We start from the raw sequence: 144,179 nt of genomic DNA, 5'->3' as shown, positions 1-144,179 counted from the left end.
AAAAAGTTGAATGTTTTGTGGAAAATTTGTTTCTAAAAGTTATTTCGAAAAAATCAAAAATTACAGTATCATGAAAGAATATTAAAAACAATTTTTTTTAATATTTTTATTTAATCTTCAGTGCAACTTATTAATTCTCGTAAAATCAACCTTTTCATCCTTAATTTATTTGGCTTTAATTTATAATGTATATAGTGTATTAATTTTATCATGTAGTACATCATGTTTATCATCATCAGAACTTAAAACAACTTTATTGCATTCAACAGTATACAATTATCATTTAAATGATCCAAAAGAATTAATTTTTCCATATTGTTTTACTTTGTTTGCTAAACACTTTTTATAATCAACAAAACGAATTTCATTTTTCACAAAAGATTTCTTAACTCCTTTAGATTCTTTCCTCTTAGTTATGATTACTTTATAAGCATACATTTTCGATCATAATCTGATGTTTTCTGATATGATATTTACACAATTTTTAATATTTTTTCTTTCCTACAACTTTCTTATTTACTTGCAGAATTTCATAAATACTATCTTTTGGATAATCAGGTGTATCAAAGTAATCAATGATTTATCTTTATAGATGTCTTTATTTCATATATCATAAATTAAAGCATTAGTATCCATATAACATAAATCAATATTTTCACAATATTTCCTCTTCTTAACAGTATAGTGAAAATCGAATGTTATTGTTTTCGAAATTTGTAGAATACTCATTTCAATATAAATTGCTTTATTAAACAGTATTGCAATTTTTTCATATGAACTGCAACTAGATTCTCGGAAAACACAGTAGTATGGTTCATAATTTGGTTTTGGAATATAATCACATGTTTCGTTGGATCTGTTGTCCTTTTAATATTTAGACTATGTCTAATATTTTCCATTGTTTTTCTAAATGCTGAATTCTTCAGTAACCTGTAGAAATCTTTTTCAAATTCATTTGTTGTAGTTTTTCTCATTTCTGTATGAAAATCAATGTATGTCATCAACAAATCTGATCTTTCAAATGAAAAAATCTTATGAACTTTTTAAATTTTACTCCAAGATTTGAACATTAAGATTTCTGTAATGTAAGACATATTTCTCTTTATTATTAACACTGTTAATAATTTATTTCTTTATTCAGTGCTAGTGGCAAATCTTTTCGCAAGTCACATAATTTCCTTGGATATTCTCAATCGACTTATAAAATATAACCATATTTATAATCATCTGATATTTTAAGTTTTTTTTTCAGCATTAAAATATTTTGGTTCTAGCAGACTACAATCTTTAAAAGTTTAAATTTCGACCAACCATATGAATTATTGACATATAAATATACAACATAAGTTGATTGTTTTGATGGCATAAAATTTCGACCAACCATATGAATTATTGACATATAAATATACAATATAACTTGATTGTTTTGATGGCATAAAATTTTTCATATATTTATTATTTGAATTAGCAAACTTTTAATACTTTGATAAATGCCACCTCAAATTCTTTTCCAAGAAATTAAACAATATCATAATCATCTAATAAATTTAATTCATCTCTTGTCAAGCGCTCATTTGTTTCAATTTTGAAAGACATATATTTTTGCTTAGTATTTGGAATAGCATAAATATTTTTAGTGGCTATCGCTAATACTTTGAACGCAAATGAATCGGATAATTTGTTAAATTATATAACTATAAAATTAAATTAATTTAGAATTTTGGTAGTGCAGATTACAATTGTCACATGCACCTTGTCGATATTTTCCTGTTCCCATTCTTTCTCCGTATGTGAATTCTTCTGCAGAGATGAAACAAGTTTCTGAATTTATAAAATTTATTTTATGTTTATTTGTCACTATCATTGCAGTATTTTGCCCATATATTTTAGCTATTTCTTTAGATTCTTCTTCTAACATTTCTATGAAATTTTTTGGTTTATTGTTACCAGTATGCATAACAGTTATTATCATCATAATTAGAATATTTAACATAATAACTGAATGAAAAAGGTAAATGTTTTTCGTATTTATTAATATAATATTTTTCAGGATTTGGTTGACAAGTGTTAATATCTTTGAATCACATTCAGAATCTGTATAAATTACAAAAGGTAACCTTAATGAGTGATTATATTATTGAAATTCTATTTTTAGGCCTGTTACATGCACATCTGTTTTTACTTTTTTGTGTCCTTGTAATTCATGAATGTCTAATTTATCTTGTAAATAAAAATATCTTAAACATCGATCACAAAGATAAATTTGATGACCAATTTTAATTGCTTATGAACTAATGAAACGATATACAGTTTTCCCAACAATGAGCTACTTTCATCTCGGATTAAAATACAATTTACATTTTTCTTGCTTTATTTTGTATTTGTTACAAAATATATACAATAATTTTTTCTTTTTTGCTTTTATATACATAAACATTAATTGAAATATTTGAGTTCCTTTTAAATTTTGTGGTATCTGTTAAGTGAAATGGAAAATTAATTTTCTCATTTTCACGGATTTCATCAAATTCTAATCCAAATTTTTATATTTAATAACTCTTTTTGCATCATATCTGCTGAATACAGTAAAAAGTTTTGATTTTTACATTAATTACAGCTTCTTATCCTTAATTATTTTTCTTAAAGCAATATCAGAAGAACCAAAATTTAAACTGCGGTTATTAACACTTAATTCTAAGCCCTCTGCGTTACATAAAGTCTACCAGATATTATCCAGTACAGTTAATAATTTATTTCTTGACTTTTGGTAATAGAAACTGAGAATTTGGCTTTTTCAGTATGGGCAAATGAGGTTTCGTTAATGGATACTGCTCAGTTATAATCTTTGCTTATAACCTGGTATTTCTAATCGAATTGCTCTTTTCACCAGAATAGATATAAATACACTACTTACTGATTGCATGAAACATTTGTGATGTGACAAAAGTCATGGGACAGTGATACTGAGTTGTGCAGATGGTGGTAATATCACATACACATGGTATAATGGGCGGTGCAGTCACGGAGCTGTCATTTGTACTCAGGTGATTCAAGTGAAATAGTTTCTGACATGATTATAGCCACATGAGTGGAATTAAAATACTTTGACAGCGGATTGGTATTTAGAGCTACACGCATGGACAAACACATTTGAGAAACAGTTAGGGAATTCAATATTCCGAGATCCACAGTGTTCAAGAGTGCGCTGTGAATATAAAATTTCAGGCAGTAACTCACCACGAACAACATTGCGGCGGACGTTCTACACTTGAAGACCGATGGCAGTGGTGTTTGCTCGAAATAACAGCAGAAATCAATGTGGAATGTGTGACGAATGTGCCCACTAGGACAGTGAGGCGATATTTTGTGTTGATGAGCTTTTTCAGGAGCCACCTGCAGCGCCTCTCCTGGCCTAGTCTGACCATATCAGTTGGATGATAGATGAGTGGAAAACTGTGGCCTGGTCAGATGAGGCAAGCTTGCAATTGGTAAGACCTGACTACAGGGTTCGAGTGTCAGTCATAGCCGATGAGCCACGGACCCAAGTTGTAAACAGGACACTTTGAAAGCTGGTAACTGTGTTTACATGGAATGGATTGGGCCTTCTGGTCCAACTGAACCGACCACTGACTGAAAATGGCTATGTTCGACTGGTTGGAGACATTTACAGCCGTTAATGGACTTCTTGTTCCCAAATAACGATGGAAATCTTATGGGTAAGAATGCACCATTTCGAGGGGCCACATCTGTTAGTGAGTGGTTTGAAAACCATTCTGGACAGTTCGAGCGGACGATTTGGCCGCCCAGATCGCCGGATCTGAATCCCATCGAAAATTTGTGGGACACAATGGAGAGATTAGTTCGTGCACAAAAACCTGCTCCAGCGAAACTATCACAATTATTGACGGTTATAGAGGCAGTATGGCTCAATATTTCTACAGGGCGCTTCCAACGACTTGTTGAGTCTATGCCACGTCGAGGTGCTGCACTATGCCAAGGAAAATGAGGTCCGACATCATATTAGTAGGTTATCCATGATGCCTGTCATATCAGTGTAACTTAACATTTACTATAAGAATGTGGAACTTCAAACAGGCAACAAAACACTTATTAATTACAGAGACGTAATTATTATGTGCATCTGTTTCGTTTAGTACAAAGATTTTTCACATATCTACAGCAAATTTAATTTATTTTGATACAGTTGGTAATTAAATGAAAAATCAGTTATTTTTATCGAAAATATTATGACATGAAATTTGTTGTCAGCTTTTCCTTTCCCACACTGTGAAAATATTTGAATGTGTACCTGTCAAACACTTGTAGGTTTTTGAATGGATGTGGCATGATAAATTAAGGTTTTGCTTTGCGCCAGCTGACAGAGGATTAGCGTGAGAAAAGTGGGTCACTACACCCTGAGTTTTGGTCCTTCAGAAGAAATTTCGAGTACCACATAACATTATTCTGTGTACTCTTTGCAATCACCAAGTTCCAGAAACATACAAAGCTGGGTAAAAGTGTTGTAGAACAAGACCAGCGGTTGCGTGCGACGCTTTGTAGGATTGACTGACAACTTACCTAGTCACATGGCGTTCTGCAAGGCTCAGCTCTGTCTCCGCTACTCTTTGTAGCGTAACATGCGACCTACAGAAGTGTACGCCGTGCACAATGCTGTATGCTGATGATTTGGTGGCTGGTGGTGGATACCAGGAAGGATATTGAAACTCAAGTCCAAACGTGGTTTAATATTCTGCCAATATTTGGTCTGTTAAACATCCACAAGAAATGATTCTATCTGAAGGAACTATACAAATTAATGGAGCTCCTCTCTCCAAAGTGACTACATTTCGATACTTAGGTTTCAACTACAGGGTGACAGCTATGTGGATAAGGGTATCAAGCCACATTCTAAGCGACCTGGATGTGATTCTGAAACGTCACTGGTATTCTTATTGAGAAGACGCCTGTCCACCTAAAATCAAAGATATATAACAGAATGGTGAGACCAGTTACATTGTATAGTACTGAGTATTGACTCATACCTATCAAGTGCTTAGCACTCACTACATGTCATGGAAATGCAGCTAATGAGAAGATCTTTAAGCATTTCGCTGCTCGTTTATGTCAACAATAAAACGCTTCAGTAACTAACTGGAATGATTCCAATCAATAACAGGATGCAAGAATGGACACTTTGTTGTCGTGGCCATGTCATATGGGTACTGCCCAATCGAGTCAACAGTTCAGCCTATCGTCTCATTGTCAGCTAGAGTCAGCATGGAAGAACTAAATAGTGCTGGCTGGACACAGTAAAAACTGGTTAAGCAAGAAGCCTAAATCATTTGGAAGCATTGGATTGTTATCCAGAAAACGTACTCTCTTCGAAAGAGATAGCGCTAGGAAGAAGAAAAACTGCTATCCAACATTTCCATTTGATAATAAATGAATTGAGGCAAATGGAAAAATTACAAACTACAATAATCGAACCAGTGAGCCCATGACTAGGAAGCTGTAACATTAGACAGTCATCTACTGGCGCTACTGTTACAGTGTTTCGAAACTTATCATACTTACAAGAGCTCTGAAATCTTCCAATTTTCGTTTTTTTTTTGTCTTTACGTTCTTCTGGGCTGAAGCCCCATACATGTCTTTTAAGGAGATTATATGTCTAGCAAGCCAATATGCTGAGATTCAAAGACTTTCCATTATGATGTTTTTTTCTGGAGATATAAGCTAAGTTCGGCTCCATGGCCATTATCCAGCTAAGTGCAAAGATACGGAGTTGTTATCACATATATCTGTGTTTATTTGTAATTAATAACGATTTTGTCTATATCTATCTTGGTACTTAATTCTGTAACACATATTTAACACTGCCACTGTCTGATACCTCCTACTACTGCGTATCGTTAGTGTAGTGTAGACGGAATTATACATATGTAATTTCTTAGTAGGGGAATTTGTTGCTGAGCAATGTTTGCTAAGGCGTACTTAATATTTTCCTAAGTTTTACAGCTTCCGTTGACATCTAAGTCAACGATATTATATAGTTACCTAATGGATTTATTAATCTACTGTGTTGTATGTAGTAGTGAAATCTTCGCTATTGTTTGCCAGTGTTGTCTTTGCCTGCAAATTTGTATCAGTTATTGTATTCTATAATTTCAATACAGTTGGCAATATAATTTCTATTCTTTAAGTCGAGTTATTCGCTAAGAATTTTGTCTGTATAAATGCGCGTACATACCTAGATTTCGAATTGATGTGTGCTCTAAATGCTTTTCTTTGTTTCATTCTGGAAGCTGATCGCTTTATCTTTTCTCGTTCCATTCTGAACTTCATTCTGGAATGAAAATTCTGCACATAACATCAAAGGGCCCAATAATGAACTTTTTGGAAGGAAAAGGAATCTACATAAATGTACAGAAATATCCACATGAAAATCTTAACAAACAAAAAGACTTCAAACACAAAAATTTATTGACGATTTTATTGAAATTGAAGATAAAACAGATAAAATAAATTTGTAGACAAAGACAATACCATCGAACATTTGCAAATAGTTTACTACTATCACACACAACACCACAGATCAGTAAGCCAATTACATAACTATATGCACTGACAACTGCATACACTTGCAGATAACTTGGTAATGGACATGGAGCCTAAATAAGTATATAGCACCAAAAAATATCATAATGAAAAGTCTTTGAACACAGCAGCGTTTTGGCTTACTAGACATATAGATTTCCCTGCTTTTTTCTTTTCTTTTTAAATTTCATTTTACTCCTTTAGGGAACTTAGGTCCAGACACTGGTTTTAATAATGGTTTCACAGAATACTTGCGTAACGCCAGCTGCGTTCTGAATGGACGCTCTGCTACGTCGTACGGAGTAGCTGCAGCGGCCCGCTGGTCCGATACGTCTGCGGCTGCGGAAATTCGCCGCTAAATAGCCGCCTTGGCCACAGCGGTACGGAATTCGCTCGGCGGCAACCGCAGTGCTGTGGGCCACGAGAACAGTTCACACGGGCGATGCGGCGTGTGTGCGAAGAGGAGGCGAGCCGAAAAGAGACAGTCACTGCTGGGAGCGGAGCGGGGTGACCAACTAACAGACAACAGGCAGCGACGTGTTCTCTTTTACGCGTATTTGTATGCCTGACTACAAACTACCCTCCGCAGTGTGTCCTCTAGATAAGAGAAAACCAATGCAGGGACAATAACAATGGAGCTAGAGAGGAAATTATACATAAGGATCGATAGATACAGGTATACAAACAAGAAACATACAGCATGGCATGAGATCTATTATTATTATTTTGATTTACTTTGTATGGTTCCGACTCGAGGTTCCTTACAGTCAACTACTTATATTTTGTATTACTAGCAGAACGTAGAAACAATGGGGCAAAACATTCGTAATAAAGGCAATAAAATCCCCACATTAGGACAAGATACAAATGGGTGAACATCCTAAGGAAATAAAAAGGACGCACCAGAGGGTCTCCAGACACTCTTCGTCGTGGAATCTCATTGACTGGAATAGAATTGTGTTCAGTGATAACTCCCGCTTCGATTTGAGCCCTGATAACTGGCGAAGACGTTTCTGGATGCTGCCCGGACAACGGTGGGATAGCAACCCAACTGTCGCCCGCCGTACGGCGTGACAACAAGGAGTAATGATGTGGGGTTCATGATACGCCCGCTAAACCCGAAGTATTGTAGTTTATTGTAACTTAATAACACATTCAAACCAAAACGACACATTGCCGAACCTTTACAACTAGGAGTTTCAAAATGCAATTCTTTCACGGATGAAGGCCTCCAAACAAGTAATCTTAAAAATCAGCAAGTTAATTTTCAAGTGACTGAAGACACGCGGTTAAAACTGCAAATAAAATATTTAAAATATATGTGTATATGTCACATCTGGGCTGAAAGCTTCAAGGCAAAAGTGGGTAGAAAAACATATACAAGGTGCAATGCAAACGGCTGAAGGCCACAAATTTCAAAATTTTAAAATATATTACCATAATATTTTAAGCCAAAAGGCCGCAATGATTTCTCTTAAGGGGAAATTTTGAGAATAAGGCTTTAAGCGGCTGAATACTCACAGTTGATTTTCTGAAAATTCAAAATACCTTAAACCTCTAAGTTTTAAGTGGCTGACAGTGCACTAAATAAAAAGATAGCCCAACAACAGTAACTTCCAGCAAAATATCCACTTGTCAGGATTCAAAGTTACTTATACTGGCTGAATGGCTTGATTTACATAAAACTCGAAAAATTTTTCTTTTTTTAGCATTAGCTATAACAGATTACCAACAGACCATTAAACACGCATGAAAAGAACAGTATAGACAACGGCACTCAGACACCTCCAGGGAGTGGTGAACCTGCCCTCGAAGCATTAACGTTCACTTAGGCGAGACAGGTGATGAGCCCAACTACACTTCATTCGTCGGTAGCCCAACCAGGAGACAGTCACCGACCGACCGACCAAACGATTTGCTAGCCACCAATTGGTACATGCAAACACAAAGGCCAAACTGTTACGGACGTGATTATCCGCAATGAAATATGTATTTAACTGTCAAAACTGCACACTGTGGGCCGAGTGGTTCTAGGCGCTACAGTCTGGAACCGCGCCACCGCTACGGTCGAAGGTTCGAATCCTGCCTCGGGCATGGGTGTGTGTGATGTCCTTAGGTTAGTTAGGTTTGAGTAATTCTAAGTTCTAGGGTACTGATGACCTCAGAGGTTAAGTCCCATAATGCTCAGAGCCATTTTTTACACACCGTGTTGGTCAGCGACAACAGGTGAGGAAAGGACACAGCCTGAAATTACATCAGTGGCCGGGCAGGTAACCAGAACACTAACGGCCACAAGGCAGAAAATTCCGGTGGTGCACTTGACTTGTAGTGAAAATATAGCTTATTCCACCGCACGGCGGCTCGATTTCACCACTACAAACACTCGGTGTTGCTCACAGGAAAAGCTCCCCAACAGCGAACTACCGAAACGAACGACACGACAGTACGGACGTGGCTTGGGTACTTAAGACGCCACTCAACTTAGGCGTCCTGGGTCGATGAGCCACGAAGCTCGTAGCGATCGGACAGCTCCACACAACCTCCGACACTGCGCAGGGACCGGCAGCGGACGCAGCCGACTACGCCGCAAGGAGTTATCCTCCCTGGTCCGCACCAACCGACCGATTGCCCTCAGAATGCCTACAACGTCTAAAATCGTCGTCAGTGGAAAAAAACGCCAGCTACACACGCAACCTGACAAACACATGCACGAAGACCACAACGATACCCAACAGTAACTAAGCACGCAAGAATCGGGAGTCGACACACACACACACACACACACACACACACACAAACACACACACACACAGCGGACTCATGAACGATCGGCGAGCCAAAACACGTCTGGTAGGAGACCGACCGACGTTCACCAAGACCGTGGGCCGGCTCAAGTGATGTGTGGCGGCAATGGTCGGGCGAACCATGTCGACGCAGACCTCACTGCTGCTCCAACTCGACTGCCCTAGTGCCGCATTGCAACTCCCCGACTAGCAGGTACGGACTGCGTTCCAGACGCGCTCCAACTGACTGGTATTCCGAACTCTCGACCCGATCCCCCTTACGACAGACAACGACCGGGAAGTAATAGCAGTCGAGCAAAGATACTACAAGAGGGGATATGTTGATACGCGCTGCTAGCGCCGGTCACGGTCAGGCAAAGCACCAACTCAGTGACAGTAGTAATTTAAATTAACGTAGTGATGTGGAAGTACGTTAAAAACAGGGTGTAAAATCCATGATGGCGGGAACATGAGCCACTCACGGCTCAGTTCCATTTTTTTACATAGCAGGAACCTTTTTGCGGTACCCTTAACGCACAGCGGAACGTCAACTATGTCTACTCTCCCTTTTGTTGCCCGGCTTCCTTCCCCGTCCTTCCCTAATCCGGTGTGACCGATGACCTCGCAGTTTGGTCTCTTCCCCCAAACAACCCCACCCAACCCAAAAAGAGAAAAAAAGTTATCTACAATGTACACCATTAACATTACGACATTACAATTAACAGTATTGAAAAACATTATTTACACTGGTATGTGACTGATAACATATATGAATATGTGAGAACAATGGTTGGCATGTTGCATGCCGGATTTTCACTCTCACTTAGGAATACGAATGCGGTAACAGTACCAGTTTGGGAGGTCTACGTTGGTGTTGCTCATACGTCCGTAGTTGAGTAGTAAGTGTGTTGCATGACAATAAAAGTTTGGCTTAAAAGATTTCAGTTATGAATTGTATCTCCCCTGGAAAAGTTTTTGTTTGTAAGCCACTCATTGTGAATTGTTGTTTCCTAACAAACAGTGGAGCATTTAATATGATCCGCAATGACTTATACTGAACAATCTGAGGTTTGTGGAGATGTGTAGATGCTGCATGTTCCCATATGGGACAGGCATACAACATGACTGCTAGTGTTACCGATTCATAAAGTGGGATACCGTTTTTGCTGTTTGGAAAAGACCTATTTATTGACGGATATAGGGAAGTTAATACACTGTGTTCTTTATTCGCAATGTCGTTTATAAGTTTCTCAAAGGTAAGACTTTTGTACACGTAAATTCTAAGGTATTTGGCGGAGTCTGTCGAAGGAATACCTTCATTGAATAATAGCAGTGGGGCACGTAAATCCAGCCTTCTTCTTGTGTAAAATGTAGCTTGACGCTTGCCCACATTTGTTTTGACCCGCCATACAGTGAACTGTTTATCAAACAGTAGGAGAGTGCCTGGGAATGTGTTGTCAGTGTAATATATCGCTGTATCACCAGTGAAGGAAGCCACATTGACCGGATCCAAATCTGATTCGTCAAATAAATATGTGCTAAACAGTGTTGGTGCCAAAAGGCAACCTTGTTGCACATCGGCGCTTATGAAGACATTATAAGCAGTATCACCAGTAAATATACAAAAATTTGCTCTTTATGATACGAACTGATTAATCTGACACCATACCATGGAGACTGTAATGGACTGTAATGCAGTGACCTCCTAGAGTAAACAATTATGCCATACTGCATCGAAGGCTTGAACAGTGTCTATGTATATAAGTGCAGTGGATTCAGAGTCATTATGGCACGACATCTGCTGTGAATTATTTCTTGATTTCACAAAGCGTGAAGCAGAGAGAAAAAAATCCATTGGTAAATTTTCTTTTTCCATCTTCACATTATAACAATTCCCTATGTCAAAAAATCTGTCGGATTGCAACAGAATTTGCGAGTTACTTTCCCCAAACGCATTACGCAGTTTTATTCAGAAATTCTTAAACAGTGGTACGTTCTGATAAACTCATATACTTCTTTTATTGTTAATATGTTACTTCTCGCTTCTGCCGACACAACATAGCAAAAAGACTAATGTAACTGCATTTATGATTGAAGCCAATACCGAGGTTTTTTTTTTAACATGCAAATAAGAAAAACGTAGATCAATTATTTAAGAAGATTCGCAATGACGTGATATCTGAAGAATTCCAAGAGTGATGGACCGATGGTTGGATATCGGTAAACAAGTCTAACGTGCTTGCTCATTGTTCGTAGAGTCCGCCCTCGATAGCTGAGTGGTCAACGCGACAAACTGTCAATCCAAAGGGCCCGGGTTCGATTCCCGGCTGGGTCGGAGATTTTCTCCTCTCAAGGACTGGGTGTTGTGTTGTCCTAATCATCATCATTTCATCCCCATCGACGCGCAAGTCGCCGAAGTGGCGTCAAATAGAAAAACTTCCACCAGGCAAACGGTCTACCCGACGGGAGGCCCTCGTCACACGACTTTTCATTGTTCGTATAAAGGTAATTAGTTGAACATCTTATTGTGAACATAGACAACAAATGGATTGAAGGACCGATCAAAATGAAACATCGGTGGCAGCAAGGGCTATATTTTCCTATAAGGTGTGGTAAATAATTGGCGAAAATGGTACTGATTGCTTTGAGTCAGATGAATTAAGCCATATGTTCTCCTTGGACAATAGCGTTATTGGAAATACCGATACATCACTAAAAAGAACATCAAACAAACCACATTCAGTAAGAATTGCTCTAACATGGATCTTTGGATAGTGCGAGAGAGTCAGCAGCAGGTTAGTTTGTTTTGCGTTGGAGACGATTTGTCGAAAATAACAATCAATATGGACCATTGAAATTACCAAAATGGTACTTGTAAAGGGAAGGAAGTGTATATGATAACTCATATTATGTCTGAAGCGCCAAAGAAACTACAATAGGCATGCGTACTCAAATACACGATATGTAAACAGGTAGGATACAGCGCTGTGGTCGACAACGCCTATATAAGACAACAAGTGTCTGGCGCAGTTATTAGATCGGTTACTGCTGCTACAATGGTATTTTTCCACGATTTAAGTGAGTCTGAAGGTTGTGTTATAGTCGCCGCACGAGCAATAGGACATAGGATCTCCGAGGTAGCGATGAACTGGAGGCTTTCCCACACGACCATTTCACGAGTGTATCGTGAATATCACGTATCCGAAAACATCAAATCTCCGACATCGCAAGATCCTGCAAGAACGGGACCAACGACGACTGAAGAGAATCGTTCAACATGGGAGAAGTGGAATCCTTCTGCAAACTGCAGCAAATTTCATTGCTGGACTATCAACAAGTGTTAGCGAGCGAACCACTCAACGAAACATAATCGATGTGGGGTTTCGGAGCCGAAGGCCCACTATAGTATCTTTGACGATTGCACGACACAAAGCCTTACACCTCCCCTTGCCCCGTAAACACCATCACTGTACTGTTGATGACTGGAAACATGTTGCTTGGTCGGATAAGTCTCATTTCGAATTGTATCGAGCTGATGGTCGTGTACGGGTATGGAAACGATCTCATGAATCGATGGACCCTGCATGTCAGCAGGGTTCTGTTCAAGCTGGTGGAGGCTCTGTAATGGTGTGGTGCGTTTGGAGTTGGGGTTGTATGGGACCCCTGATACGTGTAGATACGACCCTGACAGATGACACGGAAAAGCGTCCTGTCTGATCACCTGCATCGATCCATGTCCGTTGTGAATGGACTTGGGCAATTCCAGCAGGACAATGTGACACCACACACGTCAAGAATTCCTGCAGAATGACTACAGGAACTCTCTTCTGAATTTAAACACTTCCGCTGGCCATCAAACTCCCCAGACATGAACTTTATTGAGAATATCTGGGATGCCTTGCAACGTGCTGTTCAGAAGAGATCTCCACCCTCTCGTACTCTTACGGATTTATGGACAGCCCTGCATATTCATGGTGTCAGTTCCCTCCAGTACTACTTAAGATAGTATTCGAGTTCACGCTACGTAACGTTGCGGCACTTCTGCGTGCTCGGAGCGGCTTTACACGATATTAGACGGGTGTACCAGTTTCTTTTGCTTTTCAGTGTATAACATCTTACATTTTTCTGTCCTGCTACAGCACGTAAGCAGCCGGTTTTACAAAATAATTCGCCATTACATGTCTTTTACTTACTGCTGACGTAATTATTCTCCTTTCATCCAAGTTTCTGACAGATTTGGCCGTGCGGTTCTAGGGTCTACAGTATGGAGCCGAGCGACCGCTTCGGTCGCAGGTTCGAATCCTGCCTCAGGCATGGATGTGTGTCATGTCGTTCGGCTAGTTAGCTTTACTTAGTTCTAAGTTCTGATGACCTCAGAAGTTAAGTCGCATAATGCTCAGAGCCATTTGAACCATTTTTGTGACATATTCATATCCTTTCGCGGTAACTGTGTCTTCAATTTTGCGACTATTTCTCGCACATACATAATTATGCATAACACAACATGCTTTACTTGTATTAAGAGCGAAATTCAGTTTCACTTCATTCATCAGGGGACGCAAACCACTTGTTCGACAATATTCCAAAGAAATGCACAATATGTTTAGGGGTTCGTAACAAATGGTAGTTGAAAATTCTCTTCTGATGAAACAGCGCTTTATTTCCAAGTCGTCGTCGTACATGTTCTGTGAGCCCAAATGCTTCATAACCTACAAACAATTGTGGCATAGTTATCTCACTGGAATTTGGTAAGCCAGAGCAGTCAGTTCTTTTAGGTGTTTCCACAATGCCGATTTTTTAAAAACAATTATGTTGTCAGGAACTTTTCAAACGAGATAAGGTCAACAAGAACGAAAGTGCAGGGAGTGCCAGGAGAAATCGTCAGTATTCAGGATTATGACCGGAATGGTGATCTGAAGCAAAACTCTACATATGGACAGATAACCTACTCCAAATGGTTTTAGAGACAGAACACAATGCCCATTCCTTTTTGGGCTAGTGGCGGGCAAGTATGTATCTTACCACCCAACCTCTTTGAAGGTTTATTGTAGCTCAACCCATCTTCTAGGTTTCAACCTGCTCGGGATATCTTTCTGATTTAGAAATAGGTGGAACCCTGTGGGACTCCCACCGTGATTTCTCCCTTGTCACTAAAATTTTCTACCTTTTCAACAGTTTTTGAATTATTCAGGACAACTTTTTGCTTTGTATTTTTTAAGTGTGATTCAAACCATTTGTGTGTAATATCATTAGTTCCATAATTAATCACGTGTATTAAATGTGTTCTTTCTGCAAACCATTAGGAGTATGGCAAATGTCCATGTGAAGATTTATGCCTCAAATGAGCGTTGCTGTCATGCCCCTGAATACTGACCGTTCCTCCTGGAACATCCCGAATTATCTGAGCAAGCCACAGCTGGAAGAATAATGGAAAATAAGGCTTTCTTGTTGTATATCTGTCACCCACTAGTCTTTGGCTTGAGCAAGTGACTGTGTTCACTAATGATCGCCCCTAAGTAGTTTGGGACATTTGCACGGGTTTTGAATACATTTGCATTATTGTCACACTTCTCCTTTACCATGCAGGCAGTTCCAAATTTCTCGGTATGTCATTTCCTGTCGACTTGCCAATCCTGTATGTATAGTGCAGCTTAAGCAAGTAACAACGAGTAGCCAAATAATTAAAACCAAATAAATAAACCTACGAAGCTTAATTCAGTATTTGGTCATTATTTAACGATCTTACGAATTTGAAATTTAAAAGTTCCTGGCAGATTAAAACTGTGTATCAGAACGAGACTTGAACTCGGGACCTATGCCTTTCGTGGATAAGAGCACTACCAACAGAGCTACCCAAGCATGACACACGACTCCTTCTCACAGTTTCACTTGCGCCAGTATCTCGTCTCCTAACTTACCAATTTCACATACCTTCTCCTGCAAAACTTACTAGACTAGCACTCATGGAAGGAAGGATGTTGCGGAATCACGGTTTAGCCGCAGGCTGGCGAATGTTTCCACAGACTGATTTTTACTCTGCAGTGCAGTGTGCACTGATATGAAACTTCCTGACAGATTAAATCTGTATACGAGATCGATACTCGAACTCGGGACCTTTGCTGTTCATGGGGAAGCCTGAGCAACTGAGCTAATCAAGCACGACTCACATTTCGTTACTTTAATTTCAAGTTAATTGCTGTATCTGAATTACTTAAAAAAGACAGTGTTACATATAATTTTTCGTTTAATATTAGTAAAGAAAAAAATTCGTTTCATTTATTGGCTATGTAATTACTGTTTTTTTAAACCGACATGAAAGTGTTATGACAAGTGGTAATGTAAATCATGAGTTAATTTGTTTTAAGCTGAGATAATTTTTGGCTGCGTGAGAAAAGTACGTAGTATACTAGAATTCACTCACCTTTTAAAGTTAAAGCCAACATTTGTCTTGAAGGTATACCTAGTCTCGTGTTCGTATCTTGCTTTTGCAATGTTTTTTTCTAAGCATGTGATGTAATTAATCGAACATGAGAAAGACATTCTGAAGTAGTTGAAAATTTTCAATTGATTCTCTTGAAGTTCGTTAAATGAAACTTGAAAACGTCTGTGTAGTAACTGACTACTCTCTAGTGGATGAACCCAGTACTTACAGTTTATTTTTCTGTTTTTCAAAACTTTACCCCTATGTACACCTAAACTGCACAGTGTCAAAGACCCACCCTTACTATCAGCTTTAAAAAAGAAAAAAAGGAGAAGAGAGAAAAACAAATTTATTCTTCTTGCATGGACTTCTCATGGCAACCATCTTCATCATAAGAATGTTTTTCGCTGTACTAGAATGAGCAGTTTCTTTTTCTTTAGGGTCCTGAATTTCTATTGTCGTTTAATCGCAAAATAAATTTATATCACGTAGTCTTTACCTTTTTTAAAACTTCCTCAGCAACTACAGTTACAGAATGTTTCATGAATAAAAGCGTTACTGCAGACAAGGCAAAAATGACACATACAGTACGTGGCAAACTCTGCCCCTGAATCTGCAAATGTGTATCTCAAGTTTTAAAATGAATATAAGTCTTAATGCAACGTTAACGTAAAGCGTAATTGTAACTTGTGTCATGAATGACATACAAAAGACAACCACAAGGTGCAACTGCTTGTACTGAGTGGCTATAGCCTCGAGGGAGGCAGTTATATTTAATTGCGGCCAGCCACCGATGTATACCACTCATTTACTCAATACTGCAAAGGGTACGACTCTCCTTCCAATATTACCATATTTTCTAAGTATCAAAATTAACTCAAGCAATAATGAGAAGCGAGCAAGTTCATTGTCAAGCGGCAATTTAAGACTATAAGGTGAGACAGAATCACATTTTTTATCGAATACTTTCCTCAAAATCGAATGAGAAAAATTACATAGTACAGAAAGCACCTGAATCCCAAAACAGTGGGTTTTAATTTTTTTATGGGAAAGACTCACTCGAAATATAGTAGAAGTCAGTGAAGTGAAATGGAAAGAAGACAAGTATTTCTGGTCAGATGAATATAGGGTATTATCAACAGCAACAGAACATCCAGAATGAGATTTTCACTCTGCAGCGGAGTGTGCGCTGATATGAAACTTCCTGACAGATTAAAACTGAGTGCCCGACCGAGACTCGAACTCGGGACCTTTGCTTTCGCGGGCAAGTGCTCTACAATCTGAGCTACCGAAGCACGACTCACGCCTGGTACTCACAACCTGTAGGAGAGCTTCTGTAAAGTTTGGAAGGTAGGAGACTAGATACTGGCAGAAGAAAAGCTGTGAGTACCGGGCGTGGGTTGTGATTCGGTAGCTCAGATTGTAGAGCACTTGCCCTCGAAAGGCAAAGGTCCCGAGTTCGATTCTAGGTCGGGCACACAGTTTTAATATGTCAGGAAGTTTCAGCAACAGAATATTGTATAACTGGCGTAGGATTCGTAATGAACAGGAAGGTAGGGTAGACAGTGTATTACAGTGAGCATTTCTGTGATAGGGTTGTTCTTATCAAAATCCACAGCAAACCAACACCGACAACGATAGTTCGGGTGTATATGCCGGCGTCGCAAGCTGAAGATGAAGAGTTAGAGAAAGTATTTGAGGATACTGAAAGGGTTAATAGAGTACATAAAGGGAAGAGAAAGACCAATTGAGTTCTGTAATAAATTTCAGGTAGTTATAGCGAATACTCTGTCCAAGAACACAAGAGGAGGAGGTACACTTGGAAAACGCCGGGTGATACGGGAAGATTTCAGTTAGAATACATAATTGTCAGACAGAGGTACCGAAATCAGATACTGGACTCTAAGGTGTACCCAAGAGCAGATATAGACTCAGATCGCAATGTAGTAGTGATGAAAAATAGGTTGCAATTTAAGAGATTAGCAAAGAAGAATGAGTACGCAAAAAAGTGGGATACGAACGTGCTAAGAAATTACGAGACACTCTTGATGTTCTCTAAGGCTACAGATAACAGCAATAAGGAATAGCTCAGTAGGCAGTAGAGTTGAAGCGGAATGCAGTTAGAAAGAAAAACATAGATACGAAGAAGGTAACTGCGAAGAAAGCCTGAGTAACAGAAGAAATACTTCAGGTGATCGCTGAAAGAAGGAAGTAAAAAATGTTCAGGAAATTCAGAGATACAGAAGAGCAACTCGCTGATGAATGAAATAAATAGGAGTGCAGTGAAGCTGAGACAAAATACCTGCATGAAAAATGGAAAGAAATCGAAAACGGAATGATTGCCAGAAGGACAGACTCAGCACATAGGAAAGTCAAATCAACATTTCGGTGACTTTAAAAACAAGGGTGATAATATTAACATTGCAGCGGACATTCCACTGTTAACTGCAGAGAAGAGAGCGGATAAGTTTAAAGCGTATATTGAAGGCCTCTATCAGGTAAAAGATTGGTGTGATGTGATAAGACGCAGGAGACGATTTAGAAGAGGTACGGCATATAGTATTAGAATCAGATTTTATGAGTGCTTTGGAGGACTTACTTTCAAATAAGGAAGAAGGGATAGATAACATTGCATCTGAATTTCTAAAGTCATTAGGGGAAACGGCAACGAAACGACTATTAAGAAAAAATGGCTTTGAGCACTACGGGACTTAACTTCTGAGGTCATCAATCCCATAGAACTTAGAACTATTTAAACCTAACTAACCTAAGGACATCACAAACATCAATGCTCGAGGCGGGATTCGAACCTGCGGCCGCAGCGGTCGCGCGGTTCCAGACTGAAGCGCGTAGAACCTCTCGGCCACCCAAGCCGGAAAACGGCTATTTACGTTGGTGTGTAGAATGTATGAGTCTGACAACATACCATCTGACTTTCGGAAGAATATCATTCACCAAACTCGATACGTTTGAACTTCTCTAACGCTTTAGATACAGCAATAAGGAATAGCGCAGTAGGCAACACAGTTGAAGAGAAATGGACGTCTCTAAAAAGGGCCTTCACAGAAGTTGGGAAGGAAAACATAGGTACAAAGAAAGTAGCTGCGAAGAAACCATGGGTTACAGAAGAAATACTTCAGTTGATTGATGAAAGGAGGAAGTACAAACATGTTCCGGGAAAATCAGGAATACAGAAAGTCGCTGAGGAATGAAATAAATAGGAAGTGCAGGGAAGCTAAGACGAAATGGGTGCAGGAAAAATGTGAAGACATCGAAAAAGATATGATTGTCGGAAGGACAGACTCAGCATACAGGAAAGTCGAAACAACCTTTGGTGACATTAAAAGCAACGGTGGTAATATTAAGAGTGCAACGGGGATTCCACTGTCAAATGCAGAGGAGAGAGCAGATAGGTGGAAAAAATACATTGAAAGCCTCTAATAGGGTGAAGATTTGTCTGATGTGATAGAAGAAGAAACAGGAGTCAATTTAGAAGAGATAGAGGATCCAGTATTAGAATCGGAATTTAAAAAAGCCTTAGAGGACTTACGGTCAAATAATGCAGAAGGGATAGATAACATTCCATCAGAATTTCTATAATCATTAGGGGAAGTGGCAACAAAACGACTATTCACGTTGGCGACATACCATCTGACTTTCGGAAAAGCATCATTCACACAATTCCGAAGACAGCAAGAGCTGACAAGTGCGAGAATTATCGCACAATCAGCTTAACAGCTCACGAATCAAAGCTGCTTACATGAATAATATACAGAAGAATGGAAAAGAAAATTGAGAATGCGCTAGGTGACGATCAGTTTGGCTTTAGGAAAAGTAAAGGGACGAGAGAGGCAATTCTGATGTTACGGCTAATAATGGACGTAAGGCTCAAGAAAAATCAAGACACGTTCATAGGATTTGTGGACCTGGAAAAAGCGCTCGAAAATATAAAATGGTGCAAGCTGTTCGAGATTCTGAAAAAAAGTAGGGGTAAGCTATAGGGAGAGACAGGTCATATACAATATGTACAACCAAGAGGGAATAATAAGAGTGGACGATCTCGTATTAAGAAGGGTGTAAGACAAGGCTGTAGCCTTCGCCCCTACTCTTCAATCTATACATCGAGGAAGCAATGATGGAAATAAAAGCGGAATTACAATACAAGGTGAAAGGATATCAACGATACGATTCGCTGATGACATTGCCATCCTGAGTGAAAGTGAAGAAGAATTAAATGATCTGCTGAACGGAATGAACAGTCTAATGAGTACACAGTATGTTTTGAGAGTAAATCGGAGAAAGACGAAGGTAATGAGAAGTAGTAGAAATGAGAACAGCGAGAAACTTAACATCAGGATTGATGGTCACGAAGTCAATGAAGTTAAGGAATTCTGCTACCTAGGCAGTAAAATAACCAATGACGGACGGAGCAAGGACATCAAAAGCAGACTCGTTATGGCAAAAAAGGCATTTCTGGCCAAGAGAAGTCTACTAATATCAAATAGCGGCCTTAATTTGAGGAAGAAATTTCTGAGGATGTACGTGTGGAGTACAGCATTGTATGGTAGTGAAACATGGACTGTGGGAAAACCGGAACAGAAGAGAATCGAAGAATTTGAGATGTGGTGCTACAGACGAATGTTGAAAATTAGATGGACTGATAAGGTCAGGAATGAGGAGGTTCTACGCAGAATCGGAGAGGAAAGGAATATGTGGAAAACTCTGATAATTGGGGACGTAGGTTGCAAGTGCTACTCTTAGATGAAGAGGTTAGCACAGCAAAGGAATTCGTGGCGAGCCGCATCAAAGGGAGGACTCGAACCTCCGCCGGGATCAGCCGCACAGGGCATGACTGCAGCGCCCTAGAACGCTCGGCTAATCCCGAACTGTTGCACAGTCAGGTTACCAGCTCATGTATCCAAGTTCCTGACAAGGATAGTATACAGAAGAATAGAAAATAAAACTGAGGATGTGTTAGATAACGATCACTCTGGCTTTAGGAAGGATAAAGTCAAAACAATGGTTCAAATTGCTCTGAGCACTATGGGACTTAACATCTACGGTCATCAGTCCCCTAGATCTTAGAACTACTTAAACCTAACTAACCTAAGGACAACACACAACACCCAGCCATCACGAAGCAGAGAAAATCCCTGACCCCGCCGGGAATCGAACCCGGGAACCCGGGCGGATAAAGTCACCAGAGAAGCAATTCTGACGTTTCGGTCGATAATGAAAGCAAGACTAAGAAAAATCAAGACATATTCATAGGTGTTGTCGAGCTGAAAAAAGGTTTCGACAACGTAAAATGGTGCAAGATGTCGAATTTCTGAGAAAAATTGGTGTAACCCAAGGGAGGGACGGGTAATACACAATATGTACAAGCCAAGAGGGAATAATAAAAGTGGACGACCAAGAATGAGTATTCGAAATACAAAGGATGTAAGACAGGGATGTAGTCTTGTAGTAAAATTGAAGTAGATATTTTCTGTGAATTAATACAGGTTGAGTTTACACTTGACAACCGGACGAAATTAATAAATTGTTCCTTTTACTGTATCACTAACTCAAATTATACAGTTGTTGAATAGTTCAATGAAAAATTACACTGTTGTTCACTTAAATCTACCCTGATATGTTGGCGCAAATAAATATTTAAGGTTGTCCACAACAGTACGGAATGCCTCTCAGAAAATTATTTTGAACAACCCGTTCAGGGACCCGCTCGAAATATAAATGTTTGTGAGAACATACTTGTTGTCTTAGCATCAAATAATCCTGACCAAATAAGTGGCGTCATGACAGTTACAGGGATTTGTGGCTACTAGGTTGTTGTAGCTAGACTGAATACCGTAACACCCAAGTCCATCAAAGATAAACGGAAACTACATCAATGTAAAAATGCAGATATAACTTCATTTAACACCTCCAATATGATTACGTAAGCGCAGACCAAATGTGATTTAACTTCAAGGAAGTAGTATCGATGGCAGTTGATAGATTACAACAAATAAGAAAAAGGGTACTGACCGCCTAAGGTACACAAAACAGGTCAGAACATTATGCACAAGCAACAGAAAAAGAACGCTAAATTTAAAAGAATGCAAAATCCCCAAGAATGGCGAAGTTTTACAAAAGCACGAAATTACGTGCGAACTCCAGTGCAACATGCTTTTAATACACTACTGGCCATTAAAATTGCTACACCACTTAGATGACGTGCTGCAGCCGCGAAATTTAACCGACAGGAAGAAGATGCCGTGATATGCAAATGATTAGCTTTTCAGAGCATTCACACAACGTTGGTGCCGGTGGCGACACCTACAACGTGCTAACATGAGGAAAGTTTCCATCCGATTTCTTATACACAAACAGCACTTGACCGGCTTTGCCTGGTCAAACGTTGCTATGATGCCTCGTGTAAGGAGGAGAAATGCGTACCATCACGTTTCTGTCTTTGATAAAGGTCGGATTGTAACCTATCGCGATTTCGGTTTATCGATCGCGACATTGCTATTCGCGTTGGTCGAGACTGTTAGCAGAATATGGAATTGATGGGTTCAGGAGGGTAATAAATGAACGACGTTTTGGATCCCAACGTCCTCGTATCACTAGCAGTCGAGATGACAGGTATCGTAACGGATCGTGCAGCCACGTCTCGATCCCTGAGTCAACAGCTGGGGACGTTTGCAAGACAACAACCATCTGCACGAACAGTTTGACGACGTTTGCAGCGGCATGGTCTATCTGCTCGGAGACTACGGCTGCGGTTACCCTCGACGCTGCAACACAGACAGGAGCGCCTACGATGGTGTACTCAGCGACGCATATTGGAAGCGTGTATTCGTCATCGCCATACTGGCGTTCATCCGGCGTGATGGTATGGGGTGCCATTGGCTACACGTCTCGGTCACCTCTTGTTCGCATTGACGTCACTTTGAACAGTGGAGTTACAGTTCAGATGTGTTGTAATTATGTAATAGGCGTATTTAAACTGTTTTAGCATGTAATTATCTGAACTGTTTCTTATTTAAATTGTTTTGTTAATTAAATTGCATTGTGTATTATTGAGAAAGAGCGGGAAACCGCGCATAGATACATTTTGAGAAAGAGCGGGAAACAGCGCGCAGTAATACATCTGTAATGGTAGCAGGGATTGTCTGCACCAAAAACCATTGTTGGCGGCGAGACCGCACTTTTGTAGCATTGAGCGTTGGAAGCGAGCAGTTGCGAGTAAGATGTGAGACGAGGCAGTCGTAGCTAGCGAGACATGAGAGGAGGTCGCTGTAAGCGAGGTATGAATTAACACTTTGAAAGAAGCGTTGTGCTCGCCAGCCACTCGCTATATGTAGCGCAATGCTAGTTTTTAAGAATTTTTGTAAAGAACTATGCCCCTTGTAATTGTTTGTCAAGATCGTTCTCAGAATATAGTTATGTAATTTTGATGGAAAATTAGGTATGTAGCGCAACGCTACTTTTTAAGAATTTTTGTAAAGAACTATGCCCCTTGTAATTGTTTGTCAAGATCGTTCTCAGAATATAGTTAACTTCTACCAGATTAAATGCATGAAGAATTTTCTATCCCAAAATCATTCACGTAAATGCTTTACGGAATTTATTGTTATCTTAAAAGAAAAGTCTAAACTGAGCTTCAGCTTTTATCAAATCTAAATTAACTTCAACTTAAAGAATTCCAGTCACAAAGTATTATGAAACTCCACCAGCAGGTTATAATTATGTTAAAGAGAAGTAAGTATATTCATTCCACAGTTTGCTGTAGCAGTCAGATGGTGATCCAGTATAAATAATTAAAGGTAAGAATCAGTCTTAATAATTTCAGGTAACGACTGAGGGCCACGGCGACAACACATTTTATGTTTCGTCGTAATAATCAGCAGGTAGTCTTGACAGAGCAGCAGTTAAAAGATTTTAAGAGACGCAGCGTTCAGTCAGCAAGCAAACGTTCATCCAATATTAGACGGGAAGGTTTCAGTGTGTTTCTACCTTTCATTCGATCCCTGCGAAACCCTACTTTTCAGCAGGATAATGCACTACTGCATGTTGCAGGTCCTGTACGGGCCTTTTTGGATACAGAAAATGTTCGACTGCTGTCCTGGCCAGCACATTCTCCAGGTCTGTCATCAATTGAAAACGTCTGGTGAATGGTGGCCGAGCAACTGGCTCTTCACAATACGCCAGTCACTACTCTTGATGAACTGTGGTATCGTGTTGAAACTCCATGGGCAGCTGTACCTGTACACTCCATGCAAGCTCTGTTTGACTCAATGCCCAGGCGTATCAAGGCCGATATTACGGCCATAGGTGGTTGTTCTGGGTACTGATTTCTCATTATCTATGCACCCAAATTTCATGAAAATGTAATCACATGTCAGTTTTAGTATAATATATCTTGGAGTAGCAATTTTAATGGCCAGTAGTGTAGTTTCCACAACGAAAAATCTGTCTCGAAATCTGGCAGAAAACCCAAATAGAGAATGGTCGTAGATAAAAGTACACTAGTGGCAAGACGAAATCAATACCTTCACTGTGTAAACAATGATCATGGTATTGATGAATGTGCCGCTAAGGCAAATTTGCTAAATATGGTTTCCTGAAATTGATTCACAAAAGAAGACGAAGTAAGTACTCCAGAATTCGAATCAAGAACAACTGCCAATATGAGTAACTTAGAAGTAGATATCGGCGATGTACCGAAGTAGCTTAGAGCACTTAACGAAGGGTTGCGTTCCAGACTGTATACCAGGCAGGTTCCTCTGAGAGTATGCTGATACAATAGCTACATATTTAGCAATTGTATACAACCACTCGTTCGTAGAACGATTCGTACTCGAATAGTGGAAATTTGCGCAAGTCACACCAACAGACAGTAAAGGAAATAGGAGTAATGCGCTGAATTACAGACCCATATCATTAACATCGATTTGCAGTAGAAATCTGGAATATATGCTGTGCTCGAACATTAAGAATCACATTGAAGGGAACGATTTATTGAAAAACAGTCAGCCGGCCGCTGTGGCCGAGCGGTTCTAGGCGCTTCAATGCGGAACCGCGCGATTGCTACAGTCGTAGGTTCGAATCCTGCCTCGGACATGGATGTGTGCGATGTCCTGAGGTTAGTTCGGTTTAAGTAGTTGTAAGTTCTAGGGGTCTGATGACCTCAGATGTTAAGTCAAATAGTGCTCAGAGCCATTTGAAAAATAGTCAAAACTGATTCAGAAAACACAGTTCTAGTAAATCACAAGGAGCTCTTTATTCTCATGAAGTATAACGAGTGATATCGACAGTGGATGTCAAATTGATTCCATATTTTCAGATCCCAGTAGCTGTTGACACCGTTTCGCACAATTGTCTTCTAATCAAATTGTGTGTGTGTGGAGTTTCGTCGCAGTTGTGTGACTGGATTCGTGATTTCCTTTCAGAAAGGTCACAGTTCCTAATAACAGACGGAAAGTCATCGAGTAATACAGAAGTATATTCTGACGCTCCCCAAGGAAGTGCTGCAGGCGTTCTGTTGCTCCTGATCTAGATAAACGATTTAAGAGAAAATATGAACAGTTGCCTTGGATTGTTTGCATATGATGCTGTTATTTATCATCATGTAAAGTCACCAGATGATCAAAACTGATGTTTTAGACAAGATATCTGTACGGTGCAAAAAGCGAAAATTGACTCTAAATCATGAGAAATGTGAAATCATCGACATGAGCCTGAAAAGAATTCGCTTAACGTAAGTTACACGATAAATCACACAAATCTAGAGGCAGTAAACGCAATGAAGTACTTGTGTATTACAGCTGTGAACCACTTAAATTGGAACGATCACATAGATCATATTGTGGGGAAAATACACCAAAGACTACGATTTATTGGCAGAATACTTAGAAAACGTAACAGGTCTACTAAAGAAACTGCTTACACTTCGCTTGTCTGTCTTCGTCCGAGTATTGCTATTCGGTGTGGGATCTGTATCTGGTAGGACTGACGGAGGACTTCAGAAAAGTTACAAGAATCCCAGCACGTTATGTGTTATCGTGAATCAATGGAGAGAGTGCCACGGACATGATACACGAACTGAGATGGCAGTCACTAAAAAAATGACGTTTTTCGCTGTGGTAGGACTTTATCACGAAATTTTAATCACCAACTTGCTTTTCAGAGTGTGAAATTATTTTGTTGACTCTCACCTTCATAGGGAGAGATTATCACCATAATAAAATAAGAGCAGTCAGAGGCCGCAAGGAAATATTTAAATGTTTGTTTTTCCTACGCACGCTTCGAGAGTGGGACGCTGGAGAAGTAGCTTACAGTCGGTTCGATGAGCCCTCTGTCAGGCACTTAGTTGAAAATTGCAGTGTAATTTTGTAGGTGTAGATGCCGAAGTAGTTGTATCAGTCAATTTTTCCATAAATTAAAAGTAGCTAAAGTAATCCCAGACCACACAAAAGGTGACTATAATTGGCCAAGCAATTATAGGAAAGTTTCTCTTGTACCACTTTTATCCAAGGTCATTGAGAAACTAATGAGTATACAAACAATCAGTTTTCTAGATTCTCACCAATTACTCTCAAATAGCGAGTTTAGGTTTAGGAAAAATCTATCAAAATGTGATGCTGTTATGAGTTACAGATGTAACTGTCTTGAAGCAAAAGAAGAAAAATTAATTGTAAGTAGAAAGTTTTTTGATTTATCAAAATCATTTGACACTGTGTGCGACAACACTCTGCTGCTGAAATTAAAAGCTGTAGGTTTCTCAGTCTCTGCTGTTAAAATTATTCAGTCATACTTATCTAATAGATCTCAAAATGTTTATGTCAATAACTAATATTCTAGTTTCTTACCCATTAACCATGCTGTTCCTCAAGGGTCAATCTTGGGCCCTCTTTTATTCATATTATATATGAATGACCTGCCTAGCAATGTAATAGATGATACTACAAACTGTTACTTATATGCAGACGATATCAGTTTAAGTGTTACAGTGCCTATGAACAATAACATAAGTAACTCTACCTCACTCAATGTAGATATACTTTCTGACTGGTGCAATGCCAGTAGCCTGTCTATTAACAAAAATAAAACACAGGAATTGAAAATCTCTTATAACAATAGAATCATCTTAGAGACAGTTCCTGTAAAGTTTCTTGGCATTGTTTGAAATATAATTTAGGCTGGCAGGCACATGTGAATTACTTAACACCAAAAATTTCTAAAGGAATATGTATGCTCAGAAAATTACAAGCAACAGTAGATGAGAAAATTTTGCTTTCTGTCTATTATATTCACTCTCATTTGATGTATGGGACAATCTTGTTGGGAAATAATTGCTACTCAAAATGCTTATTTACAGCCCAGAAAAAAGCTGTCACGCTGATATGTAAAGTACCACCTAGAACTCACTGTAGAGAATTATTTATTAAACTTAGTATTATGACCTTGATATGTGTATACATATTTCAATGTCTCTTATACATTAAAAATAACTTGACTAGTTTTGATCTGAATTCTGATATACATAGTTATAACACATGACACTGTAATGATGTAAGAAAAGACTACTGCTCATATACCATAACTCTAAACAGCTTCAAACACACATCTGTAAAGCTATTTAGTAAATTATCAGAGTCTGTTAAGAGTCTGGAGCTGAAAAATTTAAGATATTTGAAAGAAATTTAAAAATTCAAAATTGTTTTTATACAGTGGAACAGTTCTGTAAGCATAATTTCTAACAAAGATTAATTATTTGTGTATTTATTGTCATTGTTGTCTGTACATTTATTGATGTTGTAAATGTTTTGTTTTTGGGCAATAAGAATCAATCGATCTATCAATCAATCAATCTCTCCGTGTAATCTTGTAAATCTGTTTGAAACATACTGCGTAGTTGCAGTACATGTGTTGAGCGGCGAGAGCGGCCACTCCCGCGTCAGAGTGCAGGGGAACCCCCGCACAGCAGAGGCATCCGCGGCGGGGAACCCCCAAGCAGTTGGCGGCGGCCACGCGGTGCGCCGGCATGCCTGCTCGGCTCTCGCACCGCGAGCCAGCAAAAGCTTTTTTCATTTCGCAGCCGAGGAGCCAGCGGGCAGGAGGCAGAGACCCACTTGCTCCCACTCTGCTCTCTAGCCAGCTGACTGCCTTTTTAATGAGCCGTGTCCTGTTAAATTTTCATGATGCGCTACGGCACCCCAACCTCTTTGCTGTCTGTGTGTGCTCTTCATGAATATTTCCCTGCTCTACTTCGCTCCGTGCGGATTTGTGCGCATGAAGATGTACGTGTCTGTGTTGCGTGTCTGCGTATGTACCTGTGTGTGTGTGTTTGTGTGTGTGTGTGTATGTGGGTGTGTGTGTGTGTGTGTTGCAGGGCGGCACTGCGTGCATCCAGAGGGGTAACGCCTATCTCTATGACTAACACAACACATCTGGAAGAAGTACTACCGGGAATGTGAGAGTGAATGGACCAAAGATTTGCATGTAACACGCTGTCGATAATGCTGTCATTACAGACGGATTGGAGAGAGATGGGAAAGTGTATCATAGTGCATGGAGGGCCATCTTCAGATACAGAACTAACATCTAGTGTTTGCTACCTATGGTAGCACTGAAGCTATTCATGTTAGACGTTAACGACCTAACAGACAGTATTAGATGCATTTCAGGCCTTTTTGCATGTGTTGATGTTATCCATGAAAGAATTCTGTGATGAACTTTGTCACCGGAGGAAAGCGCTAACCCGTAATTGCGTATTTTTAGATATTGGGTATTATTACTTCGGTTGCATTCAAAGGCAAGAAGAAAACTATAATAAGGTAAAACTATTTAAATGGTAGCTAGCGTTTTGTACCATTACATATAGTAATAATTGTCACCAGAATGTATTGCATTCCAAAATATGTCCGTGTAATACATATGAAGTTTGGGTCAGTACTTCCTGTGACGACTCCTTTACCTGCAGCAGGTTTTTTTTCCTGGCATCATCAGTCTTATGACTGGTTAGATGAGCCCCCCCCCCCCCCCCCCCACGAATTCCTCTCTTCATCTCACATCTCAGAGTAGCACTTGCACCATACTTCCTCAGTTATTTGCTGGATACACTGGGTGATCAAAAAGTCAGTATAAATTTGAAAACTGAGTAAATCACGGAATAATGTAGATAGAGAGGTACAAATTGACACACACGCTTGGAATGACATGGGGTTTTATTAGAACCAAAAAAATACAAAAGTTCAAAAATATCCGACAGAGAGTGCTTCATCTGATCAGAATAGCAATAATTATCATAACAAAGTAAGACAAAGCAAAGATGATTTTCTTTACAGGAAATGCTCAATATGGCCACCATCATTCCTCAACAATAGCTGTAGTCAAGGAATAATGTTGCGAACAGCACTGTAAAGCATGTCCGGAATTGTGGTGAGGCATTGGCGTCGGATGTTGTCTTTCAGCATCCCTATAGATGTCGGTCGATCAAGACACGCTTGAGACTTCAGGTAATTCCAAAGCAAATGAGAGAACGGACTTAGGTCTGGGGACCTGGGAGGCCAAGCATGACGAAAGTGGCGGCTGAGCACGCGATCATCACCAAACGACGCGAGCAAGAGATCTTTCATGCGTCCAGCAATATGGGGTGGTTTTAATAAAACCCCATGTCATTCCAAGCATGTGTGTCAATTTTTACCTCTATCTACATTATTCCGTGGTTTATGACGTTTTCAAATTTATACTGACTTTTTGATCACTCGGTATTCCAACCTCTGTCTTCCTCTACAGTTTCGCCCACTACAGCTCCCTCTAATACCATTGAAGTCATTCTCTCATATCATAACAGATGTCCTATCATTCTCTCCATGCTCCTCACCACTCTTTTCCCCTCCGATTCTGTGCAGAACCTCCTCATTACTTATTTTATCAGTGCACCTAATTTTCAACATTCATGTGTAGCAAAACGCTTCAAATGCTTCGATTCTCTTCTGTTCTGGTTTTCCCACAGCCCTTGTTTCACTACCATACAATGCTGTACTCTAGACATACATTCACAGAAATTGCCTCTACAGATTAAAGCCTACATTTGATGCCCTTTTTGCCATTGCTAGTCTGCTTTTGATGTCCTCCTTCCTCTGTCCATCGTTCGTTATTTTACTGACTATGTAGTGATTATCAATAGTGATATTAAGTTTCTCGCTGTTCTCATTTCTGCCACTTCTCATTTCATTTGTCTTTCTTCGATATAATCTCAATTCATAATCTGTACTCATTAGATTGTCCAATCCATTCAGCAGATCATGTAATTCTTCTTCATTTTCATTCAGGGTAGGAATGTCATCTGCGAATCGAAACATTAATACCCTTTCACCAGGAATTTTAATTCCACCCCTGAACCTTTCTTTTATTTCCATCATTGCTTCTTTGATGTACAGACTGAGCAGTAGGGATGAAACAAAATGTCCCTGTCTGACACCCTTTTTAATCCGAGCACTTCTTTCTTGGTCGTTCACTCTTGTTATTCCCCCTTGGCTCTTGTATATATCGCGTATTACTCGCCTCTCCCAATGGCTCACCCCTATTTTGCTCAGAATTTCGAACATCTTGCACCTTTTTACAATGTCGAAAACTTTTACCAGATCGACAAATCCTATGAACGTGTCTAGATTTAGTCTTGCTTCATTATAAACTGCAACGTCAGAATTGCCTCACTCGTGCCTTTAGCTTTTCTAAAGCCATACTGATCATCATCTAGCATATTCTCAGTTTCCTTTACCATTCTTCTGTATTTTATTTTTGTCAGAAACTTGGATGCATCAGCTGAACGTGCGTTAATTCTCGTATATGTCAGCTCTTGCAGTCTTCACAATTGTGTGGATCATATTTTTCCGAAATTCAAACGGTATGTCGCGAGACATACAAAAAAGGTTCAAATGGCTCTGAGCACTATGGAACTTAACATCTGAGGTCATCAGTCCCCTAGAACTTAGGACTATTTAAACCTAACGAACCTAACTAAAATCACACACATCCATGCCCGAGGTAGGATTCGAACCTGCGACCGTAGCAGTCGCGCGGTTCCGGACTGAAGCGCATAGAACCGCTGAGCTACCGCGGCCGGCAGGCTCATTCATTCTACACATCAACGTGAATAGTCGTTTTGTTGCCACTTCCCCCAATGATTTTAGAAATTCTGATGGAATGTTATCTATCCCTTCTGCCTTATTTGATCTTAAGTCTTCCAAAGTCTCTTAAATTCTGATTCTAATACAGTATGCCCTATCTCTTCTAAATCGACTCTTCTTCTATCACACGAGACAAATCTTCCCTCTCATAGAGACTTTAACGTATTCTTTCCACCTATCCGCTCTCTTACGTGCATTTAACAGAAAATACACTCCAGGAAATTGAAATAAGAACACCGGGAATTCATTGTCCCAGGAAGAGGAAACTTTATTGACACATTCCTGGGGTCAGATACATCACATGATCACACTCACAGAACCACAGGCACATAGACACAGGCAACAGAGCATGCACAATGTCGGCACTAGTACAGTGTATATCCACCTTTCGCAGCAATGCAGGCTGCTATTCTCCCATGGAGACGATCGTAGAGATGCTGGATGTAGTCCTGTGGAATGGCTTGCCATGCCATTTCCACCTGGCGCCTCATTTGGACCAGCGTTTGTGCTGGACGTGCAGACCGCGTGAGACGACGCTTCATCCAGTCCCAAACATGCTCAATGGGGGACAGATCCGGAGATCTTGGTGGCCAGGGTAGTTGACTTACACATTCTAGAGCACGTTGGGTGGCACGGGATACATGCGGACGTGCATTGTCCTGTTGGAACAGCAAGTTCCCTTGCCAGTGTAGGAATGGTAGAACGATGGGTTCGATGACGGTTTGGATGTACCGTGCACTATTCAGTGTCCCCTCGACGATCACCAGAGGTGTACGGCCAGTGTAGGAGATCGCTCCCCACACCATGATGCCAGGTGTTGGCCCTGTGTGCCTCGGTCGTATGCAGTCCTGATTGTGTCGCTCACCTGTACTGCGCCAAACACGCATACGACCATCATTGGCACCAAGGCAGAAGCGACTCTCATCGCTGAAGACGACAGGTCTCCATTCGTCCCTCCATTCACGCCTGTCGCGACACCACTGGAGGCGGGCTGCACGATGTTGGGGCGTGAGCGGAAAACGGCCTAATGGTGGGACCGTAGCCCAGCTTCATGGAGACGGTTGCGAATGGTCCTCGCCGATACCCCAGGAGAAACAGTGTCCCTAATTTGCTGGGAAGTGGCGGTGCGGTCCCCTACGGCACTGCGTAGGATCCTACGGTCTTGGCGTGCATCCGTGCGTCGCTGCGGTCCGGTCCCAGGTCGACGGGCACGTGCACCTTCCGCCGACCACTGGCGACAACATCGATGTACTGTGGAGACCTCACGCCCCACGTGTTGAGCAATTCGTCGGTACGTCCACCCGGCCTCCCGCATGCCCACTATACGTCCTCGCTCAAAGTCCGTCAACTGCACATACGGTTCACATCCACGCTGTCGCGGCATGCTACCAGTGTTAAAGACTGCGATGGAGCTCCGTATGCCACGGCAAACTGGCTGACACTGACGGCGGCGGTGCACAAATGCTGCGCAGCTAGCGCCATTCGACGGCCAACACCGCGGTTCCTGGTGTGTCCGCTGTGCCGTGCATGTGATCATTGCTTGTACAGCCCTCTCGCAGTGTCCGGAGCAAGTATGGTGGGTCTGACACACCAGTGTCAATGTGTTCTTTTTTCCATTTCCAGGAGTGTATGTTACAAAAAGGTACGGCCAAACTTTCAGGAAACATTCCTCACACACAAATAAAGAAAAGATGTTATGCGGACATGTGTCCGGAAACGTTTAATTTCCATGTTAGAGCTCATTTTAGTTTCGTCAATATGTACTGTACTTCCTCGATTCACCGCCATGATTTCACTCGGGATACTCTACCTGTGCTGCTAGAACATGTGCCTTTACAAGTACGACACAACATGTGGTTCATGCACGATGGAGTTCCTGCACATTTCAGTCGAAGTGTTCGTACGCTTCTCAACAAGGGATTCCGTGCGACGGAGGTTGGATGCATGTACCCTCGCTAACGGAGGACATTTTGAACATTTCCCGTAACAAAGTGTTTGAAGTCACGTTGGTACGTTCTGTTGCTGTCTGTGTGTGAGGAATGTTTCCTGAAAGTTTGGCCGTACCTTTTTATGCTGATAACTTGATTTTAGTGTAGAGAAATGCTAAGATGCGCACTTCACGACATTGTTGAACGACCTGGTGAAATAGCACTAAATCGAATCCCGGCCCAGCGTATATTTTCAGCTTTGGCCATTGCATTATCACAATGCGCTTCTCTTTCTTTCTCCACTCATATAGGCGTGTTCATGAGCCGCGTCTTCACGAGTGGGGTCTATTCTGTCGTACATATCCAACACAACAGACGCCACTCAAATATGAGGGTTGCAACTTAAATAGTGGCAACTATTTATTCACAACTGATGCAAATGAGTTACATGTTTGCACCTGTTACCGTCCTTTATAGTAGTTACCAGCGTAGTGTAGAACCCGTTGCCAGCGATGTGGAAGGCGTACTATACCACTAGCAGAGCCTGTTCTGTTGATGGTGCTAATGGAGCGCTCTACTGCCTATCGAATCTCCGGAACAGCTCTGAAGCGAAGTGGTTCCTTCATCTTCGGAATCGAATCAAAGTCACAAGGACTTAAGTCCGGGGAGTATGGTGGATGGTACAGTACTTCCCAGTCCCATCGACCGATCAGAGCAACCACAGCTTGCGCTGTATGCGCCCGGGCAATGTCGTTCAAAATGATGGGTGGGTTGCGCAGAAAGTGTCGCCGCGTCTTTAACAAAGCTGGTCGCAGGTGATGCTCGAAAAATGAACAGTAATACTGTGCCTTGACAGCATGCCGTGGAGAAATGTAATGCGGGAGGATAACACCATCGCAGTGGTACACGAGAGTCATTATAACTTTCACCATACTGTGGCTCTGACGCACTTTCGACTTCCGTGGCGCCCCCAAAATGACGCCATTCGTAGGATTGGCGTTTCAGTTTTAGCTTCGTGGCATCTCTTCAGAACGGTTTTAGAGATTCAACAGGCAGTAGACCGCTCCATTCGCACCATCAACAGAACAGATCTGCTGATGGTATCTCACGTCTGCCACATCGCTGGCAACGGGTTGTACACAACGCTGGTGACTACTCTGAAGGTCAGTAACAGGTGCAAACATGCAACACTTTTGTATCGGTTGTGACTAAACACTTGCCACTATTTAAGTTCCAACCCTCGTATAAAATGATTGCAACTGTTTTCGATGGAACTAAACGAAGAGTATGGAGACTTTATGTCTTACTGCAAAGTACGTTAATCAAGTCAAGGGGCATGCCTGAAATGATTTTTCGGTTTGAAAGTCGCCTATTGTTGAATTTATAAAGGAAAAAAGAGGGCAGGAACGAAAATGAGAACATTGGGAGTATAATGCAAACTTCGCATTTTAAGTGGATTTGACTGACTGCTGTCCACATTAAGGCGTTGTAAGCTGAGAAACAACTTCATTCTGATTTGACGGGGTGCAGTTAAAAAGGAAATCATGTTATAAACGGGACACATTCTCAGAAACATAGTCCAATTTCTTAAGCTCACTGCCATGAAAGAAAACGCAAGGTTTAAGAATTCATTGTGGCCCTGAAAGACTTACAGCGATAGTTCCCTAAATGTTTTGATGACAGTTTCAGTCTTACATCTGCTTTAGAGCTGTTTTCGAGACCATTTGCCATTTCATCTGAAAGCACCCCTGTGCATGTCAGGATTTAATTGACTGATCTGCAAGTTAATTCCCCTTTTGAACGCAAATTCCTTTAACACTAAAACTGCCCGAAACGCCTACATTTATTTCCTCAGACAGACTTCCTAAGTGTCCATAATACGGATGCAATATACTACGCTATTTTGAGCCACATATTTTGATTATAATACTAAATAAGCCACGATTACGTGACAACCTGAGTTAAATTGTCTGTAGCTCTCCGTAGGCCGGCAGTCTGCACCACATAAAAATTAAATTAAGCCCTCAGCGAACCAAAAATAATTGAGTAATACTGGAAATTTGTGTTGTTTGTGATCTTTGATGCTGCGAAACGTGAATTATAAAACCAAGTCTTATTCATTGTGTTGGATCTTGCCCCTCGTCGCTTATAGGGTGCCTAAGGGATGTGGCGTTCTCGGAAAATAAGATTAGTAGTTTTGTTTCTATAAAGCAAATTGACAACACTTACATCGGTGGCGGAAGTGACATACAAACGGTAATAGTCTTCGCTATATACAAAGTCCATACAAGTAACTGATAAGGGTCACAACTAGTTGTTTTCGTTGCACGCTCCGCAAATAACGTTCCACTAATGTCAGTACACGGAGCCGATCTGAGCAGCCGAGGCTGTTAGGAGCGGTGATCGTATTCACTTGTTGCAGGGGGCGATCCTGGAGCGGCTGGGTCATTGCCAGCGGGCTATTGGCTGACGTTTCCTACATCTACATCTACATACATACTCAGCAATCCACCATACGGTGCGTGGCGCAGGGTACCTCGTACCACAACTAGCATCTACTCTGCCTGTTCCACTCCCAAACAGAACGAGGGAAAAATGACTGCCTATATGCCTGTACGAGCCCTAATCTCTCTTATCTTTGTGGTCTTTCCGCGAAATGTAAGTTGGCGGCAGTAAAATTGTACTGCAGTCAGCCTCAAATGCTGGTTCTCTAAATTGCCTCAGTAGCGATTCACGAAAAGGGCGCCTCCTTTCGTCCAGAGAATCCCACCCGAGTTCCTGAAGCATTTCTGTAACACTCGCGTGATGATCAAACCTACCAGTAATAAATCTAGCAGCCCGCCTCTGAATTGCTTCTATGTCCTCCCTCAATCCGACCTGATTGGAATCCCAAACGCTCGAGCAGTACTGAAGGATAGGTCGTATTAGTGTTTTATAAGCGGTCTCCTTTACAGATGAACCACATCTTGCCGAAATTCTAGAAATGAACCGAAGACGACTATCCGCCTTCCCCACAACTGCCATTACATGCTTGTCCCACTTCATATCGCTCTGCAATGTTACGCCCAAATATTTAATCGACGCGACTGTGTCAAGCGCTACACTACTAATGATTCAAACATTACGGGATTCTGTTTCCTATTCAACTGCATTAATTTACATTTATCTATATTTAGAGTTAACTGCCATTTTTTACACCAATCACAAATCCTGTCCAAGTCATCTTGTATCCTCCTACAGTCACTCAAAGACGACACCTTCCCGTACACAACAGCATCATCAGCAAACAGCCACACATTGCTATCCACCCTATCCAAAAGGTCATTTATGTAGATAGAAAACAACAGCGGACCTACCACACTTCCCTGGGGCACTCCAGATGATACCCTCACCTCCGATGAAGACTCAACATCGAGGACAACGTACTGGGTTGTATTACTTAAGAAGTCTTCAAGTCACTCACATATTTGGGAACCAATCCCATATGCTCGTACCTTAGTTAGGAGTCTGCAGTGGGGCACAGAGTCAAACGCTTTCCGGGAGTCAAGGAATATGTCATCTGTATGATACCCTTCATTCATGGTTCGCAAGATATCATGTGAAAAAAGGGCGAGATGCGTTTCGCAGGAGCGATGCTTTCTAAAGCCGTGCTGGTGCACGGAAAGCAATTTCTCTGTCTCAAGGAAATTCATTATATTCGAACTGTCTTCTCTGGTTTCCCGTTCTTCGTCTTCGTTCCGGCACTTGTGGTTATGCCAGAATACATTGTGACCGCATTGCCATTTAAATGCGGCGCGTTGGTAGTTTCTCCCTCTTCCCCTTCCTCGCGCTCAGACAGCGTGGCATGACGGTGGAATAAGTGTGCAGAGATGTTGTGTGCAATTGCAGTCCTGCCAGGGATGGCTCAATAGTGGAATTTTTCACTGCCCATGCCCTAGATGGAAACCACCTCTCGTGTTCTTCATGGCGCTGTGCAATAGTAAGCACAGTAACTGCCTACACCCACACTGTATTTTATTTACTCCTGGCATTCGCAGGCCTACATTGCTTTAACACACCCCACAAGTTGTCACATATTTGGCTCTGAGCACTATGGGACTTAACATCTGTGATCATCAGTCCCCTAGAACGTACAACTACTTAAACCTAACTAACCTAAGGACATCACACACATCCATGCCCGAGGCAGGATTCGAACCTGCGACCGTAGCAGTCGCTCGGTTCCGGACTGAGCGCCTAGAACCGCTAGACCACCACGGCCGGCTGTCAAATTTTTGCTGGGCACCGAAAGACCGAATAGACTGTATGCCTCATTGGGAACTATCTCGTAGGAGAGCTTCTGTGAAGTTTTGAATGTAGGAGGCGAGGTACTGGCGGAATTAAAGCTGTGACTCGTGCTTGGGTAGCTTGGTAGAACACTTGCCCGCGAAAGGCAAAGGTCCCGAGTTCAAGTCTCGGTCCGCCACGCTGTTTTAATCTGCCAGGAAGTTTCATATCAGTGCACACTCCGCTGTAGAGTGAAAATTTGGTTCTATCTCCTTCATGTCACTGAGCCACAGAATGGCAAGAACCTTCTGTCTTCGGAGACATGTCTCATGAAATCTGTTGAATGTCGCACCAGCATTCCCTTTCAGTGCTTTCTGTAGGTGGCTCTTACATTTGGCAAGTTTTCAGTGTCTGAAAAGGCGTCCGCTTGATGCGTCATGGTCCTCGGAACCGAGTATTTCTGGGATGGGTGGTGGTAGCTTGGTAGCATGCAGAAACCGCATCCTGTGGGCAAATAGGAAGCTACCTTTCACAAGAGTGGTGTTTTCTGAATCCATGAATATTCTTTGAGACAAGCTTGTCTTTCTCTAAGAAAGTCGTTATGTTGGAGCTTAGAATATGCTCTAGGATCCTGTAGCGATATTGATCTCAAACTCTTTTCATATGATCTATTAGCCTTTTAGTCAACAGGAGAGACCTGTACTCTATATTCAGAGCGACAGAGATTCTACATCTACATCTGCATGAGTACTCTCCAATTCACACTTAAGGACCTCGCCAAGGTTTATCGACCCAAAGTCTATTTCTCTATCGTTCCTTTCTCGAACAACACATGGGACTAATGATCACTTGGATCTTCTGTACGAGCTATGACTGGTCTTATTATACCACAATAACTATTTTTCCCTTTGTAACTTGAAGTCAATAAAATACACTGTTGTTGTTGTGGTCTTCAGTCTTGAGACTGGTTTGATGCAGCCCTCCATGCTACTCTATCCTGTGCAAGGTTCTTCATCATCCAGTACCTACTGCAGCCTACATCCTTCTGAGTCTGCTTAGTGTATTCATCTCTTGATCTCCCTCTACGATTTTTACCCTCCACGCTGCCCTCCAATACTACATTGGTGATCCCTCGATGTCTCAGAACATGTCCTACCAACCGATCCCTTCTTCTAGTCAAGTTGTGCCACAAGCTCCTCTTCTCCCCATTTCTATTCAATACCTCCTCATTAGTTATGTGATCTACCCATCTAATCTTCAGCATTCTTCTGTAGTACCACATTTCGAAAGCTTCTGTTCTGTTCTTGTCCAAACTATTTATCGTCCACGTTTTACTTCCATACATGGCTACACTCCATGCAAATACTTTCAGAAACGACTTCCTGACATTTAAATCTATACTCGATGTTAACAAATTTCTCTTCTTCAGAAACGCTTTCCTTGCCATTGCCAGTCTACATTTTATATCCTCTCTACTTCGACCATCATCAGTTATTTTGCTCCCAAAATAACAAAACTTCTTTACTACTTTAAGTGTTTCATTTCCTAATCTAATTCCCTCAGCATCACCCGACGTAATTCGACTACATTCCATTATCCTTGTTTTAATTTTGTTGACGTTCATCTTATACCCTCCTTTCAAGATACTGTGCATTCCGTTCAACTGATCTTCCAAGTCGCTTGCTGTCTCTGACAGAATTACAATGTCATCAGCGAACCTCAAAGTTATTATTTCTTCTCCATGGATTTTAATATCTTCTCCGAATTTTTGTTTTGTTTCCTTCACTGCTTGCTCAATATACAGATTGAATAACATCGGGGAGAGACTACAGCCCTGTCTCACTCCCTTCCGAACCACTGCTTCCCTTTCATGCCCATCGACTCGTATAACCGCCATCTGGTTTCTGTACAAATTGTAAATAGCCTTTGCTCCCTGTAGTTTACCCCTGCCACCATCAGAGTTTGAAAGAGAGTATTCCAATCAACATTGTCAAAAGCTTTCTCTAAGTCTACGAATGCTAGAAACATAGGTTTGCCTTTCCTTAATCTTTCTTCTAAGATAAGTCGTAGGATCAGTATTGCCTCACGCGTTCCAACTGGGATAACAAAATTCGCGAGATACCTCCTAATGTGGCGTCGGACCTCCTCCTGCCCCGTGCAGAGTACCAGTTCCACGTGGCTTGGAATCAACGAGGTCTTCGAAGTCCCCTGCAAAAATATTCGGCTGTGCTGCCCCTACAGCCGCCACGTAATTGCGAAAGTGTGGCAGATGCAGGTTTTTGTGCATCAGCTGATCACTGGATTGTGTCCCATAAATGTTCGGTGGGCTTTACGTCGGTCGATCTGGGTCGCCAGATCATTCGCTCCAATCATCCAGAATGACCTTCAATTACGAACAACTGTGGCCCAGTGACATGGTGCATTGCCACCGTTAAAGTTCCGTCGTTGTTTGGGAACGTGATGTCTATATATGGCTTCAAATCGTCTCTGTTGGACCAGAGGTCGCAGCTCACTCCGTGTAAACACAGACCACATCACTATGGAGCCACCACCAGCTTGCTCAGTGTCTTGTTGACAACTTCTGTACATGGCTTCGTGGGGTCTGCGCCACACTCAGACCCTAGCATCAGTGCTTAGCAGCTGAAATTGATACTCATCCACGCCCTGTTATAACTTGTGTACGCGATACTACCGCCATCTGCATACGTGAATATTGCTTTCGTCACCTCGGTGAACTTTCACCTTTGGAGGAGAAAGGTGATGATGAAAAACGCCTTCGGTTCCCACCGCAACTCGTCCATATTCACGGTACCCTCTCCCCTACAAAGGATGGGGCCCCTCCACGCCAACGTGGTGACAAAACCAAAAGTTCTACTGTCACCTCCGTATAACATGTTAGTTTTTGAATCCGGAGTCACAGGACGCGGGCTGTGATGTTATCCATGCGTCTGGGTAAGATTACTCATTGACATGGTCCATCAGGAGACAGAAAATGGACGAAAGCGATCGAAGGGTAGCGGTTGTAAAGGCAGAGGAAGAAAAGTGCCAAGGCAAGCGCCAAGGGAAATAAACCTCTGCGACTGTAGGACGGATAGTAAGGGCAGTAGCGGCTTGCTAGCTGCGACAGTGCATTAAAGGTGAGGTTATGTTAGTACGAGGTATCGTGCATCGTTACCTTTGTCGTTGCGGAAGGTCGTTGGGGGCTTGCTGCAGTTGCTGCGTCCCTGCAACAGCTCAAGGTTGTTATTCATTAGTGGGCGATCGGTCATAGATCGGCTCACAGAAGGTGTAGGGGGTGTGTGTGGTTGGTTTGCGTGCTCTGTACAGTACGGTTCCCCTGCGGTTGCCTGTTTTTCGGCGGGTCGAGCATCTGGTAGTAGCTGTGTTGCAGGGGCTCGCCAGTACTGCCGTGTTAGCGTGCTATGGACCATAGTGTTTAGTTCCTAGCCAATAGTGCCTTTGGTCTGTTATGTTTCTATCTATGGTTGTGGTCGTAGTTACCCAGAGAAAAGATAAAAGGGTTGCGCGAGTTTCTCGTATTATTGTACAGTCGTGTGGAGAGTTTTAGGAATACCTGCAATATGTTATCTAGCCGGTGTTCCCGGTGAAGGTCCGCGATGTGTATGTAGCGCGAAGCGTTGCTTATGATTTTGAGTACTTTGTTCTGTACGAGCTGCAGACGGCGCAGGCGAGTTGGCGCAGCGTATCTCCAGACAGGGGCTGCGTACGTCATCAGGGGTCGAATAAGTGTCATGTACATGGACCTAGACATCCTCCTGTTAAGTGTGCTGCGCCTGTTAAGCATAGAGTAGAGTTGTTTGAGCCTCGCGTTTCATTTGTTGGTCACGTGTTGAATGTGGTCCCCCCCCCAGAGTAGTTTCCTGTCCAGCCAGACACCGAGGTATTTGACCTTCTCGCGGAAACGTATTGGGCGTGCATGTAGTGTTATTGGGTTGCAGTGCTGATGTTTGCGCAGTAGCTTCGGTCTTCTAGTAAACAGGACGCCTTCACACTTGCCGAGGTTTACTCTAACACGCCATTTCATCAACCAAGGCTCTGCCGTTCTGAGTGCAGTCTGTAGTCGTGATTTAATGTTAGACGGCTTCCAATCTTGCGCAAGGATGGCGGTGTCATCCGCGTAGATTGCCACCGTCGTGTTGTGTGTAACTGGGAGGTCTTTAATGTAGAGGTTAAACAGTAAGGGCCCTAGGATGCTTCCTTGGGGTACTCCTGCCTGGATACCATATCGTGTCAATTGTTTGCCATGCACGTCGGTGTTGGAACTCCTGTCTGTGAGATATGAGTGTATGAGACGTACGAGCCCGTCGGGGAACCCTGCGTCGCTGAGTTTGCGTATGAGGCCGTTGTGCCATAGACGATCGAAAGCCTGGTCGATGTCCAGGCGCACCGTCCCAGTTGATTTGTTTGTGTTGTATCCGTGTGTTATGTATTCAACGACGCGGAGGAGTTGTTGTGTTGTTGATAATACAATACGAGCTGTCCTTCTTTAGACTTTTTCGATCTCTGAAAATCCTATTTGGTGAGGATCCCATAGTCCACAGCAGTGCTCCAGAAGAGGACGGACAAGCGTTGTGCAGGCAGTCTCTTTACAGGACTTGAGGCCAATAAAATGCAGTCTTTGGTTTTTCTTCCCCACAACATTATCCATGTGATCGTTCCAATTTGAGTTGTTCGTACTCGTAATTTCTAGGTATTTAATTGCGTCGATAGCCTTTAGATTTGTGTGGTTTGCAGGGTAACTTCTCGCACCATATAGATATTGTGACTAAATCGTTTTGCAATTGTTTTTTTTCTTTTGATGACTTTCTTACATGATAAATGACAGAATCATCTGCAATCTAAGAGTGCTGTCAGACTGTCTCTTATATCGTTTACGTAGTTCGGGAACAGCAGAGGGCCTGCAACACTTCCTTGGGGAATGCCATTTCTGCTTGACTCGATGACTTACGTCGATTGCTACGAACTCTGACGTTTCTGACAGGAGATCATAAATCCAGTTTCACGCAATCTGATTAGAAGCGTCTTGTGAGGAACGGTGTCAGAAGCCTTCTAGGAATCTAGGAATCTGTAATCAACTTGAGATGCGCTGTCGATAGCACTTATTACTTCCTGCGAATAAAGAGCTAGTTGCGTTTCACGAGGACGGTATTTTCTGAATCCGTGCCGACTATGTGTTTATAAACCTAGGTAACTCATAATGTTCAAACATAGCATATGTTCCAAAATTCAACTGCAAATAGATATAAGTGGTATGGGTCTGTAATTCAATGGATTACACTTTATTCCTTTCTTGAGTATTGATGTTATCTGTGCAACTTCCCCCGTTTAGGTACGGATCTTTCGTCTAGTGAGCGGTTGTAAATGATTGCTAAGCATATAGATATTACATCTGCATATTTTCAGTAAATATTGACGCCGTTAAATCTTTTTTGTTTCTTTCCAGTCTTTTACCTTGTTTCTTATTAACACCGCCATTAATTAGGACTCATTCAAAGAATGCCTATAATGGTCTTCGTCAGGTTATTTTTCTTTGTGACGCTTCTTCTGCGATATTTAGAACGATCTGATTGTGGCTCTTTACGTGACGTGTTGTGGTTCTTTACGGGACGTATTTGCTCTTGTCATTTTCGACTTTTGTTAATGTTCTCTCATCTTCAGGTCCTTGGAAATCCTTATAGTTTGTGGTTTTACCCGTCTGTTTTATGTCTAAGAGGAGTGTCAGGACCAAACATCAAGTGCGTCAGCAGATCTCGCTTCATTTTTACCTCTCGTCTGGAACCGTGAAGGGCTGTTTTCCAAGGGCGGCTTTTAACCCTCTTTTTTCCCAGCTTCCGTATTTACATAAATAAAAAAAATCATGTTAAAAGCTGCGCTTGCAGCAGCTTACTTTACGTCTGTGAAAGGCGGAGGAATAAAGTAAAATGCAAAGTGTTTCCTACGAGTAAAACGGTATAAGAGAGCCAGATGCCGCTCATATAATCGGTCTAAATAAATAGCTCCGAGCTTACAAGCTTATACATTTTATTCCATGCTATTTATCTTAAACACAACATGACACCTCTCCGTAGCGTTATGCAAGACCATATGATGAACGTATGCCAACAGCTACTGAATAATGGATTTCTGAATTTATTACTTATCCTGTCTTCTGAGGGATTGAATGTCGGATCTAAAGGACCTGACGTGGTTAATTTGCACGTTATTTATTTATTGCAACGATTAGATCTCATTCTTCATTAATACAATAGATGTTGACAAGTTATCTTGGGCTCCATACATGAGGTAACTCATAACAAAATTGTATTCAGCGTTAGGTTACGAGTAAATGATTAAATAACATTGCATAGTGTATTTGTTCTAGTATAAAATGGTATATATAGCCTGCAGCTCGTTGTCTCGAGGTCGCGTTCTCGCTTCCCGAGCGCGGGGTCCCGTGTTCGATTACAGGCGGAGCCAGGGATTTTCACCTGCGCCGACGTGACTGGGTATTTGTGTTGTCCTCATCATTTCATCATCATTTATGAAAGTGGCGAGTTTGGACTGAGCAGAGGTTGGGAGTTTATACGGGCGCTGGTAACCGCGAAATTGAGCGCCCCACAAACCAAACATCGTCATCATCATCAAAGTGGTATAAAGGACGATAAAAAAGTTTCTATTTTGTAGAATTGCTGCAGTGTACATGCAACACAGAGTGACTCCGATGCGGATCTACAAGCACCGACATGTAGAGCAGTGGTCAGTGTGGCATTCGTGTCTTTCCGATTTGTGTGCGGAAAATGTGGAAATGTGAACTAAATGTGACGGTATTACCAGATTTGCTCAATCAGGACCAACGAGCTGTTGCTCTTTTCTTGGCCGTCAAACAACAGTAGACGATCATCGGAGAGCGAAGATTGCGTATGGGGCAGAATGTCCGTGGAAAACCACCGCTGTGGATGGTTGCCGACAATGGGTGCCGCTGCTCCATGATGATGCACGTCCCCATGTCGCAGATGATGTTACGCAGAAGTTGCGCCAACTCAAGTGGGAGGCACGCAAGCATCCATCCTATATGAATCTTCAAGTTTTCGCGGCGCAAAGACTGCTCCATTAAGTTTCGGGAATGCAGCCGCATGGATTCTGCTTCTTCTAATATTTCGGCTGTATACCTTTCAGCTATCTTCAGAGAGTGCCGTACGACTGACGCTCCAGCGCTCGCTCCATCCTTTTAAACTCGCGAACCGCGCCACTGCGCATGCGGCCACAGATAAACAAGGCGCCAGTGAAGTTAATCGGCGGCAAAGACGTACAACATATGCATGAGTTACGTCTGTGGAATGGATGGATCGAATGCGCAGCCACAGACGTAACTCATGCATATGTTGTACGTCTTTGCCGCCGATTAACTTCACTGGCGCCTTGTTTATCTGTGGCCGCATGCGCAGTGGCGCGGTTCGCGAGTTTAAAAGGATGGAGCGAGCGCTGGAGCGTCAGTCGTACGGCACTCTCTGAAGATGGCTGAAAGGTATACAGCCGAAATATTAGAAGAAGCAGAATTCATGCGGCTGCGTTCCCGAAACTTAATGGAGCATCCATCCTATAGTTCTGATGTCTCTCCATGCGACTATCACGCCTTCAGTCCTACCACCCCCCCCCACCCCCCCCCACCCACTTTTTTTTTTTAAAAAAAAAAAGAAGACGACGTGAGTAGTCAACGATTCCAGTCGTACGAGGATGTGTAGCAGACAGTTGCGAACTTCTTCATGCAGCAGGACACGGAGTTTTACCAAACGGGTGTCTTCAGCCTGATACGTAGGTGGGATGATTGCGTCAGTGCTCGGGGCGATTTTTGCCTGAGTGGCAGACCGATTCTGGACTGTATGGCATTCGGAAACTCTTTGTTCGACCCTTATACAGCGTGGTCAGAAACAGTCTCAAACGCTTGTAAGGTTATAACAGGCTAGTTGGTTCTCTGAAATAACTGTTAAGAAAAAACTCGTTAAATTGCGGAGGTCCCGAGGTAATTACCACAGAAGTTCGTCAGTCAGGTTGAGCGCGCAAAATGATATGGCCCTTCAGAGACGGCGTCGCCAAACATGTTTTTCGTTTGGTTCCCTAAAACTGAACAAGAGAGTGATAGAAAAACTGGACAAGTGGCGGTATTAAGTATCGAACCCAAGTCAAAGTATGAGGACGCTGTGAGAGCAACTGACACTAATGGTATCTGGCGAGCCGCTTGAATTTAGGCACGAAACGCCTGCTTGCCTAACTTCGATGCTAATTAAATGGTTCCAATGACTCTGAGCACTATGGGACTTAACTTCTGATGTTATCAGCCCCCTAGAACATAGGACTACTTAAACCTAACTAACCTAAGGACATCACACATATCCATGCCCGAGGCAGGATTCGAACCTGCGACCGTAGCGATCGCGCGGTTCCAGACTGTTGCGCCTAGAACCGCTCAGCCACACCGGCCGGCGATGCTAATTAACTCGTATACGGCACAACGTATCGAATATGTTTTTGAACAATAACTTCACAGCACAGCCTACCCTGCGAAAACCTTAAAAGCTTTTCAGACTGATTCTAACGTTCCTATGTATTACTTAGCACTATACTTGAACCTGTTTTCATTTTTATTTTACTTTTTTTATCCAGGAAGAATATACTAGGAAGAAGAAGAAAACTTCTACTCGTAAAATACTAAGAATGAAGTTGAACTGCGATCGGAAAGGAGATGTAGTGCTAGCAGTGTACTTCTGTATAATGAGGTACACCCGCATTGCCCTGGAATACTAAACGAACCGTATATAGAACAGTTTGAGGAGTAATGGGGCTCCCAAAATCACTCACCGAAATTTGGATATCTTCATGTTATGTTAGCGGCTTGGATAGGCCTGACACAGCAGAAGCTATTCTGCTGCTGTTGAAAACGATAATCAGCCATCCAAGGGTGCCGAGCCTGAACAACAGTGCATTTCTTGAAAGAATACACAGCCATTTCATTCTATATTTCTGTGTATTTCCTGTGTATAATCTAGATTTTGGCTTTTACGCCACTACCGAGTACAATAATCTTAGGTCATTTATATATTTTGCTGTGTACTGAGCAGGATGATACGTTATTTCACGCCAGTACCGAGTGCAATTTTCTTAGACCATTATCAGCATTTGGCTATGTCCAGGGGTCACGATAACATATACATAGTCCACAAGTTAAGAAAATGTGTTGAATTGTGTCATACTGCTCAGTACACAGTAAAATACGTTACGGGTCTAAGATCGTTGTATTCGATAATGGCGTGAAAGCTGAAATCTAAATTGTACACAGGAAATACAAAGGTTGGAACTTTAATAGTGGTAACCACTTATTTACAGTTCGTACAAAATAGATACGTGTTTCAAAGTTTTGCTGACCTTCAAAGTAGTCACCAGCATTGTGTATAACCCGTTGCTCGTGATGTGGAAGTCGTAGGATACTCTTAGCAGTGTCAGTTATGCTGACAGTTCGAGCGACGCGGTCTATTGCCCGACAAATTTGAGCAGCTCTGAAGCGATTGCCATGAAGTGTTTCCTGCAGTGTAGAAATCGAGTTGAACTCACGAGGGCGTAAATCAGGGGAGTGCAGTGCAGTAGATGGTATAGCACTTAGCAGTCCCATCAGTCAAACAAACCAGCAACAGCTTGCACTGTACGTGCTTGAACATTGTCCTGCAAAATGTAGAAAGTGTCATCACTTCTGTCTCTAAGCTGGTCGTAGATTGTGTTCCAAAGATGAACAGCATAGACACAGAAGTGATGACACTTTCTGCAGGACCTGACCATCATTTTGCAGGACAATGTTCAAGCAAGTACAGTGCAAGCTGTTACAGATTTGTTTGACTGATGGGGCTGCTAAGTGCTACACCAACTATTGCACTCCCCTGACTTAAGCCCTCGTACGTTCAACTCGATTTCTAAACTGAAGGAAACAATTCACGGCATTCGCTTCAGAACTGCTACAAATTCGTAGGGCAATAGAGCGCCCCGTTCGAACTGTCGACATAACTGGCACTGCTAAGAGTATTCTACGACTTCCACATCGCTGGCAACTGGTTATACATAATGCTGTTGACTACCTTGAAGGTACACATATATCTATTTTCTACGAGCTAAAAATACATAGTTGCCACTGTTAAAGTTCCAACCCTCGCATATAGAAATACAGTCAAATGCGATGCATATCTAAAAAAAAAGCTATGTTGATTGGCTGTGCCATTTTGTTTTGACACCTCTAACGTCATGTTACAGTATAAAAAAATACTGTGCTACATGGAAGTTAAGGAAGATCCTAAGAAACTCCGCATGCGTCCAGAAGACGAACAAAACTGAGAAATTTTCAGGACTTATATAAAGACGTTTGCAGCTTGCTAAGATGAGAAATGGGGAACTAGGGCGAAATGGAGGGATGAAAACCTTGCTGTCCACAGACCAAATATCTGCATTAAAGAAATTTAAACAAAAATCTCGTCATGGCCTCCTATACAAAGGTTGCATTATTAATTATTTGTTTGCAAGTATGTGACTGAAGCACACAGAAATCCCCACGGGCACAGTACTTCGGCAAGCTGCTTAGAATAATAAATTATCATAGGCTATCGTAGACTAATAAACTTGGCCAGTTCAGATCTTAACAGCGTTACCTGTGCACTATGTGTGTTGAGTACCTCTCAGGGGTTACTTAATTTTGATCGCGTATGCGATTAGTGTCTTACTACATTTCCCTCGAAACAGAAGCTGAGAACCGTCTAGAAACTGAGTGAGGAAATATGAAGGGCTCCATAACCTAAGGAACGTTTAAGTTTTGCGTAGTTATCCTCCTTTTCGTTCATAAAAACAGTATTTATGGCAAAACTGAAATTGTCAATATTTAATTCGGGTTTACTTCAAAAACGCTAATTTGTAACGTGAAAAAGAGGAATGTTGCAGTAAAAAAAAATCAGGTTTATCATATAGTATTAGTGCACCCGTGGTATAGGGGTAGCGTCTTCGATTAGTAATGAAAACGTTCTCGGTCCCGGGTTAGAAAACCGCCACTGCTTCAATTTTTATTAATAATCAACATTGGTGGCCAAAGACTTCCGGCGTAAGAAATCAACCTCATTCTGCCAACGGCCTTGTCGAAGGGCGGAGAAGAGGACTCTCTTGTCTTAGGGGTGGGAAACTGGCCGTAAAAGCGAAAGAATCGGCAATGATCAAGGGCATGAGGATGTAGAAGGCAATGGAAACCACTGCATTAAAGACACATAACGTGTATCCATGGGAATGTGGCCTGTAATTGGAAAAGGTCATGATGATCTCTCCATTGGCAAAAGATTCCAGAATAGTCCCTCATTCTGATCTCTGGGAGGGGACTGCCAAGGGATATGCGACTGTGAGAAAAAGATTGAATAATCAACAAAAGTATAATGTTTTACGAGTCGGTGCGTGGGATGTCAGAAGCTTGAATGTGGTAGGGAAGCTAGAAACTCTGAGAACGGAATGCGAAGGCTCAATCTAGATATAGTAAGGGTCAGTAAAGTGAAACAGAAAGGAGATAAATATTTATGGTCAGATGGGTATAGAGTAATATGAATAGCAGCAGAATTTGGTATAACGAGAGTAGGATTTATTATGAATAGAAAGGTAGGGCAAAGAGAGTGTTACAATGAACTGTTCAGTGATACGGTTGTTCTTACCAGAATAGATAGGAAACCAACACCGACAACGATAGTTCATGTATACATGCAGACATCACAAGCTGAAGATGTAGACAACGTATATGACGATATTGAAAGGGTAATATAGTATATAAAAGGAGATGAAAATCTTATAGTCATAGGGGACTAGAAGGCAGTTGTAGGGGGAGTAGAAGAAAAGGTTACAGGAGAATATGGGCTTGGGACAAGGCACAAGAGAGGGGAAAGACTGAGTTCTGCAATAAATTTCAGCTGGTAATAGAGAATATTCTGTTCAAGAATCACAAGAGGAAGCGGTATATTTGTAAAAGACAAGGTGAGACGCGAAAATTTCAGATAGATTACATCCTGGTCAGAGTGAGATTCCAAAACCATATTCTTGATTCTAAAGTGTACGCAGGAACTACTACCGAACTGTAGTTTTTGTACAGGGCAGCTCTAACATCACTGCAGAAGCCAAAACAAAAACGCGTAGGCGACTGATAACGCTGTCTCGCAGGCATTCGCCTACGACCACGGCTACCCGTATTACGCAGGTGGTCTGCGAGTTGCCCACGCCCCGGCATCGCAGGAAACACTCCTCCGGAACACTTAGACGGCAACAGTGCGGCAGTCACGGCGTATCAACCATAACAACGCGGACCGTGTCCAGAACACACTGATCTGTTATAAAGTGGAACTCTGTCTGGCACCACGCAAACAGTCTACGCTAGCTTCGCTGTGAGAGGCGCCAGTGTGCATCCTGGACAATCAGAAACACTACTTTGCCTCCGTGGATGACGTGCCATCTGAGTATTTGCAGATATCTCTGCGCTGGGCGTGTACTTAGAACGGCGCCCGTCTCTTCTCCAGTAATTCAGTCCGCTGTTCTACCAAAAGCAGTTTCGAAGCATAGCAACCACAGGGTTTTAGGCCTCTTAGCTCCGGTGTCACCCCGACCTGGAGGATGCCGCACCACAGCCCTACTGAGCCTTCTCTGATTTTGCTTCTAGTTGACTGTTTACTCCAAAGACCGGTATTCTTACGTGGAATTAGACTGTCAACTGTGCTAACTAGTTGCCGTGAATATGCTGCTGAATAAGGGCCAGAACTACACTGAACAGCCAAAGAAACTGGTGGACCTGCCTAATATCGTGTACGGACACCGCGAGCACGCAGAAGTGCATCAACACGACGTAGCAAGGACTCGGCTAATGTCTGAAATGCCGCTGGAGAGAATTGACACCATGAGTCCTGCAGGGCTGTCCATAAATTCGTGACGATACGAGGGGTTGGAGATCTCTTCTGAACAGACGCTGCAAGGCAACCCAGATACTGTATGCTGAATAATGGTTTCCAACTCAGAAGAATGTTCCTGGAGCCACTCTGTAGCAATTCGGGACTTGTGGGATTTCGCATTTTCCTGCTGGATTGACATGGACATGAATGGTTGCAGCTGATCAGATAGGATGCTTACGTACGTGTCACCTGTCAGATTCGTATCTAGACGTATCAGAGGTCGCATATCACTCCAACTGCGCACACCACACACCATTACAGAACCTCCATGTTAACATGTGGTGTTTATGGATTAATGAGCTCGTCTCCATACCCGTACACGCCCATCCGCTCGATACAATTTTAAACAAGACTCGTCCAACAAGGCAACGTGTTTCCAGTTATCAACAGTCCAATGTCGGTATGACGCGCCCAGGCGAGGCGTACACCTTTGTGTCTTGCAGTCATAGAGGGTACACGAATGGGCGTTCGGCTCCGAAAGCTCATATCGATGATGTTTCGTTGAATGGTTCACACACTGGCACTTGTTGATGGCCCAGCATTGAAAGCTGCAGTGATCTGCGGGAGGGCAGCACTCTGTCACGTTGAACGATTCTATTCAGCAGTCGTTGGTCCCATTCTTGCAGGATCTTTTTCCGGCCGTAGCGGTGTCGGAGATTTGATGTTTTACCGGATCCCTGACATACATTCAAGGTGATGTGAAATGGTCGTATGGGAAAATCCGCACTTCGTCGCTACCTCGGCGATGTTGTGTCCCATCGCTTGTGGGCCGACTAAAACACCACGTTCAAACTCACTTAAAGCTTGATAACCTGCTTTTGTACCAGCCGTTAACGATCTAACGCAAGACACTTGTTGTCTTATATAGGCGTTGCCGACCGCAGCGCCTTCTTCTGGCTGTTTACATATCTCTGTATTTGAAACCGCATGCCTACTGCAGTTTCTTTGGATCTTCGATGTAAACGAATGTAAGCCTCATTATTCTTATTGCAAGTTAGCTCAGAGACTCTCTTCCTTGCTATTCCTTCTGTGGATAATTAGTCCTGCCTGAAGAACATCCGCAACTGAGCACAATAGTAGGGATTTACAATATACCCATTTTTGTAATAAAATAAAACATGTGCAGGTATCGTTTTGATGCCGTGGAAACCAGTTCCGGTGACTCGGTATATTCTGGGCTTAGATGCCAGTGAGGGCGCGAGCTACGATCGTATACACGATCCCATCAGTGGCCAATATACATAAAGTGGCTTCCGTAGAATAGTGTAACAGCGATGTTGTGTCTGCAACCAACAAGCGCCAAATTGGTAGTTGATGGTTGCAGACACATCACTGTTACAGTATTCTAAGGAAGCTATATTTTGGACATAGGCCACTAATGGGATCGTGTATAGATCGGAATTCCCCCCTTAGTGTCAGATCGTCTATTGCGTTACCGAAACTGGTTGCCATCTAATGAAATAGCGTCAAAACGGCGGCTGCACGTGTTTCATTTTATTACGTGTTTCATTTTATTACGTAAGCGAACAGCCTGAGCCGAATCATAGATCAGGGGGATGGAATATAAAAACTAGATGCGTATTTTTGCTTATTAGCCTATGAATACGGCGCGTTATAGAGCATCATTATCTGCAGCCTCACAAAATGAAAAATTAAAATTTGCCTGTCATTCATGATATAAAATGTAATTATTCACGTCTTATCTTATGTAAGTCCTACTGAGTCGCCTGTTTTTGCTTAGCAGCTTTATTACCTTGCTGTATTCCCCCTGATTTCAGTGTGTCGATTTACTGTTATTGCTGTTAGCTGTTAAATAGTATAGGGGAGAGGACTTTGAAGTTTAGCTACCTTCGATTTTCCTTAGTAACAGGATGAGAACGAAGTCTCTCTCAACGACACTGTTCTCGGACTTTTGCATAAATTCAGGGTAAAATCTCGAGCTTTGGACGATTTTCACCATCATCTTCGTTAGGAGAAACTGGTGTTTTGTAATAGCAGTGGCACATGTGTATTTTATTTATATCACGTTATTCTGCGTCACCATATGAATCCCAATTAAATTTAAATTTGCATGCACTAACTGAAAAGTGCAATATTCGTTGTGTTTTAGGGTTTGTTCATAAGCTTTAAGTTGCTGGCTGCCAGCTACCAATTTTACTACGTTGCTCCTGTTTCAGTATGTTCCTTTACCACTCATGATGTACTCATAACGCCTTTGATGCAACTTCTAGTTGGTACCGTGTTGTTTTGCCCGTCAATATATCGCAGTACTTTACTAGCCTAGTTCACCAGTCTCATTTCTCCCACTGTATTCAGTTTACTTCCTCCACTGTGTACCCTACTCCGTGCTCTGTGCACGGTGGTGGTACACCCCATCGTATACTCACCATCGCGGTGTTCGGTGTCTCAGCACAAAATATAAGTTTCCTGGTGTTCATTCCATACTTCTTTACTCAGGCAGCCATCCATTGTATTGTCTGGTGTCGCTTTTGCATTGGCATGTTTACCGCGTCGAGCCCGGCCGCTGTTTTCTAAAAATGTTGTCTCGTACTTCGTTTTTGTTTTTCCATGTGTGCTACTACGTGTAAAATTTATTACGAATTTCCGTTCAAATGGCTCTGAGCGCTGTGGGACTTAACATCTGTGGTCATCAGTCCCCTAGACTTATGTTTACATCTGCCCTCTGTCAACGACAGCACGTGGACGTGGTCCATTACCCCGAGTACCTGCACTAAGCGCTGGGAGCGTCAACGTCAATGTTGTTTTATGTAATTAATAACGTTGTGCTTCAGTGAGTGGTACATTATACTTTTTTGATTAGGTCTTAGGGAGAGAAAATGAATTACCGAATAAAGAATATGGGGTGCCATTTTAAAAAAGTCATTCCGTTGTTCCTATCTTCGTAAAAAACAAAGCTACAACGAAGGCAATCATGCTGATTGATGTCCCCCTGAAGGCTAAAGAACATTTGCTTGAAACATTTTGTAATTTGCATCTGGGTAAACAGCTATTTAGGGTGATCACGATAAATGAGACACCCCATATATTGAAAAAAATTGTGTCACGAAATTAGCTGATTCCAGTAAGAACCAAAATCACTAATATTGTGTACGTCGACGACGCACCATTTTTAAACTACGGAAACTTGGCGCCACGCGCTCCAATTGGCGGCAGGATTGCCCTGTTGCCGTTCGTTGGTTGACGGGCAGTGCTGTGGTTGTCGGTTCACACACACAAACGTCCCTCGTGCCGTCACTGCCCTAACGTGATACGCACTCGTGTCGAATAGGTCTTGCTGTTTGTCTCCACCTGACATCAGACGCATTCACACGTAAACTTCGCTTCGCCACCTGCGATTTAGTCGTACAGTAAGCATTGTGGCACAGCATTCGTTTGAAGAACAACGAGATGTGGCTTTTGTTTATGGACTAGCCGATAGTAATGCGCATGAAGCTCGACGGTTGTATGAGGAACGGTACCCAGCAAGACGCCACCCACATCAGTAAACGTTTACAGAAATTCACCGGCGATTTGGCGAAACAGGCTCGTTATCGGGATATTACGGTGATGCTGGATCGCCTCGAACACGAGGGGATGCTGCATTTGAAGAGACTGTTCTCGAACGCTTTAAGGGAGCACCTACAACAAGTACTCGAGTGGTTGGATACGACATGGGGTCACTCATAGGTTAGTCTGGGAGGTTTTGAGGGATGACTGCCAGCACTTATTTAGGTTCCATCCTGTTCAAGACCTACATCCTGTGGCTGACTATGACACAGGTTTTTCCGGTTGCTTGTGCGACGTGTTGCACTAGATTCCGACTTCCCCGGCATTGTGTAGTTTACCGTTGAGTGCACCTTCCACCGGGATGGCCTTTACAACACTGGAAACGTCCATTACTGGGCAAGAGGAAATCCTCACGTCACGTACGTCCACGGACACCAGGAACGATTTTCGATCAACATTTGGGCAGGCATTTTTATTTTTATTTATTTATTGTTCCGTGGGACCACATTAAGGAGAAGTCTTCATGGTCATGGAACGAGTCAATACATGAAATTATAACACGATTGTAGAAACAGATAAAATGAAATATAAGAAACATAATCAGTTGTAGATTAGAGAAACAGATAAAATGAAATATAAGAAACATATTCAGGCGACAAGTCGTTAGTTTAAATAAAGAAAATCAAGAATGTAACACTGGAATTTGCTTAAGTTTTTAGCTCTTCCAGGAGCTCCTCGACAGAATAGAAGGAGTAAGCCATGAGGAAACTCTTCAGTTTAGACTTAAAACTGTTTGGGCTACTGCTAAGATTTTTCAGTTCTTGTGGTAGCTTATTGAAAATGGATGCAGCAGAATACTTCCCTTCTGCACAAGAGTCGATGAAGTGCATTCCACATGCAGATTTGATTTCTGCCTGGTATTAACTGAGTGAAAGCTACTAACTCTTGGGGATAAGCTAATGTTGCTAACAACAAACGACATTAAAGAAAATATATACTGTGAGGGTAATTTCAAAATTCCCAGACTATTGAATAGGGATCGACAAGAGGTTTTCGAACTTACACCACACATAGCTCGAACAGCCTGTTTTTGAGCCAAAAGTACCCTTTTTGAATCAGAAGAATTACCCCAAAAAATAATACCATATGATATAAGCGTATGAAAATATGCGAAGTAGACTACTTTTCGTGTTGAAATGTCACTTATTTCAGATACTGTTCTAATGGTAAATAAAGCAGCATTTAGTTTCTGAACAAGATCCTGAACATGGGCTTTCTACAACAGCTTACTATCTATCCGAACGCCTAGGAACTTGAACTGTTCCGTCTCGCTTACAATATGCCCATTCTGTCTGGTTAAAATATCAGTTCTTGTTGAATTGTGAGTTAGAAACTGTAAAAAATTAGTCTTACTGTGATTTAGCATCAAATTATTTTCCACAAGCCACGAACTTATTTGATGAACTACATTATTTGATAATGTTTCAATATTACACACAATATCCTTCACTACCAAGCTGGTGTCATTAGCAAACAGAAATATTTTTGAATCACCTGTAATACTAGAAGGCATATCATTTATATAAATAAGCAGTGGCCCCAGCACCGACCCTTGCGGAACACCCCACTTAACAGTGCCCCATTGGGACTGAACATTACTACCACTATCAATATTGCGGAGAATTACCTTCTGCTTTCTGTTCTTAAAGTAAGAGGCGAACCAATTGTAGGCTACTCTCCTTACTCCATAATTGTCCAACTTCTGCAGTAATATTTCGTGGTCAACACAGTCAAGCATTCGGTGTGATGCGTTGTCCAGGGCATCCGGCAACAGGGCAGTCCCACGACCAGTCGGAGGGCGTGGCGCCAAGTTTCCGTAGTTTACAAATTGTGAGTTGTAGACCTACACAACATTAGTAATTTCCTACTGGCATCAGCTATCAAGGGTTAAAATTTCGTGGCACAATTTTTCTCCACCCTGTACATATACAGGGTGTTACAAAAAGGTACGGCCAAAATTTCAGGAAACATTCCTCGCACACAAAGAAAGAAAATATGTTATGTGGGCATGTGCCCGGAAACGTTTAATTTCCATGTTAGAGCTCATTTTATTACTTGTCTTCAAATCACATTAATCATGGAATGGAAACACACAGCAACAGAACGCACCAGCGTGACTTCAAACACTTTGTTACAGGAAATGTTCAAAGTATCCTCCGTTACCGAGGATTCATGCATCCACCCTCCGTCGCATGGAATCGCTGATGGCTGATGCAGCCCTAGAGAATGGCGTAGCGTGTCACAACTGTCCACAATACGAGCACGAAGAGTCTCTACATTTGGTACAAGAGCTTTCAAATGCCCCCATAAATGAAAGTAAAAAGGGTTGTGGTCAAGAGATCGTGGAGGCCACGGAATTGGTCCGCCTCTACCAATCCATCGGTCACCGAATCTGTTGCTGAGAAGCGTACGAACACTTCGACTGAAATGTGCAGGAGCTCCATGGCGCATGAACCACATGTTGTGTCGCACTTGTAAAGGTGCATGTTCTAGCAGCACAGGTAGAGTATCGCGGTTAATCGAGTAAGTACAGTACATACTGACGAAACTAAAATGAGCTCTAACGTGGAAATTAAGCATTTCCGGACACATGTCCTCGTAACATCTTTTCTTTATTTGTGTGTGAGGAATGTTTCCTGAAAGTTCGGCCGTACCTTTTTGTAACACCCTGTTTATAGTTCTTCTAAAAGAGTAAACCCTTGAAGGAATATGTATAGTTATCTATGAAGGTCTCCACTGAGAGTCCTGTAGCCGTGACTACCAGTGTGAGTTGATGTTTGCTTGTTGAAAATACGCTGGGAACCAGTTATTGCTGCGATGCGAGTTTGTTGGTGTTGGGCTCTCGGCCAGGTGAGAGTGAGCTGAGCTTGGAGGGTGAATTCTCTGGCACAGCTCGGTAGCTGTCTTAATGCTTTTGTAGCGGTAGTTGTTTAAGTTTCTGTGTGGGAGCGATGGGTAGCAAATTGTGCCGTTGTTGTTGTTGTGGTCTTCCGTCCTGAGACTGGTTTGATGCAGCTCTCCATGCTACTCTATCCTGTGCAAGTTGCTTCATCTCCCAGTACGTACTGCAGCCTATATTCCTCTGAATCTGCTTAGTGTCTTAATCACTTGGTCTCCCTCTGCGTTTTCTACCATCTATGATGCCCTCCAGTACTAAATTGGTGATCCCTTGATGCCTCAGAACATGTCCTACCAACCGATCTCTTCTTCTAGTCAAGTTGTGGAACAAACTCCTCTTCTCCCCAATTATATTACCTCCTCATTAGTTATGTGATCTACCCATCTAATCGTAAGCATTCTTCTGTAGCACCACATTTCGAAAGCTTCTATTCTCTTCTTGTTCAAATTATTTATCGTCCATGTTTCACTTCCATACACGGCTACACTCCATACAAATACTTTCAGAAACGGCTTCCTGACACCTAAATCTATACTCGATGTTAACACATTTCTCTTCTTCAGAAACGCTTTCCTTGCCATTGCCAGTATACATTTTGTATCCTCTCTACTTCGATCATCATCAGTTATTTTACTCCCCAAATAACAAAACTCATTTACTACTTGAAGTGTCTCATTTCCTAATCTAATGCCCTCAGCATCACCCGACTTAATTCGACTACATTCCATTATCCTCGTTTTCCTTTTGTCGATGTTCATCTTATATCCTCCTTTCAAGACACTATCCATTCCGTTCAACTGCACTTCCAAGTCCTTTGCTGTCTCTGACAGAATTACAATATCATCGGCGAACCACAAAGTTTTTATTTCTTCTCCCTGGATTTTAATACCTACTCCAAATTTTTCTTTTGTTTCCTGTACTGCTTTCTCAATATGAATAACATCGGGGAGAGGCTACAGCCCTGTCTCACCCCCTTCCCAACCACTGCTTCCCTTTCATGTCCCTCGACTCTTATAACTGCCATCAGGTTTCTGTACAAATTGCAAATAGCCTTTCGCTCCCTGTATTTTACCCCTGCCACATTCAGAATTTGAAAGAGAGTATTCCAGTCAACATTGTCAAAAGCTTTCTCTAAGTCTACAAATGCTAGAAACGTAGGTTTGCCTTTTCCTAATCTAGCTTCTAAGTGCCGTAAGCTTGAAATTCTAAATGTTATCAGAAGTGTAAATGTTTACTGTGTGCTTGAGTAAATTATAATTCGTGACTCCATAATAATCGATGTTCTAACTTCAGTCGCCGTAGTATCCCAGTAGGGATTATTTAATGAGTATAGCTGTACGGAAACCTTTTCGGAAAAGTAAGGAGAGATTGCGACGTAATATAGCTGGACTGGAGGAAACTTTATGCTTCGAAACCGGTCCTGTAATAAATAAGAACTTACTGGCAACTGAGACGGAGATTTTAATGTTTTCTCCAGTTGTGGGTGTGTGCCCGTCGAAATATTTTGTATTATAGATGAAACTGGAAATATAAAATTATAAAATAAAAAGCTGATTTCTGGACAACGATAAAATTACTGGCAACTAAAGCGGAGTTTTTAATGTATCATTCAGTTGATTTATGGATAACGATAAAAGAAAATAGGATGGATTGGGCAACAGGTATCCCTTCATCTGTACTGCCCAGGAAGGTGGTCTCCGAATGTGAGCCGGCCGTTGTGGCCGAACGGTTCTAGGCACTTCAGTCCGAAACCGTGCTGCTGCTACGGTCGCAAGTTCGAATCCTGCATGGATATGTGCGATGTCCTTAGGTTTAAGTAGTTCTAAGACTAGGGGACAGATGACCTCGGATGTTAAGTCCCATAGTGCTCAGAGCCATTTGAACCAATTCTGAATGTGACCACCAGCTAGACGCCCTGTGCAGTGCCTGTTAAAGGCTTCTTACTAAGGTCCGTTAATATTCTACTCTAATTAGTACTAGGTTAGTGTTTTACAGGTTTAGCACGGCGCCTGGTACAATAACTGACCACACCAGGCTATACATTCTTTAAGGTGTTTGCATACTATGTGAAAAAGGATTATTATTCTCATGTGTTGTGTGTGCTGTGCATTGTGTGTCTTCGTGTGTTTTATTATACGTGTACTGTTCTTCTAAGGACTAATGCCAAGTTTCATGTCGCTACTTGAGCTTCTGTGAGTACCTGTTGCAGATGCCCGACCAACGAAAATAAAAGAAAAATACATAATAAAAAAAGGAGATCATCGACGTGGTCTGGGAATCACATATAGAAAAGGGACAAGAGTTCGGGAATATTCTAAGAATAATGTGTACTCGGAGACGAATTTCATGCTGACGCTAATAGTCACGCTTTTCGCGAGTTCCTTAGAATCCAGTGCTTCAGCCTGGAGCTACTAACGGTTGCCAACCGAGACGATTAGTGGCGGATGGAGCTTGCGCACTTCTTCATTGAAAGAACGGGAAAGCTATTGAGGGAAATGGAGAGAACTACACCGGGAACTAAAAAGAGAATGCAGGACGGCACGAAGACAAGTTAATTGGTTTCCCTCTACTGTGAAAAAAAAGAGAGCTCTGGCTGAAGTCTTTAGTGGATTCTCGTGTTAAACCAACAAGAACAGCTTTCAAAGACTCTCGGAGATTCCCGCTACTGCAGTCGCCTGGAACGTAAATTCCTTTCTCTGTACTTGGTACTCGACGTGGCCTCGATTGAACTGGTCGAGTTAACTTCACGATCCCGACTCTTCACAAGTGTGTGGTTCGCTGACACGTGCCAGGTACATACATTAACGTCTTAAATGTACAGTAATCGTACAATAATCGAAATAGTCTGCTACTTCTCAGGCTCCAAGAAATTTATTTTCCTTAATTTGTTTACAATGGAAATTCAAAAACTTTGAAATATTTCGCTTTAGTTTATAAGAAACATCTCAGATGAAAATGGTGAGATAAAATCATTTGTTTAATTATGTTTATTTGTATTCAAGATAAAGTTTTAACATAGTGGAATCATACGTCTTTCAACAGTAACTTAATCAGTTCCTACAGCTGTTAGACGTGTAATTAAGAATCCTTATTGTCTCTGTGCCCCAATTATCATAGACTAGGAATGCCTGTCTATACCCACATCTACACAATTACTCTGCAATTTACAATTAAGTGTCTGGCCGAGGATGCACCGAACCACTTTCGTGTCTCTCCTGTTCCACTTCCGAACAGTGTACGGGAAAAGCGACGCTTAAATCTTTCCCTGGGAGCTCCGATTTCTCTTATTTTATTGTGGTGAGCATTTCTCTCTATGCAAATGGGAGCCAAAAAATATTTTCGCATTTGGAGAGGAAAGTTGGTGATTGAAATTTCCTGAGAAGACGCTGTCGCAACGAACGATTGGCAACCCAATTCGTCTATCATATAAGTGACTCCCTCTCCTCTATTTCGAGATAATGCAAAACCAGCTCCCCTTCCCTGAGCTTTTTCGAGGTCTTCCATCAATCCCACATGATTTCGGTCCCATACCGCGCAGCAATACTCCAGAAGAGGAAAGACAAGCGTAGTCTAAGCAGTCTCTTTAATACATCTGTTGCATTTTCTAACCGTTCTGCCATTAAATCGCAGTCTTTCGTTCACTTCACAACATCATTTATGTGACAGTTCCAATTTAAGTTATTCGTAATTGTAATCCCAAAGTATTTATTGGAATTCACAGTTTTTAGATTTGTGTAATTTATCGTGTAACCGAAGTGTAGCGTATTCCTTTACGGAGAGAAATAGCGTTCTGCACATTTAGACAACAACAAACCGAAATAGTCACGTGACACTGATATGAAGTGTGCCGAAAGACGTCTGCTTGTCTCTATGCTCTCAAAAAGTTTCGGAACATATTCCCACAGGACTTGAAACGCCAGCTCGTGCAAGCACTCGTTCTACCGAACCTCCACTATTGTGATGTGATTCAACAAGGCATGAGTAGTGAAAACAAAAGACGGCTAGAGCTAACCATGAATGCCTGTGTGCGCTACACCTGCAACATTCGCCGATATGATCATGTTAGTGCTTCATACTCCGAGCTAGGGTGGCTGCGGCCGGACAAACTGCGTGACTACCACACTGTATGTCTACTTCACCGACTCCTCATCGCGCAAGCACCCCAGTACCTAGCTTCAGAGATTAAAAACCTGTCATGCCATCATAATCGAAACACGAGGTCACTCTTATCTGGTATCCTAACTGTGCCCACTCACAAAACAAAAACTTTTGCAAACTCCTTCTCAGTTGCCGCTGTCCGCCTCTGGAACAAACTGCCCCTTACCTTGAGGAAAATTCAATCTCCTGTTGCTTTTAAGAAGAAGTTGAAGCATTTCCTACTATCATCCGCATAAAATTCTCCACAAAATTAATGTGCAAGGCCAATCCTCTCATCTGTCAAATAGCAAAGCTAGCGTCTCCTATCTTGCTGCTGAGATGCCTTCCTCTTCATCTATCTCTATTAGCCACGCAGTCTCCTTTTCCTTTATATTTTCCTTAATTATGTTTCATCATGTCTCTCTATTCTTCTCCTCCCTTCACCATGAGTCTCCCTCATACTCCCTGCTGCCAGCACTCCTACCTTAAATCTTTCTCTTCAATAATGTATTTTTCGAGGTGTACCTTTCTAATTGTTTATCTCACTTTTTGTATTAGATGTAGTTTAACATGCCTACTGAAACATATGACTGTAAAATAAGTAGAATGCCTGGTTAGATGTAAGAGAGGGCCTGATGGCCCTAATCTTGCCAGGTTAAATAAATAAATAAATAAATCAATGAAGTCATTTGTTTATATTTCTGAACTGATATTGCCGGTTTGTTATTACACTTATTTGTATTGGTCTTATACATCTTACTATTAGCAGTAGCACATGAATAGCTGTTGTCACTGTAGAAGCAAATCGAAATACAGGGTATAGGCGAAATTACGTGAACAATGGTAGTAATGGAGTGGTTGTGTTTGAAGATCAACAACGCAGGTAAGGCTCGTGTCGCCCTGGACTGTGCGTGTTTAGTACGGACTAGGCATCAGTGCACATTTCGTATTTGCATTTAGATACCGAGATCGACGTGCAATGAAAGACCTAACAAAGGGCAGAAGGGGGGGGGGGCCGATTAGCTGGAACATCAGTAACCGAGACAGCCAACTTACTGAATGTTTCAAGAGCAACTGTTTCAACAGTCATGACAGCCTACACAAACCATGGGGAGACATCATCGTGTAAAAGTAATAGTGAGCAAAATCAAAACTATAACACGAATTGTATCAAAACAACATAAAACTACGGCGGCTAAAGTGACTGCAGGGCTCAATAGCCATTTCAGTGACCCCGTATCTATCAACACTGTCCGCCGGGAACTCCATAAAGAGAATATTCATGGACGAGTTGCTATACCGAGACCATGAGTGGCGACAGCCAACGCAAAGGTGCATCAGATATGGTATTAGGAGCGTAAATGGTGGACGGCTGATCACTGGAAACACGCCATATGGTCCGACGAGTCAACATTTTTGCTATTTCCAACATCGGGCCTGGTTTATGTCTGGAGAACGCCAACAGAATCCTACAATCCCGATTGCTCGATTCCAGTGGTTATGCATGGAGGTGGAAGTCTGATGGTGTGGGCAGCCATGTCATGGTATTCCGCTGGTCCCCTCGTTACTCTCAAAGGCCGTATTACAGTCAACGACTATGTGAACATTTTAGGTGATCCAGGTGCACCCCATCATTCAAATGTTGTTCCCCAACAATGATACCATATTTCAGGATGATATGACAGCAGGGACAGTTCAATCGTGGTATGAAGAGCACGCAACTGAACTGCAGAGTCTTACCTGGCCAGCACAGTCCCTGAACTTATCGAGCCCTTGTGGGCAGTGCTGGAGCGCAGACTCCAGAGATTTCCGCCTCCCTCGTCACTAAAGGAGTTAGCAGAGGTTCTGATCGAAGAGTGGCATAACATTCCACTGGAGAGTATACAGTCATTATATGCCAGTATTCCAAGAAGAATCGCAGCTGTGTTATTGGCAAATGGGGGTCGAACCCCTTTATAATAAACCATTCCCAAGTAAGTAGAGGTGTTCACATTATTTTTCCTGGCCCCTGTAGAACAATGGATTCCATCGGTAGACTAAGTCGCACTAGTAAGTGGCGCTTTATTAAAAAATATTTAAACTGAAATGGAGTGTCCAGTTAAATTTGCTTTCTTCCAATTTCTCATGCTTTACGCTTCCATGAACTCGTAAAAAGAATTTGCCGCCATAATCTATGTCCGCTGGTCAGTATCTGTAGTGTAGCTGGTCTGGGCTCAAGTACGGTGGTGAGCGGTGGCTCGGCCAGTAGTAATTGTAAAGGGCCGAAGTGTGCAACTAGTCTTTTACTATGGAGTCGAACAAAAGATTCTATTTAAATCTGTTGTATTTTTGTCTATGCTGTGGTGTTGCTGCTCTGATATGTATTGAAAGAGAAGGAGGGTGGTGAATGACCAGGAATTTAGTTTGTATGTATAATGTGTAAGTAGGCTGTTTAGGTTTTTGTATTGGTAACGCCACGTAGCGCTCTGTATGAAAATCACTGATTGTGCTGTGTGCAGTCTGAGGCTGGTCGGCATTGTTGCAATAGTCACTGTTGTAGTGTTGGGCAGAAGGCTGTTAACAGCGCGTAGCGATGCGCAGTTGGAGGTCAGCCGCCAGCAGTGGTGGATGTGGGGAGTGAGATGGCGGAATTTTGAGAGCGGACGATCTGGACTTGTGTCCATCAGAAAGAGTAAATTTGTAATATTGGATATCATGGACTGATATATATATATATATATATATAGGGTGTTTCAAAAATGACCGGTATATTTGAAACGGCAATACAAACTAAACGAGCAGCGATAGAAATACACCGTTTATTGCAATATGCTTGGGACAACAGTACATTTTCAGGTGGACAAACTTTCGAAATTACAGTAGTTACAATTTTCAACAACAGATGGCGCTGCAAGTGACGTGAAAGATATAGAAGACAACGCAGTCTGTGGGTGCGCCATTCTGTACGTCGTCTTTCTGCTGTAAGCGTGTGCTGTTCACAACGTGCAAGTGTGCTGTGGACAACATGGTTTATTCCTTAGAACAGAGGATTTTTCTGGTGTTGGAATTCCACCGCCTAGAACACAGTGTTGTTGCAACAAGACGAAGTTTTCAACGGAGGTTTAATGTAACCAAAGGACCGAAAAGCGATACAATAAAGGATCTGTTTGAAAAATTTCAACGGACTGGGAACGTGACGGATGAACGTGCTGGAAAGGTAGAGCGACCGCGTACGGCAACCACAGAGGGCAATGCGCAACTAATGCAGCAGGTGATACAACAGCGGCCTCGGGTTTCCGATCGCCGTGTTGCAGCTGCGGTCCAAATGACGCCAACGTCCACGTATCATCTCATGCGCCAGAGTTTACATCTCTATCCATACAAAATTCAAACGCGGCAAACCCTCAGCGCCGCAACCATTGCTGCACGAGAGACATTCGCTAACGATATAGTGCACAGGATTGATGACGGCGATATGCATGTGGGCAGCATTTGGTTTACTGACGAAACTTATTTTTACCTGGACGGCTTCGTCAATAAACAGAACTGGCGCATATGGGGAACCGAAAAGCCCCATGTTGCAGTCCCATCGTCCCTGCATCCTCAAAAAGTACTGGTCTGGGCCGCCATTTCTTCCAAAGGAATCATTGTCCCATTTTTCAGATCCGAAACGATTACTGCATCACGCTATCTGGACATTCTTCGTGAATTTGTGGCGGTAAAAACTGCCTTAGACGACACTTCGAACACCTCGTGGTTTATGCAAGATGGTACCCGGCCACATCGCACGGCCGGCGTCTTTAATTTCCTGAATGAATATTTCGATGATCGTGTGATTGCTTTGGGCTATCCGAAACATACAGGAGGCGGCGTGGATTGGCCTCCCTATTCGCCAGACATGAACTCCTGTGACTTCTTTCTGTGGGGACACTTGAAAGACCAGGTGTACCGCCAGAATCCAGAAACAATTGAACAGCTGAAGCAGTACATCTCATCTGCAGGTGAAGCCTTTCCGCCAGACACGTTGTAAAAGGTTTCGGGTAATTTCATTCAGAGACTACGCCATATTATTGCTACGCATGGTGGATATGTGGAAAATATCGTACTATAGAGTTTCCTAGACCGCAGCGCCATCTGTTGTTGACAATTGTAACTACTGTTGCATATTGCAACAAACGGTGTATTTCTATCGCTGCTCGTTTAGTTTGTATTGCCGTTTCAAATATACCGGTCATTTTTGAAACACCCTGTATCTATATCATAGACCTTGCCGTTGGTGGGGAGGCTTGCGTGCCTCAGCGATACAGATAGCCGTACCATAGGTACAACCACAACGGAGAGGTATCTGTTGAGAGGCCAGACAAACGTGTGGTTCCTGAAGAGGGCAGCAGCCTTTTCAGTAGTTGGAAGGGCAACAGTCTGGATGATTAACTGATCTGGCCTTTTAACACTAACCAAAACGGCCTTGCTGTGTTGGTGCTGCTAACGGCTGAGAGCAAGGGGAAACTATGGCCGTAATTTTTCCCGAGGGCATGCAGCTTTACTCTATGATTAAATGATGATGGCGTCCTCTTGGGTAAAATATTTCGGAGGTAAAATAGTCCCCCATTGGGATCTCCGGGCGGGGACTACTCAAGAGGATGACGTTATCAGGAAAAAGAAAATTGGCGTTCTACGGATCGGAGTGTGGAATGTCAGATCCCTCAATCGGGCAGGTAGATTAGAAAATTTAAAAAGGGAAATGGATAGATTAAAGTTATATATAGTGGGAATTAGTGAAATTCGGTGGCAGGAGGAACAAGACTTCTGGTCAGGTGACTACAGGGTTATAAACACAAAATCAAATTGTGGTAATGCAGGAGTAGGTTTAGTAATGAATAGAAAAATAGGAATGCGGGTAAGTTACTACAAACAGCATAGTGAACGCATTATTGCGGCCAAGATAGATACGAAGCCCACACCTACTACAATAGTACAAGATTATATGCCAACTAGCTCTGCACATGGCGAAGAAATTCAAGAAATGTATGATGAAATAAAAGAAATTATTCAGATAGTGAAGGGAGATGAAAATTTAATAGTCATGGGTGACTGGAATTCGAGAGTAGGAAAACGGAGGGAAGGAAATGTAGTAGGTGGATATGAATTGGGGCTAAGAAATGAAAGAGGAAGCCGCCTGGTAGAATTTTGCACAAAGCACAACTTAGTCATAGCTAACACTTGGTTTAAGAATCATGAAAGAAGGTTGCATACATGGAAGAACCCTGGAGATACTGAAAGATATCAGATAAATTATATAATGATTAGACAGAGATTTAGGAACTACGTTTTCAATTGTAACATATTTCCAGGGGCAGATGTGGTTTCTGACCGCAATCTATTAGTTATGACCAGTAGATTAAAACTGAAGAAACTGCAAAAAGTTGGGAATTTGAGGAGATGGGACCTGGATAAACTGAAAAAACCAGAGGTTGTACAGAGTTTCAGGGAGTGCATAAGGGAACAATTGACAGGAATTGGGGAAAAAAATACAGTAGAAGAAGAATGGATAGCTTTGAGGGATGAAGTAGTGAAGGCAGCAGAGGATCAAGTAGGTAAAAAGACGAGGGCTAGTAGAAATCCTTGGGTAACAGAAGAAATATTGAATTTAATTGATGAAAGGAGAAAATATAAAAATGCAATAAATGAAGCAGGCAAAAAGGAATACAAACGTCTCAAAAATTAGACCGACAGAAAGTGCAAAATGGCTAAGCAGCGATGGCTGGAGGACGAATGTAAGGATCTAAGGGCTTATCTCACTAGAGGTAAGATAGATACTGCCTACAGGAAAATTAAAGAGACCTTTGGAGATAAGAGAACCACTTGTATGAACATGAAGGCCTCAGATGGAAACCCAATTCTAAGCAAAGAAGGGAAAGCAGAAAGGCGGAAGGAGTATACAGAGGGTCTATACAAGGGCGATACAATAATATGGAAATGGAAGAGGATGTAGATGAAGTGGAATGGGAGATACGATACTGCGTGAAGAGTTTGACAGAGCACTGAAAGACCTAAGTCGAAACAAGGCCCCCGGAGTAGACAACATTCCATTGGAACTACTGACGGCCTTGGGAGAACCAGTCCTGACAAAACTCTACCATCTGATGAGCAAGATGTAAGAAAGGGGCGAAATACCCTCAGACTTCAAGAAGAATATAATAATTCCGATCCCAAAGAAAGCAGGTGTTGACAGATGTGAAAATTACCGAACAATCAGTTTAATAAGCCACAGTTGCAAAATACTAACACGAATTTTTTACAGACGAATGGAAAAACTAGTAGAAGCCGACCTCGGGGAAGATCAGTTTGGATTCCGTAGAAATACTGGAACACGTGAGGCAATACTGACCTTACGACTTATCTTAGAACAAAGAGTAAGGAAAGGCAAACCTACGTTTCTAGCATTTGTGACTTGGAGAAAGTTTTGACAATGTCGATTGGAATACTCTCTTTCAAATTCTAAAGGTGGCAGGGGTAAAATACAGGGAGCGAAAGGCTATTTACAATTTGTACAGAAAGCAGATGGCAGCCATACGAGTGGAAGGGTATGAAAGGGAAGCAGTGGTTGGGAAGGGAGTAAGACAGGGTTGTAGCTTCTCCCCGATGTTATTCAATCTGTATATTGAGCAAGCAGTAAAGGAAACAAAAGAAAAATTCGGAGTAAGTATTAAAATCCATGGAGAAGAAATAAAAATGTTGAGGTTCGCCGATGACATCGTAATTCTGTCAGAGACAGCAAAGGACTTGGAAGAGCAGTTGAACGGAATGGACAGTGTCTTGAAACGAGGATATAAGATGAACATCAACAAAAGGAAAACGAGGATAATGGAATGTAGTCGAATTAAGTCGGCCGATGCTGAGGGAATTAGATTAGGGAATGAGACACTTAAAGAGGTAAAGGAGTTTTGCTATTTGGGGAGCAAAATAACTGATGATGGTCGAAGTAGAGAGGATATAAAATGTAGGCTGGCAATGGAAAGGAAAGCGTTTCTGAAGAAGAGAAATTTGTTAACATCGAGTATCGATTTAAGTGTCAAGAAGTCGTTTCTGAAAGTATTTGTATGGAGTGTAGCCACGTACGGAAGTGAAACATGGACGATAAATAGTTTGGACAAGAAGAGAATAGAAGCTTTTAAAATATGGTGTTACAGAAGAAGGCTGAGGATTAGGTGGGTAGATCACATAACTACTGAGGAAGTATTGAATAAGATTGGGGAGAAGAGAAGTTTGTGGCACAACGTGACTAGAAGAAGGGATCGGTTGGTAGAACATGTTCTGAGGCATCAAGGGATTGCCAATTTAGTATTGGAGGGCAGCGTGGAGGGTAAAAATCGTAGAGGGAGACCAAGAGATGAATACACTAAGCAGATTCAGAAGGATGTAGGTTGCAGTAGGTACTGGGAGATGAAGAAGCTTGCACAGGATAGAGTAGCATGAAGAGCTGCATCAAACCATTCTCAGGAGTAACGAAGATTTTTGTGAGGTAAGTGATTTGTGAAACGTATAGGTTATTGTTAGCCAGGGCCATTCTTTTGTAGGGATTATTGTTAGTCAGATTGCGTTGCGCTAAAAAATATTGTGTGTCAGTTTAAGCACAGTCATGTATAATTTTTCTAAGGGGACGTTTCAAATGTTATAAGAGGAACTGCGGCCTACTTTTCTGTGTGCACGAGCACTAGGACACAAGATAACATTTGCTGCAATCCATAGTTTAGTGGGCTACGTCTGATGCAAGATGCTCACGTCTGAAGCGAACCGTTGGGAGTTGTATGGTCGAAAACACAATGGTGTGCGGCCCGTTAGTATAAGCTGAATCATAGCCTACTGGAAACAGAGCTATCGACAAATCACAAGCAGTCTGAGTGTCGTCAAAAAGCAGGTACTGCGCCTGTGCGAATCTCAAACACAATGTCATGTCCTCTCAGTGGATTCCTGAAAACGTCGATCACCATGCGAAACACAGTTTATTTTCTCATGACATCCTGCAAGCCGTAGATCAAGCCTATGAGGCGGATGCAGTATTTCTTGACATCCGAAAGAATAGACTAGTGTCCAAATAATGGTTTATTAAAAAGTGTGCATGTATGTAGGGCATAAAAGAAAATTTGTGACTGGGGAGAGGACTCATTGGTAGCGAGAACGAAACATGTTATCAGTGACAGGGAGTCACGGAAAGAACCATCAGCAATACCAGGCGTGCTCCAGAGATTTGTGTTGTCACCCTCGTTGTTCATGTCGTGTATTAACGACCTGTGCCGACAGCATCACATCAGACATTTTGCAGATGATGACACTGCGAAGTACTACGTGAGAAAAGCTGCGCATACGACGGGCGTTAGGTAAGTAATGCAACACACTTTTTTTTCTAAATGAACATTGGTTTTATTCAAGACTACAATAAACCATATTATTGTCTACTCTTTTGGTCACAAAATCCTCTTATTCAACATCATCTCCGTTCAGTGTGGCGGCCGTGGGTCAGCTCATTGTGAGGGCCCATGTGCCCACAGAGAACTACTCTACTGTTCGACGTCTGGGCCAACGTCTTGCTCCATCAGCAACCTCGCCTCATCCGCGTACTGCTTCCAGCGCAGTTGGAAGTTTTGTGCTACGCGGCGGAGAACCCAGCAGGCACACACCTTTTAGTAGGCGAACTGAATTTGGCGTGTTACCCCTAAGGAGAACATCCAACAACTCTTTCAATCAAAATGCAAAGCCGAATAACTGCTTTCATAAGGGCGAGAGGTGGATCAGTTTAACTTTCTCGTTTTGTAAGCTCTTTCTCTTGAATAAATCATCCAATTTTTGTGAAACTTTAATAGTTTCCTTTGTCTGCAAATGTACATCACATGTAGTGACCTGCCTCTTTCGAATAATTCCTAAGTGGTTCTCTTGGTTGGTTGTGTAGTAACCACAACCAACAGCGGGAACGTCTTGGGATGCGGATCGGAGCCGCCAGGCGGGGAAGCTGCCGGCGGTGGAGCACGCATCACCGGGTAAACGCAAGGACGAGTCGGACGACAGACCAACAACAACCGACAACGACCGACAACGACCGACACAACAAGGAAGAGATAAACAACGGAGGCTTGTAGAAACCACAACACCAAACACCGACAGTAAATCCACTCGAAACCAGAGCCAGGCAAATGTCAACAACGAGCAACGAGCAACGACCAGAACGCAGATACAGACGCAATCCTGAGATTTTTTTTCTTCCTTTATTGAGTTTCGATTCCCCCTGAAGGAGGCGGGCTGGCAGCAGCTTATTACGCCTACAGAATTTGGTTTAAAAAGATGATGATAAAAAAAAAAATGTTGGCGATAAAATCGGTGACTTAAAGGTAAAATGGCAGAAAATTCTGGAACTTAAAACATAAAACACAGGGTTGATGATGCTAATAAAATACACAGGAAGCAGAAAAATAATGGACAGACAATTAAAAAACACGGCGACAGTCTGGTTTCTGTTCGCAAGAGATATAAAATGCACACCCAGCGACAGCATGATTTCTGTTCGCAACACTGTGGAAAGACGCACAACACTGAACACTCATTTAAACACTGCACTAAAAAGTTGGCACAAATATGACATACCACAGCCGAGAGCAGGTGAAGGGAAACTGGACAGATGATGGGAAAAAAGGGGAAGGAGAGGAAAAGTGAAGGGGGGAGGGGGGAAAGGAGCCAATGGAGAATGAGGATTCATAAGAGGGGTGGGGGGGCGCCGAGCAGACGTGCCAGGGAGTGGGGACTTGGGGGGGGGGGGTGAGAAGGGAGAGAGGGAGAGGTTAGGTGGGGAGAAAACACAGGGGGGAAGGGGGAGGAAGAGGGAGCCCAGGGAAATGACGGAGGAAAGTAGGGGGTTGAACATGATAGGAGGGATAAATGGAGGGAGAGAGGGCATCATTGGGGAGGGGGAGTTGATGGAAGCCACCTTGGGAAAGGAGATGTAGGGTGTAGAGATGGAGGGTAGGGGGGATACAACAGTGAAGACGTGGCAGGGGGTGGGGATGGACTAGGGCAGAGCGGTTCCCTATATACGAAACTGGAGGGAGCGCCTATTGGCCGCTGTCTGCACGTGGTGTAGCGGTGGTGCCCTCGCTGCGCGAGAGCCACTGCGCGGAAGAGCCGCTGCGGACACGGAGTCCTCTATGGGCTAACCACATCTATTTGTTCTGGTGCGTGTTCGACTTCCGCGGCGGGAGGTACTAGACGTTGGTTGATTTGGAGTAGGGGATCGAACAGCAAAGTCATCGGATCCATTGGGGTAGGAAAGGCTGGGGAGGGAAGTCGGCCGAGCCCTTTCAAAGAAATCATCCCGGCATTTGCCTGAAGCGATTTAGGGAAATCAAGGAAAACCTAAATTAGGATGGCCGGAAGCGGTTTCGAACCGTCGTCCTCCCGAATGCGTTTGTATTGTCTTAGAGCGTATATCGCGGATGTTGGAAGTGTTCAAGTAGATCGTCAGTCTCTAATGAAGCACTCCATAGCTTTCACCACTGACAGTATCCTGATCGGTCTGTAACCGGAAAGTGAATTTACATTATCATTCTTTGCTATATATCGAATTAACCTCTTTTTCTATTCATCGTGGAAGATCTGCGGTTCAAAAGATGAAAGATTAAGTACTATTGGAAGGACAGCGTGAGTAACACTATAAAAACAATCAACGAGTAAGACTATAAAAACAATCATTTCCAATAAGACGCAGTCAATACCTTCGCTGCGTAGTGCCGATGGTACTGTTATCGACGACTGCGCCGCTAAAGCGGAGTTATTGAACGCAGTTTTCCGAAATTCCTTCACCAGGGAAGACGAATGGAATATTCCAGAATTTGAAACACGAACATCTGCTAGCATGAGTTTCTTAGAAGTAGATACCTTAGGGGTTGCGAAGCAACTCAAATCGCTTGATACGGGCAAGTCTTCAGGTCCAGATTGTATACCGATTAGGTTCCTTTCAGATTACGCTGATACTATAGCTCCCTACTTAGCACTCATATACAACCGCTCGCTCACCGATAGATCTGTACCTACAGATTGGAAAATTGCGCAGGTCGCACCAGTGTTCAAGAAGGGTAGTAGGAGTAATCCATTTAACTACAGACCTATATCATTGACGTCGGTTTGCAGTAGGGTTTTGGAGCATATACTGTATTCAAACATTATGAATCACCTCGAAGGGAACGATCTATTGACACGTAATCAGCATGGCTTCAGAAAACATCGCTCTTGTGCAACGCAGCTAGCTCTTTATTCGCACGAAGTAATGGCCGCTATCGACAGGGGATCTCAAGTTGATTCCGTATTTCTAGATTTCCGGAAAGCTTTTGACACCGTTCCTCACAAGCGACTTCTAATCAAGCTGCGGAGCTATGGGGTATCGTCTCAGTTGTGCGACTGGATTCGTGATTTCCTGTCAGGAAGGTCGCAGTTCGTAGTAATAGACGGCAAATCATCGAGTAAAACTGAAGTGATATCAGGTGTTCCCCAGGGAAGCGTCCTGGGACCTCTACTGTTCCTGATCTATATAAATGACCTGGGTGACAATCTGAGCAGTTCTCTTAGGTTGTTCGCAGATGATGCTGTAATTTACCGTCTAGTAAGGTCATCCGAAGACCAGTATCAGCTGCAAAGCGATTTAGAAAAGATTGCTGTATGGTGTGTCAGGTGGCAGTTGACGCTAAATAACGAAAAGTGTGAGATGATCCACATGAGTTCCAAAAGAAATCCGTTGGAATTCGATTACTCGATAAATAGTACAATTCTCAAGGCTGTCAATTCAACTAAGTACCTGGGTGTTAAAATTACAAACAACTTCAGTTGGAAGGACCACATAGATAATATTGTCGGGAAGGCGAGCCAAAGGTTGCGTTTCATTGGCAGGACACTTAGAAGATGCAACAAGTCCACTAAAGAGACAGCTTACACTACACTCGTTCGTCCTCTGTTAGAATATTGCTGCGCGGTGTGGGATCCTTACCAGGTGGGATTGACGGAGGACATCGAGAGGGTGCAAAGAAGGGCAGCTCGTTTTGTATTATCGCGTTATAGGGGAGAGAGTGTGGCAGATATGATGCACGAGTTGGGATGGAAGTCATTACAGCATAGACGTTTTTCGTCGCGGCGAGACCTTTTTACGAAATTTCAGTCACCAACTTTCTCTTCCGAATGCGAAAATATTTTGTTGAGCCCAACCTACATAGGTAGGAATGATCATCAAAATAAAATAAGAGAAATCAGAGCTCGAACAGAAAGGTTTAGGTGTTCGTTTTTCCCGCTCGCTGTTCGGGAGTGGAATAGTAGAGAGATAGTATGATTGTGGTTCGATGAACCCTCTGCCAAGCACTTAAATGTGAATTGCAGAGTAGTCATGTAGATGTAGATGTAACAATTTACTGATTAGACACATCAAAAATATTGAAAAATCGAGTTTCCCACTTTCTGGCGAAGAAATGGGATCTCCCATTTCCCTATCTGTTCCATATAATTCGGAGCTACAAAAACGCGAAGATGATGAATGGCCGGCCGGTGTGGCCGTGCGGTTCTAGGCGCTTCAGTCTGAAATCGAGTGACAGCTACGGTCGCAGGTTCGAATCCTGCCTCGGGCATAGATGTGTGTGATGTCCTTTGGTTGGTTAAGTTTAAGTAGTTCTAAGTTCTAGGGGACTGATAACCACAGATGTTAAGTCCCATAGTACTCAGAGCTATTTGAACATTTTTTTTTTTATGAATGTAGGAAAAATAGGGATACTTAGAAGTAGCTTTTACAAGTTAAAAGTAATTTTTGAGAACATTTCTCGTCGAGAATTTCAGCCGGTTGGATAAAATATTTTAAAATTGGAAACCAGTCTTAATAGCAAAAAATATTAATTGGCAATGGCAAGCAGTTTTAGTCAAAATATGAGCATCTTCAGAGCATGCACACCATGATGTGAGACCGTGGCAGTGGACAGTGGGTCTACGAACGTCAACCATAGCCAACAAATATTTTATTGCGCTTAATAGTATTTTTAATTCAATTTTGAAACATCCTATTAATTGTTTATGATACTTCCCTGAAATAGTTGTTATACTGCCAACACTTATATTTTTATCGTATTTGAAGGATTTCAATTTAATCTTGTCGCGCTGTATCACATTTTAATTTAGGAATTATGGAAAGAGGGAAAGTCTTATCTTCGTCGAAATATTCTTGGAAGTCTATGAGTTCACGTGGAAGTTTTCATTATTGCTGCTCTCTCACTAGAAAGGTTTTCTTGATCTGTCCCTTGATATGAATTTATTCATCACACCCACGTTTTACTTTCATCTCTGAGGCATCATTTTCTTTCATATTATCAGTCGTGAATTCCGCTCCTGTGCCGGTCTGTTAGTCTCAGAGCAGCATATCGAAACACCTTCCTCCCTTCCTCGATTATTAGTCGGATATATTACAATTTACTACAGTTTTTACCTTCAACAGCTCCCTTCAGTATGGAGGAAGATGTTCCATGACGGCTTAATACACTAAAGCGAAAAAGCAATGCACAATGGACATGAATGGATGCAGGTGATCGGACAGGATGCTTATGTACGTGTCACCTGTCAGAGTCGTATTTAGACGTATTAGGGGCCCCATATCACTCCAACTGCTCACGCCCCACACCATTCAGAGCCTCCATCAGCTTGAACAGTACCCTGCTGACATGCAGGATCCATACTCGTACACGTCTGTCCATTCACGTCCATTGTGCATTCCGATGAACTTGGGATATTTCAGAAGGACAATGCGACACCCCAAACGTCTAAAATTGCTACAGAGTGGCTCCAGGACCACTCTTCCGAGTTAAAACCCTTCCGCTGGCTAGCAAACTCCCCAGACATGAACATTATTGGGCATATTTAGGATGCCTTGCAACGTGGTGTTCAGAAGAGATCTCCACCCCCTCGTACTCTTATGGATTTGTGGGCAGCCCTGCAGGATTCAAGGTGTCAGCTTCCTCCAGCACTACTTCAGAAATCAGTGGAGTCTATGCCACGGCGTGTTGCGGCAGTTCTTCGTGCCCTACACGTTATTAGGCAGGTGTACCAGTTTCTGTGGCTCATCAGTACATGTCCCATCATACTTTCCCTGCACCATAGAGTGTGCTAAAAACAGTGACTACTCAAATTCACTCCTTTTCTTTACGTGTACGCTCACATAACACGAAGCATAATTAATAGTTTCCATATAATTTTTGCTGTTTCTGATGTATATTATCCTGAATGTACTGTAATATACGTTTTTTTTTTTTTTTTACTAATTAGCACAAGAGAGTTTGAGAAGCTGTTTATCTGAAGTTTGTGAAATGTTGGAAAGAATTTTTATGTGTCAGCTACGGAAGAAGACAAAACTGAAATAACTGATCAGCATTTTCAGTGAAATTGTTTTTCTCATGCAGCTGGCGAAAATTATGGAAACTTCGTATGCACAAAGCCACAAGAACACTTCGGACCATAATTTTCGATGTGTGTTGTGGGCTGGGCTAATGAAGACTGCGTTTCGCCTATTTTGATGTTGGAGCATATAGCGCCACCGGTGACTGGAATGCTTTTAAAGAGCACCAACAATGGCGAAAGATGTTGACGGTAAATAGAACTCCCCTTATGGAGGAAAATTACCAAACGCAGATTGTGGAAAGATCCATCCATTTTATCGTGTCTCTTACAATGTATTCCGGCTGATAAGTAACTTATTACAGTTCTTCGATAAAAGCAGTGTAACATAGATTTAGAATTGTAGCTGACAAATGGCACATAGTACAAAGGCTACCCACTCTAAAAGTAGCTTTTAGACACTGACGAAATAAAGTCGCAACACAAAGAAGGAGTTATACGACAGAACGAAAGTTGGCAGGTGTTATTCTACATCTGAAAAACGGTATTTATTAAAATTTCGCTCCAGTCGCATAAGAGTGGCACAAATCAAGTTTGCGTTAAATGCGCTCTTTATCGGTCGTGCGTGTTATCTACCCCTGACATCGGAGGTCGTGCGTTAATGTTAGTCAAGAATGCCTTCAAGGCGACGAAAACCGCGTTATCAACACATTACTGAGTTTGAACGGTGTAGTCTGATAGGGGAACGCAGCGATTCTGCAGAAAGACTTGGCAGGAATGGATCAATTGTACATGATTGCTGGCAGCGGTGATGGCGAGAATATACGGTCGCAAGAAGACTGGGATTCGGTTGCTACGTGACGCTGCTGAGAGGGGGAAGATCGTTGGGTTTCCTTGTGGCTCTGGCACATCGTACTGCATCTCCAGCAGCAATTTGAGGTGCAGCTAACGCCACATTAACACAACGAACTGTTACAAACCGGTTACTTGAAGGACAGCTCCGATCCAGGGTGCATTCCGTTGACACCAAACCACCACCATTGATGTCAATCGAGACAAGGGAGAGCTTGATGGAGACCAGGTTGGAAGGTCGTTGTGTTTTCTGACGGAAGTTGGTTCTACCCCGTTGCCAGTGATGACAGTATTTTGGATAGGAGGCCAGATGAGAACCTGCACCCAACCTGCGAAATTAACACAATGGACCCACACCTGGACTTATAATTTTGGGGCTGACGTCGAATGGCAGCAGGAGCACTTTCGTAGTTGTCCAACGCAGGCTGACTGCAAGACTGTACGTGATTCGGCCTATTGTGCTGTCATACATGAACGTCATTTCAGAGGGTGTTTTCTAACAGGACAAGCTTGCTCACATGACGCAGTTGTAACCGAGAATGCTCTACAGATTGTCGATATGTTGCCCTGGTCTGCTCGTTTACTAGACATGTTCCTATCGAGCACATGTAGGACATCATCGGACGACAGGTCCAGCGTCGTTCACAAACCAGCATTTACCGTGCCTGTAATTATCGACCACGTGCAACAGGCGTGGAACTCCGTCTCGCAAACGGACATCCGGCGCCTATACAACAGAATTAATTCTCGTTTGCGAGCTTGCATTCAACATTAAGGCAGTCACACCGGTTATTATTACAACAGCAGTTCACATTTGCAATGACTTATTGCGCGCTGCGATTTTGCAATGTTAACCATTTAAATATGTTAACTTGACAAAAGTATTCCCGAGATGTCATTCCTCTATATTAATTTATTTTGGTGCTTGGACTCTTTCCTCGTTAGTGGTAGTATTTATGATAAGCGTTCTTGTATAATTTTGTAGGACGGAATTAAATGCAAGAATATTTTCTGGGAATTTGTGATCAGACATTACTGAAGTGTCGAGAACATAGAGCAAACTCCGCAGACATGAACATTATCGTGCATGTCTGAGATGCTATGAAACGTGCTGTTGAGAAGAGATCTCCACCGCTTCGCACTTCTGGACGACCCTGCAGAATTCAAGGTGTCAGTTCTTTCGAGCACTACTTGAGACATTAGTTGAGTCCATGACACGTCGTACTGTGGCACTTCTGCGTGCCCGCGGGTGCTCTACACGATAGTAGACTGGTGTAACAGTTTCTTTGGCTCTTCGGTGTAGTTAAGCATTTACAAGACAGTTTGGTGGTTTTTTTCTTTGACGCGCCCTGAGATTTTCTGTGGTAAATTCTGCTAAAATAAGAATGTACTTTTGCACTATACTTGTTACGGGCTGCCAGAGAATCGCTAGCTGAACTATTTGAAATAGTGGAGATTACGTTACGGAGACCTGCAAAACACGTTAGAAATCAACGAGTTTGAATTTTCGTCCATTTCAAAATAATGTGTAATTACTGCACCTGATGCATAATTACTACAAGTAAGTAGCTGTTTGCCAATTAATTTTGGGGGCATGTAAGCCTTATTGGTTTTCTCATTCCTGTAACGAGAGTGCTACCCAGATGTTAAGTGCATTGTTGCCTATCACCATGTTCGCGTACTGGCTAGATGTTCGTTCCTTATGTATTTATGCCGGCCGGTGTGGCCGAGCGGTTCTAGGCGCTTCAGTCTGGAACCGCGCGATCACTACGGTCGCAGGTTCGAATCCTGCTTCCTTAGGTTAGTTAGGTTTAAGTAGTTCTACGTTCTAGGGGACTGATGACCTCAGATGTTAAGTCCAATAGTGCTCAGAGCCATTTGAGCAATTTTTTTATGTATTTATGTTTGGTTCTTAAATGGTAATGTAATGAAACATTTGCCGCCGTTTGTAAAGCAGTGCACTGATACTAGTTTTCTGCGGTTAGTTCTTAGTTGTACGGTACCTGCCCCATCCACCAGCACAACCGTGGGTGGCGAGTTTACAACCTCCGCCCCCCCCCCCCCCCCTGTCCGTCGGCATATAACGCCTGTCACGGGGCTGAAATGTATCCATAACTTCTCCTGATTCTGAATTTATGTCACCAAAGGAAGTGACGGATTGCTTATCTTTCTACTGTTGCCAAATGTTCTGCAATAATATGAGATATTATATTTAAAAGCCAATCGAAAATTTTTTGAAATGTTAATGTTTTTATTATTAATACGCAGCTTGACTGACTTCCGATATCTGTTAGTATTTTATAAATTGCTTAGTTTCTAAAAGCTCCTTGCAGCTAATCTCATATCCTCGTTAATAATCGACACTTTTCTTCTTGTTTTTTAAAATCTATTTTATTTAAATAAAAGATTATGCCTGTTTTCACCTGTGAAGACTGTTTTCTCGTCTTCTGGCCCAGCCCCACCGATCAACAGTGTATTAAGATGTTTTACGGTAACTACAATCAGTTCACAGTTATTTCCGTAATAAAATGTAATATTACATAATGACTTAGTCTGGCTGCTGCTAGTGTCCGATAAACGGTGCAAGATGGCGCAAAATGTTGAAGGGAATGCTGGTTTCCGGATGACAATTCGATGTGAAGGATTTACGGTCTACTTGTTTGGCAATGTGGCGATTCCTCGTTTTGATAGTAAGACGATGTCGACAGAAACCTTAAAGACGAATATGCCTGTCCTCAAGTTCCCATGCAGTCTAACGTCTGTCCACTGTCACATCCGAATTCTCCACAAAACTGGAAATTGAACGATTCAACCAGACCTACAATGAGGCCCCGTTCAGACTGTCAGATACTGATAACGCTGTCTCATATGGGTGCAGGGCAACTCTGTGTCCTTCACAGCGATCACTCAAGATCTGACGCTGTTCTCGCCGGTTATATAGCCTACCAGGCCTGGTAACAACATGAAACACGAGCTACTCAAATGCACGCTGGTGGCTGTTCTACCTGTCACAGAGAACTGAAGCTCTAGTTTACGCTTCCGCCGACGTGTGTACACTATGTGATCTAAAGCATCAGGACACCGCCAATACGTTATTAATATTAGGTGCATTGTGCTGCAACATACTGCCAGGTATTCCGAAGGAGCGGCCTCCACAGTCATTACACATCAGTGAGAGAGCAGAATGGGGCGCTCCGCGGAACTCACAGACTTAGAACGTGGTCAGGTGATGAGGTGTCACTTGCGTCATACCTATGTACGCGAGATTTACACACTCCTAAACATCACTAGGTCCACTGTTTCCAATGTCATAGGGAAGTGGAAACGTGACGGGACACGTACAGCACTAAAGCGCAGAGGCCGACCTCGTCTGTTGACTGACAGAAACCGCTGACAGTTCAAGAGGCAGAAATGTATCTACATCTGCATCTACATTTATACTCCGCAAGCCACCCAACGGTGTGTGGCGGAGGGCACTTTACGTGCCACTGTCATTACCTCCTTTTCCTGTTTCACTTGCGTATGGTTTGCGGGAAGAACGACTGCCGGAAAGTCTCCGTGCGCGCTCGAATCTCTCCAATTTTACATTCATGATCTCCTCGGGAGGTATAAGTAGGGGGAAGCAATATATTCGATACCTAATCCAAAAACGCACCCTCTCGAAAGCTGGACAGCAAGCTACACCGCGATGCAGAGCGCCTCTCTTGAAGAGTCTGCGCGTTTGCTAAACATCTCCGTAACGCTATCAAGCTTACCAAATAACCCTGTGACGAAACGCGCCGCTCTTCTTTGGATCTTCTCTATCTCCTCTGTCAAAACCCGACCTGGTACGGGTCCCACACTGATGAGCAATACTCAAGTATAGGTCGAACGAGTGTTTTGTAAGCCACCTCCTTTGTTGATGGACTACATTTTCTAAGGACTCTCCCAATGAATCTCAACCTGGCACCCGCTTTACCAACAATTAATTTTATATGATCATTCCACTTCAATTTTTTCCGTACGCATACTCCCAGATATTTTACAGAAGTAGCTGCTCCCACTGTTTGTTCCGCTATTATATAATCATACAATAAAGGATCCTTCTTTCTACGTATTCGCAATATATTACATTTGTCTAAGTTAAGGGTCAGTTGCCACTCCCTGCACCAAGTGCCTATCCGCTGCAGATCTTCCTGCATTTCGCTGCAATTTTCTAATGCTGCAATTTCTCTGTATACTACAGCGTCATCCGCGAGAAGCCCCACGGAACTTCCGACACTATCTACTAGGTCATTTATATAGATTGTGAAAATAAATGGTCCCATAACACCCCACTGTGGCACGCCAGATCATCACACACGAATTCTAGGCTGCATCAAGATCCACTGCAAGTACTATGACAGTTAGGTGGGAGGTGAAAAAACTTGGATTTCATGTTCTGGCGGCTGCTCACAAGCCACACATCACGCTTGTAAATGCCAAACAACGCTTTGCTTGGTGTAAAGAACGTAAACACTGGATGATTGAACAGTGGAAAAACGTTGTGTGGACTGACGAATAACGGTACACAATGTGGCGATCCGATGGCAGATTGTGGGTATGGCGAATGGCCGGTGAACGTCATTTGCCAGTGTGTGTAATGCCAACAGTAAAATTCGGTGTTATGGTGTGGTCGTGTTTTTCATGGAGGGGGCTTGCACCCGTTGTTGTTTTGCGTGACAGTATCACAGCACAGGTCTACATTGATGTTATAAGCACCTTCTTGTTTCCCACTGTTGAAGAGCAATTCGGGGAGGGCGATTGCATCTTTCAGCACGATCAAGCACCTGTTCATAATGCACTGCCTGTGGCGGAAAGATTACACGACAATAACATCCCTGTAATGGACTGACGTGCACACTGACCGGAATCCTATAGACCACCTTTGGGATGGTTTGGAAAGCCGACTTCGTGCCAATCCTTACCGACCGACATCGATACCTCTCCCCGGCGCAGCATTCCACTCCCCAAGATACCTTCTAGCACCTGATTGAACGTACCGCATGCGGGAGTGGAAGCTGTCATCAAGGCTGTGGGTCAACACCATATTGAATTCCAACACTACTAATGGAGGGCGCCAGGAATTTGTCAGTCATTATCAGCCAGGTGTCAGGATACTTTTGATCACATAGTGTATCTGTACGATGCTATATTGACATCCGATCATTTCTACTATTCCTTCTGGGCGCCTTACTTTTATTGTCTGGCAGTGCAAATAAACTTCCGTGGAGGAACTACAACTGATTAGCATAGTTCGAAGTGAAGCGCGTTTCTGCCGCGCATTGTCGGTCCAAGATGAAGCGGCGGTGTGTACAGTAAGGCATTTATGGCTCGCAAGGAATGCGTGTAAAGGCTCAGGTATATGAGAGGAGTGGCCGCCGGCAGCACGGGCTGCGCTGCCTCCAGATATAAACCAAGAATTAGGATAATGCTGCGGCTAACTCCATGGCTCGTGACCGCACAAATACACGGATGTGCGACTGTGCTAGTGCCAAAAGCGAGATAGTACCGGGTGATCAAAAAGTCAGTATAAATTTGGAAACTTAAAAAACCACGAAATAATGTAGATAGAGGGGTGAAAACTGACACACATGCTTGGAATGACATGGGGTTTTATTAGAACCGAAAAAAAGTATTTCTAGACGCGTGAAGGATCTCTTGTGCGCATCGTTTAGTGATGACCGTGTGCTCGGTCACCACTTTTGTCATGCTTGGCCTCCCAGGTCCCCAGACCTCAGTCCGTGCTATGGGGTTACCTGGAGTCGCAAGTGTATCGTGATCGAACGACACCTAGGGATGCTGAAAGACAACATCCGACTCCAGTGCCTCACCATAACTCCGAAGATGCTATACAGTGCTGCTCACAACATTATTACTCGACTACAGCTATTGTTGAGAAATGATGGTGGACATATTGAGCATCATCGGTAAAGAACATCATCTTTTTTTTGGTCTTACTTTATTATGCTAATTATTGCTATTCTGATCAGATGAAGCGCCATATGTCGGACATTTTGTGAACGTTTGTATTGTTTTGGTTCTAATAAAACCTCATGTCATTCCAAGCAGGTGTGTCAGTTTTTACCCTTCTATCTACATTATTCCGTGATTTATTCAGTTTTCAAATTTATAGTGACTTTTTGATCACCCGGTACCTATCCAGCGACAAAATGCATTTGTAGCTCTGAACTCGTGCAGCTACAGGCCAGGAATATATAAATTAGAGAAAAAACAGTTTCAAACAGCAATACCTTGGTAAACCTGCGAGGAATTGGCAGCAATATACTGTTCAATACTTGCTGTGGCAGAGAATGTTTTCTGTGTCCATGGAGTCATGGTAACAGCTGTTCTGGTTTCCGCAAGTTTTTGGCCTTAGCCCCGTTTACGAAATGCTCTCCGTTGCCCATTTCATGAAACGTAATTTCTGCTCCCTTTCTAGCTATCAATAAAAACCCATTGTTTTCGATTTTTTGGATCATAGCTAAGAAACGTAAAACGAATGCATTTGAATGTAGTTGAATTAAAATGGATGTTTCTGAAGGCGTTAGACCAAGAAGTGAGACAGTGAAAGCAGTAGACAAATATTTCTTTCTGGGAACAAAAAAAACGTGTGTTGGTCGGAACAGAGAGTATTTACATTGGAGATTAGCTATGGCAACAAAAGTATTTCTGAAAAAGGGAATTTAGTAAGCTTCGAATATAAATTAAAGTGTTAGGAACTATTTTTTAAGGTATTTATATGGAGTACAGACTTGCTTGAAAGATGTATGATACAAACTCAAACATAAAGAGTATATAAGCTCCTGAAATGTTGTGCTACAGGAGAATGCTGATGATTAGACTGAAAGATCTGCTAACTATGAAATATACTGTATCGAATTGCGCAATAAAGAAATTCTGAGGCGGAACTGTCTCAAGGCGAGGAGAAAATAAATCTATGACAGAACTTGGGTGATGAGTGGCTCAGTAGATAGAACACAGTTTGCAATGGCTAATCCGATTAAGGTGAGAAGTTTGGAAATCACGAAGCATCGTTTTAATGATTATGGAATGTTTCTATAACTTGGGTGAAGTTGAAGCATGCGAGACTAGCTGTAGAGGATGAAGAGGGAAAAAATAGAGATTGGAATACACCCAGCAAATAACTGAGGTCGTGTGTTGCAAATGCTACTCTGAGTTGAAGAGGTTGGCGCAATAGAGCGTGGTGAGCACATCAAGCGAGTCGAAGATGTTCTACGCCCCAGTTTGGTGCCCTTCATGGCAAGCCAAACTGGGCTTACGTTTCAGCGAGATAACTCCCGCCCACACACAGTGAGAGTTTCTACTGCTTATCTTCGTGCGTTGGCTGGCAAGGTCGCTGGATCTCTACCCAGTTGAACATTGTAGGCAGGACACTCCAATCAGCTCGGGTATTTGACGACTGAAGCGCCAATTTCGCAAAATTTGTCACGATACCACTCAAGAGGATATCCAACAGCTATATCAATCAATGCCAAGATGAACAAAGGCTTGCATAAGGGCGGGAGGTGGATCAGCGTGTTATTGACTTCTCTCTCTCTCTCTCTCTCTCTCCCTCTATACAGAGGGGTCCAAAAAAATGTATCCACTGTTTAAAAGTCCATAACTGGCAAACTAATTGATGGAGTTGTCTCATCTTTGGTAGTGTAATAGTTTGTAGTTCCGGCAATCGCCACACAAGCGTTGTATTGGGTTGTTTTGTTTTGTCAGATGGTAGTCGCCCCAGCCCACTATCAAATGGTTCAAATGGCTCAGCACTATGGGACTCAACTGCTGTGGTCATCAGTCCCCTAGAACTTAGAACTACTTAAACCTAACTAACCTAAGAAAATCACACACATCCAGCCCGAGGCAGGATTCGAATCTGCGACCGTAGCAGTCGCACGGTTCCGGACTGAGCGCCTAGAAGCGCGAGACCACCGCGGCCGGCCTACTATCAAAATCGTTTTAGGGCGTATTTCGAAGAAAATCTACCCAGACCTAACTCCTCTGGAGTTTTACCTGTGGGAAACAATAAAGGACGTCGTTTATCGACAAAAGCCACGCACATTGGATGAACTTAGAGAACCCATCGTACATTCTTGTGCAATTATCCAACCGAATACGTTGCAGTCAGTAGTTCGTGCTGCAGTTCGGCGGCATCGTTTGTGTGTGGATGTTAATGGTAACCATATCGAACACCTACCGTGATATCTTCAAGTTGCATTTTAAGCTACACTTTCACCAAACACGAAACAACTCCGTCAGTTAGTTTGCTAGTTATGAACTTTTAAACAGTGGATACATTTTTTGGACTATACGATGTAAATAAAATAGAAAGAAACTTCCACATGGGAAAAATATATTAAAAACAAAGATTCCAAGACTTACCAAGCGGGCTATGAGACCGTAGCTATTACATTCAGTAATAGTTATGGTAACAATTTTATGGCAAAGTTGCACACCAAATGTAAATAATGCATATGATGTTCAGCAAAAAGTAATGGGCGTTATAGTAATAAATCAAACACAATGTGCTCAAGATATTTAAAGGTACAAAACAGATGTTGGGAGATGAGTTGACTACTTGTGTTCCTCTTGATACCAGAAAAGATATAATTTGTGACAACATAGCTCACACATTTTCTTCTTGGAATACTGGAGCACATTAACATGGCAGTCCTCAAATTTTTGTAAAACCTAATTTACATTCTTCCTAACTGTGCCATTGTCACTAAAGTGATCTTGAGAGCATTCAAACTATTTTATTTGCAATGTCTGATCATAGCTTCTAAAAGGCCAGATAATTAATTTCATTCAGAAATGAACACCTTCAGATGGTTTTGCATGCACTGCTGTTATATATTTTACTAGCTCATTGCTTCTGTGTTTCTGACATATTAGGAATTTTAAAACTTGTGATTAAAGAGCACGAATAAAGGTATTATTGATTTTGAATCAATGTCTGCTTGTGTCTGTGTATGTGCGGATGGATATGTGTGTGTGTGTGTGTGTGTGTGCGAGTGTACACCTGTCCTTTTTTCCCCCTACGGTAAGTCTTTCCGCTTCCGGGATTGGAATGGCTCCTTACCCTCTCTCTTAAAACCAACATCCTTTCGTGTTTCCCTCTCCTTCCCTCTTTCCTGAAGAAGCAACCTGTGGTTGCGAAAGCTAGAAATTTTGTGTGTGTGTTTGTGTGTTATTTTATTGTGCCTGTCTACCGGCGCTATATATGTATACCGATTTCCATCCGATTCGGATAATTACTTCGTAGAGCGTCTTTTTTTATGTCTTAAAGTGGGACTATCTCAAACAACAGACGAAACCCCTCGAAGTGATAAAAGTTCGTGATTTTAACACAGGCTGGACATCATTTATTACTGATGATGGTTTATGTAAATTGAGGAGGGCTGAGAATTTTGCCTAGCCATGCCAAATGCTACTCTCCGGTATTCTCTAACAGCTCCCTGTACCCTATGACACAATGTACGCAGAGGATGACACGTAAAAGTTGCGAAACCGGTTGTGTCGATTTCTAATCGACTTAAAAATGGTTAGCATTGGAAGGAAAATGAGCATTCACCTTATTTTGTTGTTTTATTGTCAGCAAAATCGATTTTCAGTCACTTATGGACCATCCTCAGTGCTGTAAAATACAATTAAAATTGGTAGGCACTGGCTATATCCACAAGCTCAGAGCGATCACATAAACTGAGTTTTTGCGAGTTTATGTGATCGCTCTAAGCTTGTGGATATAGCTTGATACCAGTGCCTACCAATTTTAATTGTATATTACAGCACTGAGAATGGTCACCAAGTGACTGAAAATCGATTTTACTGACAATAAAACAACAAAATATGGCCCACGCTGATTTTCCTTCCAATTCTATCCACTATTTGGTCGTGGTGCACACGACACTCTCCACGGAGTCGCCAATCAATAAGACTTAAAAATGAATGCATCTGCTGCCGACTAATGGACTTCTCATTCAGTTTGATACACCTGTTGTGTGAATTAGTTAGTCAATCATGTATATCTATTCTAGCTGTCGTTGCCCTAGTTTTAAAATTATGTATAAAAGTTTTATCAATGTCCATTCTATTTTTGTTAATATACATTTATGAGTGTATGTGAGCTGTGTGTGTGTGTGTGTGTGTGTGTGTGTGTGTGTGTGTGTGCGTGTGTTTTATTCAATCTCTATAGTTCCTCTGTCGGAGTCCGAGCTCTGCACTGGAGCCGCTGCGCTTGGCCTACTCACTGGCTGAGATTTCCGCTGTTTATGAGAAGCTGCCAACCCCACTCTCTCAAGGATTCCCTGGGGAATTTCAGAAATGCAATACCGATCGCAGAACGCTATCGCTCGCCAGTCCCCTGCTGGCTGCGACTACACAGGCTGCCGTCACAGGCCACGCCACGCAGCTCTGCCGCTTCCCCGGCCTCCTCCCCCACCCCTCACCCCCACCTCCCCTCCTACCCACCCCCTCCAACAACCATCAGTCTCGCACTTGATCAGCGCCGTCGTCTTCCGCCAACTTCCTCACACAGGACCACCGGGACTACTTTGTCGCTTCAGAGTTAATGAGAAGCCCTCCCGTCTACTTCCCCCCCCCCCCCCCCCCATCTTTCCTCTAAGGACCCGTTCTCTCAACAATACTACTTTGCAGCAGGACCGGGCAGCGCTGTCGGAATCTTAATTAATCGAGACTCTCGCTGGTATCGAAAATAGCTGACCCACTCGCCGGATCGGTAGGGAGGTACAGGGGTAGGGTGGCAAGAGGGGAGAGGGTGTAGGTAGAGGACAGCATCTCTCCCCCTCCCATATTCTCCCCTCCGTTCCCCCTCCTCCTCCAAAGCAAGCCTGCAGTTTCCTTGTCTGCAGTTACTCTGTACTGCTCCTAACCCTTTCTCCGCGCCTCTCCCTGCCACTCCCGGCCTTTCTCCGTCTCACTTTCCTCTCGTCTCCGTTTCAGTTTTACATCGACTGATAAGCGAGCCCAATCAACGTAGTTCCGGAGCGCAATGCTTTGCTGGTACCTTCTCTACGGTAGCAGCAGAGAAGCTCTGAGTAGGACTAAAATTGTGTGCACCAACACAGATCCTCGTGTTTAGCATTTGGAGACCGTAACTTTAGTCCGAGGTAGCTGTAAGCATGGGCGCAACGTAAGAATATATTAAGAGGCATTGGCTGTGGAGTTTCACTGTCCGCCATTCTTTCAGTTACTCAATAGCACGAATATCGCACTAAGCTATGTAGGCACTGGAGGAAAGAACATCACAAAGATCGAATGACGCAGAGCGAGTGATCGTTTCTGCATCGCTGTCGAAAAGACGGATGTCCTTCGTCTTTTTTAAAAAAGATTCGTTTGATTTTACAACATGTGTGTGTCTGTGTCTGTGTGTGTGTGTGTGTGTGTGTGTGTGTGTGTGTTTATGGTCGAAAAGACGGATGTACTCCGTCTTTTAAAAATATATTGTAAAATCGAACGAAACTTTTTTTTTAAAAGACGGAGTACATCCGTCTTTTCGACCATTAACACACACACACACACACACACACACACACACACACACACACACACACACATATGTGTGTGTGTGTGTGTGTGTGTGTGTGTGTGTGTGTGTGTGTGTCTATGGTTTAGGAGATTCAATGGCGAGGCTATCCGCACACCGAAATTTAGCAGAAATGAATGTGCTCAAAAAGTCTAAATTTTATGTAAGAAGTAAGAACCAGTCTGACATAAAATTCCGCTCACTCTCTCTCTCAAGTTACATCATGATCACTCTCACAATCACACTGTCAGATATTTTAAGACAGTATAAACGTGGTCATATATTCTAATACTGTCAGAAAATACAGTTAATATAAGAATGAAAGCTAAAACAACAACACTATGTCTTCTACATGAATGTGACTGTGCGAGGCGGTGCGTTGCTTAACATATTGGACACGCATTCGGGAGGAAGACGAAGTAAATATTCCAAAATTCGAATCAAGAACAACAGCCGACATGAGTAACTTAGAACTAGATATTCTCGATGCAGTGGAGCAGATTAAATCCCTTAATGAAGTCAAGGCCTCCACTCCTGACTATATACGTCAGATTCCTTTTAGAGAACGCTGATACAAAATCTCCATACTTAGGAGCCATATACAACCACTCCGTCGTCGAAAGATCCGTACCCAGAAAGTTGCTCAAGTCGCCCCTAAGCCCAAATACCCAAGGAAGGAAATAGGAATAATCTGCTGAATTACAGACCCATATTACTAACGGCAATTTCCAGTAGAAGTTTGGAACATATACTGAGTTTGAACGTTATGAACTACCTCGAAGGAAACGATTTATTGAGAAATGGCTAACACGATTTTAGAAAATATCGTTTTTTGTGAAAGGCAGCTTGTTCTTGAAAGGGGATCTCAAACTGATTTTATATTTTTAGATTTCCAGAAAGCTTTTGACATCCTTTCTCACCATCCATATGGAGTATCGTCTGAGTTGGGTGACAGGATTCGTGATTTCCTCTCAGGAAGGTGAAACATCTTAATAACTGACGGAAGGGCATAAAGTAAAACAGTCATCTAGGGCGTTCCCCAAGAATATGTTATAGGCCTTCTTCTGTTCCTACACTACGTAGCCGGCCGGGGTTGCCGAGCGGCTCTAGGCGCTAAAGTCTGGAACCGCGCGACCGCTACGGTCGCAGGTTCGAATCATGCCTCGGGCATGGATGTGTGTGATGTCCTTAGGTTAGTTAGGATTAAGTGTTTCTAAGTTCTACGGGACTGGTGACCTCCCATAGTGCTCAGGGCGATTTGAACCATTTGCTCTACGTAAAGGACGTAGCACACGATCTATCAGTCCTCTTAGATTTTTTGCAGATGATACTGACATTTACCGTCTCGTAAAGTCATCAGATGGTCATAACCAATTGCAAAATGATTTAGACAAGATACCTGTATTGTGCGAAAAGTGACCATTGACTCTGAATAATGCAAAGCGGGAAGTCATCCAATGAGTACTAAAATGAATGCGCTATATTCCGGTCACAAGACAAATCCAACACTAAATACTTAGGGATTAGAACTACCAGTAACTTAAATTGGAACTAACATATAAATAATTTTGTGGGGAAAGCAAACCAAAGACCGCGTTTTATTGCCAGAACACTTAGAAAATGCAACAGGTCTACGAAAGATATTGTCTACGCTGCGCCTGTACGACCTCTTCTGGATTACCGCTGTGCAGCTTTCGATCCGCCTCAGACACGATTGACGGAGGCCATTGAAATGGTTCCAAGAAAGGCAGCTCGTTTTGTATTACCGCGAAATAGAGGATATCATACGTGAATTGGGATGGCAATCATTCGTTGCCTCAGAGTGTGAAATTTTGTTGGTGCCTACCTACATAGGGTAGAAATGATCATGATAAAATAAGAGAAATCAGAGTTCGCTCTGAAAGATTTAAGTGTTCGTTTTTCCCACGCGCTGTCCGAGAGTGGAACGGTGGAAAAATAGCGCAAAGGTGGTTCGATGAAGGTAGAGGATCTAAGTTCCTTGTGCAAGGATTTCACAAAGCAGGATCATGTGATGATAGTGGGTGGAGTGGGAACAGTATTGATATGGATCTGGGCTGTAGTATTGAGTGTGACCTGGTGAAAATAGCCTCGGCATCGACCCATACCAGTGTTGGGCTGGTGCCTGCTTTTGTGCGGCATGATCAGCCTCATTTGAACCGCTCTGTCAGGAGGGTAAATATGGAGTTCGATCAGTTGCGTAGAGCGGCCTCTCTGTCAGACATTGGATTGGTTGCTGTCGAGGCTAGTGATACAGGGGATTTCACAAGGCATGGCCTACATCTCAATAGAAAAGGGAAGGATAAACTGGCAAGGTTGTTAGCGAAATCCATAAGGGGGACACTAGTACTCATGGATGTACCTCTTTTTTTAGACTAATATCAGTGTCCAATGAGAAGTTCAGGCAGGCAGGTGCTAAAGAGGTCCAAAACTCACAAAATTCTCACAACAGGAAAGCAAATAATAATGTTACCATATTTAACAAAAATATTGGTGGATTAAAGAAAAAAGTGGATTCTCACAAAAATAAAGTAAATAATAATGTTACCTCTTTCAGCAAAATATTCCGGGATTGAAGAATAAAGTAGATGAGCTCCTGGTTTGTTTAGATGACATTGACTCTGATAATCTAATAGATATACTATGCCTGTCTGAGCATCACATAGTGTCTGATATGTAAAAAGTGAATATCAGTGCTTATAAACTAGCTGCACATATCAGTAGAGAGAATAATGTGAAAGGAGGAGTTGCCATATATGTCAAAAGTTATCACTGTGTAGAAAGCTTAGATAGAAAAAAATTATGTCTAAAGCAACATATAGAAGCATGTGCCTGTCAACTTAAACTGAAGGAGGGCTCTTTTATAATTGTAACAGTATATAGGTCCCCTTCAGGGCACTTTCATTTATTCCTGGAAAACTTGGATGCCTTGTGGTGCTGACAGATAAGGGAAAGCAAATTATTATTTGTGGGGACTTCAATGTTGATTCACTGAAAGAGTGTAATAGGAAGAATGACCTGGAAGTCTTGCTCGTTTCTTTCAATGTGACATCTGTCATTAATTATCCTACTCTGGTAGTAAGGGACAGCAGCACATTGATAGATAACACTTTTATAGGCCAAGACAGGTTTAAAAACATACATTCTTGTCCTGTTGAGAATGGGCTTTCTGATCATGATGCTAAGCTAGTTACAGTTTATGACAGCTCCATTCAGTAATTCAAAACTACCCTCCAATGTTGTGGATTCAGTTAATGACTCAACAATTAGAAATTTCAGAGAAAATCTTCAGCAGTTAGACTGGGATTAGGTGTACAAGGAACCCGATGCTAATTTAAAATATAACTTATTTCATGATACACTTGTAAGAGAATTTGAAAACTGTTTCCCCAAGAAAGTAGTCAAATCTAATTACAAGAAACTATGCAAAAAACCTTGGCTTACTAAAGGAATAAAAAATCTTGTAACCACAAGAGGGAACTGTATCTAACAACAAGAAAGAGTAATGACCCAGAAACAGCCAAATATTATAAAACTACTGTGCTACATTAAGAAAGGTTATTAAAAAGTCCAGAAGCATGTGCACCATATCTGAGATTAATACCTCTTATAACAAAATCAAAACAATTTTGAATATTATTACAAGGCAGACAGGGCAACCAAGAGTACAGGATGATGGCATCACCATCGAAGCGAATGGAAACTTGATAAACAACAAGCCAGAAGTCGAAAAAATTTTGAATAAACATTTTTTCAATGTTGTAGAGAAAATGTTCATAAGAAGAAGCAAGGCAGTTAATGGAAGAGGCCTTACCCACACCATTTGATGCAATTGAAATTCCACCCTCCTCTCCTGCTGAAATTAGGAAGATAATAAACTCTCTCAAGAATAAAAGCTCACATGGAATTGATGTCATTTCCAGCAGGATAATCAAAGCTTGTTCCCAAGAAATAAGTGTGATTCTTAGCAACATATGTAATATCTCTCTGAAGAAGGAGATAGAGTGAAATGTGCCATTGCAAAACACTGCATAAAAAAAGGGGATACGTCTGATGTCAACAACTACTGCCCAATCTTTCTTCTGACTGCCTTATCCGAAATTTTTGAAAAAGTAATGTATTGTAGAGTAGCTTCACACCTTTGTAAGAATGAAGTTTTAACAAAATGTCAGTTTGGTTTCCAGAAGGGTTTTTCAACGGAAAATGCTATATATACTTTCACTAATGAAATATTAAACGCTCTGAGTAACTGGAAGTCAACCGTTGGGATGTTTTGTGCTCTATCTGAGGCTTTTGATTGTGTAAACATGGAATACGTCTGGATAAGCTCAAGTACTGTGGTATGAATGGGACAGTGCTCCAGTGGTTTAAATCATACCTAACTGGGAGAGTGCCGAAAGTTGAAATAAGCAGTTCACATAATATGCAAAAACTGGTGATTTCTCAAACTGGGGAACAATCAAAAATGGGGTGCCACAAGGTTCAGTCTGGGTCCTCTGCTGTTCTTAATATATGTTGATGACTTGCCATTCTATGTTCACGAAGATGCAAAGCTGGTACTTTTTGCCAATGATACTAGTATGGCTATCAATCCCAACAGACAAGAATTGACTGGTGAAATTGTAAATGATGTTTTTCAGAAAATCATTAAGTGGTTCTCTGCAAATTGGCTCTCATTAAAATTTGACAAAACACGGTATATACAGTTCCACACAGTAAATGGAATGTCACCATTAATAAATATAGACTTCGATCAGAAATCGGTAGCTAAGGTAGAATATTCAAAATTTCTAGGTGTATGCATTGATGAGGGGTTGAACTGGAGAAATAGACTGAGGATCTGCTGAAACGTTTCAGTTCAGCTACTTATGCTATTAGGGTAATTGCACATTTTGGCGATATACATCTGAGTAAATTAGCTTACCATGCCTATTTTCATTCTCTGCTTTCGTATGGCATCATATTCTGGGGTAACTCATCATTGAATAAAAGAGTGTTCATTGCACAAAAGCGTGTAATCAGAATAATTGCTGGAGCTCATCCAAGATCATCCTGCAGACACTTATTTAAAGAGCAAGAAATCTTCACTGTAGCCTCACAATATATATATTCACTAATGAAACTTGTTATTAACAATCTGAATGAATTCAAAAGTAATAGCAGTGTACATGGCTACAACACTAGGGGAAAGGATGATCTTCACCACTCAAGGTTAAATCTAACTTTGGCTCAGAAGGGGGTAAATTATGCACACCTTTTATTAACCTGACACGTTCCACATCATTACGAAGTGTCGTATTCATGATCTATGGAACAAGTACCAATCTGATCTGATCTAATCTACCCTCTGCTGGGAACTTAATTCTGAATTTCAGAGTCCGCTTCCAGCCATCCGTATTTCGGTTTCCCGTGGTTTGCCTAAACCGCTCCAAGCAAGTGCTTGGATGGTTCCGTTGAAATGGACACGACCTAGTTCCTTCCCCATTCGTGAATCAATCCGCGCTTATGCTGTCTGAAAACGTTGTCTCTCTGGTTTTTTTTTTCAAAAAAGAAAAATTCAGAGCTGTTATGTTCTTCGTAGTCGTTTGCATGGCGCTAGACTTGATCCATCTGCCAAACCAGTGAAAGTCTTTCAAGCACACGTTATGAAATAGTCTTTGTGCCAATATATGCTTAACTCTAGAGCTGAAAATTTAAAAGATAGGACTAGTGGTTTTTGTTAACTACAGATCTACTATTCAAAGAATGCTTAGTACTACGCAGCTTTAAGATACACTATTTATTAAAGGACATATAAATACCAAGCTGTACTGTTTATTTGCCGAACTGGTTTTCCGGTGCATAACCTGTCATCGACGGCATCTGATCCAGAGTAACAAATATATGTATATCAATTTCTACAACATGGCAACTGCATATACACTCCTGGAAATGGAAAAAAGAACACATTGACACCGGTGTGTCAGACCCACCATACTTGCTCCGGACACTGCGAGAGGGCTGTACAAGCAATGATCACACGCACGGCACAGCGGACACACCAGGAACCGCGGTGTTGGCCGTCGAATGGCGCTAGCTGCGCAGCATTTGTGCACCGCCGCCGTCAGTGTCAGCCAGTTTGCCGTGGCATACGGAGCTCCATCGCAGTCTTTAACACTGGTAGCATGCCGCGACAGCGTGGACGTGAACCGTATGTGCAGTTGACGTACTTTGAGCGAGGGCGTATAGTGGGCATGCGGGAGGCCGGGTGGACGTACCGACGAATTACTCAACACGTGGGGCGTGAGGTCTCCACAGTACATCGATGTTGTCGCCAGTGGTCGGCGGAAGGTGCACGTGCACAGAGCATGCACAATGTCGGCACTAGTACAGTGTATATCCACCTTTCGCAGCAATGCAGGCTGCTATTCTCCCATGGAGACGATCGTAGAGATGCTGGATGTAGTACATCGATGTTGTCGCCAGTGGTCGGCGGAAGGTGCACGTGCACGTCGCTCTGGGACCGGACCGCAGCGACGCACGGATGCACGCCAAGACCGTAGGATCCTACGCACTGCCGTAGGGGACCGCACCGCCACTTCCCAGCAAATTAGGGACACTGTTGCTCCTGGGGTATCGACGAGGACCTTTCGCAACCGTCTCCATGAAGCTGGGCTACGGTCCCGCACACCGTTAGGCCATCTTCCGCTCACGCCCCAACATCGTGCAGCCCGCCTCCAGTGGTGTCGCGACAGGCGTGAATTGAGGGACGAATGGAGACGTGTCGTCTTCAGCGATGAGAGTCGCTTCTGCCTTGGTGCCAATGAAGGTCGTATGGGTGTTTGGGGCCGTGCAGGTGAGCGCCACAATCAGGACTGCATACCACCGAGGCACACAGGGCCAACACCCGGCATCATGGTGTAGGGAGCGATCTCCTACACTGGCTGTACACCTCTGGTGATCGTCGAGGGGACACTGAATAGTGCACGGTACATCCAAACCGTCATCGAACCCATCGTTCTACCATTCCTAGACCGGCGAGGGAACTTGCTGTTCCAACAGGACAATGCACATCCGCATGTATCCCATGCCACCCAACGCGCTCTAGAAGGTGTAAGTCAACTACCCTGGCCAGCAAGATCTCCGGATCTGTCCCCCATTGAGCATGTTTGGGACTGCATGAAGCGTCGTCTCACGTGGTCTGCACGTCCAGCACGAACGCTGGTCCACCTGAGGCGCCAGGTGGAAATGGCATGGCAAGTACGTTCCACGGGACTACATCCAGCATCTCTACGATCGTCTCCATGGGATAATAGCAGCCTGCATTGCTGCGAAAGGTGGATATACACTGTTCTAGTGCCGACATTGTGCATGCTCTGTTGCCTGTGTCTATGTGCCTGTGGTTCTGTCAGTATGATCATGTGATGTATCTGACCCCAGGAATGTGTCAATAAAGTTTCCCCTTCCTGGGACAATGAATTCACGGTGTTCTTATTTCAATTTCCAGGAGTGTATAATAGCAGAACTGCAATTCTAATTACATTATACACTCCTGGAAATGGAAAAAAGAACACTTTGACACCGGTGTGTCAGACCCACCATACTTGCGCCGGACACTGCGAGAGGGCTGTACAAGCAATGATCACACGCACGGCATAGCGGACACACCAGGAACCGCGATGTTGGCCGTCGAAAGGCGCTAGCTGCGCAGCATTTCTGCACCGACGCCGTCAGTGTCAGCCAGTTTGCCGTGGAATAAGGAGCTCCATCGCAGTCTTTTAACACTGGTAGCATGCCGCGACAGCTTGGACGTGAACCGTATGTGCAGTTGACGGACTTAGAGCGAGGGCGTATAGTGGGCATGCGGGAGGCCAGGTGGACGTACCGACGAATTGCTCAACACGTGGGGCGTGAGGTCTCCACAGTACTTCGATGTTGTCGCCAGTGGTCGGCAGAAGGTGCACGTGCACGTCGACCTGGGACCGGACCGCAGCGACGCACGGATGCACGCCAAGACCGTAGGATCCTACGCACTGCCGTAGGGGACCGCACCGCCACTTCCCAGCAAATTAGGGACACTGTTGCTCCTGGGGTATCGGCGAGGACCATTTGCAACCGTCTCCATGAAGCTGGGCTACGGTCCAGCACACCGTTAGGCCGTCTTCCGCTCACGCCCCAACATCGTGCAGCCCGCCTCCAGTGGCGTCGCGACAGGCGTGAATTGAGGGACGAATGGAGACGTGTCGTCTTCAGCGATGAGAGTCGCTTCTGCCTTGGTGCCAATGATGGTCGTATGCGTGTTTGGCGCCGTGCAGGTGAGCGCCACAATCAGGACTGCATACGACCGAGGCACACAGGGCCAACACCCGGCATCATGGTGTGGGGAGCGATCTCCTACACTGGCCGTACACCTCTGGTGATCGTCGAGGGGACACTGAATAGTGCACGATACATCCAAACCGTCATCGAACCCATCGTTCCTAGACCGGCAAGGGAACTTGCCGTTCCAACAGGACAATGCACGTCCGCATGTATCCCGTGCCACCCAACGTGCTCTAGAAGGTGTACGTCAACTACCCGGGCCAGCAAGATCTCCGGATCTGTCCCCCATTGAGCATGTTTGGGACTGCATGAAGCGTCGTCTCAGGCTGTGTGCACGTCCAGCACGAACGCTGGTCCAACTGAGGCGCCAGGTGGAACTGGCATGGCAAGCCGTTCCACGGGACTACATCCAGCATCTCTACGATCGTCTCCATGGGAGAATAGCAGCCTGCATTGCTGCGAAAGGTGGATATACACTGTACTAGTGCCGACATTGTGCATGCTCTGATGCCTGTGTCTATGTGCCTGTGGTTCTGTCAGTGTGATCATGTGATGTATCTGACCCCAGGAATGTGTCAATAAAGTTTCCCCTTCCTGGGACAATGAATTCACGGTGTTCTTATTTCAATTTCCAGGAGTGTATATTTGTTCCTCTGTATCGGATGGCAGTGACGGCCGGTTATACTCCCAAATACCGGTTTGACAAATAAATATTTCAAGTGCGTCTCACAATGTTTAGAAAATTTCGTTTGATATACTAATGGTGTATTTTTGTACTTGTTTTATCACAAATGAAACGCAGTGCCTCAGTTTTAATGCCACTTGGAACTGAAATTTATTCTTGCTATTTTGTCAAAAGCGTACATTTTTGAGGCCGAGAATGTGAACAAATTACAAGTTACTCCTGGCAAAGATGAAAACAGCAACCTCTCATTGACAACAACGCAATTTATTTACACAAATATCACTGTTACCGTTTTCGAACTGATAGGTTCATCTTCAGATGGCTAGTCACTTTTATACTGTGTCTGTAGTTTACATTCGTTGTTGTCTATTTATTCCTAACAAGTAATGTAAACAACAACAACAACAACAACAACAAGAACAACTGTTATGTAAACGTGAACAGCCGTCTGAAGATGAACCTGTCAGTTCGAAACCGGTAACGGCAATATTTGCGTAAATAAATTGCATTTTTGTCAGTGGCCGGTTGTTGTTTTCTCCTGCAAGAATTAAGTTGCAAAATTTTTTTCTATTGACACCTAGAACCAAGCAGTTGCCTTGTATGTCGTTTAGAACGCTCTTAATAAAATATTTGTTTTCTAATTTGCCTCATTATTTTTCGTGACTATGCGGTGAACTGTATAATTTCGCGGTATCAGAATAGTTTTTGAATTTTTTGAATACAAGTCAGTTGTGTTTAAATAGAGATACATTGACGTCAGATCTGGTACTTACAATGTTCTTTTATTTCCGGTCTTCTAATGTTGAATATGTTTCCTCTATCGGACGCACGGCAAACACCCTGATAATAGCCTAGCCAAACGCCTCCAGTTCTTTCCAGCTCTCTGGCGTTGCTATAAGGCGTCACATTACAACCAAATTTGTTGGAAGGAAAGGCACATGAACGGTGAACACTTTGCTGTTTGAAGCGACGCAGAGTCCGAGGCTGAGGTTCCAGCGTGCCGTGCTTTTGCATCATTACAGAGGAAGGTTGTACGCATCTTTGATCCAAATTTCACACTACTGCGTCTCGATGAGGCGAAAAGACAGTGTTTCAAAAAAGTGACCCTTTACTCCTCTTGCACGGTATATTAACGCAGTAGCGAAAAGTGAAAGTTTATTATCTTCAGCATCGCATTCTCGCCCGTGTAATATCACACGATCTTACCATCTGTTACTCCATACGTCCACTATTTCAGTGTGGGAAGGTCTGACCGGTCCTAAGTCTTGTAACTACAGTTACGTTATTAACAAACTTTTTGAAGACAGAAATGATATGATTTATGTGGTAGCCCCCTAGCTACAATTCCGTCTGTAATGCTCTTTTGTTGCGTGTAATGTACTAAAAGCGCCTGCAGGCAGTTTTTAGCAGTTCATTCCTTTTTTCGCCCTTAATTCTTGGTCTCCTGGTTCCCAATTTGCAGTAACTCTTTTCGTACCTTCCGTTCCCGTCGGGTCGTAAAGATGCACCTTTTTATACGCGCAGAATATTCGGACATAAATTTTACGATTGCTTTACTGCTGCATTAATTTTAAGAAGCAACGTTATTTCCTTTATCGGCACCTTTGTTTCCTTTTTAATTTATGTAATCCTAAACTTTGCGGCAGAGCATATTCAACTTCGCAGTTAATATGCAATACTGAGTACGCTAGCCTATTCTAACAATGCTCATTTTGTAACATATGAGACCGAAATACTCTGAAAAATTCTAGAGCTGAGCGGGACTGCTACGGTCTCAGGTTCGAATCCTGCCTCGGGCATGGATGTGTGTGTTGTCCTTAGGTTAGTTAGGTTTAAGTAGTTCTAAGTTCTAGGGGACTCATGACCTAAGATGTTAAGTCCCATAGTGCTCAGAGCCGTTTGAACACATTCTAGAGCTGCACAACACAGGAAAAGAAGTGTAACAGAATAGGTGAAGGAAACAGTACATTTCGAGTAATGGTTGTGTATCATTGCAACTCGTTTCGTCCGTGGAAACAGTAAAGAGACTGAAACTATCAGCAAAAATTATATCATAAAATTTCAGGACTTCTCCTCGGCAACTAAGGAAATTTTCCTGGACAGTTTCTTTACAGGGCGCGGCGAAAATTTCAATCACTTCACTGCTATCCGATATTTTCACACGTATGTGAATGTCAGCGAAATGAAAACGTTACAATAGTATGACGTCAAAAGTATGGCTAAACCCACCTCTTAATTCGGACAGTTTTCCTGACGTCTCTCTTTAAAGTCTTTATCTCTCACCTGTGTTCTCTATTTATGTGTCCTCTTCCTTTAACTGCACTTCGTGACAGTGCAAATTATTCCTTGATCCTACAGCACACACCCCTTTGCGATGTTCATTTCTCTAGAAGTAGCTTCCCATAGACTAAATCGTTCTCCTGGTAATACAATATTCATTGCAATCTTCACCTGTGCACCTCATTGTTAACAAACTAGTTACAATTTTCATTCTGCTAAACAGTTGTCATAACAACCTGCAGCCTAGAACGAATATGTAAAGAAAAGACTTTTTTTGCCATCAGCTGTGTGTATTTAAAGTACTCTTGACCGGTTTTGGTTATTCCAACCATCATCCATGAAGGAAAATTTACACATCTGTTGGATGAAAAATGGATGTTTCTCACAGAAGGTACATTAGTAGACCAAATAGAGTGATGACTACTATTGTATGTGAAATAACCATAATTCAGCAACGTCATGAAACGGAACGACAATCTGCACACAACCACACACCACTGACAGTTCAACGATAGTTTGTGATGTGACACTACAGAAAGAATTTGGAAATTAACTGGACTTAGAACAGAAGCAATGAGGAGAATCAGTGAGGAGGGGAACATGTGGCAAACCCTGAAAAGAAGGTGGGACAGGATGATGGCGTGTGTGTTAAGAGATCAGGAAATGAATTCCGTTGTACTTGAGAGAGCAGTAGAGGGTAAAAACGGTAGGGGAAGACAAAGATTTGAATACGTCCAACAAATAGTTGAGGGAAGAAAGGAGCGAAGCTTAGGGTTTGATGTGTCGTTGACAACGAGGTCATTAAAGACTGCTGGCCAGGAGAGCTGCCGCAAGTTTTGCAGAGCACATTGAGTTTCAAAGGCAGGATGTGGACGAGCATTATCCTGTTGAAAAAACAAGTCATCTTCCTGTTGCAAGAACGGCAAAAGAATGGGCCGCACAACATTCTATACCAGCCGAGGACTGGTTAATGTCCCCTCCAGAAACACCAAAAGTGAACGCACCCTAGGCGATAAGGCCTGAGGTGGACCTGGTGAGTCAGACTAATGCAGTCTACGAGAAAAAGCTCACTATTTCTATGTAGTACGCGCAAATGACAATCAGAAAGCCACGGCGCGTCATTCCATTACTCTCACGGCACCAGTCGAGATATGCACGTAGTGGTTGTGGCCTGAATGGAAGGCGGACTAAAGGTATGCGTGCCCGTATTCCCACTGCTAATAACCGGTTCACAGCAGTTCATGTTGACACGTTTTGGCTCTTATCTGTGCTGTACGATCTGCCTCACAGATGCCGATCCTAGTGGGCGTCTGTGCTGCATGGACGTCTAGCACCTGGTCTTGAGAATGTTCACGTGACCACTGATATCTGCGTCGTTGCAGAACTGACGCCGCACGTCCAAGTAGCGAAGCAATAGTCCGAAAGGACAATCCCGCCACTCCGAAAGCCACAGTTTGACCCCTTTCAAATTCGTTTAGTTGGTAGGAGTGCATCTCTGAGGCATATTTGTCTGCTTGCTTGACATGTTTGTAGCACACTGAGTCTCCTGGCTCCGAGAATTCCCAATAAACATAGATGGCGCTTTTGTAGCTATGCCACTACGTTACCCGTTGGTGGACGACGTTGAAACTGTTATCAGTATATCCACTATCCCCCAGGTGGTACTTCCCGTCATCGGATCAAAACTGACTTCGTCTTTCCAGGTGTACTAACTTTTTTCCGCCAGTGTATTTTATTTTTCATTGCATACAACAACTTACTCATTTTTCGACAAAAAGCGCCAGGCGGTAACAAACACCAGCCCGGTACTTCGACATTTCTCTTCATACTTGTTGCTGCATCGACCCTCTTGAGCTGATTCGACTGCCAAAATGCCAGGTATAATATAATTCAAAGTTAGAAATGGTTCAAATGGCTCTGAAGTGTACAGCCACGGGTCGTAACACATCTGAAATGTAACGTCCACTGTTCAAAGTGCCGTCAATGCGAACAAGAGGTGACCGAGACGTGTAACCAATGGCACCCCATACCATCACGCCGGGTGATACGCCAGTATGGCCATGACGAATACACGCTTCGAATGTGCGTTCACCACGATGTCGCCAAAAACGGATGCGACCATCATGATGCTGTAAATTGAACCTGGATTCATCCGAAAAATGACGTTTTGCTATTCGTGCAGCCAGGATCGTCGTTGAGTACACCGTCGCAGCCGCTCCTGTCTGTGATGCAGCGTCAAGGGTAACCGCAGCCATGGTCTCCGAGCTGATAGTCCATGCTGCTGCAAACGTCGTCGAACTATTCGTGCAGATGGTTGTTGTCTTGCAAACGTCCCCATCTGTTGACTCAGGGGTCGAGACGTGGCTGCACGATGCATTACAGCTTTGCGGATAAGTTGGCTCAAATGGGTCTGACCACTATGCGACTTAACTTCTGGGGTCATCAGTGGCCTAGAACTTAGAACTAATTAAACCTAACTAACACACATCCATGCCCGATGCAGGATTCGAACATGTGACCGTAGCGGTCGCTCGGCTCCAGACTGTAGCGCCTAGAACCGCACGGCTTGCGGATAAAACGCCTGTCATCTCGACTGCTAGTGATACGAGGCCGTTGGGATCCAGCACGGCGTTCAGTATTTCGCTCCTGAATCCATCGATTCCATATTCTCCTAACAGTCATTGGATCTCGACCAACACGAGCAGCAATGTCGTGATACGATAAAGCGCGGTCGTGAGAGGCTACAATTCGACCTTTATCAAAGTCGGAAACGTGATGGTACGCATTTCTCCTCCTTACAAGAAGCACCACAACAACGTTTCACTAGGCAACGTCGGTCAGCTGCTGTTTGTGTCTGAGAAATCGGTTGGAAAACTTTCCTCATGTCAGCACATTGTAGGTGACGCCACCGGCGCCAAACTTGCGTGAATGCACTGAAAAGCATATCACAGCATCTTCATCCTGTCGGTTAAATTTCCCCTCTGTAGCACGTCATCTTCGTGCTGTAGCAATTTTAATCGACAGTAGTGTAGATATTAGGGAGGTATTGTGAAATGACATGAAACATTGAAGGTCACATTTTTGGGAACAGTGATATTGTAATTTATACAAAATCAGTTAAAAAAACAGTATAGATAGCGATGAGTATTTTATTACATTGTAAGGTGTCAGGCAAATCCAACACCTTACATGAAAACCCTGACATAATAAGCAAATCTACTAGTATGTCACATAGCTCCGAATAAATGGTGACATTAAATTAACCAAAGTAATATGAGTAACGAGTGAGCAAATGGAATACCACAGAGTAACACAAGAATGCCTAAATGCATGTCGTGCCTTCCCACCGTGAGGCAGACGCAGTTCCGAGGGGAGAAACGAGGACAGAAGCCGAGAGCAGAATCGTGTTAAGCTAGAAGGCCCTGCGACAACGGACGGACTGGACACCCACGCCCCCTGCCTACCTGTACGACCACACAACCCGCACGTTTTAGCGTGAGGCTTTTTTCGCGTCTCAGGTACGTCAATGACAACCCCCAGCCCATGTTAAAAGCTAGAGCCCTCCAGAAAAACAGTATAGATCTTACGATAACACAAAAAGGGCCACTACCACCCGCAAGTTTTAGCGTGAGCGTTTTCGCGTGTCTGTTACATTAGGACAATCCTTCAGCCCATGTTAAAAGATAGAGCCCTCCAGAAGAACAGTATAGATCTCACGATCACGCTAAAAGGACCACACCAGCTGCAGGTTTTAGCGTGAGACTTTTTAGCGTCTCTGCTACGTTGCAAACTTTAAAAAACATTGCCCCGCCACGAAAAGTATAACGTTTCTCATTGGATAGACAGAATTTTTGTAGGCGGAGCTTAAGGTTAACATTGAGACCCTGATTGACCAGATTAAAACACAGCCAAATAGTTTTTTTAAACTAACTTCGGTAAATTGTAGTAAGGAGAAGTTAGAGGAGAGTTGGTTCCGAGACGGCGAGCTGGATGGCTGCTGCGCCGGCCGCTGCCGCCCTAACGCTGCCTAAACACCGACAAGGTAATGAACGCACGCGATGCCGCATTTTTGAGCGCATAAGGCTTCACTCAGAACTGCAGAAGTCTCATCTGTTACACCCCCTTTTTGCGTAATACTAGTGTCGATCGTTAATTAAAACTCATGGAAGTAAAGATCTGAAACGCGATGATTTTTCTTTTGTGTAGTTATTGAGAAGCCACATCAGCCACTGTAATTTACGACAAGTTAGATAAGTAATTAAAGATAATTGAGGGTCACTGTAGACCATTTTGATAGTTTTCTCTTTTGTGAAACTTAAATTTAACCTAGATTATAGATGTGATATGGCATAGGTCATCCTTCGATCGATTGTAGAACTTGGAAACCCATTCAGGGAATATTCGTTCTCATTTTTGTTGAACGCTGTTGGTTTTTACCATCCTGTATTAAAACATTTCCTTTTATCAATAGTGCAATTTACAAACGATGTTTTGTGAGTAGAATAAAATTTCCAATGGTAAACTTAACTGATATTTCGACGTTATTTTACCAGCTAACCAAAAATAGGAAAGCCTTGAACCCTTTCCACTAAATTTAGTTATTATTAAGATTCTTTTACAGGGAGTGCAGTGGAGCTGACGCTGAGATCATTTAGTATTTGGTTATATCATCGCTAGTCTCACTGAACTCTTCTGAATTCTACATGTCATGTGTGGTCTGGCGTCTCCTTACCAGCAACAGGACCCAGGTTCAAACTCGTTAATTCCCTAAAAAAACACTTTCAGAGCGTCGTTGCGCGAAAGTGGTAGGGAGACACGATATAGAACAATCAGACACCACCATGAATGTTTAGAAAATGGCGACCCTGCCAGGATGGTAAAATACCATGATTGAAGGTCGACCACATGCCTAACTAGGTCAGAAAAATATCCTGGTAAAAAAATTTTCGTAGTAAAAAAAAAAATTTCCTAAAGTTAAACATAGTCTAAAACAGTAGCTGCAGCGATAGATAGTAAAGGTATTCAAGAAATAATGAGAATTCTATCAGTGACAATAGCATAATTAAATTATGAATTTTAAAAATTGTTAGTATTAAGTTTTCTCTCCAATGCAAGCGCACAGGTGGCGGATACATCGTGGACAAGTTGGTTCTGACCCTACAAGTAAGTGAATGGATTGTCAGTCTTGGTAGTGTCAAGTCGTCTGAACAAAAAATTTATGAAATTCGTGAGATCGTATGAGCGCCGTGTGAACAAAAAATTTATGAAACGCGTGAGATCGTATGAGCGCATTTTGACGCGAAGTACGGCGCGTGAATTGCTTTTAAAACAGAAAGTAAGGGATTCGGAAAGATTAGCAATGGCAGATCGTGACCTTTACCGAATTGAGGTAGAGACCCATCATGAAATTCGACAGAGAAAAGAGGACAGTACAACAGACGATGCAGTATCGCGAGAAATAGGACAGATAAGCCACCATAACGAGGATAATGTACGCCAAGGCACAGAAAACCTAGGTCAGCATACGACAGAGGAGTAGGAAAGTAGAGAGACAGTCAATGAGGATTGTAACTTGCGTCTTGAATATGTAGAACCCGTAGTAAAAGTAGTCAGAGCTCCCTCACCACAGAGTACAAGGAATGCGAGCAGAAACGAGGCACAGCAGAGGCCAATGCAATCGGTTGCGAACCAACACTTGGGCGAAAGCACAGAGCGTAGGACGTCGGAAGAAAAGGCAATAGGACCCACCAATCTGGCAGAAGTATTACAACAAATTACGGAAACCATGACAAGGCAGAATAAAGAAATTGCGAACCAAATTCAAATTCAGAATGCAGAAACCACGAGACAAATGCGTGAGATTAAAGAACAAAACAAAAAAATTCAGTTACACCTAAGTCATATTGAAGACGAGGCAAAAGAATCTCGAGAAGTAATGGGAAACCTAATAACAGGTCATAATCAATTGAGAACAGACATTGACAAGGCACAAGCGGACGTACAAACATTGCGTAATGACATTCAGGACGAGATCAAAACATTACGTAACAACACCCAGGGTGAAGTCAAGAAACTAAAGAAACACATAAAAGTAATTACTAGACAAGCATCTGGTACAGCGCGTGAAATTGTTGAAAACAGTGTGTTACACAAACGTATCACAAAAGCAGCGCTGAAAAGATATGGTAACCGCATAGTCAAAATAGAAGCGCAAACGAAGCGACAATTCCAGAAATTGCGAGCAGAGTTGCTGCAAACCACTGAAGAGCGTAGTGAACAGGATCGAACAGCACAGAGTGTGCAACCACATCCGTATCTGTAACAGCACCGGAAAAACAAACAATTAACGAAGATATTACGCATTTGCGATTCCAATCACAGGCGGAAAGTAACATACGTGAAATCAGACAGCCTGCAGCGAGGGTACGCGAAAGTTACAGTGGACAATATCCAATGGATCTACCACAACAGGAAAGAACGACGAGAGAAAGGATCAGAAACAAAAGTAGCGAAGAATCGCGAATTTCATATGGAACTATGACGAAGTACGACAACGATCATTTCCTCACAGTCAGAAAATTTCAACACTTTCGAGAAAGAAACTCATTACATCCACGAACTTTTATTGATCAATTCCGAATAGGGTTACCAGAACACTGGACGCTAGCACACAAATTAGACTTTATATGTGCACACACGTCAGGAACAGTCGCAGAAACCATGCAGAATGTTGCAGCGACATGCCGATCGTACGAAGATTTCAGAGAGAAGTTTCTCTCCCGATATTGGTCCAGCGAAGCACAGAACAGAGTGAAGTACGAATTATTACAGAATCCATATTTCGAAAATTCAGGAGAGAAGAGTCCCGTGAAATTTTTCGAAGTAATGGCAAACAAAAATCAATGCTTAGATGTACCATACAGTGACGGAGAGTTGATTAAATTATGCGCGATGAAGCTACCATTGAAATACCAGCAATCATTAGTAGGTCGCGGAGGCAATGGCGCCGAAGCATTTAAAGGTATTCTAAGGGAACTAGAGTTCATATTTTCGGAAGATGACGCAAGAAAAAGACGAAGCGCACGTGAAAACGAAAGCAAAAAGCAGTGGAATCCACAAGACACAGTACGAAGAAATAATTACGAACCACGTGATAACTTCGCACCAGGAAACGACAATAGATTTCAACAAAGAACCGTTTATGGATTTAGAAGAGAATATGGCAATAACTATAATTCATCCAGGAACGGCTACAACTATTACAGAGGGAATAACGACAACCGGAACAGGTACTGGAGAACCAGTAGACCGACAAATTATCAACAAAGAAACCACTATCAACAAGCTGAACAAGAAAAGCGAATACAGATAGAAGACGTGGAGGTAAAACCACCAAACCCCAATAAAAGTTCGAGTTGACAGCTAAGCGCCCATGCCAAAGAGAATGACGCACCGACCCAGGACAATTACAGCACCTTGAACAGAGAAGTAAAATTCTTATTACGAGAAGAGAAGAAGGAAGAAGCAAATCCGCAGGGACCAGATGAAAACGAAGAAGAGAAAATAAAAATATCGTGTTGGGACGAAATTAATTGGGAGAATACTGACGAGAAAGATGAATTACCAGAGGCATGCACAACGAATGTAGGAGGAAAGGACGAAGTAATGAGTATTGCAGAGCTATTTGAGATGGAAACCAGGGAAACGGAATTCAAAGAGGATAATGCGCAGTCGACAATAGTTGAAAATAAGTTACAAGTGGGCACACAACCCAACGTATATAATGAAGGAAGTTATGAAGCGATAATTAGTGCATTTAGATGCGATTATGTGGAAGGAGCGACGAAGAAGGAGAAGATAGACGAGTATGAGAAAAAAGTAGACGATGTAGAAGAAAGCGTAAATGAAGGAAGAAATAGAGAAGAGGAAATGAAAGAGAGAGAAGTAGCAGTCGAAGCTTATCCTACAGAAAGTTCGAATTCACAAGGGAAATTCCTAAAAAGACTCATGTATGATTCAGGGGAGGATTCGTTGATGCAAGAGGAAGAAGAACAGAACCAACCCTTTCAAATTCAACCAATTGTGAATGCCATGGTAAAGCATATCCCAGTCAATATTGTAATTGATAGCGGAAGTGAACTGACTGTGATCTCAGAAAATTTATTCATGCAGTGTAATGCCAAAGAGGAATTGCCAGTTCTGAAAACACGTAAGATTAAAGTAAGAGGTCCTATTAGAAACAATGCTGCGGAAGTTACGAGACAAACAAGGTTAACTCTTTCGTGCCAAGGTCAAAGGATCGAAGCCCACTTCGTGATTATACCTAAACTAACTGTAGATTTGATCATAGGTGCAGATTTTTTAAATGAGAGACGAGCGATAATAAATATGGGGAAAGGTAGCGTAACATTCGGGAATGTCACACTTCTCTTTGAGCAAATGCTAAAATTAGAAGAAATACCAGTTATAAACAAACAATTAAGAATGATGCGAGATAAAGAGGACGAAGAATTGGAATGGTATGCACAAAAGGGGGAATCGGCTCAACTCATGTTAGAAGTCCATAAAGAAATCGACGAAAAACTGCAAGAAGTTCAAGGTATTTCGGAACACAGTAAAAGAGAATTAGAGGGTATTTTACGAGATAAAGAAGAGGTATTTTTACCTAAGACTGGCAGTATTAAACACTTTCAGTACAAGTTTGAAGTAAAACAGCACAAACCATTTAGAGTGCCACCCTATACAATCCCATTAAGCTACAGGAATAAAGTATTCCAGGAGATATCCAAAATGTTAGATGACGATATTATTGAACCAGCTATCTCCACATATAACAGCCCGCTCCATATCGTACAAAAACAAGATGGGAGCATCAGGTTAGTGCTTGATTCCAGACAGATCAACACAATCATAATCACTGAGACAGATCGACCAGAAAAATTAGAGGAATTGATACAAAACTTCCACGGTGCTAAGATATTTTCATCAATTGATTTACGGAGTAGTTTCTGGCAAATAGAATTGGCCCCAGAATGTAGAAAATTTACAGCATTTATCGTATTCGGTAGATGTTACCAGTTTAAACGATTGCCATTTGGTTTAAACATATCATCAGCAGCGTTTATTAGGGGATTTAATACTATGCTCAGTCCTGAAATTTTACAAAAAATTACTTGTTATGTTGATGATGTGATTATAGCAGAACCCTCTTGGGAACATCACAACGACACATTAAATCAGTTTTTACAGATCATGAAAGAGCATGGGGTCACAGTAAATATAACAAAATCCAAATTTGGAAGGCGAGAGGTCGAATTTCTAGGACATATAATTTCCGAGAAAGGGGTAATGCCCGACCCAGAAAAACTAACGGCTATCAAAGAATTCTGTACTCCATATAATAAGAAAACTCTCAGAGGATTTCTAGGTCTCACCGCATTCAATAAAAAATTTATTTGGATCGACTCTCTCGCAACACCACGCCTATGTGCATTGACTGGAAAAAATACGCCATGGGTATGGGATCAACAAGCCAATGAAGAATTTTTAAAAGTGAAAAACGCACTAACAACAGCACCGATTTTAGCACATCCTGATCTAACACAAAATTTTTGTATGGCCACTGATAGCGCGAAAACAGGTTTAGGAGTTGTTTTATTCCAAGAATACGAACAGGCAGGGCTAAGATCATATAGGACAATTGCCTTTGCCAGTCGGGTACTCACAAAAAGCGAGAAAAACTATTCAGTCACAGAGCTGGAAGCATTGGCCATTGTATGGGGCTTCCAACGTTTTCCATACTTCCTATTCGGAAGAAAAACAAAAGTATATACTGATCACAAAGCATTAGAATTTCTGTTATCCGCCAAACTAACTCATGGGAGGTTACCCAGATGGATGTTAATACTACAAGAATTTGACTTCACTATTACACACATACCAGGACCAGCGAATGTATTAGCAGATGCTTTATCACGATGTCCACAGGGTGCATCCAAAAACATAGGTTTGGAAGCAGCAGAAGACCAGTTTACAATGTACTATATGAAACAAGTACCTTTCGAAAATTACATTACGACAGCATTGAAAAACATAGGCAAAGAACAGGACAAGGATCCCGAAATACTAGGAATCAAACACAAGTGGAGAAGTAAGGATTTTCCAGACATTCGACAGCACTATCTCGTAAAAAACAATGTTTTATTTTTTAGACGAAATGTTGCAACGAATGAATGGTTAATTTATATCCCAGATGAACTAATTAATAAGTACATATGGTATACACATTTAAGTAATGGCCACTTTGGACCATAGAAATGCTTTTTAAAAATAAAACAAACAAGCCATTTTCCTAATATAGAAAGACGAATTAGAACAGTATTAGTCAAATGCAAAAAATGTATGAGGGCTAAAGACGTCACTTTCCAAACCAAACCACCTATGTTTCCAATAATCCCTAAAAGATTAAAACAAATAGCTGCAACAGATTTGATGGGGCCCCTCCCACGCACAAAAAATGGATATATTTTCATATTTGTCGTTTTGGAACTTACTTCTAAATATGTTACCTTGACACCATTAAAACGGGCAACAGGTCTTGCAATAAGTAAAGCCTTTAGATAAGATTTTCTCAGACAAGTAGGTCGAGTGGAACGAATAATTTCTGATATTGGCCCACAATACAAATCAGTGCAATGGCAGAACAACACAAAATAAAACCCGTCTACATATCTAAGTACAAACCTAGCGTAAATCCAGCAGAACGATCTATGAAGGACATAGGCACTTTATGCCGATTATATGCAGGCAAAAGACACAACACTTGGGATATATACCTTAAAGATTTTCAAGAAGTAATAAATGAAATGCCACATAGCACTACACTACTACCTCCAGTTACTGTACTTAAAAATATTGAACCCCCAAACATAACCAGAAAAAATGTTAGATTTCCTATTGTACCACGTAGACAGCACAAACAAATCATAGCAACAGCACTCTCCAACATCAGAAAGGCAGCCATTAAAAGAAAAGAAAGAGGAGATAGAACAGCAATTAAAAGAACATTCTCAGTAGACCAGAAAGTATTTGTAAAAACACACCATGTCTCCAGCAAACAGAAACACAAAATACATAAGTTTTACGCTGCATACAAAGGACCTGTCATAATTAGCCGAATTGCTTATGATAATGCTGTGGAACTAATGAACCCAAAAACAAGCAAAACCTTAGGACTTCACCATGTGAGCCATATAAAAAAGTTTGAAGATTAATTTTATTATTGGTAAATAATCAGCACAATATTTCAAGATTATGTTGCAGATAAGATCGTCAGGTGAAAGAAGAATGAAGAGAGAGGAAGGTGGGAAAAAGAAAGAAGTTTCAATAATAACACAATAGTACCATAGCTTAAGGTGAAGGGATAAAGCGTAGATAGTCTAACAGCATGAAATACTAAAATGCTATACACCACGACACTACACAAAAATAAAAAACGAATTTGAGGATTCTTGAGTAGACGTTAAGACTCCGAATATCTTAGAATTGTAACATGGAAAGGGCGCCGAAATTTGTAAAGCTTTTTAAGTAGGCGCAAAACAAGTAGATAGTAGATATATGTTAGATGATTATAAGTAAAACTTTTTGTAACAACTATTGTAAAAACTCCAGCAAGGAAGAGATGCAACGACCCACAAGTTGCAACGCGAGAAGTATCAAGAAAGAAAAGGACGTAATCAGCAAGACTGGTTTCCTACATAGCAGGAGCGTCGAGAGAAGGGAAAGGCGAAACTAACAGACGGCCCTTGTAGCGAAAGTGGGCAATAAATGTGCCCGCTAGGTGGAACCCTGCTGGGATGAACAGTGACAGAGCCCTACAGAGACGCGCCTAGCGTCAGTAGGGGATGGCTGCAGGGACAGACAAGCAGAGACCGGATTTTCACCGCTCGTTAACCCCGGGGCGCCCCCCACTCAGCGGATCGAGCAAAAAAAAAAACGGCCGGACGAGAAGACCGCTTGGGCAAGCCACAGCTGGCAAAAAAAATATGCGTAAAAGTCACACTACTGCTATTAAACAGCAGGCTGATGCATGAAACTGAAGAAGAACTTCCACAAAGTAAAAATGACATACCTAAACAATTTATCAAACTGTTACTAGGAGGAGAACTTCAAAGCGACTAGTTATCAATAAATATTTCCATATCCTGCCCAGAGAAGAACCAAGAAGCAAGTAAGAAGCAGGGAAGAACAGAAGTTGAAGATTCACAAGATTGAGACCAAGAAAGAAGATGGGTGAAGAATAGACGACATACCTTCCCAAATCCCTATACTACTGTAAACTAGTCGTCTGCGAAGTATTACAACGAAAAACGACCACATTCAGCGACACATAACGATGACTTTCACTCATACAAAGCCAGTAAACCACGTGATTCTGCACTCACAGCTCCATTCCATTATGGGACCTCCACAACAGCAACACACACTTGCAAAGCCAACAAGGAACGACGAACGAAGCTGTACATCAAATGCTTGCCCACATCCATCTCGCTCAAGTCCATCACCTTCGTGCAAAAAACATTCGCCAACCTCATGCTTGAACATTTAAAGGATTGTGTGAACGTGTGAAATCAAGTTATGTGATGTAGGAATTGTGCAAAAGAAACGTGTGAAAAACTAAATACGTTAAGCACACCAGACAGCTAATAAACTACAAAACAACAGTCTTTGACTATGGACTTAAGTAAAAAATAGACTATCGATAAAAATAATTCATTAATTCTGAAATGGACAGTATATAAAGAAACAATATGCCACTTATTTTCTCCTCATAAAAATGAAAGAATAACTATATTTTACTTATTTTCTCGTTACAAAAACAAGGAATAAAAAATTATCTTGTTGGATGTTTTCCCTTTCTTTAACATTTGTACCATTTATTAGGATAATACCTCAATACGTGTGTATGTATATTTCTTTGTCAAAGCAATTTTTTTAAGCATTTGTAAAATTTGTTAGGATAATATCTCAATACTTGTGTATGTATATTTCTCTGTCAAAGCAATTCTTGGAAGTAATTCTTATTTGTTAGTGTCACAATGTTGAAATGCGTGTCTAGAAACAAAAACACTTTACTTGTACATGATATTTAGAAAATGTGTTAGGAATAGATTGTACTTAATTACTACATTTATAAAAACAATATTTCTAAGAAAATCGATGTGAAAGACTCCTCACTATCGATAGCAAACTTCTTAAAAAAAAACAACCTTCACACTTAAATAAAGAAAGATAATAATTAAAAATTAATAATAGTATAAAAATATTCTTCTCTTGTCATTTTTAATTATAATGTGGAAGAATATAAAAAAATAAATTAGTAATACAAACTAGCGTAGAACAGAATAATGTGGCTGAACAGTGTGCAACAAAATTTAGATAAATTAGAAAATTTTTGACTGACTTAGACAATGATTCAATCATTGCCTAAATTCAGTGCAAAAATTAAGTTCGAAGGGTGGTGATATGTAAGGTGTCAGGCAAATCCAACACCTTACATGAAAACCCTGACATAATAAGCAAATCTACTAGTATGTCACATAGCTCCGAATAAATCGTGACATTAAATTAACCAAAGTAATACGAGTAACGAGTGAGCAAATGGAATACCACAGAGTAACACAAGAATGCCTAAATGCATGTCGTGCCTTCCCACCGTGAGGCAGACGCAGTTCCGAGGGGAGAAACGAGGACAGAAGCCGAGAGCAGAATCGTGTTAAGCTAGAAGGCCCTACGACAACGGACGGACTAGACACCCACGCCCCCTGCCTACCTGTACGACTACACAACCCGCACGTTTTAGCGTGAGGCTTTTTCGCGTCTCAGGTACGTCAATGACAACCCCCAGCCCATGTTAAAAGCTAGAGCCCTCCAGAAAAACAGTATAGATCTTACGATAACACAAAAAGGGCCACTACCACCCGCAAGTTTTAGCGTGAGCGTTTTCGCATGTCTGTTACATTAGGACAATCCTCCAGCCCATGTTAAAAGATAGAGCCCTCCAGAAGAACAGTATAGATCTCACGATCACGCTAAAAGGACCACACCAGCTGCAGGTTTTAGCGTGAGACTTTTTAGCGTCTCTGCTACGTTGCAAACTTTAAAAAACATTGCCCCACCACGAAAAGTATAACGTTTCTCATTGGATAGACAGAATTTTTGTAGGCGGAGCTTAAGGTTAACATTGAGACCCTGATTGGCCAGATTAAAACACAGCCAAATAGTTTTTTTAAACTAACTTCGGTAAATTGTAGTAAGGAGAAGTTAGAGGAGAGTTGGTTCCGAGACGGCGAGCTGGATGGCTGCTGCGCCGGCCGCTGCCGCCCTAACGCTGCCTAAACACCGACAAGGTAATGAACGCACGCGATGCCGCATTTTTGAGCGCATAAGGCTTCACTCAGAACTGCAGAAGTCTCATCTGTTACACCCCCTTTTTGCGTAATACTAGTGTCGATCGTTAATTAAAACTCATGGTGTTCACTTGAAGTAAAGATCTGAAACGCGATGATTTTTCTTTTGTGTAGTTATTGAGAAGCCACATCAGCCACTGTAATTTACGACAAGTTAGATAAGTATTAAAGATAATTGAGGGTCACTGTAGACCATTTTGATAGTTTTCTCTTATGTGAAACTTAAATTTAACCTAGATTATAGATGTGAATGGCATAGGTCATCCTTCGATCGATTGTAGAACTTGGAAACCCATTCAGGGAATATTCGTTCACATTTTTGTTGAACGCTGTTGGTTTTTACCATCCTGTATTAAAACATTTCCTTTTATCAATAGTGCAATTTACAAACGATGGTTTGTGAGTAGAATAAAATTTCCAATGGTAATCTTAACTGATATTTCGACGTTATTTTACCAGCTAACCAAAAATAGGAAAGCCTTGAACCCTTTCCACTAAATTTAGTTATTATTAAGATTCTTTTACAGGGAGTGCAGTGGAGCTGGCGCTGAGATCATTTAGTATTTGGTTATATCATATCTAGTCTCACTGAACTCTTCTGAATTCTACATGTCATGTGTGGTCTGGCGTCTCCTTACCAGCAACAGGACCCAGGTTCAAACTAGTTAATTCCCTAAAAAAACACTTTCAGAGCGTCGTTGCGCGAAAGTGGTAGGGAGACACGATATAGAACAATCAGACACCACCATGAATGTTTAGACAATGACCGTTTCGGCCTGCACTTAGGCCATCTTCAGACAGTACTGTAAAAGATACAAAAATGCTAGTTACATGAAGAAGTTAGTGACTTAAAATTAAGTAATTTACGTATTGAAATCGAAGGGTCGTTCCCATCAGCTGAATTTGACGATGCATACAACAGTCAGTTGACCTGTCGCTGAAACTGCTGCTCTTGGATAGTCAGAATTGCGTTATATAGCTCAGGCGTGGGCGTGCTTGTACGTCAACGTCAGCCAATGATGAACAGTTTGCATAAATTACCTATCATTTAAAGATACAGTTTATCTGAAAGTGAATAATTATAAAAAGTAGTGCTTACTCGACAAAGCTGAATGTTAAAAATAGTGAATAATAATTTCTTGCAGTACCATCTGGGGGAAATAATTTACGAAACTAGTATAAAACATCTATAGCATCGGCTGTTTAATCAACAGAATGTGTGTATGGAATAAGCAAACAGATTAACATAATCTGATTGTCATCTATAATAATTACGCACGTATTAAAACATGTGCTGAATAATACGAGAGTTAATGGAATAATAACACACACTTCTGGTCTGAAGATACGTAATTTATGCAAATTGTTCATCACTGGCTGACGCTGGCGTCGTAAAGCACATACATACCCTCACCAGATCAGTATAACGCAATTCTGCCTAGCCGACAGCAGCAGTTTCGGCGTCCTAGGTCAACTGCATGTTCTACGTATTGTCAGGTTCAGCTGATTGGTAACAACTCTTCGATTTCAACATATACTTTACTTTAAGGGGACATTGTACTTGAAATTGGTTGAAAATTGACATTTTCTGTTTTCTAATCCATAATATACTTTGCCCCCCCCCCCCCCCCCCCCCATGAACCACAGGCCTTGCTGTTGAGAGGCCAGACAAACGTGTGGTTCCTGAAGATGAGCAGCAGCCTTTTCAGTAGTTACAGGGGCAACAGTCTGAGTGTTTGACTGATCTCGCCTTGCAACACTAACCAAAACGGCCTTACTGTGCTGGTATTGCGAACGGCTGAAAGCAAGGGGAAACTACGGCCATAAATTTTCCCGAGGGCATGCAGCTTTACTGTATGATTAAATGATGATGGCGTCCTCTTGGGTAAAATATTCCGGAGATAAAATAGTCCCCCATTCGAATCTCCGGGCGGGGACTACTCAAGAGGACGTCGTTATCAGGAGAAAGAAAACTGGCGCTCTACTGATCGGAGCGTGGAATGTCAGATCCCTTAATCGGGCAGGTAGGTTAGAAAATTTAAAAAGGGAAATGGGTAGGTTAAAGTTAGATATAGTGGGAATTAGTGAAGTTCGGTGGCAGGAGGAACAAGGCTTTTAGTCAGGCGAATACAGGGTTATAAATACAAAATCAAATAAGGGTAATGCAGGAGTAGGTTTAATAATGAATAAAAAAATAGAAGTGCGAGCAAGCTACTAAAAACAGCATAGCGAACGTATTATAGTGGCCACACCTACTACAGTAGTACAAGTTTATATGCCAACTAGCTCTGCAGATGACGAAGAAATTTAAGAAATGTATGATGAGATAAATTATTCAGGTAGTGAAGGGAGACGAAAATTTAATAGTCATGGGTGACTGGAATTCGACAGTAGGAAAAGAGAGAGAAGGAAACATAGTAGGTGAATATGGATTGGGGCTAAGAAATGAAAGAGGAAGACGTCTGTTAGAATTTTGCACAAAGCATAACTTAATCATAGCTAACACTTGGTTCAAGACTCATAAAAGAATGTTGTATACATGGAAGAATCCTGGAGGTACTAAAAGGTATCAGATAGATTATATAATGGTAAGACAGAGATTTAGGAACGAGGTTTTAAATTGTAGGACATTTCCAGGGGCAGATGTGGACTCTGACCACAATCTATAGGTTATGAACTGTAGATTAAAACTGAAGAAGTTGCAAGAAGGTGGGAATTTAAGGAGATGGGACATGGATAAACTGACTAAACCAGAGGTTGTACAGAGTTTCAGCGACAGCATAAGGGAACAATTAACAGGAATGGGGGAAAGAAATACAGCAGAAGACGAATGGGTAGCTCTGAGGGATGAAGTAGTGAAGGCAGCGGAGGATCAAGTAGGTAAAAGGACGAGAGCTAGTAGAAATCCTTGGGTAACAGAAGACTTTTTCTGGCTCCCTCCATTAATTTACACATAAATTTCCTCTTCCTTTGGCACTAATGGAGGCAATCAAACCTATTTCAATAGATTTGGCAAATCCTGAGCTGCTAAAGAAGCGTTTACATGGGAAGACCGAGAATGTGAATGGGTCCTTCAATAATGTTGTGTGGTGCCATGTGCCTAAAAATGTATTTGTTGGCATTATGACTCTAAAGTTAGCAGTGTCTAATATCTTTTAATGGTAGGAACTATGCAAGACGTAAAATACAGGAGAAGTTCGGGGTAAGATTTGGACAGAACACAGATAAAGGACTTCGGGAACTGGATGAGCTTCGTGTACATAGAGCAGAGTTAGATGCTCAGCAAATGACAAAAGAAGCAAGGAAGAAAAGGAGGAGGCAAGCACCGGGCTGCTGTGATACTGAAGAAGACACAGACTCTGGGCCAGGGAAATTCGAGTGCATAAAAGACGCAGAAATATAAATCTGTATCAGAATTTGTAATAAAAAAGGTTTAAACCTCAATATATCTGAACTACATTTTTTGCAATAAATGACCCGTTTTCTAAAAACGTACTGATGGTAGAGACATGAAATTTTCACAGCATACCAAGTGTGAGATTAAACACATATGGAATGAGAAATATCCTGAGTTGTTTTGTTTTTATGTTTATTTATTTACAAAATTCTGTCAAAAAATTGAGTGTTTGAAAAAAAAGATGACATGAGCCACAATACAATTTTAGTAATAATTCTAGTTCAGTGTATCTAGAAAGGTGCATTCAATAATTATAGAAAATTGTAAGTTGGTGTCTTAAACGGTTTCCAAGATAATGGGTCACAAATTTCGCTAATTTAACATTGGCGGCATATGACGTACAATGTCCCCTTAAGTCACTTATTACTGTATGTAACTAGCATGTTTTTATCTTTCACAATGCTGTCTGAAAACTGCCTGAGATTAGGGCGCAACCAGTCATTTTAATAAAATATCTATAGCTACCTAGATTGTTTTTCCACTGATTTTATGAAACATTGTTTCGTTTTAAATTTTTTGAGTCCTTGTTACAATGATTTTCAGTTACCGAAATTAATTTTATATAATGAAACAAAGTTTTAGAATATTATGTTCCTACACACTGACTGAAACATACTACGTCGCTCACATGGATGTGACAAACACAAGAAAAAGAAAAACTTTAAGTATGAAAATTGTAGTGTGATACAGTTTTGGAACATACTATGTTTTCCGACTGAGAGATGTAAGGTAGATATTTCATTTACAATGTTATTTAAGAGTTTATGTACATGTGTGATTTTGTTAAATAGTTAACAAGTTATTACTTTTAGTTTTCATTTTGAACGGATGGGGCTCGAAGCACGCTGGCATCATAGTTCCGGTCAGAGCGACACATGTAAACATCCTTTACTGCGACCAGTATAAATACAACTGCAAAAAACGTATGGATGATTTTTACTTTTCTAATGTTCACTTACTATATGTGTCTCGTTCAGGAAGGATATTTACGATATAATTTAACATGAAACATGAGAGGACCTATGAACCCTTAAATATACTGCTGCAATGGGTCGCTTCAAAATTACAGATCATTGTGGTTTTAAAAAAAAAGTCTCATTTCGATCAGAGTTTATTCTCAGAACATCAGACAAAATGCCTTCATAGTATAGCTTCACACACACTGAAGTACCAAACAACCTGGTATAGGAATGCGTATTGGAATACAAAGATAGTTAAACAGGTAGAATACGGCGCTGCGATCGGCAATGCCTACGTAAGAAAACAAGTATCTGACACAGTTGTTAGATCGGTTACTGCTGCTGCAGTGGCAGGTTATCTTGATTTAAGTAAGTTTGAACGTTGGGTTACAGTAGGCGCATCAGCGGTCGGACACAGCATCTCCGAGGCAGCGACGAAGTGGGCATTTTTCCCGTACGACCATTTCACGAGAATACCGTGAGCATCAGGAATCCTGTAAAACATCAAATCTCTGACATCGATGCGGCCGAGAAAATATCTTGCAAGAATAGGACCAACGACTACTGAAGAGAATCGTTCAACGTGACAGAATCGCAACACTTCCGAAAACTGCTGCAGATTTCAAGTGTGGGCCATCAAGAAGTGTCAGTGTGCGAACCATTCAGTGAAACATAATCGATATTGGCTTTAGGAGCCCAAGGCCCACTCGTGTACCTTTGATAACTTCACAACACAAAGCTTTACGCCTCGCCTGGGCCCGTCAACACCGACTGTTGATGACGGGAAACCTGTTTCCTGGTCGGACGAGTCTCATTTCAAATGGTATCGAGCGGATAGATGTGTACGGGTATAGAGACAACCTCATGATGGACCCTGCATGTCAGCAGTGGGCTGTTCAAGCTGGTGGAGGCTCTGTAATGGTGTGGAACCTGTGCAGTTGCAGTCATATGGGTCCCCTGATGCGACTCTGACAGGTGACAAGTACTTGAGCATCCTATGTGATCACCTGCGTTCATTCATGTCCATTGTGCAGTCCGACGGACTTGGGAAATTCCAGTAGGACATTGCTACACTTCACAAGTCCAGAATTGATACAGAGTTGCTCCAGGAACACTCTGCTGAGTTTAAACACTTCCGCTGGCCACCAAACTCCCAAGTCTTGAACATTATTGAGCGTATCTGGGGATGCCTTGCAACGTGCTATTCAGAAGAGATCCTCGTACTCTTTGGGATTCATGGACAACCCTACAGGATTCATGGTGTCAGTTCCCTCCAGCACTATTTCAGACATTAACCGAGTCCATGACACGTCGTGTCGCGGTACTTCTACGTGCTCTTGGGGGCCCTACACGACATTAGACAGGTGTACCAGTTTCTGTGGCTCTTCAGTGTAAGCACGTAATGAGCCATCGGTGCTGAACTTGATGCGCCCAAGCACCAGTTTTGAGAATGTATTTATGTGACGTTATACTGCGCCTGGGGACATTTTGTTTTAAGTCCTGAGAATGGACTGTACCCGGAAAGCGTCAGAATAATTTTTCATCCACAAGGGGTCTGTAATTTCCTTTTTTGTCGTAGGCCTTCTGAGTGACTTTATGTCGCAACTTAAATTGAAAGCATGTAGTATCTTGTGACTTGTGACACTATCCTGCTCGCAGACGCCATCGTGCCGAAGAGAAACAGACTCCATGTATAGGTAGACATGGCCCCCAAGGATAGACGCCTACTTGTGTTGAGCCACAGTGCCTTCCCCAGGTAATGGCACGACAACATTCCCCAGACCTTAACTCCGATCTGGAATCTTCCGACAATTGCTTTGTTTCCTTTCAGACGTGATTCATCTGGAAAGGCCACCTGTCACCACTTTTTTTTTTTTTTTAAAAAAAAAAATTCTTTATTTCCATAAAATAATGTTAATTTTACATCTAGCCCACTGCCTTATTTGATTAGTGGGCCAAGTTAGTTATACAAGGATAATTAGCAGCTAATTCTAAGTCCTATGTAGTAACTAGTTAGTATATAAGTGAACAGTAAGCAATGGGCAACATTATTGTTAGTCTACTACAAACATTTAATCTTAAGACTAGTTACTAATCCTACAGCGTTACAGTTGTGTCAGCTAGTTTATATAAACCTACTATAGAGCCTTGCTCATTGAGCTAATCCCAATGAGCGTGCCCCTGACACTGGGCAGGCCGAGATGGTAATCGCTGCAGGTTACTAATAATAATGTCTAAAAACTAAGTCCTACAACTAACTTATCCTAATGTCAAGTCCGGTGCGTTGTCTGGTTTGGTAAGGCTGCACCCCCCCCCCCCCCCCCCCCCCAGAATCCTGTGGCGCGGCGGATTCAGACTGAGGAAGTCGGCCTTTCCGCGCCCAGGCGGTTTGGGAGTAGGGTATCAAACTCTATATGTGTCCTAGTTTATCTCTTTCTTGTACTACTATAGGTCTTTCAGGTAGTCCTTTAGGACTTTCTGAGATACCGCGTTAGCCAGTTTGTTTATGATGTCGAAGGTGTCGCGATGTCTGATTAGTCTAAAAGTGTCGTTGTGTGGTACTTGGTCCCGCAGTACTGAGGCCACATCATTGAAAAGGGGGCACTCGTAGACTACATGGTCAGGAGTACCCTCCGGAACACCACAGTCACACGCAGGTGTCGCCTTTTTACCAAATCGACATAGATATGTCGAGTACGGTCCATGTCCAGTGAGGAAGTGGGTGAGTCCCCGGGATGGATCGAAATGTGACATTTCCATCCTTTCCCTAACATCTGGTAGGAGCTCAAAGGTACGACGCCCTGTTTCTTCGGTTTCCCACGAAAGTTGCCATAGCAGCTCCCCTTTTTTCCTAATTTCTACTTTATTTTCTGTCCTGCTGCCCAGAATTTCCTCGGTTTTTTCCAAATTCCCCTTTTTAGTCCAGTACCAAGCGGCCTGCTCCCGAATTTTGATATCCAGGGGGCAAAGCCCCATAATAACTAACAGGGCTCCTCCCGGTGTAGTTCTGTATGCCCCCACTGATCTCAGGATCATATTTCTCTGCACTCTCCTCACTGTCATGGCGGGCACCACCCTCGTGAGCCTGTGTGCCCAGACTCTGGATCCGTAACCCACTATGGATGTTAGTATACTGTTATGATAGAGTTTGATGAGATGTGGTGGAAGATGAAACCGCTTGTGCCCAATGGAGATGAGGTTGTTGAGTACCTGTAAAGCTCTTTGAGTTACGGTTTCGATGTGTCTACTGAAAGTCCACCTTTCATCAATGATGATACCAAGATAGCGTGTCTCACGTCGCCGGAGAACTGGTGATCCATCTATCCTAACAGTTGGGTTACGAGCTAATTGTCCCTTTAGAAGAAGATAGGTAGACTTGGCCGGTGAAATTGTCATTTTTGTCTTGCGGCACCACAGTTGGAGTGTGTTTATTGTTCTCTCGATCTTAGGCTCTATGTCCTCTCGGCTACGGCCGCCGACCAGTAGGAGGAGATCATCTGCGTAGGCTATCACCTCCAGCACTTCGTCACTTTGTTGTAATGTATCTAGTAAGGGTTCCATGTGGATGTCCCAGAACAGCGGACCCAGTACGGAACCCTGGGGACATCCCTTGGTGATAGTTTTCCTTACTCTTGTGCTAGCAGATGATAGCCAGACCTCCCGATCTTCACAATAGCTCCTCAGACAGCCATATAGCGGCCCTGGACACTCCTTCTCCCTTAAGCAGGAGAAGAGCGAAGGCCACCACAGGTTGTCGAAGGCGCCACTTATATCCACCATGATGCCAACAACGTACTTGTACGGGGTAGAGCCGCAGACCTCGGCCGCCAGGGCGATTGCATCAGATGCCGATCGTCCAGGCCTGAAGCCAAACTGCCTGTTGCTCATTCCGCACAGCACTCGGTGTGCCGCCAGTCTATCAGCCAGAAGTCTCTCCAGAATCTTCCCAAGCAGATCAAGCAGGCAGATAGGTCTATAAGATTTAGTTTCTGCTGGGTCTTTGTCAGCCCCTTTCTTTATAATTATCACATTTGCCCTCTTCCATATTCGAGGGAACTTTTTCTGCCTGAGGCATTCGTTATATAAATGAGTTAGAGGGGCGACTATCTGGGGGGCCAGGAATTGCACCACTTCCGCCACAATACCGTCTGGCCCAGGAGCTTTTCCTCTCTTCAGGGAATTTATATGGGCAGCTACCTCTTCTTCTGAGAATGGGTAGACTGCCATATCATTTTCATACGCATTGTTGTTATTCTCCCGCAGCTGCCGTTGTTCATCTGTCTCATCCGCTGTATCATCAGGCAACAGGGAGTGGAGAAGGACCTCAGCAGTTTCCTGCCAAGACCCCGTCATCCGGTCCCCATGCCTGACGGTTGAGAGCTCCATCGGAGAACGGATCTTTTCCCGGACAAGCCTGTATCCGAGCCTTCGTGGGTACGTTAACCAGGCGCCTGCTGCAAAGGCAACGTTCGCTGAACGGTCGTTGAGGAGACACCGCTGGTAGCTGCTTGATTCATCTGGGCGGTCAGTTGCTCGATAGCTCCACATCTACTCAGTCATGCTCGTCTCTGCAGGCATCATTCGCCCGTGTCATTCGTGGCCTGTGGTGCTCCACAGTTGCCTCGGTGCCTGTTTTGGATAGAACCATTTTGTCATGCACTGTATTCTTAAACCACACCGGCAAGCGAACAGTTTACAAAGTTAACCACTTCGGAAATGCTTCCCCCTTCTTTCAAAAGGCAATGGGCATCATATAAGTCGCTCAGTTTCTGCATTATAACAACTACACACTTTATATACCCTCCACTGCCTGTGCTGTGCCGTGCTGCCACCTGCTACCTGTGAGTAGTTACTGCACGTTGACGTAGACCGTAGGCGGTTGTCACATTAATGTGACTGGAGCGTGTACATTAATTGTCATCAAATCTCAGTTATACTATTTATGTGTTTTTCCAACATGTTCGAAGGACACACACCATACACATAAGTCTTTCTTTCTTTCTTTCTTGGGGCCTTTGTCCCGCATCATTTGGGGTCGTTCGTGTTACTATTGATTTGGCAGTGCCAGTTGCAGAGGGTGGCCAGATGCGGTTTCTGCCGCCACCCTGAACCCCCTAGGGCAAAACTTGTGTACCCCAGCCGTCCCCATCTAGTGTAAGCCATGGAATAGTGCGAACTTTTGTCAAGTGTCTGCGAGCCGTGTAACTGAGGTGGAACGTGGAACCAGCCCAATATTCACCTGACGGGATGTGGAAAACTGCCTAAAAACCACATCCAGGCAGGCTGACATACCGGTCCTCGTCGTTCACCGGCTGGGCGGTTTTTGTTTTTCGAGTTCGAGGATCAAAGGATCAGGAAGAGGATGTACTGGGTTTGTAGATGTTGTTTTATTTATTTATTTATTTAATTTTTATAATTTTTTTGTATTTGTAGATTTATTTTTGTTTCATTACAAGGAAAGATCCTACAACTGCCGTAGCCGAGCGTCCGAGTCGTCTTCTCGTCTGTAGGGAGGGGTTCCCCCCTATTCCGTGCGTAGAGGATCAATATGCTCCAGGATTCTTCTTCATTTTCAGCGTCTCATACCCGGAACGCCCCAGTGAGCAGGAGGATTCGCAAATAATGAACCCAAATAATTTGCGAAACGAGTTCTGTACTTCGGGTGGCGGCTGAAAGCTGCATGTGTCGTCGTCAGTAGGGACCAAAAGTCGAGTGTGCCTGTGGGAGCATCGCCATGCCTTTTAGCCAGTTAACGGCGTTCGTTCTGGTTGATGGAAAGTGTACGCCGTCGGGGCGCAATACGTCATCAGGGGAGATGGACTCCGACAATCGCCGCAAGAGAAACGCCAGCATGCGCTGCGTCAGTAGCCAGCGCTCGCTGGTCGCGGCACACGTCAGACGGTGTGCATCCGAGTCAACGACTGAGCATGTCGGACACAAGGGGTCGTCCGTCAGATGTATGAAATGTAGCCTCTGACGAGTAGCGAACTTCCCATTCACAACCACATACCACAAAGAACGCACCGTCGTAGGTAGAAAAGGCGTGTGTACCGCTCGCCACACCGTGTTCCAGGCAACTTCAGGATTTCTGTGGGTGACCGTATCTACAGGTTGCTGCTGTTGATAGAGGCGATAATAGTCTTTTGTGCTGGGCTTCCGTGTCGTCGGAAGTTCTGACCGTAAGTAGCTGAAGTCAACCAAGAACTCTCTGAAGTGGGTGAGTGCCGGTGAAATGTGTCCTACAGAAACTGGGGGATGCAGAGAGTGTGGTGCCACTTCCGCTATCAGGGTGCCCGTCAGAGTGGCGTGGGCAGAGGTCCACGTGCGACGCATAGTGTTGAGATAAAGCGATCGCGCACGGTTATAGACATGAATTAAACCGATACCGCCCGCCCGCTGCGGCAGTGTCAGGGTGGCGTGTCTGACTTTAAAAACCAGACCGGTGCTTACGAAATGTCCATATGCTGCTTGAAATCTGTCGGCCATCGAAGCCATCAAGGGAAGGATATGCGCAAAATAGTTCAGTTTTGAGACAAGGTAGGTGTTGACATAACTTCTGAGGAGCATATCCAAGCGACGCAGTTTGTTATCCTGCAGCAGAGCACGTGTCTGGTGTAGGAGCCGGCGGTACGTAGCCGCCCCCGTGCGTCGGACATTGCTACAGAACTGCACTCCTAAACACTTGAGTACGGGCACCTTGTCAAAGGGCACCGCCGTTGTGTGGGAAAGCCCCACCTCCGACATCCATGTATTTTGTCTTCTTCACGTACGCGACCGACCCGTACTGGCGTAGCCACTGTAGCGCCATATGCATTTCATCCAGGAACACCACGTCATCGGCGAATGCATCACAACGAAAGGTCACGTCGCGCAAGGAGATACCAGATAATCGCTGCCGTAGACCATGTAAAGCTGGTTCAATCGCCGCAGCAAATAATATACCCGACAGGGGGCACCTTGGTCGCATTGACCGTCCAACAACAATGTGACCAGCCTGATAACCGTTGACCATCATGCGGAGCTCGCTCCGTGAACCAGTCAAAGGACCACATTTGCTGACTCCGGAGAGAGGCCCATGTGTTGCAAAACTGCTCGTAAGAAGCCGTGGTCGACGCGGTCGAATGCGTGGTCAAAATCTACGGCGACAAGGGCGCCTCGTATTTTGCAGGCCGCCGTCAAAGCAATTACGTCGCGGTATGCTCCTAACGCCGTCTGAATGCTGCTGACACCACCTAAACATGTCTGATCGGTGTGGATGGCTTTCCCTATAGCGGTGTGGAGACGCGCGCGGAAGGTACGGGCGAAGATCTAGTAGTCGTTGTTGAGGAGTGTGAGTGGGCCAAAGTCCTGCTACCTACAACCACCATTCGGTTTCGGTACTGGGATCAAGACGCCTTCTGTGAATTCTGTGGGGACAGTGAAATCAGGGCGGATCAGGTCTTGAAACATTTGGAGCCACTTGTCACGCATTAGGTGGTAAAAAGTGCGGTAGAATTCCAGGGGTAAACCGTCCGGTCCAGGCGACTTGTTCGGTGCTCCAAGTGCCAAGGCCGATGTCAGCTCGTCGGGTGTAATGGGCAACAGCAGACTATCATCGGGTGCCACGTCACGAAGGGCGGGAAAATCGTGCAACAGCTCGTCATGATCACATTTCGCGGATCTTCCATGTACAAGGTCCCATAGTGTCTGGCGAACGTGTGCGCGATGTCCGTTTGTGTCACTGCGCGTCCGGCCTCCTCCGTGTTTACCGCCGTAATGAGCTATCGTTTGCGGCGGCGCCTCTCGCGTACAATGTGATACACTGACGCTGTTTCGTTGGGGATACAGTCTTGCACTCGCGCACGGACGCAGACACCTTCTAGTTCCTCTGTCCTGATGCGAAGTAGACGAGCTTTGATGCGTTGTACGAACATCTGACGTTCAGGAGACGGCGGTTGAGTCGCCAGCTCACGTAACGCTGTATAGTAAAATTCCGATGTTGCCCTTTGCCAGTTCGATCTGTCACGCCCGTAGGCCATCAAGGTCTTTCGGAGTGCAGGTTTGACACATCTCAGCCACCACAGCAACGTGGAAGCATACATGGGCAGGCGCCTGATACATCGACACCACGTGTCAGTGACTGCTCGCCGACACGCTTCCTCGCGAAGGAGGGAGACGTTTAGCGTCCACGGGCCTCTGCTGCGTCTTGTGAATTGTCGGGGTAAGGTGACAGTGCAGATCTACGTGAGATGGTCCGTGAAGGCCGTCGGCTAGAGTTCTGCATCACGGGTTGCTGTGCGCAGGGCACGCGAGACGTATATCCGGTCCAGACGACTTGCAGAATGGCTGGTAAAGTGCGTATATCCACTCTGGGTCCCATGATGTAAGGGCCATGTGGAGCGCGAGGTCACGTACAATGCTCGTAGAGCCGGGCTTGGGACGTAATGCGGTATCTGGTCCTCGGGCCGCAGAACACTGTTAAAATCGCCGCCCACTGTGTAATGGTCCATATTTCCTTGCAAAAGTGGGGCTACCTTCTCCGAATAGAAGACAAGCCTGTCACCACTGTGCGAATTACCGGAGGGAGCGTAGACGGTAATGAGGCGGACTGCGCCAAGTGTGAGTGCGATGCCTCGCCCGTTCGGCAAGTACGTCGCGTCCGTCGCGTCTATGCCATCTCGGAGAAGGATGGCCGTTCCTCCTGTGCCATCGCCTACGGGTAGGCTGTACGTGGTGTAGCCATATAGGTCAAAACGCAGTTCGGGACGGACCTCCTGGAGAAGGGCAATGTTAAAGTCTGCCACTCTGATCATGTCGTGTAACATTCGGGTCTTGACAGTGGAGTGGACACCATTTACATTGACTGTTCCCACACGGTACGACTGAGACATATCAAGTGGCGGAGGCAGTGTGCCGGTGCAAGCCCACAGCGATCTCACACACCACACAGCCATCCATCTGAATGCTGTGCATTACTGTGCCGTATGAGTCCCTGACTGGCAGAGCCCTCCGGGCTCAATGTCGGCCATGGGCTCTACTGGAGATATCGATGTTTGGTGTGCACCATCTGCCTCCATATCGTCTGCCCAATCACCAAGAGACGATTGTGATATCATTGGGGGCTGGTCGCTTACACAGGAGCCCACATTTTGGGAGTCGACGCAATGCGGCTCGTTTTCTGGTCCTCCAGATTTAGGAGAGTGTTCCTTGTCTTCAGGCACCTTCTGGTGAATGATGCCACTGGAGTCCGTTGCAATTGTGGACGAGTCAACGAAGTCGATGTCTTCCGCCGGCTCCAGATCCCTGTCCTGTTCTTCAGCTGACAATCGCCTCTTCTTGTGTCGCTTGGGTGATTTTTCCTTTCGGGTCAGAGATTCGACATCCACTGGAGGGCGGGGCTCGACACAGTCTCGGTCACTATGAACCCCTGTGTCCGATCCCGACAGTGACGGTGGCTGGGCGCCCACGACACTGCGATGCGCAGAGGCTGTAGGAACCTCTGCACCGTTGGGCTGCGTCGTCGTCGACGGCGCTGACTCTCCAACGGAGCTGGCAGCGGCTTGAGGAGGTAGCAGATTTTGATCATCCATCACATCATGTCGTGCCGCCTCCACATATGTTAGCGGGAGAGAGGTCATAGTGGATCGTTGGGGAAGTTCATTGCGGGGCACCTGAACGAGGCGTCGCTGCAGCCACCAACGAAAGTTCTATGCGCACTTGTCGTACCCCATTAAGGACAGGGTACGTTTCGAATGTGTTCCGTTTCTCCTCTGTGTGACTCAGAACTGTGCCGTATGGCTGCAGCGCATCAACGACTAGGTTGGCAGGAACTTCGAACGGTAGTTCAAAGACGCGCACGGTACGCACCCCCAGACCAGCATGGTCGACTCCTACCACGCTCACGTTACCGTCTGCGTGACAGAAGCGAAAGCCGTTCGCAGATCGACGGAGTAATCTGTCGCAGGCCGCTTCGTCAATCAGTTTGAGGTACACTGTGCTGGTTACAATAGACAGATGAATTCCTATCAGTTCTTGTGGTTCTATGCGCATGATGTCTCGTAGAAATCGTTCAATTTCATGGGCCTTCGGTCTCGTGTACGATGCGTTGAACGTTAGTTTGATTGTAGCTTTTCGATATGAGAACGCCATGTCGGGTCGGTACAGGTACTATACGGCAAGAGAACGACGCGACCACGCGCTAGCGGGTAGACAACAACACCTGCGGAGCACTGCCCGGCGCCGAGCCCGTCCGCGCGGTATCACGGCTGAGAGCCGACTGTGCTCTCGGCTACCCTGGCGGGTCACCATACAGATAAGAACATGCAAATAATAAGGCAAATAACGATAGGCCCCCACCTTCAGTGTAAATGCATTCTTCATCTGACCTCTTGTAGGAACGAGGTCAGACTGTGAACAAAGAGCATAATGGACAGTGTTGTGTACATAGTTCCACGTAGTCATCGCGCACACAACTTTCCCACTAGAGCGCGCCCCGTTAGCACAACAGCGCAGGCGCAGCACTCGTCCGTCTCTGCACTACGAGATGGCGCTGCCTTAGAGACGGACCAAATTCTGCTTCCGCCGATCCGCGTACTAATATGTAACGCAGCCAATGAGATTGCTGCTAACGTAGAACCTTTTCTCCTCGCGGATCACACTCGCGCAGTATTACATGTACGCACGAGGTATTATAACGAGTGTACCGACCTCCGATTAGTCTGCAATAGTCTGCATTAGTCTATAGTCAAGTTTCAGTCTGCGCCTAATAAGATTATCATATTCCTGTACATAGCCATGAAGAGAAATGTATAGACACTTTGTCAAGTATCAGAGATATGTGAGAATAATATTAACGTGCCAAGACCAAAGGAACCTCAGATTGTCAAATGTAAATAGCATCCAGAACCAAATTAAGTTATTTTTACGCTTGTTATTATTTTAATAAATGTGTGTGAAAATTAATCAAGTTCTGTTTAAAGTTGGTCACCGTCAATCTGCTACTCTAAGCGTGCAAGTGGCATTTATATCGTCTGACCTAATGGCAGAAGATAAACACGCCAAGATAAGACCACGAGACATATTGCTGACACTCGCCTACTTCGTTGGAGCGACAAGTCAAATAATCTGATGGTGTGTGTACCGAAGGTCTTACAGTACGCAAACCACAGACAGAGGATGTTATGTATATAGTGTGTGACGTATGGGAATTTGTGTTGGACGGGAAGCGTGCTCGCAATAAGTGCAAAATCTGGGTTCGTTTCCTGGTCTGGCACAACTTTTCTCTTTACGCCTTTGAATTTATGTCAATGAACAATTGCAGCTGATAAAGGAAATTCTGTTTCGTTAGTTCGACTAGATGCCCAGTCTGTTCAAAGCCAATTTTGCTGCTGTAGGTGACAGCTCAGGGCACTGAATTTTACATCCTGTATGAAACCAACTTAAGTAGAAATTTACTGATGTGTGATTCCTACTACACTATATACACACAAATAACTCAAATTTATCTAATTGCATACCATTCTTGTCTTGCAATTTTGATGACTATTAGGTATATATTGCTACGATGGATATTTTTGTTCCAATCTCCGATTCGTTGTGAAATGGAAACCATAGCGAAAATAAAAAATTCTTTATTCACAACATTTAGTTAGGCCATTGAGATATTTCTCCTGTTATTGGCCTCTGCGACTGATGTGTCGTTTCTTAGGTAGCGTCAGGCCTTTTATAGTTTTAGTGTCAGCAAACTGGACTTAGCTGGTTACACACTGTTTCTGTTTGTAAGATGTCTGAAGACGGCAGTAGCCAAAACTGCTTGTAGTGAAGTGTAAACTTTGTGTGATTAAGAAGCACCTGTAAAATAAAGATGACAATTTAAACGGTCGAAATCGGTAAACTGGACCAAATAAGGGTTCACTTGTGCTGCCGACGACTGACTTTTCGCTATTGAAGTATTCTAGAGCGGCTGAACTGCAGCTGTGAACAAAATGAAACATTTGTTCTAACATACGTTTTCCAAAATCACAACGAGAAGTACTTACAAGTTTCACACAGTTCCTGTTGCACTAAGTAGGTGTCATTATTTGAAAAAATCGATATCGCCATATTCACTGCCATTGTCAACAAATCCTTGATCCAGTCCAAGAAAAAATTCGCCGTCCTCAGAAAACGTGAAGCCGCTTTTGCACGTACTGAACGAACAGCTGACACAACTGTCCACTGTCTAAATAACTATATGTCCCTCACAACCAAAGATGACCCACCGATCCAAAAAATAAACGTTATTTCGTATTTAATAGCGGGAGAAATCGTACCAAGTCAAGTAACGGGATCGGCAGTCTACTCAAATTTTTGTGTCCCGTGAGCTGATGGGATTGACAGGGAAAGTGTGAAAGTCGTTCCCATTTGTTCCTACTTCTTTCCTTTCAAAAACATTCGGTTCACTTACAAGAGCATTGGTATCTGCAGAATTACTCTTTCAATCTGCAGCGGTGTGCGCACTTCTTTTAAACTGCCTGGCAAAGTGAAATATTGTGGCGGGCTCGGTGTTAAGTGCCCCACGGGATAACCTGTCAATCACAACTCAGGACCTCGTCTCACAGTACCTCACTCCTATTTTCCAAACCTCACAGAGGTCTTCCAGTATACTTGGCAAGACTGGCAATGCTGGAACGAAGGATATAGCTGAGACATGACTGGAGGACTGTTCCAAGAATGAATTTTCATTTTGCGGCTGGGCGCCGGCTGACTTGAAACCTGCTAGAAGACTGCTGCTGTGCTCCGCACCCGGAGTCGAGCCCCCGACCTTCCCTGCTACAGTTAAGGCTACTACACTCCTGGAAATTGAAATAAGAACACCGTGAATTCATTGTCCCAGGAAGGGGAAACTTTATTGACACATTCCTGGGGTCAGATACATCACATGATCACACTGACAGAACCACAGGCACACAGACACAGGCAACAGAGCATGCACAATGTCGGCACTAGTACAGTGTATATCCACCTTTCGCAGCAATGCAGGCTGCTATTCTCCCATGGAGACGATCGTAGAGATGCTGGATGTAGTCCTGTGGAACGGCTTGCCATGCCATTTCCACCTGACGCCTCAGTTGGACCAGCGTCCGTGCTGGACGTGCAGACCGCGTGAGACGACGCTTCATCCAGTCCCAAACATGCTCAATGGGGGACAGATCCGGAGATCTTGCTGGCCAGGGTAGTTGACTTACACCTTCTAGAGCACGTTGGGTGGCACGGGATACATGCGGACGTGCATTGTCCTGTTGGAACAGCAAGTTCCCTTGCCGGTCTAGGAATGGTAGAACGATGGGTTCGATGACGGTTTGGATGTACCGTGCACTATTCAGTGTCACCTCGACGATCACCAGAGGTGTACGGCCAGTGTAGGAGATCGCTCCCCACACCATGATGCCGGGTGTTGGCCCTGTGTGCCTCGGTCGTATGCAGTCCCGATTGTGGCGCTCACCTGCACGGCACCAAACACGCATACGACCATCATTGGCACCAAGGCAGAAGCGACTCTCATCGCTGAAGACGACACGTCTCCATTCGTCCCTCCATTCACGCCTGTCGCGACACCACTGGAGGCGGGCTGCACGATGTTGGGGCGTGAGCGGAAGACGGCCTAACGGTGTGCGGGACCGTAGCCCAGTTTCATGGAGACGGTTGCGAATGGTCCTCGCCGATACCCCAGGAGCAACAGTGTCCCTAATTTGCTGGGAAGTGGCGGTGCGGTCCCCTACGGCACTGCGTAGGATCCTACGGTCTTGGCGTGCATCCGTGCGTCGCTGCGGTCCGGTCCCAGGTCGACGGGCACGTGCACCTTCCGCCGACCACTGGCGACAACATCGATGTACTGTGGAGACCTCACGCCCCACGTGTTGAGCAATTCGGCGGTACGTCCACCCGGCCTCCCGCATGCCCACTATACGCCCTCGCTTAAAGTCCGTCAACTGCACATACGGTTCACGTCCACGCTGTCGCGGCATGCTACCAGTGTTAAAGACTGCGATGGAGCTCCGTATGCCACGGCAAACTGGCTGACACTGACGGCGGCGGTGCACAAATGCTGCGCAGCTAGCGCCATTCTACGGCCAACACCGCGGTTCCTGGTGTGTCCGCTGTGCCGTGCGTGTGATTATTGCTTGTACAGCCCTCTCGCAGTGTCCGGAGCAAGTACAAAATGTAGTCTTCGTCTTTCAAGAGGTTCAGCTTTGGAAACTGTACCTCTTATCTCTTTTATAATCGACTCTGTTTCTTCCGATCCACACATTACTCAATAAGAGAATCGCCTTGCTTTCTTACTTTAAAGCGGCGACTTATTGCGCTATAACGCAGACTACTCGTCTATCTATGAAAATCATATGACCAAAAATTATATTTTACCGCGAAGTCATACATAATCCTTAGCTTTTGTTATTCTCTCAACCCAAGTTTACCTGGAATTTCACAGAGAAACGTAACTTCAACTCCTAAATCGATGAAGGCCGGTATGATTGCTACCGTATTTTGCTCTATTGTAGGGCGCACTTCAGCAACGAAGTTTCCTATGGTTTAAAGTACTACAGCTCTGAGGACGCGTAAAGGTAGTTGTATCAGTTTCATCAAGGTGGCTACGACTAGTATAGCTAAGTTCAGTTATGACAGAATCAGTTACATGCGGCATTTAACTCTTGTTTGGAATAGACCCAACGTCAGATACAATATTTGATAAGTACCAATTTAAATCGGAACGCTAATCCGGTTGGTAGACATTTCCAAGAAATTCTTCAGTGTCCAATAGCGAGCAGCGGCCGTCGAGTGGCTGCAGGTCGTTGTCCGCTGGCGCTCTTTATAACAACACGGAGCGTTGGCTCCGGTAGTGTACAACACTGCAACTGCATTTACGTAGCTTGTGTAATCAAATACCAAATTTGGTTTATTACGTACCGTTCCCCAGCAGAACAAATAGTCCTGTCGTGGAAAAGCCACAAATGAAAGTCTACCGTCTGCTCCTGCTATACCATAACCTTAAAGTAGGAGGCAGGTCGTGAAATAAAACTATCTAGTTAAAGCAATTATGGTATAAAGCAACAGAGCAGTGTTACCCTCTGAGAGGAATTTTGTTATGTTGACCGTGTTGTACCTAACGGGGGTGGCTTATCGGAAATGAAAGTCAGAATTACGTAAATATTTAAATAGTACAAACAATATTTTACCTATCTACACTGTTCAAAGAACAAGTAAAACGGTCGCCAGCCTAATTAGGCAAGAGGATCATTGACATTCTTGCTCAAGAAGTTAAGTATGAGTAACTTTAACGATCAAACACAACCTATACTTTGCTACACGCGAGTGCAATGAACTCTGACACCTGCATATGTTCATGGTAAGATTTGAGCTGACAGAGCAGAACAAACTATTTGCATAAATATAACAGATAACGAAACACACTATTACTTTCAGGGCATATTAAAACTGAATGGGCTTTATAACATCACTAATTGTTCACTGCAGAATCAATTGGACATAGGTTCAGTATTATTATTCAAACATTTTCCTAACTGACATAAAATTATAAATGTAGTTCACTGCAAAATTATGAACTGGTCACAGGTTAAATATCTCTCAACTAAATACTATTTTATTAAGAATGAAACTTAAATGGAATTCACTAACAGCTCTCACTGTCGTTTGAATAAAGAAATTCTTGTTTTCATAAATAGTGGTAAAGGGTAACCTGTGGATCTAATTACACTATTAATATGCACTTTCAATACCCAAAAGAAACAAGTGCTTAGCAAGCATCCAACTTTCCACAACTGCAGTTCACGACTTTTACTGCAGTGAGACACAATGTTGACAAATTTGCAAGAAACTGACTCACCTTTTAAAATTTACTACAGACAGCACTATGATCATTAACTAAGCAACACTTTATAAGCCTCAGTTTTAAGAACTTTTAATCTTTAAAAGAAACAGCAAATTGACTTTATTACCACAGTCTGCTACTTTCAAGTAAATGATTAAACAGATGACTTTGAAACTTCACAAAACTACATATACTACCGTTCACAATTTCACTCAATACACAGTAAATCTGAATATTCCCTTCTTACCAAAGATCAAACAACATTATTTAAATAACTATTTGGCCTTGAGGCTTTCATTTTTTCCACAAAGTAGGACACTTAGTAATCATAGTTCAAATGGAGAGTAACCTGAGAGGTGTTGCGACAGGGGAAAAATCAAGGTAGGTACATTAATTTACTTATAAGTTACCTTATATTTGTGCACACTAAAACATCCAATAAGCTGATTCTTCACTGCACGTTGTTATAGTATTTCGTTACAGTGATAGCGCAATGTGGTGGCAACTGCATGTTGGTAGGTGGATTTTCAGGCAGAAGTGCTGGACCCTGTCCCTTCTTGGTGGCGATGATAGATACCAATTCTAGAATAGTTCCAGCTATTTATCCATCCATCCGAGGCATTGGAAAGCGGCAGGAAAAGCCTCTCTCGGAACCAGCACAATATACAACTTTTACATGGGCAGGTGACAGTTTGGTAGCTCGTCCCCGACTGACTCTTGGTTCCACCTTTCCTCCCTAGCCAATCACAATTTGCGCGCGCTACGCAGTTCCGTTCCAGAGGGGAACCACCACACCTTTTACACACAAATAACTATGAACTCTAAGTGAAGGTCAGCAGTTTACATAACAATAAACAAACATTTTAAATAAAACAGAACATTTGCATGTATAGGTAATTCTAAACAAAATTATTTAAACAAATTCCAAATATGTACAGTAAGTTTTGTCTCCCTCCAAATGGGACAAAGAATTTAAATGACAGATACACTACATTGCATAGAATCAAATCATGACATCAAAGTTTTAACAAAGAAAAATTCCAAATATGTACAGTAAGTTTTGTCTCCCTCCAAATGGGACAAAGAATTTAAATGACAGATAAACTACATTGCATAGAATCAAATCATGACATCAAAGTTTTAACAAAGAAAGGAGTATACAATTTTGTGTTATCGTTTCAAACACATTTACAGAAGCTAAACGATGTAACATTAAATAAAACAAAAGCAAAATAAATCACTAGAGTATTTGAGCTATCGTGTTTCAAGTGGACCCCCCAACTGACGCTCCAGTTAACTTGTAGGGCAGTGCAACTCATGTATGTACCCGTCGCGCTAAATGACACAGAGCAACAGTCTATTTTCGCTCCCGTGACGGGTGACGCAAAACGGACGGTATAGATGTCGCCATCTGTAGGTCAGACCCGAACTATGGCTTTAGCTACACGTCGTCTCGTCGCTTAACGCCTGCAAAGCAGGCAGCCCAAATGACACAAGTGTGCCGCGTCGACCCTCTATGCAACTTCTGATACAGCAGTTCCTTTGAAGGTGCACTGTCACGTTTGATACCCTTAAAATTGGATATACACTGAGAAATATATACACTGAGTTGACAAAAGTCATGGGGCACTCCCTAATATCGTGTCGGGCCTCCTTTTGCCTGACGTAGTGTGGCAACTGGCAGTGGCATAGAAGCCTTGCAGAAATATTGAGCCATGCTGCTTCTACACTCATCCATAATAACGAAAGTATTGCCAGTGCTGGAGTTTGTGCACAAACTAACCTCTCGATTATGTTCCATAAATGTACGATGGGATTCATGTCGGGCCGTCATTCCCGCGCATTGCCTAGAATGATCATCAAACTGATCGTGAACAATTGTGGCACACTGACATGGCTCATTGTCATCCATAAAAATTCCATATTTGCTTGGGAACATGAAATCCATTCAGGGCCACATATCGTCTCAAAGTAGCTGATCCAAACCATTAAGTGAATGATCTGTCCATCTGGACAAGAGGATGAAGTCCTTTCCATGTAGACACAACCCATCAAACACCAACTTGCAGAGTGCCTTGTTCACAACTTGTGTCCGTTGCTTCGTGAGGTCAGCGCCACGCTCGAACCCTACCATCAACAGCTTACCAACTGACATCGGGATTCATCTGACCAGGCCAGGTTTTCCAGTCGTCCAGGATACAACCTATACGGTCGCGATCCCAGGAGAGGTGCTCCAGGAGATCTCTTGCTGTTAGGGAAGGCTGTTGACATAATCAGTTAAAGCAAAATTTCACTGCACTCTCCTAAAGGATACGTTCGTCGTACGTCCTACATTGAGTTCAGCAGGTTACGTCACACAGCGTTGCTTGTCTCTCAGCACAGACAACTCTGCTCAAACTCCTGGGCTTTCGTTCATGACGTGCAGGTCGTCGGCCACTGCGTTATTTGTGGTGAGAGGTTTTGCCTGGAAATTGGTATTCTCGGCACACTCTTGACACTGTGGATCTACGAATATTGAATTCCCTAACAATTTCCGAAATGGAATGTCCCATTGGTCTAGCTGCAACCACCGTTTTGCGTTCAAAGACTTAGTTCCGGTCGTACGGCCATCATCAAGTCGGAAACCTGTTCACGTCTATCACCTAAATACAAATGGCAACTTCGCCAATGCATTGTCCTTTTATACCTTGTGTATGAGATACTGCCGCCGTCTGCATACCGCTATCCCACGACTTTTGTAACCTCACTGTACATATCTACATCTACATCTACATGACTACTCTGCAATTCACATTTAAGTGCTTGGCAGAGGGTTCATCGAACCACAATCATACTATCTCTCTACTATTCCACTCCCGAACAGCGAGCGGGAAAAACGAACACCTAAACCTTTCTGTTCGAGCTCTGATTTCTCTTATTTTATTTTGATGATCATTCCTACCTATGTAGGTTGGGCTCAACAAAATATTTTCGCATTCGGAAGGGAAAGTTGGTGACTGATATTTCGTAAAAAGGTCTCGCCGCGACGAAAAACGTCTATGCTGTAATGACTTCCATCCCAACTCGTGTATCACATCTGCCACACTCTCTCCCCTATAACGTGATAACACAAAACGAGCTGCCCTTTTTTGCACCCTTTCGATGTCCTCCGTCAATCCCACCTGGTAAGGATCCCACACCGCGCAGCAATATTCTAACAGAGGACGAACGAGTGTAGTGTAAGCTGTCTCTTTAGTGGACTTGTTGCATCTGCTAAGTGTCCTGCCAATGAAACGCAACCTTTGGCTCGCCTTCCCGACAATATTATCTATGTGGTCCTTCCAACTGAAGTTGTTCGTAATTTTAACACCCAAGTACTTGAATTGACAACCTTGAGAATTGTACTATTTATCGAGTAATCGAATTCCAACGGATTTCTTTTGGAACTCATGTGGATCATCTCACACTTTTCGTTATTTAGCGTCAACTGCCACCTGACACACCATACAGCAATCTTTTCTAAATCGCTTTGCAGCTGATACTGGTCTTCGGATGACCTTACTAGATGGTAAATTACAGCATCATCTGCGAACAGTCTAAGAGAACTGCTCAGATTGTCACCCTGGTCATTTATATATATCAGGAACAGTAGAGGTCCCAGGACGCTTCCCTGGGGAACACCTGATATCACTTCAGTTTTACTCGATGATTTGTAACATGTAAACACATATTTTAAGTAAATACACATAAAATATAGACCGGAATATACCTGTTAGCAAAATCTCGAAAACTTTATGATCAGTTTACTACAATTCGGACAGACAATGGACAATTTTTAATATATATGGTACATAAATATATGTTATATATACATTGGGAAAGTTGTTAGCAAAAATTTCGAAAACATATATATAGAAAGACGTTGTTTAACTTGGAATCTGAAAATCTACTTGATTTGTTTACTACCAATTCTACACTATGTTCTAATAAACTCTCGAACAGAGATTCATGTATTTTTTAAAATAAATATGGTATAAAACTATATCATAAATCATAAAGGAGGAACATTGTTGGCAAAATTCTGCAAACGTTATTGGCCGATTTACTTATAACCTTTATACAGTACCCCAATAAAAATTCAGATAGGTTGTTTACATAACAAAGTTCAGGTTTTCTGTTAAAACCGACTACGAGGGAAAAACGTGGTGTGTTGCGTTGTGATGTGAAAATGTGTGGTTCCGGTTTCTTTTTCACAGTCAGTTTCAACTATTAAATCCTGACGTTTTAACACTTTACCAGGGACTTGTATTTATGGACTGTTGACTTATTAGACTACTACAACGGAACATGAATCGTCCATAAGTTCGGAATTATACCCATTTGCGGATTAAGTGCTTCAAATGGCTCTGAGAACTATGGGACATAACATCTGAGGTCATCAGTCCCCTAGAACGTAGAACTACTTAAACCTAACTAACCTAAGGACATCACACACATCCATGCCCGAGGCAGGATTTGAACCTGCGACCATTGCGCTCACGCGGTTCCGGACTGAAGCACCTAGAACCATTTGCGGATTAAAACTGTGCAAAGTATTGTGATAGAAGCTACCATACTCGCAGGTCTAGGAGCTGGAGAGGTCTCTCTCACACCAACCGATATGCGTATTCATTTTCAGCAAGTTCAGTTCTCAGTCAAGATTTCGTTTTTAATGACAATAAACAAGGCTCCTAAGGACCCGTGGTCTAGGGGTAGCGTCTTTGATTTATAATCAAAACGTCTTCGGTCCCGGGTTCGATCCCCGCCAATACCTGAATTTTGATAAATAATCAGCATTTGCGGTCGAAGATTTACGCCATAAGAAGTCAGCCTCATTCTGCCAACGGCCTTGTCAAAGAGGGCGGAGGAGCGGATAGAGGTTCAGGGCACTCTCTTGTCCTAGAGGTGGGAAATTGCCCATAAAGGCGGAAGAATCAGCATTGAAGACACGTAACGTGTATCCACAGGACATGTGGCCTGTAGTTGAAGAACTGTCATGATGAACTCTCCATTGGCAAAAGATTCCGGAATAGTCCCCCATTCGGATCTCCGGGAGGGGACTGCCAAGGGGGAGGTTACCATGAGAAAAAGATTGAATAATCAACGAAAGGATAATGTTCTACGAGTCGGGGCGTGGAATGTCAGAAGCTTGAACGTGGTAGGGAAACTAGAAAATCTGAAAAGGGAAATGCAAAGGCTCAACCTAGATATAGTAGGGGTAAGTGAAGTGGAAGGAAGAAAAGGATTTCTGGGTAGATGAGTATCGGGTAATATCAGCAGCAGCAGAAAATGGTACAACAGGTGTAGGATTCGTTATGAATAGGAAGGTAGGGCAGAGGGTGTGTTACTGTGAACAGTTCAGTGACCGGGTTATTCTAATCAGAATCGACAGCAGACCAACACCGACAACGATAGTTCAGGTATACATGCCGACGTCGCAAGCTGAAGATGAAAAGATAGAGAAAGTGTATGAGGATATTGAAAGGGTAATGCAGTATGTGAAGGGGGACGAAAATCTAATAGTCATAGGCGACTGGAATGCAGTTGTAGGGGAAGGAGTAGAAGAAAAGGTTACAGGAGAATATGGGCTTGGGACAAGGAATGAAAGAGGAGAAAGACTAATTGAGTTCTGTAACAAGTTTCAGCTAGTAACAGCGAATACCCTGTTCAAGAATCACAAGAGGAGGAGGTATACTTGGAAAAGACCGGGAGATACGGGAAGATTTCAATTAGATTACATCATGGTCAGACAGAGATTCCGAAATCAGATACTGGATTGTAAGGTATACCCAGGAGCAGATATAGACTCAGATCACAATATAGTGGTGATGAAGAGTAGGCTGAAGTTCAAGACTTTAGTCAGGAAGAATCAATACGCTAAGAAGTGGGATACGGAAGTTCTAAGGAATGACGAGATACGTTTAAAGTTCTCTAGCTCTATAGATACAGCATTAAGGAATGGCGCAGTAGGCAGTACAGTTGAAGAGGAATGGACATCTCTAAAAAGGGCCATCACAGAAGTTGGGAAGGAAAATATAGGTACAAAGAAGGTAGCTGCGAAGAAACCATGGGTAACAGAAGAAATACTTCAGTTGATTGATGAAAGTAGGAAGTACAAACATGTTCCGGGAAAATCAGGAATACAGAAAGACAAGTCGCTGAGTAATGAAATAAATTGTAAGTGCAGGGAAGCTAAGACGAAATGGCTGCAGGAAAAATATGAAGACATCGAAAAAGATATGTTTGTCGGAAGAACAGACTCAGCATACAGGAAATTCAAAACAACCTTTGGTGACATTAAAAGCAACGGTGGTAACATTAAGAGTGCAACGGGAATTCCACTGTTAAATGCAGAGGAGAGAGCAGATAGGTGGAAAGAATACATTGAAAGCCTCTATGAGGGTGAAGATTTGTCTGATGTGATAGAAGAAGAAACAGAAGTCGATTTAGAAGAGATAGGGGATCCAGTATTAGAATCGGAATTTAAAAGAGCTTTGGAGGACTTACGGTCAAATAAGGCAGAATGGATAGATAATATTCCATCAGAATTTCTAAAATCATTAGGGGAAGTGGCAACAAAACGACTATTCACGTTGGTGTGTAGAATATATGAGTCTGGCGACATTCCATCTGTCTTTCGGAAAAGAATCATCCACACAATTACGAAGATGGCAAGAGCTGACAAGTGCGAGAAGTATCGCACAATCAGCTTAACAGCTCATGCATCAAATCTGCTTACAAGAATAATATACAGAAGAATGGAAAAGGAAATTGAAAATGCGCTAGGTAACGATCAGTTAGGCTTTAGGAAAAGTAAAGGCACGAGAGAGGCAGTTCTGACATTACGGCTAATAATGGAAGCAAAGCTAAAGAAAAATCGAGACACGTTCATAGGATTTGTCGACCTGGAAAAACCGTTCGACAATATAAAATGGTGCAAGCTGTTCGAGATACTGAAAAAAGTAGGGGTAAGCTATAGGGAGAGACGGGTCATATACAATATGTACAACAACCAAGAGGGAATAATAAGAGTGGACGATCAAGAACGAAGTGCTCGTATTAAGAAGGGAGTAAGACAAGGCTGTAGCCTTTCGCCCCTACTCTTCAATCTGTACATCGAGGAAGCAATAAATAAAAGAAAGGTCCAGGAGTGGAATTAAAATACAAGGTGAAATGATATCAATGATACGATTCGCTGATGACATTGCTATCCTGAGTGAAAGTGAAGAAGAATTAAATGATCTGCTGAACGGAATGAACAGTCTAATGAGTGCACAGTATGGTTTGAGAGTAAATCGGAGAAAGACGAAGGTAATGAGAAGTAGTAGAAATGAGAACAGCGAGAAACTTAACATCAGGATTGATGGTCACGAAGTCAATGAAGTTAAGGAATTGTGCTACCTAGGCAGTAAAATAACCAATGACGGAAGGAGCAAGGAGGACATCAAAAGCAGACTCGCAATGGCAAAAAAGACATTTCTGGCCAAGAGAAGTCTACTAATATCAAATACCGGCCTTAATTTGAGGAAGAAATTTCTGAGGATGTACATCTGGAGTACAGCATTGTATGGTAGTGAAACATGGACTGTGGGAAAACCGGAACAGAAGAGAATCGAAGCATTTGAAATGTGGTGCTATAGACGAATGTTGAAAATTAGGTGGACTGATAAGGTAAGGAATGAGGAGGTTCTACGCAGAATCGGAGAGGAGAAGGGACAGGATGATAGGACATCTGCTAAGACGTGAGGGAATAACCTCCATAGTACTAGAGGGAACTGTAGAGGCCAAAATCTGTAAAGGAAGACAGAGATTGGAATACGTCAAGCAAATAATTGAGGACGTAGATTGCAAGTGCTACTCTGAGATGAAGAGGTTAGTACAGGAAAGGAATTCGTGGCGGGCCGCATCAAACCAGTCAGTAGACTGATGACCAAAAATAAACTAGGCTCAAGGTCAGAGAGAGGGGGATCAGAAGAGGAGATGAACAGAGATTAAGACTGGAGGAAATGGAGACAGAGAGCAGGGAGGAGGAGATGAATAAGAAGAGGAGGAGATGGAGAAGGACAGAGAAAGAGGAAAGGAGGTGATGAGTAGGGAGAAGGGGGCGAAGGCGGAGGAAGAGAGATACAGAGAGTGGGAGGGAAGAAGAGATTAGGACTTATAATGAATTCCCTTACATAGTTCTTTTTGGTCGTCAGTCTTCTGACTGGTTTTATGCAGCCCGCCAGGAATTCTGTGCCAACCTCTTCATCTCAGAGTAGCACTTGCAACCTACGTGCCAGACAGAGTGGCCGAGCCGTTCTAGTCGCTTCAGTCTGGAACTGCACGGCCACTATGATCACAGTTTCGAATCTTTCCTCGGGCATGGATGTGTGTGATGTCCTTAGGTTAGTTAGGTTTAAGTAGTTCTAAGTACTAGGAGACTGATGACTTAAGATGTTAAGTCCCATAGTGCTCAGAGCCATTTGAGCCATTTTTTGCAACCTACGTCCTCTATTATTTGCTTGACGTATTCCAATCTCTGTCTTCCTCTACAGTTTTTGCCCTCTACAGCTCCCTCTAGTACCACTGAAGTCAGTCCTTCATGTATTAAGAGATTCTGATGGTATGTTATTCATCGCTTCTGCCTTATTTGACCTTAAGTCCTCCAAAGCTCTTAAATTCCGATTCTAATACTGGAACCCCTATCTCTTCTAAATCGACTCCTGTTTCTTCTCCTATCATATCAGACAAATCTTCCCCCTCATAGAGGCTTTCAATGTATTCTTTCCACCTATCCGACCACTCCTCTGCATTTAACAGTGGAATTCCCGTTGTACTCTTAATGTTACCACCCTTGGTTTTAATGTAACCGAAGGTTGTTTTGACTTTCCTGTATGCTTATATCCACTCATTATGGTTTCCCCCTTCCCCTGAAAAAAATCCCTCCATCGCTATTCCTTCACATCTCTTACACAGTACATAAATACACAGAAACACTATTGAATAGAATTACACACATACAATAATTTAATTTTTTTAAAAGTTGGAGGTCAAAGTAGTGGAAAGGTTGCTTTGGCAATACTAGGAAAAACAAAGAACAACACTTACTTGAAGTACAAAAACAAACAGAATACAGTACTGTGCATAAAAGTGTGTTGTGAAAAGTATAAGAAATGCGCAGTGCTGCAAAATATCTAAATATTAGACGAAAATTATCAGTGTCTACCACAGAAAAACAACGATGTGCTAGCAGACGACATTTCCCGATGTAAGCAAGAAATCAGCCAAAAAATCACCGAAAGTACAAATCAACCTATTCTTAACGAACTGTTCTTCGATCATAAAGCAAATAAAAATGTGAATAACTTAATGACAGGCCTCTGATAATGCTTTATCTCAATAAAGCGAAACGCATCTGGTGAAAAAATCACGCATTTTTGTAGTTGCAAGGACAGAACAAAATTACTCTCAAGAATTATAAAGCAACTTTGTGGCCACGCAAATGAAGAAAATAATAGGAATCATTAAAGTGTTTAAAGTATAATATCCGTATAGAAACTAAATTGAATTAATGGTTATTGGAGCGAAGTTTATATGGGCTGCAGTTAGTACTCCGAGATAGGTAGGACACTCCCCAGACTGCGTCGTTACTGTTCTTCGTCTTTAGTGTAATTACCGGACCCGGTAGGACATATGAAAAGTGTGAACAGTCTCACATGTTGAGGCGTCAACTGTTGGGCGCACACTCTGATGGACACAGAGAAGCGGCGGACTCTTATGAGACAGGTTTGGCAGAACCTTACAGAGTTTGAAAAGGTCTCCCATAGTGGGTCTCCACGTGCCCAGCTGGTAGAAGCGTGCATTAGCCCGATTACTGCGGGACTCACATCTGACAAGGGACCAATGTTGCACTGCATCAGTACATGTGAGCACATATTCATCATCAAGGTTCCGGTAGAGCGCGAGCAGGTACCATTGATGAATGGCGTCACATTGTCTTTAGCGATTGATAGACGTTATTCACTGCCCTGGATGATCGTTGTGATTTTCATATTACCAATTGTGGCTTTTAGGTAGGTAGGTAGGTAGGTAGGTAGGGGCAAAAAAAACTTGATAGTGCCCCCCCCCCCCCCTCCCCGCCCTACGTCACCTTCCCCAACGAGCGTTTGATATAGGACGCCAAAAGTGTAAAAAGAAGTATTTTTCAAAAATATGTTCATTTGATACACAAAGCATACAGGGTGTTTCAAAATGAATATACGGGTTTTACGGCTTTGTATAATTTATTACATTCAACTGTAAGTAGGCTGTTTACGTTTTTTTTATTGGTAACGCCACGTAGCGCTCTGAAAATCACTGGCTGTGCCGTGTACAGTCTGTGGCTGGTTGGCATTGTTGTCTGCCACTGTAGTGTTGAGCAGCGGCAGCTGGATGCTAACAGCGCGTAGCGTTGCGCAGTTGGAGGTGAGCCGCCAGCAGTGGTGGACGTGGGGAGAGAGATGGCGGAGTTTTGAAATTTGTAAGAATTGGTGTTAAGGTAAATACATTGTTTGTTCTGTATTAAAATCTTTCATTTGCTAACT

The sequence above is a fragment of the Schistocerca gregaria genome, chromosome 9 (genome assembly GCF_023897955.1).
Source record: "Schistocerca gregaria isolate iqSchGreg1 chromosome 9, iqSchGreg1.2, whole genome shotgun sequence".
In the NCBI taxonomy this organism is placed as follows: domain Eukaryota; kingdom Metazoa; phylum Arthropoda; class Insecta; order Orthoptera; family Acrididae; genus Schistocerca; species Schistocerca gregaria.
This window is presented reverse-complemented; position numbering follows the sequence as displayed.